Raw genomic sequence first — 144,179 nt, forward strand, 5'->3', positions numbered from 1 at the left:
CCACAATGGTTAATGAAGGCCATTTTCTAAACTTCAAAGAATATTAAATGTACACGAATCACTCAATAATTCGCGATGACAATGATCCTTAAAGTCGACAGCAGCCAAGAAACAAAGCTAAGATGGTGACAAAAACTACAGTTTTGGTTATTACTAAATATTTGTGGAGTTGAGACTTGTCCTCTAAACATTTGTTGATACATAGAACTATGACATCTTTCTCATACACGAATATTTGCTTAATGAATATTATGACTCAATGACATAAATAAGCTAATATACATATGTACAATTGACATGAATATTAATGCATTGTTGTAACTGAAGAACACACATTTATTCCATTGATCTAGGCGTTGAAATATAAACCTAAAGAGAACTAAAGATTCGTATCTATAATTACGAACATAAACTGTCAGAGTCAAGCCCATTCATATGTTTGCACTGCCTAATTCCTCTGCCAGTGGTTTTGAATGTTACCTTACACTTCTTGATTCGTAGCACATTTGAATGATCACAGTTTAACTCCATGAAGTTTCTTGTAATACAGCCGTTATATGAGAACTGTAATGCCCTGTAGTACTACATATGGATAACATAATAGAAAGAGGAAAGACAATCTTTTATGGAGAGCAAATCAAAATGATTTCTACATCTCCTCATTTATGGAGAGCAAATCAAAATGATTTCTACATCTCCTCATTACAAGCAATACTGCAGCAATACGCCTCAGTAACGTTCTACCAATTGTCACGTGGGGCTATATATGAGGTTGTCGTTGTTGCACTTGTTTGGTTTTAAAGTTATTTTACATATCATGCATAGTTACCAGTATACTTGATGGAGTAAAAAACAGGAAAAACATTGGTAAGAACCACCGACCCACGGGAAATTGCTGACAATTTTTTCACATAACCACATTGGCCGAAGCAGAGCCTCGAACTAAATATGACCGAGGTGAAGTAGTAGTGCCGGGTAAAGGCGATTGCTTTAGACCACTCAGCCACCCGGTGACCTCAAATATGAAGTATCTGATTATTTTGTTTCGTGTTTGATAGCAATAAAATTTACAAAACCCGGAAGATTGCATATGAATATGCACCCACAAGAACTTTAGCAATCACTTGAGAGTAATGTTTTCTAAGCTAGACAACACTGCTTAGACTTTATGTATTTCGTGCCTGTATTGGACTATTTACGCCTCCAGCCACCACCATAGTTATGAAGCTGTCTGAATTTGAAGCATCAGACACATACATCTCTCCTTCAAGAAATGATTTATCTTACCCAAAATAAAGGATGTTGCCAATATCATGCTGAAACCTGAGAAACATATTCAATTCCTCTCTCTACTCTATTTTCGCGGATCCTTCATGTTTTATCTTCTTTAGGAGGCTGTATGCAATCACCTGTAGATGAGAAGACAAGCATGTCCTTAAATTACTATTAACATATGTATTGAAAGTTCTGGGGACACAAACATTACTTGGCTACCACTTATCAATGTAATATTACATCAGAAAGACACGAGAGGAAGTGTTTACTAATGCTTGCTGTATCATTTTGCCTACCGAATTATGTCACAAGATGGTATACAAGTTGAAACATAGTTGTGAGCTACATGGTACATTAGAAAGTTCAATGCGTCTCCTATTTTAAGCCAGGTTCCCAACTTACACCACATTCTGGCAAACGTTTCGTTTAGAAATATGTTGTGATACAGTGAATATTAACTATCCACTTATCAAATATGAAGAAGACAGGACCCCCTGATATCACACTTTTACTATAGCGTACTAACAGACGACGGATAAGGCGTTCGATAAACAGTCGTGGTCTATGACAACTAGATCTAAAAGTGGAAACAATGTCATTTTAAAACAGATCCCGAAACTCTTTCACCAGATTTTATTTTAAGAATAGGTAAACAAAAGTAAATTATAAGCAGTTGGTTGCAGTTCTAGTAAATTTAAGAAGAACATTTAGTATGGACTATTGTTGGATTCTAGTCAATTTAAGACGAGCAATTTGAATGGATTAAGGCTAAATTCTAGTAAATTTAAGACGAACATTTTGTATGGATTATGGCTGGATGGATGCAAGGTACTTATTCATTTGAGATACATAACCCAACGGTCAGGTGGAGAGTATGAAGAATGTATCCATGCATTATTAGTATTATTATTACCAATAATATTAAAACAATGGTTAGGGTATCACTAAGCCCCAGAATCTATTTAAAATATGTAATGGATATTATTACCAAATCTATATGACATACCACCACTAATGATAACACATAAAGCCCGTACATACATACATACATACATACATACATACATACATACATACATTCATCCTTACTACCATAATACATACATATGTGGGAGATATCTTGAGTTGCAAGAAATGTGAAAAGAATGACTGGTCTGTTGACAAATTGTAAGTTGCCATAATGACAACGTTTAACTATCTGCAAACCCTATATACGTCCATGTGATAATAACACTTTAGTGTCTATAATGACAGACTATAGTTCTCGTGTGATCCTATCACTGTCACCAAAATAATGTCTATTCAGTGGCTATAATCACAGATTGCAATTGTCCTGCCATCCTGAACGCGTCAGTATTATAATAGTGTATCAGTGGCTGCAAGACATAATGTGAGAGTACCGATGACTCAATCCCGTCATAATAGAACGGTGGTTATAATGAATTTGTTTCATTGCCAATATCCATTTTCCTCTTTTCTGGTTTTTTCTTTCTTCTGTTTGTACTATGAACGTTAGTTGAAATTATTTCTTTCTGTCATTTGTTTTCAAAGATGAATGATTAAATAAAGACTTGATATCATGAATGCGGTCATCATATAAACCTTGACCCCTGCATGCTTAAGTCTCATCAGGCGCTCCTCCAAAGGCAACCACCTCGCTGGAATTATTTCTCCCCAATACAAGGCCACCATTTTCATTACTCAGATTGCTGATTGGCTGAACTATAATTACTGAATAAGTTAACGTGGAATTCACGAGAAGCCTATATGTTGGAAATTGTAGCCAGTTGCGCACTGAACGTTAAAATGGGTTTCTTTCCATTGCGGTCGTCCCAAAAATACTACTAGCCATTGGCAAGAGACACCACAAGTCTGTATTTTAGTGTAAGCACTTACAGGGGCATTTAACAAAGTGCGGAAATAACACTGCATATTATATATCAGTCAGTTTTTAGGTTTCTTCTTCTATAAGTCATTAATAGAACGTGGACGTTTACGACAGAGACGACACATGTTAGTCATGATAGCATACGCACAACCCACTCACCACATTGTTATATGTCATTTAAAAGAAAACAAAAACAAAAAGCATTGACAAGCACCCAAACAAGCGCTGATTGCTTATTAGACTGTTTGAAGACTTTGAACTGATATTTAACTACAAGAATTGAAATGGTCCCGTTTTTCAAAAAGGGTACATCTACTAATATTATACAAAGGCCATGAAACTTTCCTACATGATCATAATTATTACGCTTGGGAATTTGATTCTGTAACCTGACAGTTAATTTGTTTTGTTTTTTCTTCATTATTTTCTTTCATTAGTTAAATTGTTTGATTTGATTATTGGTGAGTATTCTGCTAGAAACATACAGTAATATAATATATAGATGAAACGTCTTTCTTTGATATTAAAAATGATTGTTAACTGAGAATTTATTTTACTTCCGATACTTAACATGTAGGTCTCTCAAGTACGCTAAAGTGTTATGTAAAATTAGTAAGTTATAAGGTTGGTTTCCCCTTGCAATTGGAATCGTCGCTGTGCACACCCTCCTTTCAAATGAATATTTATCATTCATACCCTTTGAAATAAGACAGGCAAACGCTACCTGTTATATGTATCCGCTCTCGCTGACCATCAAACATTATTTCATAAACACAATGATATCAACTATATCGAATCGTCTAAGAGCTTAAATAATGATTCCTTTATTACAGTCCTGCTGCAATATAAGCGGAAATGTATTCACTTTAGGCAAGCACTACATATCCACATGCATATCCAAAATACTTCTTTTAAAATGTGTAGGTTAGTGTCGAAGTAGAATATATTCTCAATGTTTATTACAACGGGTTTCTAAATTGAAAGCATCAAATTGGTAATTGAGGTACAAAATGACATTGTGCTGGTTGTAAGGAATGGTACTTTGAATAAGAATATTATTATGCAAGTACAATTTGAATTTGGGTCACAGTCAAGTATATATGTCGTAGTATATTAAATTATGCTTTTGAAGAATAAACGTCTCTCAATAGCTGTAAATAATTATCAGGAAATTGATTAATGTATTATTCACAAGAACATAACTCTGTGTATATTAGTATGCTTGAATCTTAAAACATTTATTGCTACTGTCGCCACACATTTTCTACTGGATGTAGCCGGAACGAATACAATCGGATATAATTTTATAATGGGCATTTACGAAACAATTTTTCTCAAATACGAGGCACGCAGCACATGTTTCATAATTTTCAATTTGTCCTAATGGATACATACGAAAGCGTGCTTTGCCAATTTTAACAATACAAGGATGATAAGTTTAGATAAACGTTCGCAGTATAATCTATTCAAGTTGAATTAGTGTTTGATATCCAACCTTTATCCGCATAGGAACTTACCATAATCAACATAAATGTGTGTGTTTCAGGAGTACGGTGTAACTATTTGGGCGTGTGTGTGACCAAACATAGCGAGTGAACACCAGAAAAACGGTATAACTAGTTGGACTTATATATAACCCCGCCAAGTCGTTGGATCTTTGCTATGTGAGTTCCCATATTAAGTAATAATAATAATGATGATGACTTTGTATAGCGCCTAATCTTAAGAAGCTCTAAGCGCTTTACAACTTTAGACAACACCTATAAGATAAGAAACATAATAATATTATTACAAAAACAAACAACATGAAATTAGAAAAACATTAAAAAAAAATAATAAACAAATAAAAAAATATCCTGAGAATATTTCAGGTAGGAAACATTATTAGGTCTTTAAATTTGTTCTTGCAGTCGAAATAAGCGCGTTTTGAGAGCCTTCAAGAATGTGTCACTGTGTCTTTGTGTCTAAGTTCAGTGGGCAATTCATTCCACGTTGCTGCGCTCTTGTATGCAAAAGAACGCTGTCCATATGAATTTGTTTTCAAACTTAGAATAATGAGTATACGATTGTCATAAGAGGATCCTAAATATCTTGCTGGTGTGTACACATGGGTGAGGTCAGATAGGTATGTTGGACTAGAGTCCGACAGTGAAACGTAGCACAGACAACAAATTTTGTGTTTGATTCTGGATCGAGTGGATACCCAGTGTAGGGTACAGAGCAGTGGGGAGGTGTGCTCTGATCGCGGTACTCTAAGTATGATCCGAGCAGCTGTGTTTTTGAAGATTCTGGAGTAGATATTGAGATGAACCAGACAGAATTGAGTTACAATAGTCAGTCTTCAAAGTACTAATAAACACAAGTGTTTTAGTGGCATCAACTGAAAGATATTTGCTAATTGAGCTGATGCGTCTACGCTCAAGATATGCCGCCTTGCATATGTTCATGACACGTTGGTGCAATGAGAGAGTACTGCCCAGAGTAACACCTAGGTTTCGTACTGATTGTTTGAATTTAATGTTGACGTTGTTGATATTTATTGTTTTATGTAAAGGATGTGAATGAGAAAGTCTTTGTGTTGGGATCAGAATGGCCTCAGTTTTATCATCATTCACCTGCAGCTTGTTACATGTCATCCATGATTTCACATCAGAAATGCACCTCTCTACACCTTGGATGGTAGCATCAACTTCAGTCGGGTGGCTAGATTTGTATATTTGCCTGTGATCGTCGTACAATTGATGAGACACTGGAGGATGATCTATGACACTTGAGAGCGACTGAGTGTACAGAATGAAGAGAACAGGTCCAAGAACAGACCCCTGGGGAACACCACAACATGTATCAACTGGATAGGAGTGTATTCCATTTGCATATGCAATTTGTGTCCTGTTGACCAAGTAGGACTTGAACCACAGTAAGGCAGTATCATGAATGTCAAATACATGCTGGAGACGGTGAAGTAATATATCATGGTATATTGTGTCAAATGCTGCAGACAAAGCAAGGAGGGTGAGGACTGTAACCTTTACGCTATACAATGCAGAGAGAATGTCATTAACTACTTTTAGAAGAGTAGTTTCAGTACTGTGGCAAGAACGATATGCAGATTGTACATTGCTAAAATCGACTTTTTGAATTTAGATGGGATACAGGCTGGGATAGAACAACCTTTTCTAAGATTTTTGAAATGAATGGGAGATTAGAAACTGGGCGGTAGTTTTTTAAATCGTTATGGTCTAGTGTTGGTTTCTTGAGCAGAGGCTTTACAATGGCAGTTTTGAAAGATGATGGGAATTCACCAGATGAGAGAGATAGGTATCAGTAACATCAGTTAGAGAAGGCAATACTGGATCTAAGCACTCAAGCAGCGGCGATCTTGGAATTGGATCAAATTCCCTGACTTTGGTGCACTCTTCATCACGATTGTACGTACAAAATCCACAGAGATAAATTCAAATGCTGCTAATAGTTGCCGCTCAAATTCTGTATCCCAACTGTATGGTGAGGACAAGTCAATTGAAATTGTGATGTCAAGCTTATCTCTAATGGTTTGTACTTTGTCACGGTAAAAAATTGCTAACATATCCGGAAGGTCGACTGGAGAGAAGGTAGTTGGAAGTGGTTTTGATTTGTTCCTTGACAGTAGCTTGTTAGTAATCTCGAAGAGCTCTTTGCAGCTGAAACTTTCCATGATCTTAGTAGTGTAGTGGGCTGATTTCGATGCATGGACTATATTTGTGACATTCTTCATAGCGACTTCATAGATTGGCTTATGTGTAGTGAGTCTGGTGGAAAGCCATTAAATACTTGATATTTTCACACTGTTCCACATCTATTTAAGTATACACTTAGTGAAGAACAGTTCCCACGTTTCCGTATTTCAATCCCAAATGTATAGATTTTAACATGTACGTTTTTTCGTCAGGGAATTTCTTACAGAGTGAAGCGGAACAGTAAAAGTCCCAAATGTACAGATTCCAATTTGTCTGTGTTTCATCAGGAGATTCCTTATATAATGAAGGGAATAGAAACAGTCCCAAATATATAGATCCCAAGGTGTCTGTGTTTCATCAGGGAATTTCTTACAGGGTGAAGGGGAATAGTAACAGTCCCAAATGTATAGATTCCAATGTTTCTGTGTTTCATCAGGGAATTTATTATAGAATGAAAGGGAATAAAGGCAGTACCGAATGTATAGATGTCAAGGTGTCGGTATCTCAGAAGGTAATTTTTTACACAGGGTTGGGAGTAGAAACAGTATCAAACGTCTTCGTGTCGAAGTGTCCATGTTCTAGGAGGCACTTGTAACAGATGAAACGGGAACAGTAACATTTCTAGGACAAGAGTCACTTTTTTAAAATGAATAACGGAAATTAATCGTTTTGTTACTAAGGGTAACTTTGTGCTCTAAAAAGACCCCTTGTCAATGAGGGACCCACTGTTTAATATACTGATGAGTAAGTGGTGAATGAGAATTGGGTTTTATGTTAAAGGAGACTATTTGTCTGTATTCCTGTTTCTATTTTTTCTCAGCTAATCAAACAACATAACGGATATAATAAGTTCTTTATTTCTAGAGATTAACTAAGAAATTTTATCAAGCTATATTTTTGGAGACGTTGATCAAATTATTTTCAAATAACGTCTGGTTCAGTCCTTTTCTGAACAAAAACTGTCCCTACCATAGTGCAATCGAAACTTTAATTGTTTTGGAAATAACACCCTAAAAGGGAAAACTTATATGTATATTTTACATTAAATACGCTAAAATATAGAATAAACATAACACTATATAAATTTACAAAGGCGTTTTAGTCATCTGTAGAGAGAATGAAGAGAGGTATATTGAAGGAGGATGGAAAGGAGTTATTATAAGAGACTCAAGTGAAAGATAAATCATCGAAGGGGGGGGGGCTTTACTCATTTTAGTTATATACAGCTTGATCGCTGGGTGCAATCGTGTTACATCATGGGATTGAAACATTTATTGCGGTAAAATCTTGACAAAAATATATTGAAAATTGTCATCAAGGGAAACTAGTGTGTCTCAATTAGTTTGAAACTAACTTAAGTTTCTCATTTAGTTTTAAAAATGAATAACGTGTCTCAATTTGTTTGGAATCTGAATACCGTGCCTCGTTTTTCTGGAAGTTGAATATTATATCTCATTTAGTTTGGAAAATGAAAGTGTACCATTTAATTTGGAGGCTAAAATAATTTTAACGATGATTAAGGTCAATGAAAATCGGTTATAGCAAAATGCGAAGACGAATCTGATCTTGCGTTTGACCTGAAAGAACCTGTATTACGGGATCCACGTATGCTCGATTAGCTGTAATATTTATAGGAACCACGACTTCCTAATGATCGAGGACTAGTGGAAGTGCAAATCCAGGATACGGGTCGTTACTTTCTTCCGTCCGAAACTTTTATCTTAGCCAAATGACAACTCAGGTCACATTAAAATGTTTTATATTTAGTAGGGGCTAAAGCTGACCTGGCCAACTGAGGCAAAATGACATAATTTTAAAGCCCAACATTTCTTAAATTTTCAGTCAAGAAAAGATAGCTAAAACTACGTGCGTGCACGTCCTATGTGCCATACAACTTACAAATCGATATGTTACAATTGTAATTTTCTGTGTCAATGTTGATAGCATAATTAGGAATATCGTCACCATCATCAACGAGAGCTTCACTAGACAAGCAGATTTCGTACGATTGTATATGCACGTGCTCAGTCAAAAGCTGAAATCCTTACCAAGGTGTATCGTTGCCTAAAGATGATTACCACTTATACTCTCACGCAATGGAATATTTTACTTTGAACGCACATGCCCTCATGGTGCACACTCTTCCTCAAGCTGTATTTTACATCATCAGAAATCATTAATGACAATTAGTTCATGTTATCTGTTAAAAAAGCAGCAAAAATAACAAACCAAAATAAAAAAGTATGCCTTTATATATTCCCACTCTCCCAATTGTATTTGTTTAATCCTTTTTATTTATTCGTTTAGTACCTTTATCGGAAGTTCAAGAGCATGTTTGATCAATAAGATATTTGAAAGCATGTCGGACCTATTCAAGTTTTTTTCCTTTCTTCATCGGGACGACATCGTTGTATAGACTCCACCATCGACTATGATTATTGTATGGTCTTATCTTGCGTCGTATTCTATAAGTTCCAACATTGACTCTAATTTATGCATGAGTTTATATTCCGTCACAACTTGTATAGGTTCAACCATCGACTAAAATGCTGGTAAGATTTTATACTGCTTCTTCGTTGACAGATTCCACTACAGACTTCAATTCTTTGATGGTTTTATATTTCGTCGTCATTTATAATTTCAACTATTGACTATAAACTTTGATAAATTTATTTTCCGCTGATAGTGTTTGCTTTCCTATAATGCACTTTCGTTTAATATTTTGAAACTTTTGTGGTATAATTTCACATGGTAAGTCTAATTCGACAACAATTCCATCAAAATTAACTGATCGAGCATTTTTATCCATTAGGAAGTAATATTCCATTCTTACGAGTTTTCATTGCTTTAGCATCTCCTATGAGACATGAGATTCTATGATTGGTATAAAAAAGTTGGCTCAATTTTAACACATTCTTATTCAGTCAGTGTAAAATCCAAACTGTTTCGATTCATATTTAAAACGCTCTTGTCAAATCTGTATAAAAAAAACCTACATTATTTTGACTCAACTTTAGAACATGGTTGTTTAATCTGTGCGCGATGAACTTTTGTGTTCATCTTACTTTCCTTGTGTTCTCTTTATTGACATTGAGTCTTGAATAATAGCATTATTTTAACTACGTTGTTTTTGGTCGAAGTTTAATTACATACTGATATTTCTTAGTATCGCATGGTTACGACTGTTTCTTTAGTCATCGCATGGTTACGACTGTTTCTTTAGTCATCGCATGATAACGACTGTTTCTTTAGTCATAGCATAGTTCCGAGTATATTTTCAACATGAACAAAATATTGATGTACTTTTGTTAGAAAAGAGGTCAACAACTGGATATTTCTTAAAACAACAAAGGTGCAGGAGTGCTTTTCTCTTACCAGCTCTAATTATTTTAATTTAATTTGAAATTCACTTTCTTTTCTTTTGTATTTGTAGTAGATCCTTCTTCTTTGTTTCCCTCAAATTGAATTTGCCCTATGTCCCTCTTTTTTTCCACTTTTATCATGTCTAACATAAACTAAACTGTCTTATCTCTATTTCTAACTTTTGTAGCTTTACTTCCATTTTCATACATTTATAACTACTCCTGGGTGCAATTTTAAAAAATTCTCTACTTTTGATGATATTGTAAAAAGACCTGTTGACGTCACTGAAGATTTCTAAAATGTAAAATAATACTTGGGATTTTCCGAAACTAGGGGAATTTAAATTTCGAAAGCAACGTTTTCTGAAATATTTTAGCAAAATTCGTATCCCAAAGACGAGCACCTAATTTTCTGTTACGAGTCTATGCTCTTAAAAAGTAAGTTAAAAGAAAGAAGAAAACACGATGTGGAAAATTTAACAAATATTTAATTTTTCTATAGCACAAAGTGAAAAAGAAATGAGAGAAATAAAACGCACGATTTACTATCTGAAACCAAAAAAAAAGTCCTATCAAAGAAAAGTTCTAAGTGAATCTCAGTTCAAATCCAGATAACATTCAAGATGGAAGGCAATGACGTCTGTAACAACCTCCGAAGTGTAGATTTGTCAACAGCCTCTTGTTGAATCACAGAAAATATTATTCCAGTTTTTAGTTCCGTATAAATTCCATTAAATGTCTTTGTCCAAGAAGTATATCTGAACATTATTGTATTTCGAGGGAAAATAATCACTTGCGTTCAATAATTTGAAGAAAATTATAATTCGACACAAACGGGTCACAGGATAACACCACTTAAAGTGCTAGGTTTTAGAGTACGACTGACAATCCTTTATCAAACTAACAGTTATAAGACTAACTAAGACGCATAACAGATTCCAGAATGAGTGCCAAATGTTCATCTTTCCGGAAAAAATGTAAGTTTGTTACCAATTTGCATATGCTTATTATCACGTAGTCCATGTATTATCTTGAACCAACTTAATGATTCTTACACTGAGAAAGAAAAAAAAATGTTGCTTACCAGAACTGTCACTGATTTTGGAACAATGTCAGCTTCTATATTCAATGTCAAATGTCTATTCTGGACAATATCAAATCCTATTAACAATTTTACATTACAATAGCAAGTACTGGACTTACAAAATATTAAAACAAACAAACAAACAAATAAATTAAATATGCAAAACACTTTCCCCAATAAAGGAAAATTAAAGATTTATATAATAAAACTTTCCTTTTACCATAGGTCAATTATACATGTGGTTTAAAAAATATAAACATAAGAAGAAATCATATGAATGATACAAAGTTTACGTGAAATAGTATATTTCTTTACACGTGAAAGTGCATCTGCTCTTACATAATATTTTCACTTTATATCCATGATTCCAATATTATATTCATGTAACAGTAACCTCCATCTAAATAATCCCTGATTTTTGTTTTTCATCTTGCCGATGACAGTACGGTGGTTGTGGTCACTAAACACCACAATCTTGAGAAGATGCTGAACTATGTAAACTTCAAAGTGTTGTAATACCAGTATCAAAGCCAAACATTCCGTCTAGATTGTGGAATAATTTCTCTAATGCTTATTTAATGTCTTGGAAAAATAGCACACTGGATGATCATCACCATTTTTATCTTCTTGAATCAATCCTGCTCCAACACCAACGTTACTTGCATCAACAGAAAGTTTAAATGATTGACTGAAACTTGAGCTGTAAGAACTAGTGGACTCTTACGTATGGCCTTTAACTTATAAAAAGCCTCCTGACTTCTTTCTTCAGGCAAATGAAGCTTGGATTTATTGCTTAATAAACTTATCGGGGGTTCAGCAATAATGGAAAAATTGGAACAAAACTTCCGATAGCATCCAGCCATACCCAACAATCGCATAAGTTGCTTTTTACTGACGGGCACAGGGAATTCAGAGATTGCCTTGAAATTAGCATCTATAAGTTTAACATGTCCCACATATGTCCTAGAAATTACACAACCACTGCAAAACTCAGTTTTGGATAAATTAATTGTCAAATTTGCATGAGCGAGTCTGTCAAGGAATTTCCGAATTGTCACTAAATGTTCTATCCAGGAGTCGTTGTAGATGATGACATCACCAATATAAGCATCACAATTATCTAGACCAGATATAATCGTGTTCTTTAAACGTTGAAATGTACCTGGCGAACCTTTCATACCAAATGGTATTACTTTATATTGATAAGTCCATCCAAACAAACAATCAAATTAAATATACATGACACTTATTAGCCATAAAAATGGGATTCTCAAGGCTGAGGAAACTGTAAAAGGTTCCCTCGATATTAATAAGAAAAAGTTCAGGTATTTCGGATCATACTCAAGTGCTAGTAATGGTTATATTGCAATATCTGAACCTACCAAATGTGTCTTTAATATAAGCTGAAAGAATATGTCTCCAGGTGTTCAGCACTAGCACAACATGGGCGTGGAATAGAGTGATATAAGCTGGTGACACCATGATATGTAGTCTTAACAAGAGGCACAATACGATTCTTCTGTCTTTTGGGGGACGGGGGCAGAACCAGCTGAAACACAGACGCGGTAACCAAAGATTACGTATTTACTTCTGTTAGTAATTTAGATGAATGTTGCGACACACAAGCGCTATAGCGGCTGCAAAGATTACATATTTGTTGTTGTTGCAGGGTTTAACGCCATCTATCAGCACACGATAGGCTAATCATTTCGGCTAGAATTAATGGTGGAAGAAGAACCCTGTAAAACCCCGGAATGAACCAACGACCCACAAGAAGCTACTAGCAAGCTTTCTCACATACCACATTAGCCTAATCCGAGACACGATCCCACGCAGACAGAGGTGAAATGGCAGTGATCCGTAACGAAGAGCACCGTAAGTTAAAATGCATAACTATTTAAAAACCATGACTGGCGACTGAAATGTGGGTTCTAATAAGGTCGTAATGTTTGCAAAGCAAGCTAGTAATGAGCACGCCAAAAAAAACATACTTTGAGACCAGGTTCAGTACCAGATTTTGTATACCAAAAACAGAGTGGGCCTTATACAGCCTCTCGAAGATAGGCTAGTCGAATATAGATAGAGACACATTGTTTCTCACCACGCACCTTAAGTTAGTTTATCCTTGCGCTAATGTATGTCTAATATCGAATGATGTGTGGATAGCGATAGGAGAAAATGGTTCTGCTATGAGTAGCGAGTGTAGAAAAAAACTTAAAAACGTATGTGGTCATTTTTATAACAGGTGACATTTGGATTAATATCTACAAGCATTGAACCCATTAGATGTAAAATGTGACACGTTCCATTTGCATTGAACACATAAGAGCAAGCTGACTTACTTGTGAAAATAAAGCTACTTTTATACCGTGTTCTTTTCACAACGTAAAGACATAAATGACCACTGATAGTGAGTGAACTCCATGCATGACTGGTGTAGATGTTAGAGCCATGCTGTATGATCCCCTTTGAATATGGACGATTTTGAATTTAATTATCTTAATTGGACACCTAAGATTTCTTTTGATTGAGTCTACGTAACCTACATTTATAAACTGTATTAAAATATGCTGGAAATGGTGTTGCAAAACCTTGACAGATATCAAATATATTTTTGATTAAACTAGATTCCAAAATCCACGTAATGAAGACATTATGCATTTGGACACGTGTAAACATGTCGACGAGTGTCATATTTTCCAAAAAATATTTAACAAATTCCATAGATACATAATTAAAATAACAGTAAGTCGTTCTTGCTTAACAACATTCTTTGATTCTGTTGAAACGTATGGCACACATCCTATCAACAAAGTAGTCCCTACAGGAATGACCAAGACGACCAAATGGGTCAGGCGATTAAGTTGGACAAACTTCTGAGGTAATGATATAATTATCGTCCTATTATGCATTTCATATTCCGCTGTACATCTGTATGATTGCCATCCAGACGAGGGCCCCGGATGGCCGAGTGGTCTAAAGCGCTCACCGTTCGGGATCACTGCCATCTCAACTCTGTCAGCGTGGGTTCGAGTCCAAGGCTCGGCTAGCGTGGGTACATGGGAAAGCCTGCCAGTAGCTTCTTGATGGTCGGTGGTTCTTCCCTTAGATTTCCAAGGTTCTTCCTCTACCAGTTATACTGGCTGCCATGTATGACCTATCTTGTGCTGAAAAATGGCGTAAAACCCAAGAACAACAACAACAACCATCCAGACAAAGCTCACTGTTAATTATCGTCCTATAATATATGGCATAATCCATTGTACAGCTGTATGATTACCATCCAGTAGCAATTTACTGGTAATTATAGTCGTATTATGTAAAACTTATTCCATTGTATATTTGTGTGATTACCATCCAGACACAGCTCACTGTTATTGTCCTATCATATGTCATATTCCATTTTATAGTTGTATGATTACCATCCACTGTTAACTATTGTCCAATCATATATGTTATATTACATTGTATATTTGTAAGATTACCATCCAATAGCAGTTCACTGTTAATTATCGTTCTCTCTCTCTCTCTCTCTCTCTCTCTATATATATATATATATATATATATATATAATTCCAGCCTGTCTAATGAGGTTTCGCTTATCGACTTGATAATACATGTCTTTGTAGATTAGTAAATGCTTCAATGTGTATAAGAGTTGTCTGTCCATCTATTGCTTATCGACTTGATAATTAACGTCTATGTAGATTAGTAAATGTTTCAATGTGTATAAGAGTTGTCTGTCCATTTATTGCTTATCGACTTGATAATTAACGTCTATGTAGATTAGTAAATGTTTCAATGTGTATAAGAGTTGTCTGTCCATTTATTGCTTATCGACTTGATAATTAATGTCTATGTAGATTAGTAACTGTTTCAATGTGTATAAGAGTTGTCTGTCCATTTATTGCTTATCGACTTGATAATTAATGTCTATGCATATTAACAAATGTTTCAATGTGTATAAGAGTTGTCTGTCCATCTACTGCTTATCGACTTGATAATTAATGTCTATGTAGATTAATCAATGTTTCAATGTGTATAAGAGTTGTCTGTCCATTTATTGCTTTGTTGCATCAAAGAGACCCACTGAGACCAAACTGATTTGCCCGTGTAGACGGGAGCTCTTTATGAATGTGCATGTATTTTTCTGAGAGGTGGTGTCAACTGTTGCTACTGATATAATGCATGTAATTTTTGTTGAGTGGTGTCAACTGTTGCTACTGACATAATGCATGTAATTTTTAAGGAGTGGTGTCAAGTGTTGCTACTGCTGTATTCCATGTAATTTTGAGGAGTGGTGTCAACTGTTGCTACCGCTGTAATGCATATATATTTTGAGTGGTGTCAACTGTTGCTACTGCTGTACAACATGCATGTTTGTTGTTGAGTGTCCATTGCTGCTAATGCTGTAATAAATGTATTTATCTGTGAGGGGTGGTGTCAACTGTTGCTACTGATATATAGCATGTAATTTTTGTTGAGTGGTGTCAACTGTTGCTACTGACATAATGCAGGTAATTTTTGAGGAGTGGTGTCAACTGTTGCTACTGCTGTATTGCATGTAATTTTGAGGAGTGGTGTCAACTGTTGCTACCGCTGTAATGCATATATATTTTGAGTGGTGTCAACTGTTGCTACTGCTGTACAACATGCATGTTTGTTGTTGGGTGTCCATTGTTGCTAATGATGTAATACATGGATTTATTTGTGAGGTGTGGTGTCCAGTGTTGCTATTGTTGTAGTACATGTATTTTGTTGTGGGCATCTATATTTGCTACTGCTGGCGGTTGTGTCTATTGTTGGTTGTACTAATATTGCTACTGCTTCTTCTGTTACCTCATTTGAAAGTAATGTAAAATTTTGTTATTTGTCTGTCGATATAAATTTTTGTGCTATTGAGAAACTTATTTTTTTAGGTACATTTCTGTAAATGGAATTATTTTCTTCATATAACTAGTTGTCTGCTAGATCCTTAAATCCTGTCTTGAAATAACCACAGAATACACCAACTATATTCTGTAACTATACATAGCTAGCTGTAGGTAACAATACTGTCAGTATTTCTAATAACTTTACAGGTGATGTTTATGCTGATCTTTTTACTGCTTGATGATGATGATGATGATGGTATCAATAATAATTATTGACCTGTAATGATCTGTATTTATTGACCATTGATCATTAGTACATAGATACGTTTCAGTGAATGTTTTCAGGAGATTTATATTCAGTTTGTGATCTACAAGATAGGAAAGAAAATCAGTTAACATGTACACTAAGGACAATTACCGTTTGCTTTTAAAAATAAGATGTATAAGGCCGAACCTAACAAACATTTGTTCTTAGAGCGGGACGACATTGAACCCCAAAACTAACTCAAGAGCAGATGACATTTATTGACATACTGTGCACTAATTTCCTCTCCGTGTAACGTCCTGAAACAGCCAGTAGTAGTACACGCATAAGGAATAAGTAATGTGCTCTAAATAGTATTCATTTGCGAAAGAATTATTGGAAAGTACATAAAGTCGAAAAAGAGATATAGAAGTAGACTCAATGACCAATATTGTATCCCAAGGAACATACAAGGTTTTTTTAAATTACACCGCCATTTTAACTTGTGCCACTTTGGATACACTGGGACATTAATGCTAAAAATGTCCATAGGATTTACACTGTGTCACACTTCCACTGGATAAGCATTGTGTGCCAAACTCTCCACGAGGAAAAGTTATCGTTCGGGAGCAATTGGCACATCGAGTACAAAGAAACTTTTAACATGGACATTGTCAGACGTTATATTTGCAATTTTAACATTCAAGATTACATTAGGGAATAAGAATGGACCATAAGGTCAAGATAATGACCAATAACATATGTAATAACCATCAAACATCCACCCTCCCTAGGGGACTTTGTACATTCGTCCACTTTGAAGTGATCCCTTATTTTGTTGTGGTGACTACCTGGCCTTGATTCTACATGTAGTACATTGTCTTTAGGATCTTGTTTTGTATTACTTTATAAACTGCAAACTTAAATTATGTTCTAGAGTTTAAGACATTATTAAAACATTTAATTGTTTAAGACATAATTGTATAGTACTATCTGTTATATACTCTTGAATAGCGTTCTAAAATTTAACACCTTATTCCACAGTATTTTCTGTACCATACACTTTTTACAGCACTGTCTATTTTGCACACTTAAATAATGTTCTAAAATTTAAGACCTTATTCTAAAGTCTGTACTCAAACCTTGTATATTTTCTATAATGTTTAACAGCTTATTCTACAGTCATGGATGGACTGTACACTTAAATATTTTTCTAAAGCTGAAAGGCCTTTCAAAATATTTTAGAAAGACTGTCATTTAAGTTATTTAAGCTTAGCAGGTACAACGTTTTTGCTCGAATCTTGAAGCATATACCGATACAGTGGCATTCACCATGTCTAAATAATTAGTCCTCGTATGGGAGACAATAAACTATAATGACTGTAATTGATATCAAGAAAAATGCCAGGAAAAATATGACATTGCATCAGTGGTTTATAATAAATGGATATCAAACTTGATCATAAACGGCATTTTCTAAAAGAAACAAGCTCAGATCTTCATATATTTTTAAGGACTTATTTAAAATGAACCATCATTTTAAACTACAATATCACCAAGAAATGTGACTGTTCTTCAACAGTTAGAAAACAGGAGTTATAAACTTCTTTCCATTCTGTGTGCCATACAGTATCATCAACATTATGTGTGTCATAATATCATCAATATTCTGTGGACCATACATTAGCATCGATATTATGTCTATCATCCAGTAGCATCGATAATATGACAAGGTTCCATATATTATCATCAATAATCTGAGTGCAATACAGTATCAAATATCTTGTTAGACAATGAGTGATGTGTTACCCTAGATAGGGTAATATATCAAACCTTAGCTGGTGAAGATGCCCAACTTGAGGCTGCGATTTAATATTATGCAACAATTGTAGTAATTGATATTTGTACAAAGTTTCAAATGTATTTCATCGTTAATTTAATCATCTGACGTGAAGAACATATGTAAAAACAGAAGTTTAAAGTAACCATAATGAGCATTACACATTTGTGCCCTTCTTCGTTCACATGTTTTTTGCCCTCTCCATATACAAATTCAAATCTAAATATTTACTTTGACCAATAAACTCTGATGCCAGTCACTTGTTTGATACTTTAAAACTTATAACCAGTTGCATAATACTGACTGTAAGGATCCAGTCTACAAACATGTTAACATTAACATTTACCTGATTTAAATAAACTGATATCAAATCTAGTTTTTTTTTCTCTTCCACATAGTAAAATCAATGGTAAAATACGTAGCCATTTTTGGATGGAATGAACCAAAGATGTGATCCAGTACAATCAGTATTGAACGTGTGGCGCAATCAAGTCACAGCGAAAGCCGTGCAAATTATAACAAAAGTCGTACTACCATATATTTTGACGATTCTACTTGACATGTTATACTCTGGACTCAAATTTAGTACATGGCCACCATTATAAAAGACAATAGAGATCCGTAAATTTCATCTGGAAGTTTCTCGTGTTAAGGTGTAGAACATTATATAATTAGGATTTAACAGACTTGGGCAAAGAAAATTAGTGATAAATCTTAAAAGAAAAAAACAATTTATATTAATTTAAAATGAGTAAATGTGCATACATAGTCAGTGTGAGTTTTACTATGTCTGGTTCACAGCATGTCACAAGCTTTTCGCACCTGTATTAGAGTCCAGCGTAATATGTCAAATATCAACTTAGCTTACGTTGACTCTTCAAAGCCTTTGTTACACAATTATGGTAATTATTTCCCAAAGTCGTGTAGTGAAGGAAATGCACTTTGTAAAATGTTATGGTTGGGAATTTTCTAAATTGTGACAATGTGTTTTGGGGGCATTGGGAAAGTGCCTTATATTTATATCAAAATTAAGCCCAATCAAAATCTATATACATTGACCTCCACTAGATATAAACTAGTTCTTCCATCCCCAAATACAAACTATCCAGTAAACTTAGAAAATAATGAGGAGTCCTCATGTGAAAACAATTTTACTTTTTTCAGGCACAACAATCTATAATGTTTAGCATTTGACGCCATAACTAATAGGGTTTCTTTTTTACCCAAGTGGAGGTCATCCACAAAGCGTGGACGGCAAACAGCTAAAGCTACGGTGGGGAAACCAAACTACAGATGGACAAACAAATAGCATCACAACAAATACCTACTCAATATTTTATCCTCTGGAGTTCTACACAACATACAACTGTTATGTCCGCATTCCGTATTGCACAACTAAACCGGAAATATTTAGGTGTTTCCCTGACTACTGTATACTAACACTTTTAGACGAAGTGAATCAAACTTGGATATATCCCAATTCATTTTTAATTAGATTTATACTGTAAGGCTAAACTATTACAGATGGGTACAAAGCAGCATGTGATAAATATAGGAAAATAGACTCATGCTTGCTTTATTCATAGGCAGGGGAGATAACTCATGCTATGTGGCTTATGATAATGTTTCAGAGTGACGGCTTTTGATTAACACCGCATAATATTATAAATCATTCAGAATTCCCCTGACATAGAGCAAACCTTGAAGGAAGTTTTGTTTATATAATTTGTTATTGATTCAAATGTATCACACATAATACCCCATTCTGTCAAACTGCAAGTTCGTTATATGAAAAATAGAAATAAAAATGTTGTGCTATGGGTAACTATTTTGATAATATAATTGGTGTCAGTATAATGCATGTACATGAAAATTATTTTATTTGCAGCTAATAATACGTTAAGCACTCATACTGAAATACACTCAGCCGTTTTCGCACTTTGCATGAAGAATTAGGCTAAATTATAAGTTGCCAGTCGAACAAACTTTTCACATTAATAATCTAAGGATGAAATTTTAACTTTTTATGGCCACCAATAAACATTGAGTGTTGTAGATCACATAACTTTCAATATAGTCCATGAGGTCAAGAGTTAAATTAATTGTTCCCGTTGAATCTTTCTCAGAGAAAGAATGTGAACCTTTATGAGGCAGTTCCTTTTATTCAATTGAATATGGATGTCGTGTAACTTAACCCGATCTGCTTCACATATAGGCACATATATGTCGCAGGCGACACATTAATTTAACTAATTTTTCAGTATATTTCTATGTTCAAGTGCAATTGTATGCTCAATGTTTTAAACATCAGTTATGTCTATGCTTTTTTCCATGGAATTGTATCTTCAGGTCAAGTACATGTTCGTTTTCATTTCATTTCTCATAATATTACTTTCGATTGCCATTTAACATCTCTTCGGAATTACTTTTATGTAATGATTTCTTTATTTAAATGGCAGGTGTAGTGGAAATTGATTTGTCTTGGATCCTTCTTCCAGGGAAGGTTTATGAATCTGTTTGGCTGCTACCCTTGTCTCATTGAGGTGCAGTTCGTAACTCTTTTCTGAAAGGCACTAATCCGTACACTGTATTATTTCAAATCCTTGTTTGCGTATTGTTCCTATAAGTGATTGTCTGTTGTCCATAAGTGGATATGGCTCATTTCCAAATTCTTCCTTCATGTGCATGCTTGTTTATATGTGCAAGTCTGTTTATGGCTCGTTTCAAAGGTGTCCATTTAACCCTTTACCTCATGTGCATTTAGACACCTCTACTCCATTCGCATGGAAGCGCATTTTGACGCCTCTACTTCAGTCGCATGGAAGCGACTTTTGACGTCTCCTGTAAACATTAGCCATTTTAAGCTAGTTTTCGTAGCGCCACCTTCGGGGAAACTTCCTATTAAATACTACATTAATATATGCGAATGACAATTACGTCAGATCACGTGGTAACTGTTTATGCTCTGGTCGATACTTGCTATTTAAGGTAACTGGTTCGTAATCTCCACTCTCTGAAATGGAGGTCGCGGATTTCATTCACTACTAACGAAGTTTTCACGATTATAATCACAATATGAAAGCTTCAACAGGCTCTGATATTGATGTAGGCAGAATTAGTTTTTTATAAATGACCAAATTCAGATGACTTAGTGATGTAGATACGGACAAAAAATTTGTAAATTTCGAATATGAGAAATGGCAGCTATGGTTGGTCACGCGGTCTCACTGACTTGACGGTGAACGAGTTCTCTCAAAATCTTATAGCACATCCAAAATTCTTCCGTGAAAAATAATGACAAGTATAACAATCGGACTTTACTCTTAAATTTTTTTCACACATAATAGATGTTTATCAAAAATGTAAAATTTTTAAAATTGCTGTTAAACGTAACATACACTACATTACTTAACAGTTAACAGGCAGGCTTAAGTGCATTTCTATCCATGGTTCATTTCAAAAGTGTTATTCTAAGTCAATTGACTGTTTATGGTCATTTCCAAAATGTTCCTTCAGCTGAAGTATGTGTTTATCTGTGCATCATTTTTAAGATAATGTTTTAATTCTAGCGCATACAGTCTTGATTTTGCCCCAAGTAATTCATGTTCAACTTCTTTGATCCTGATGAACCAAGTTTTTAGTGTATTTATGTAGAATCTTGCTAGGATAAATGGAACTCCAACAAAATATCATTTCCAACAATCAAGCTATTTATAATGTACTTTTATGTTTATGACTCAACAATCAAGCTATCTATACTGTTCTTTGTATGTTTATGACTCAGCAATCAAGCTATTTATACTGTTCTTTGTATGTTTATGACTCAACAATCAAGCTATCTATACTGTTCTTTGTGTTTTTATGACTGAACAGTCAAGCTATCTATACTGTTCTTTGTATGTTTATGACTCAACAATCAAGCTATTTATACTGTTCTTTGTATGTTTATGACTCAACAATCAAGCTATCTATACTGTTCTTTGTATGTTTATGACTCAACAATCAAGCTATTTATACTGTTCTTTGTATGTTTATGACTCAAAAATCAAGCTATCTATACTGTTCTTTGTATGTTTATGACTCAACAATCAAGCTATTTATACTGTTCTTTGTATGTTTATGACTCAACAATCAAGCTATCTATACTGTTCTTTGTATGTTTATGACTCAACAATCAAGCTATTTATACTGTTCTTTGTGTTTTTATGACTCAACAATCAAGCTATTTATACTGTTCTTTTTATGTTTATGACTCAACAATCAAGCTATTTATACTGTTCTTTGTATGTTTATGACTCAACAATCAAGCTATCTATACTGTTTTTTGCAAATTTATGACTCAACAATCAAGCTATCTATACTGTTCTTTGTATGTTTATGACTCAACAATCAGCTATCTATACTGTTCTTTGTATGTTTATTACTCAACATTCAAGCCATTTATACTGTTCTTTGTATGTTTATGACTTGGTATTTTCAGATTAGTCCTTCAAATGAAGCATCTGGGTTTGGCTTTACTTATCTGTGTCCTTTGATTCTAGTGCTTCTACTCTTGTTTTCAAATCCTGTAATTCATTGAACCAAGTCTTGAGTATATTGAGGTAGGAACCAGCAGGGATTGCTGAAACTTGAATGTGCTGAATCTCCAACAGTATTTCATTTTCAAAATTTGGGTCACTACATTGTTTGCAGAGTGCCATTAATGTTGAACTGACACTGTTGCAATAAGTCTGGTAATCAGTGATATTGATCTTGCATGAATTGGCATGTCCATAAATTTCATTTCTGTCTTCTCTCAAAGACTTTATCATATTCTTCTCTTGTGGACTCAGTGTAGGTACAATGTTATTAAAGAGTAAAGACAAGAGAGTAATATCGTACTCCTCAAGGTTTGTATTTCGTCCACCTGGTGGAAACATGATGTCTATCTGTGACTGGTGGAGTATGTTCCTCTTGTGAAGTTTGTCTAATTTTTTCCTGTTGTTGGCCAGATACTGATCCAGAGTGCAGGTAGGAGTAACTGTGTGGTGATGCAGAAGTTGTCTCAAAACCTTAGACCCAACATCTACCAATAGATATGCAATGCACATAAACCTGTCTGTGTCACTCACCGGACCAGAAGGCGCTGGATTAGCAGAAGCTAAAAAAGAAATATTTTTGTTGTAATACATACAATGTTCTTAGCAATTTTTTAGTAGTACTTTCTTTGCATTTCTTACTTTGCTTTCATATAATAACTTTGCATATCGAATAAAAAATGTATGTCATGGTATTATATGTTTTATTTCTGATCCACTAGACATTAAATGTGGTTTCAGTGTGCAAATAAGCTCTTTTTCTTTTTGAACATTATATGCGGTTCCAGTGTGTAAACAAGCTATATTTCTTCTTGAATTGCTACTTCCTTTGGCTAATACATCATTATTGTTGTGCTTGCCAACACTTTTTAACGTATGGTAATATCTTATTTATGATGGAAATAAAAGTATTAATTCATTTTTATAGGATATATCACTCGTGACAAATGGCAGTATAAAACATGGCTGAGTGTTTCATACATATATCATACAATGAGTAAACCAAGACATGAACACAAATATGCAGTTATGTTTACATGATATAACAGTGGTATTATTCTGAGATAAGCTGGACTGATAATTCAAATCATCGTTATTGCAGTATTAATATATTGCGAAAATAATAAAAAGCAAAAATATATCAGTATCACTTGCTTAAAATATATCAGTATTACTTGCTTAAAATAGATAAATATTACTTGCTTAAAATATATCAGCATCACTTGCTTAAAATATATAAGTATTACTTGCTTTAAATATATCAGCATTACCTGCTTAACATATATCAGAATTGCTTGCTTAAAACATATCAACATTACTTGCTTAAAATATATCAATATCACTTGCTTAACATATATCAGTATTACTTGCTTAAAATAATGTCTCTTTTCTTTGCAGGAGAATTATCAATAAATATTTTTTGTCATACCATTTTAATGTAGTGGTAAAAAACAACACTGATGATGAATCCAGATTAAAAATTAATTCAGGTTTGTAATGGTAGGGTAACCAAATGTTTCATATAGAGAAAACATGGTCACTTGATAAAGACTGTACAAATACAAACTGTAAAGTTTGCTGTTGGAAAAATAAGGTGAGATTTATATAGTTAAGAAATTATGATCTTTTTCTTTCATTCATCGGTTATTGATTGGTAATCAGTTTGGCATCATAGACCTCATATTTGTTTTCCTCCCAAAGCATTGCAAGAACACAGGATATATTTAGGCCACTAGAGCGTAATAAAAAGTAATGCAGATATAACCCAAATTAAATGCAGTGATACTGACCCCCATGAATCAGGTGTTGTCACATCAATATCATTATGATATATATATATATATATATATATATATATATATATATATATATATATATATATATATATACGAAAGCCAATAATTGGTAAAGAATTTGTATGCAGTGGATAGTCTGACAATACCGGTCGGAACACTAAATGGTTTTGAAGAAAGCTTGTAACTGTATTAAACTAGGTTTTCAAACTCTGCGTAAAATCTGGCTGATATACAATGATAATTTCTGTAATGGAGTTACTGAGTAGACATGAACATGAATGGGTCCAACAACTATGGGCTTTGACTATACAATAATGATGATACAGATAAAATCGAGTACAGCCAAAATTCCATCAAAATCATAATCATGTTAGATATTAAGTTGAATTCCAACCAGAAATACAATACTTACTGTGCAGAAACGAACGTGTACGGCTCTTACAATCAGGAACCATAACTTAACTAAATAATATAGAACACAAACAAATGACTACATCTATGTTGATCACCCTACACAATGAACCTGAAATCAATAATACCTATAGCAATGGGTACATTGCAAACTGCTCCATCCTCCACTACAGTTTGCTTAGAAGTTACTTGAACAGGGGAACTTGTGTTGTAAACCAATATCAGGTGAATGTGTAATATGGGGACATAACTCTTCTAAATGATGATGTGAGATTTTAACAAATTCAATTCATTCAAACAAACATTGTGTTTCTGTCTCAAAATTAGCCCCTTGTTAGGTGACTGGACTAGCTTCTAGTAGATGTCCATCTAAGTGAATGTGATCATTGATCCCTTTTGGGTCATCTTTTAAGAGGGGTCCTTTCATTTGCTGGACATGACAGGAGGTAATAGAGTAAGTAGGTAGCCTGTAAAGATTGACACGCCTAGATTTCAAGACAGGAATATTCATGATGTCATAGGGGAAGGAAGGAATAATAATATCCAATAAGGGGAGTCCGAACCTCATGTTGGTATTAAATAGGAAAATAGGGGCATTTATAAAACAAGAAGGGTGGTGCTGATCCAATCCCATTTCTAACAGAGCAAGTACATTAATTATCTCCACATGGTTTGGGTAGTAGCATAGGTCTATTTCATGTCCCCAAAACTGGTGACCAGTGCTTAAATGCTAGTGACCATGAGGTCTTCCCTATACAAGGGTATGGTAAAGAATTATAATTGGTCAAATTGAAGCACACTAAAACATTTGTCAAATTTGGTCACTGGTTGAAAGTCAGAATTCCTAAAAAAAAACATTTACTAAAATAAATGCAGTTTCTTATTAGTCACTGTGCATACAACAAAATTGTGGACATTTGTATCCAATAGAGTATACCAACTGCAAAGTATATTATTATCATGTTTACAATCTTTACTTAAATGCAAGCGGACTTAATAAAAAAGACAGTACATTTTTTAGAACAGAAAGAATACAATAAAATCACACCTATAAGTAATATTCAAGGTCATTATCAGAGTTTTGGTGTCTATACATCTCTTAGACTTGCACAAGACTATGGTCTAACGAGATTACATTCATATGTACAAATCCAAAGGAGGTTCATGCGAGTAGCCATTTTTGTCAAATTTAGCTAAATTCTGTAATAAAAGCATTAAAACATGTACAGCCTCCCTGCATCATTATCATTCTTCCCTCAAGGTCTAGACAACAATTTGGAGTGGGTTTCATTGCGTGTGCTCCTTTTGGATGGAACCTTGGATTCTCACACTGTATACACATGTGCATTATATTTAGATTTGACGTTAATTGTTTGCACTCAGCTCATTAGTTTAATTTCAAAATGCTGCATAAAAAGGGGGTTGACATGCATGTTGTCTTTGTCTCTCTATCTTGCATGTACATCTGATTCGTACTGAACATCATTTTTGAGTTTAACATCACCCACTGGCATTTCCAATAACACTTACGCAGCTCTACTAATATGATATACTTCAAACCTTTAAAAATCATTGTCACCATCGCCATCCTTGGCCAGAATGATCTTAAGACGGGGTGTTGGTTGTTTGGGTTTTTCCTGGTAACCTGTATTTTAAACATGCATTTGTAAATCATCCATGATGAATGCATGGAGCTTTTTCTAGGGCCCATTGTGCCAATCAAATTTAGTCAAGCTAAAGTATCCATGTGTAACAGTTGCCTGCCTGAGAAAAGACAGTACTAAGAGCTCTCTACTGGTGGCACATCTTATGTTGTGACAAGCACTTTATGTATTTATTTAACAGTAAACTGAAAGTTGTATCACGTATTGATTACATTTTTATGTGGGTATCATTGCACGTATTTGCATGCGTTCTTTCACGTCACTACTCTCCAGTTTGTGAATTCATACAAATTCATTTAATTACGCAGCCTGGTGGGATCTCTGCAACATGCACTATGGATAGAATGTTGGCATACGTCTATACTGCTTTCATGTACAGTGGCTAAATGTCTTTATCCATAGCAATAAATGAATATATAAAATGAACATAAAGTTAAAAAATTATTGCCAAGGTTTCCTTTTCTTTTTTCCTAATTTACCTTTGAAATCCAGTATGTGACCAAGTCGAGGCAATGGTCATTTGATAAATACACATCTTAAATAAGATGTATACTCTATAACACAAACTATATCCATGAAAATACACCATGATAATGGAAAATAACAATGTTTTCAAACATATACAAGAAATTAAAGGTCTTTAGAAAGGATAACTGGCGAGGAAATCCTGGGAAAATACTTTTCTTTAAAAACAAGGTACAAGGCAGGAGCAGAACCTTCAGTGCAATTCCCTTTAAGATATGACCATCCATTCAGGAATAGCAATATCACGATTTTCAAGGTGGCCGATGCGACAGCCATATTGGCTGTGTGTTTGAACCATGTTCTTTTTGGACCAAATAAAAAAGTATTGTCATGCAACTGTCTTGTCATCAGAAGTAGTGATAAAAATATTTTCAAGATTTCACCTATGGTAGTTAAATTAGCATTTAATTTAGAACCAACTGAAAAGTCATTCAGTCAATGCTCCATGATGGTATGATCATCCGTTCTAGAAGAGTATTGGTAAAAAGACTTTCAAGATGGCTGCTGCATTTGCCATAATGGATGCCTTAGCAGCACTATTTTCCATGTATGACCTACTAGACCTGGGATGAATATATGCAACAAGTTTCATGGCAATTGTGCTAACAGCATTACATATGTTGGATGATAGATAACTGATGAGAGGCAGCTATCCATCCCATAAGCTATGACCAGAATAGTTACAGAAAACACAATCACTTGCAATAACTGTATGATGAAATTTTTATCTTAATTATAACATTGCACATATTTCACACCATAGTTGAACCTTGTTTATTTATGACCAACGAAAACGTCATCACTCAAGTCTCCATGCTGGAATGATCACCCATTCAGGATGGATATTGGAGAAAAAAACTTTCAAGATGGCTGCTGCAGTTGCCATACTGGATGCCTGAGCAGCACTTTTTTCCCCATATATTACATACTAGACCTTGGGATGCAAAACGTTTCATGGCAACTGGGCCAACAGGGTTGCATGTGTTGGATAACAGACAACTGATGAGAGACAGCTGTCCATCCCGTAAGCTATGACCAGAATAGTTGTAGAAAACACTGTTACTTGCAATTACTGTATGAGTGTGTGTGTGTGATTTGGATTTTTAACATAGCTTTAACATTTTTTCAGTCATATCACTACGTTGTCTCAAGTGTGACAGTTTATAGTAATGTCTAGCACTGGGGTATCATGCCACAGCCATATAACATTATGTCCCACCCATTCACATTATCCTGACACCAGGCCGACCAGTCCTAACACTAACCTCTCAATAACTGTACGATGAAATTCTTATCCTCTACAGAGATTTATCTCAGACACATGTACATGTGCACAGTGGGAAAAGTCTGGGAGTATAGAAGGAATTGACACAGATCAGTAATATAAATCTGAAATCCCTATTAATACACTTCTGTTTGATATGACAAAATAATTGAAGTGCTTTTGTGTTCTTTCTGTTCTGGAGAAAACTGATTAAACTGATATTTAGAGTGTTCTTATTATGCATTAATCATTTCTACTATTTCAGTAGAATGACCCTAACATTTGACCTTTTGACTCCAAAGCCAATTTATCTTTGCCTTAAAACAAGTGCTAGCTTTTCTCAAATGGTGGCAAATGTTATTAGAAATGCATAAACCGAAAGAACATGAATAATAAAAGTACAACGGCCATAGATATGTAAGATTATAACTGCAGAATATTAGTCTGCAAATTTTATTATTTTATTTCAATTTTAAAAAATCGCTCAGAAATAGTCATCAGTGGTGATAGACTTCTGCCTCAATAAGGCTAATGTTGTTAGCGTAAAACGTGATTCTTTATCATCATGCAAAAGTGTTTCTGATTGTGAAAATTAACTGGTTGCTTGAAAATATTGTCAAACTGATTGAGGAACTGCAATTGCATTCTGTTCATTTTTCATTTTTCATTCACCATTCTGGATTCTACACTTTGCAATTTTGGTCTACTTTTCCGCAAAATGCACTCGTCATTTCATATGTTCATTCTGCATTCAATTAGACTCAGTCTTCATTGTGTATAATAACTCATTTCTGAGTTTTTTGTACCTTACCTTATTGTCTTTTAATTCTAATCAGTTCTTCAAAACAAGAGGCCACTCAGTGGTTTTGATGACCAAGACACCTCACACTGGTGTGGTTGACCAAGACCATTCACCTTGGTGATATTTACCTCCAAGCCAGTACCTTACAAGGGATGTTGACCATAACCACTCACCTTAGAGATATTTACCTCAAAGCCAGTGCCTTAAAAGGGTTTTTGACCACGAAATCTGCATTATGTTCCCCAACATTCAGAAATGTTTCTAATTTAGCAATGGTAAGCCTACTGGATGGTTGGCAAGACCTTTTGAGGAGACTGCTGCCAACCTTGGTTAAAATTGTTTGAGAAGATTTTGTGATGTTGAAATAAGGAATCATTGTTGAAAGACACCTGCCTGATGACAGATGATGCCCAGTACATGCCAGTCACATAACCATACTACAACAGAAAATACACTTACATCCAGGTGGTCTAACATAACCATACTATGATACCAAATACATTTACAGATTTTAGTGCTATCACAACCATAATATGACATCATATAAAACAACAGCCTGTGGAGCTAACATAACCATAATATAATATAATATCACATAAGCTTCTGACTGGGAATGATGTTGTTGTTGTTGCTGTTGTGGGGTTTAATGTCATTTTTCAGTACATGATAGGCTATACTTGGTGGCCAGTATTAACAACTGACTGCTGACTATGGTGCATCATAAGACATATATAGTTACAATAGTGATCTGACCATTGAGTAGGACTGGCAATACAACTTGGTGCATTATAAGACTTATATATAGTTACAATAGTGATATGACAGTTGAGTAGGACTAGCAATACAATGAACTAGAGCATGGGATGAATTTGGTACATCATAAGACTTGTATATAGTTACAATAGTGATCTGACCGTTGAGTAGGACTAGCAATACAATGAACTAGAGCATGGGATTAATTTGGTACATCATAAGACTTATAATAGTGATGACCGTTGAGTAGGACTAGCTGTCATGGAATTTGTTATTTGGGTTAAATACATGTACTCAGGTTTCATTTATGTGTACAGCGTTACCTAAGGGTGGTGCATCATAAGACATATATAGTTGCAATAGTGATCTGACCATTGATGAGGACTAGCAAAACAATGACTGACTACTGATCATGAACTCATGATTGTCACACCACCTGACCTTATGACAATGATGACTTTAGAGAAATTACAAAAGCAAAACAAACAAACTTTAGATAAAATTACTGCAAAAAGAGAGAAAGAAGATTCTGAAAGGTAATCTCATAAATTATTATTGAATGTTTAAATTATACAATGAGAAGAATATATACTTACATCCATCAGTAATCTCATAAATTATTGAATGGTTAAAGTATACAATGAGAATATATACTTACATCCATCCGCAGTCTCATAAATTACTGAATAGTTAAAGTATACAATGAGAAGAATATATACTTACATCCATTAGTAATCTCATAAATTATTGAATTGTTAAAGTATACAATGTAAAGAATATATACTTACATCCATCAGTAATCTCATAAATTATTTAATGGTTAAAGTACACAATGAGACAAATGTATACTTACATCCATCAGCAGGCTCCTGGAAAGTAAAAAAAAAAATTTAAAGTTTATTATTTATTACTGCTTACGTGTCACTATGTGTAAACTTGGGGTCCTCACTTAAGTAGGAACAGGAATTACCATCCCCGATGATATGAGATAAATGTTCCGATGTTGTGTAAGGAGTCTGCCATTTTTTCTAAGACTGATGATCCAGGCTAAATGTAGAGATTATGGTGGAAGGAATCTGCCATAGTTTTCAGAAAGATTGCTGATATGGGATAAAAAGAACACATTAAGCAACACATGTTATAGTATGTGAGGACTACATTGGCATGGGAAAAACAGTGGTGATCCTTCTTGAATTTTACCAAACATGACCCTAAAGTGAAGTGCATGGATCCATTGATGAGTTTATATGGCATGTATTATAACCTATCATCTACATTAAGAAGCAACAATAGTCCCTTGAATGATCTGATGCTCTACTGGGCGAACATAAACTCCGAAATTCAAGTGTTGAAACCATCTGTAATACTTTAATTAGCTACTGTGGTACACATACTGCATATAAGCATTGCACTGTTCATTAGAACAAAGTAGACATCATAAGAACACTTCTGGTGAAAACCGTATGTCATTATGATCATCAATTATGGGAAACTGACAACAAGACATTTATGAAAGTCACCATGGCAGCCATATTGGATATTGTATTACTGGCACCAGTTAAATTTAGGACTTTTTAAAAACCCTATGCTATCATGACTTTGGGAAAATGACAAGACATTTATGAAAGTCATCATGGCAGCCATATTGGATGTATGACTGGTGCCATTTTAATTTGAACTTTGTGAAAACCCCATGCTATCATGAATCAGGGAAACTGACAACAAGATATTTATGACAGTCATCATGGCAGCCATACTGGATGTATGACTGACACCATATTCATTTAGGATATTTACTATATATACTAATGTATATTTGCTATATATACGTAGGATATTTACTAGGTATCGTAAAAAATCTCGAAGCAAAATCCCGATGTTGAAATAATCATCCATGTTGGTGAGGATTAAACACCAGTATTTTCAAGACATGAATCTCCTTTCAGGAGAATTAACAAGATTTACAAGATGCCAAGTGTAGTGGTCAGAGGGAACATCATATTTTCACCATTTTCATTACTGACCAACTGGACATCATACCAGTATAACTTCCTGCTCAAACAGAAGTGTGATAAGATTTTAAAGATGAGTGCCATGGCAACTGTATTGGATGTCAGACTGGCATCATGTTTATTTATGACTGGCTGAACACTATGATGTCTTTAATGAAAACTCTAAGCGGATATGTTGAAACATGGAGAATGAATAACAATAACATGATTTTAATAATGACCACTGTGGCAGCCATATTGGACATCAGATTGGTATAATTTTCACTAAGGACCAATCAAATATCATAAGATGTCTTTTAGTTAAAACCCCATCTTTATGTGACAATCCATTCAGAAGGAGTAGATAAAACAAGGTTATGAAGATGGCTGCCATGGCATAAATATTCTACATCAAATTGGCACTATTTTGTTCAGGACCAACTAAGCCTCACACAAAGTCTTTGAGTCAAATGCCCATTTTAAAGTTTGACCATCAATTAATGAGGAGAGGAAATAATGAGATTTTAAAGATGGTCGCCATATCCTACATAAGATCAGCACCATTTACATCTAGAACCAATTAAAGATGGTCGCCATATCCTACATAAGATCAGCACCATTTACATCTAGAACCAATTAAAGATGGTCGCTAAATCCTACATAAGATCAGCACCATTTACATCTGGAAACAATTAAAAAAATTATAAAAAAGTATTTTAGCAACATTTCCTTGTTAACAAGACCATACTCTAAGAAAAGTAGCAACAACAAGATTTTCAAGATGGCCACTTCTACGGCCATATTGGATATCTAAGCAGAACCATCTTCATTAAGGTTCATCTTGACCTAGGGATGACTATGTGTGCACAGTTTCATGGCAGACCTTCTAATAACTTAGGAGGGGTTGCGATAACACGCTTGTGCTAATAAATTGACAGAAAAATAAATACATATGATTGATGGATGATGTACAACAGATCACCCAATAAGCTCATATTGTCTATGACTAGTTCAGCTAAATATCAGTATATATCACACCAAGAGTTTAGCAAAATGTCCATGATGTCATGTTTCTGCATAACTGACCGGACATATTTCCAGTAATTATTAATGTAACATTCATACGTGTATCTCTACGTGTTGTTTTAAATGTATACATTATCAGTCAGTGTGCTTATAGTGAATATCGACTTTAGTGTTACAATAAGAAATGTGTTGTCTACAAGCATTAAAAACAATTCAGATTTAATAACGGATTTCATACAACTAACATTGTTACAATATCAGAGATTTCCTCTAATAAATGATCAGGGTACAAAATCAGATTAAATTTAAAAGACATCATGTTCTGTCTGAAATCAGCAAGCTAAAATCCAAAGAACTCATCTGCTCTTACTCACCTCTTCCTGAAACCAGAACTTTAGTACATCATGGGAAATAATCACATGGCTCGTGTCATGGAAATGGCAGGGAACGTCTACATTACCCTGCAGAGTGGCAACAGGGATCTGATAGTCTACACTGTATCTGTCAGACTGAGGACACTGTATAGACAACTCAAATTGCAGACTCTGTCCTAGACATCCAATGATACTGCGCAGATTCATGGCTAGGAATTCCCGAACCTTGATGCATAGTTTGTAAGATGGGGTGTTCTCATTGGTCCCTAATATTGTGACTTGTGCAAATATGCCATGTTCCCTGAATAACAAGGTCAATCTATGATGAAGGTCAACGTCAAAGAGACAACAGCCACAGAAGATTAGATTTTCCATGTTCTGCTTGGCAATGGGCCACTGCGCCACACATGCAGCTAGAAGTCTGTGGAAGACAGGCGTGGGTAAAAACTTCCCCGTAAATACAAAGCAAATGACTGATGTATTTTTCTGCAGAGAATTTGGTCCAAGGGTGATGAGATCTTTTGGTGCTGCCTGGCGCAGCATGCATGGAGCAAGGAAATAATCCTCCACCTAAAAGACAAAACATCTAAACTTGATTAAACTCTTACTTAAACATAGAGGTCTCAACAAAAATTATCTTAAAAGTAATTATAAGTTGTGTATATTTGTATACACAAGTTAAATTTAACCTTGCAATACAGAACTTTGAAGGCATCTATTAGATGCATGCACACGTTAAAACAGCCTTAAAATTGAGGACTTTGATGGTATGCATTATTTGTATGCATGAAGTCTGTGATATATATATGCATGAAGGTGTCCATTATTTGTACGAATGAAGGTGTGTATCATTTGTACGAATGAAGGTGTGTATCATTTGTACAAATGAAGGTGTGTATCACTTGTATGAATGAAGGTGTGTATTATATGTATGCATGAATGTGCATTATTTGTATGCATGAAGGTGTGTATTATTTGCATGAATAAAGGTGTGTATTATTTGCATGAATGAAGGTGTGTATTATCTGCATGAATGAAGGTGTGTATTATATATACGCATGAAGGTGCGTCATTTGTATGCATGAAGGTGTGTGTATTATTTGCATGAATGAAGGTGTGTATTATTTGTACAAATGAAGGTGTGTGTCATTTGTACGAATGAAGGTGTCTTATATGTATGCCTGAAAGTGTGTTATTTGTATGCTTGAAGGTGTGTCATATATGTATACATGAAGGAGTGTACTATTTGTATGCATGAAGGTTTATATTATTTTGATGTATTAAGTCTGTGTTAATTGTATTACTTGTGAGCACGAAGGTGTGTGTTATATGCATGAATAAAAGTGAGTATCATTTGTATGCCTGAAAGTGTGTGTTACTGTGTATGCATGAAGGTGCATATTGGTGGTATTTCTTAAAGTGCAGTGTTTCCCGTTACACTCATTTGTGCATCATGGACGCACGCTGGAGAAAATTGATGCACACATTTTGATGCCGTGTGTTTTTTTGATGCAAAGGATTGGCATAATGCAATCAGGATTTATTTAATACCCAATGCATTGGACAAGGGATGGCATCATGTATACTTCAAGCATAGGCATTGACTGGTTACCTGATTTGTTTGCTCCCTGCATTGCGCTCCTCTATTCATATAGCAGAGTGCAACACAGGGAACAAACAAAACAAAGACCCAGGCTAGCATAGGCAATGTTATGATGGAGTAGTTCCTCTAATCTCGTGAGCACTCATGCGATTTCCATCGAACTCAGCTAGATGTCATCTAGATGTTTAAACTCAATGTATTTTGCACTAACAACTGATCTCCAGATTAAAACGTTGTGCACTAGGAATTATTAGCTAAGAAAGTGAAAGAAGCAGAACACAAAAGAGTAACTGTGGAACTGTGGCTCTAACTTTAATGAAAAATGGAGAAAATAATTCCCTTTACTGGAACACGGCACATCCTTTAGGATTACCGGTGTGACTTCTGGTTGCGTAATTGCAAGGCTGCAAAGGTGAATAATCCTTTCATGACAAAGTTTAAAAATTTTAAAAATCTGCCCTCGTTTGCCACACGATATCTGGAGAACACATATATATCAAGACATTCTTTCACAACAAAGAAATCAGTAAACTTTCGAAGACAAATGCATTATTTGGATTAAAAAGTATGGGATCATTGCAGAATTTGTTGGCTTTTAACCTGGCTGCAAAAAAAAGATCTTAAAGTTCAAGTGTAACTTATTAGAAAGAAGATTAATCATTAGCATTTTTGATAAATGTGTTCTAGGATGAAGAACAATGAAACCGATGATATATTACACACTTTATGACAGGCAGTAAATTAACTGCTATCTGGTTATAAAAGATTTATTGGGCTTTTTGTATTGCCTTGTATGTAATGCGTTGGTCTATAATATTGCTTCAAAAGGATTATATGAAGATTGTTAAAAGTACGAATTTAAAAGAAGAATGAACTAATAAAATTATTCTTTGAATGGACCATGCATTTGTTTGTTAATTGTGCATGCTGATTTGTTTGTATAGAGAGAGAGAGAGAGAGAGAGAGAGCATGCTGTGCAGGTCACAGTATCCTATTTCAAGCTGAAAAAGTCTGAGTCATATGAACATTTATCAGTATATTTTTGACCCCCACATTTTTCATTTGTCCCCCAGTTCTGACACCAAGGTTGTTGTTTTTTTACCCTCCATTTTACACCCCAGTGGGATACATTGAATTGTGAATTATGTTTATACATGGTGTGTGTTATGTGTATGCATGAAGGTGTGTATTATTTGTATGCATGAAGGTGTGTATTAGTTGGATGCATGAAATCTGTTATTTGCATTCATGAAGGTGTGTATTATATGCATGAATGTTTCTATTATTTGTATGAATGAAGTTGTGTGCTATTTGTATGCATGAAGGTGTGTATTATTTGTATGCATGAAGAGGTGTATTACATTTATACATGAATGTGGTAATTGCATGAATAAAAGTGTGTTAACTGCATGAATAAAGGTGTGTTAATTGCATGATTAAAGGTGTGTGTTATTTGAATAAAGGTGTGTGTTAATTGCATGAATAAAGGTGTCCATTATATGTAAGCAAGTTTTGTGTGTAGTATTTGTATCATTTCTACGAATGAAGGTGTGTATCATTTGTATGAACGAACATATTATATGTATGCAAGAAGGTATGCTATTTGTATGTTTGAAGGTGTGTATTATTTGTATGTTTGGAGGTGTGTATTATTTTTATAAATGAAGGTGTTTGTTATTTGTATGCATGAAGGTTTGTTTTATTTGTATGCATGAAGGTTTTTTTTGTATGAATGAACATTTGTTATTTGTATGCATGCAGGTGTGTATTATTTGTATGAAGGTGTGTATCATTTTGTATGCATGAAGGTTTGTTTTATATGTATGCATGAAGATGGGTATTATTTGTATGTATGAAGTCTGTGTTATTTGTATGCATGAAGGTGTGTATTATTTGTATGCATGAAGATGGGTATTATTTGTATGTATGAAGTCTGTGTTATTTGTATTTATGAAGGTGTGTTATTTGTATGCATGAAGGTGTGTATTATTTGTATGCATGAATGTGTGTATTATGTGCATGCATGAAGGTGTGTATTATGTGCGTGCATGAAGGTGTGTATCATCTGTGTACATGAAGGTATGTATTATTTGCATGTAAGTTGATGTGTATCAATTGTGTACTATATGGTGTGTATTATGTATGTGAACGAGTTAAATCTTAGCTTTGCAGGTAAACAGGATATACAGGGTAGAGCCTTTCCAATAACTTTTAAAAATTCCTATAGAATCCTTTCCAAGGCTCCATCTATGATTTTATTAAGTCCCAACAGATTCCTTTCCAAGAACAAGTGCCTCCTTTATAACTTTAATTAGCCACTGATGAAAAAGAGTTCACAAAATATACTTGTTTATATTAACTGACCTTGACTTCTTCTGCATCTGGACTGTACAACCTTGGCCTGGCCAAAATGTTCAACTTTTCCATGAGTTGTAAAATAATCTCCTTGTAGTGATGGAAGTCTGGGTGTTTCTCTTTTGTCCAGATGGCATCTAGAAATAGATACTGTATCTCATAAAGATATTCAAGCCAATAAAACAACACGTTGTGTTTATTTGTATATGGTGTATTTATGCTTACATGTATATTTGTGGATGGTGTAATCTGTTTATGTGTGTATTGTTATGATGGAAGTCTGGGTGTTTATTTTGTTGTCCAGACTGCTTAGTGGTATATAGCGCATTATGTTTATATGCTGTCCATGGCAATGATGCTTGAGGTATGCTACAACTGACATGCTGTCCAAAGCAACCACAGCACAGGGATACCGTAAGAGTCTGACACCCCCTGAAAACCTAGGGTCCTACTGACTCTGTGACTGACATTTCATTGATAATTCATTTAAAGGTTTGGTCACAATATTTGATATTTCATTGAAAATTTTGGCAAGCTCACAAACAAATATCACCTTTATTTTGGCAAGATTTTACTAAACGTTTAACCAAAACGTTCATTAAAATTTTGTTGAATCGCCAGTGTAAGTGATGTATAGTAGCCTACTTGATAAATGTAACCATCATATCTCATGACTATACCATTCTGTGATGTGTAGAATCCTCCAAGATTAATACAACCATCAAATCTCATGACTACACCTGTCTGTTATTTCTAGTGTCCACCAAGATAAATACAATCATCAAATCTCATGACTACACCTGTCTGTGATTTTTAGCATCCTCCATGATAAATACAACCATCAAATTTCATGACTACAACTGTCTGTGATTTGTAGCATCCTCCATGATAAATACAACCATCAAATCTCATGACTACACCTGTCTGTGATTTGTAGCATCCTCCATGATAAATACAACCATCAAATTTCATGACTACAACTGTCTGTGATTTGTAGCATCCTCCATGATAAATACAACCATCAAATCTCATGACTACACCTGTCTGTGATTTGTAGCATCCTCCATGATAAATACAACCATCAAATTTCATGACTACAACTGTCTGTGATTTGTAGCATCCTCCATGATAAATACAACCATCAAATCTCATGACTACACCTGTCTGTGATGTGTAGTATCCTCCATGTGAAATACAATCATCAAATTTCATGACTACACCTGTTGTTGTTGTTGTAGGGTTTAACGCCATTTTTCAGCACAAGATAGGCTATACATGGCGGCCAGTATAATTGGTGGAGGAAGAACCCTGGAAAACCCCGGGAAGAACCACCGACCCACAAGAAGCTACTGGCAGGCTTTCTCAAGTACCAATGTTAGCCAAGGCTGAGACTCGAACTCACACAGACAGAGGTGAGATGGCAGTGATCCGTAACGGCGAGCGCTTTAGACCACTCGGCCACTCGGGGCCCCCGACTACACCTGTCTGTGATTTGTAGCATCCCCCATGATAAATACAACCATCAAATTTCATGACTACACCTGTCTGTGATTTGTAGCATTCTCCATGTGAAATACAATCATCAAATCTCATGACTACACCTGCATGTGATATATAGCATCCTCCATGATAAATACAAAAAATCAAATCTCATGCCTACACCTGTCTGTGATGTGTAGTATCCCCCATGATAAATACAAGCATCAAATCTCATGACTACACCTGTCTGTGATGTGTAGTATCCTCTATGATAAATACACCATCACATCTCATTACTACATCTGTCTGTAATGCGTAGCAACCTCCTTGATAAATGCAACCATCAAATCTCATGCCTACAAATGTCTCCGATGTGTAGCATCCTCCATTATAAATACAACCATCAAATCTCATAACTACACCTGTCTGTGATCTGAAGCATACTTCATGAAAAATACACCATCAAATCTCATTACTACATCTGTCTGTAATGCGTAGTAGCCTCCTTGATAAATGCAACCATCAAATCTCATGACTACACCTGTATGTGATATGTAGTATCCTCCATGATAAATACAACAATCAAATCTCATGACTACAACTGTATGTGATGTGTAGCATCCTCCATGATAATTGCAAACCTAAAACCTAGCGACTAAACCTGTCTGTAATGTGTAGTGTCCTCCATGATAAATACAAACATCAAATCTAGCGACTACAACTGTCTGTGATTTGTAGCATCCTCAATGATAAATACAACCATCAAATCACATGAATACACCTGTCTATGTGATGTGTAGTATCCTCCATGATAAATACAACCATCAAATCAAGCGACTACACCTGTCTGTAATGTTTAGAATCCTCCGTGATAAATAAAACAATCAAATCTCATGACTACACCTGTCTGTATCTGTATTATCCTACATGACAAATGCAACCATCAAATCTCATAACTACACCTGTCTGTGATCTGTAGTATCCTCCATGACAAATACCTGTCTGTGTGATGTGTAGTATCCTCCATGATAAATACAACCATCAAATCTCATGACTACACCTGTCTGTGATGTGCAGTATCCTCCATGATAAATACAACCATCAAATCTCATGACTACACTTGTCTGTGTGATGTGTAGTATCCTCCATGATAAATACAAACATCAAATCTAGCGACAACACCTGTCTGTGATCTGTAGCATACTACATGATAAATACAACCATCAAGTCCAGTGACTACACCTGTCTGTGTGATGTGTAGTATCCTCCATGATAAATACAAACATCAAATCTAGCGACAACACCTGTCTGTGATCTGTAGCATACTACATGATAAATACAACCATCAAGTCCAGTGACTATACCTGTCTGTGTGATGTGTAGTATCCTCCATGATAAATACAACCATCAAATCTAGCGAGTACACCTGTCATGTTTAGAATCCTCCGTGATAAATACAAATATCTAATCTTATGACAACACCTATCTTTGATGTGCAGCATCCTCAGTGATAAATACAACCATCAAATCTCATGACTACACCTGTCTGTTATCTGTAGCAGACTCCATGATAAAAACAACCATCAAATCTAGTGACAACATCTGTCTGTGATGTTTAGAATAATCCGTGATAAATACACCATCAAATCTCATGACTACACTTGTCTGTATCTGTATTATCCTCCATGACAAATGCAGCCATCAAATCTCATGACTACAACTGTCTGTGATCTGTAGTATCCTCCATAACAAATGCAACCATCAAATCTCATGACTACACCTGTATGTGATCTGTAGCATCCTCCATGACAAATGCAACCATCAAATATCATGACTACATCTGTCTGTGGTCTGTAGTATCCTCCATGAAACATGGTTGATATTATAGGGAAATAACTCTAGGGTAAAACACTGATGCACAATAACATTACAATATACATAAATTCACTTGATGTTAATAATAATGTCCATGTTTCAATACAGATCATAAAAGATGCATTATGTTGCTGGTTTTAACGTGACTTTTAGCACAGTATTGGAATACTAAACCTGTGACCCTTGTAGTTCAAGTCTGAATATGTACTTACTGAGTTACCATGGATGCAGGCTGAACAGATAGGACTAATGTGATATGTACTACCATATACGGAGTGTAAACATAAAGCAAAATAGATGACTGAAAGGAGGTGTAATATTGACTGGAACTAAAAGATAACAATCACATCATTCACTTGTGTGACATAATTCCATAAGGCACTACAATCTTGTCTTTCCACAGACCCAATTGCATTTCAATAGGGTATAAATAGTCTGGAAAACTGCACTCTATGTGTAATATAGGGCACTATAAAAATAGTCTGGAAAACTGCACTCTATGTGTTATATAGGGTATTATAAACAGAAATAGTCTTGAAAACTGCACTCTATGTGTAATATAGGGCACTATAAAAATAGTCTGGAAAACTCCACTCTATGTGTTATATAGGGTATTATAAACAGAAATAGTCTGGAAAACTGCACTATATGTACAATATAGGGCACTATACAAATAGTCTGGAAAACTGCATTCTATGTAATATAGGGCACTATAAAAATAGTCTGGAAAACTGCACTCTGTGTAATATAGGGCATTATAAACAGAAATAGTCTGGAAAACTGCACTCTGTAATATAGGGCACTATAAAAATAGTCTGAAAAACTGCACTCAATGATATAGGGCATTATAAACAGAAATAGTCTGGAAAACTGCACTCTGTGTAATATAGGGCACTACAAAAAGTCTGGAAAACTGCACTCAATGTGTAATATTGTGCATTATAAACAGAAATAATCTGGAAAACTGCACTCTATGTGTAATATAGGGCACTATAAAAATGGTATGGAAAACTCCACTCTATGTGTTATATAGGGTATTATAAACAGAAATAGTCTGGAAAACTGCACTCCATGTGTAATATAAGGAATTATAAACAGAAATAGTCTAGAAAACTGCACTCAATGTGTAATATAGGGCACTACAAAAATAGTCTGGAAATGTGTAATATTGGGCATTATAAACAGAAATAGTCTGGAAAACTCAACTGAATGTGTAATATTGGGCATTATAAACAGATATAATCTTGAAAACAACTCTATGTGTAATACAGGGCACTGTAAAATAGTCTGGAAAACTGCATTGAATGTGTAATATTGGGCATTATAAACAAAAATAGTCTGGAAAACTGTATTGAATGTGTAATATAGGGCATTATAAACAGAAATAGTCTGGAAAATTCCGCTCCTTGTATGGGATAGCAATATTTGGACTGTTGTTGTTGTTTTAGGGTTTAATGCCATTTTTCAGCACATGATAGGCTATCCATGGCAGCCAGTATTAATGGTGGAAGAAGAACCCGGGAAAACCCTGGAAAGAACCACAGGCTCTCAAGATGCTACTGGCAAGCTTTCTCACATACACATATTGGCCAAATCCGAGACTCTAACCCAAGTAGACAGAGGTGAGATGGCAGTGATCCTTAATGGAGAGCACTTTAGACCACTTGGTCACCCTATTTGGACTGTAATTTCCATTGTCAAAATTCTCAGATTACGTCTAATGTAGTGTGATATCACTTATACACATGAATGTAGTGACATCAGCCTCAAACTGTCAATGACTAAATACAAATACTGCGAACAATTTACCAACGCTTAATGTAGGAATGTATTACATTACAAGGAGACCAGGTTTTTGTAAATAAGTTAGAAACATACACACCTATCAATTGAGAGGTAAGTTTTCCATTCTCCTTGAATTCAAACCACATGCTCCGGACTGCAGGGTAGTTGTTAAGAACAAACATCTCAGCGGTGATGAGGGACTTCAGGGCATCAATCAACCATTTTGGATCAAGCACAATCCAATCCCTCAAACTTTCCACACTGAAAATTACAATATAAATGTTTATTATTAGACAGAACTGTATATAACTGTTCTCTTGCTCTATGAAGCAGGTTAAATAATTCCATCAGATTTAAGAGAAACAATTGTGAATGAGGGAGTTAATTGAACTACTTATTTTCTAGCTGTATGTAATATGGGCACTCTACATATATTAAGAATGTATAAGAGAGTGGCTGGTGTAAGGTAAAGTTATTTACATTCGTAACATGCACGATGGAGAGCATGTTGGTGTACCTACATGTTTTTTCATGCTTATTGGCCGCAGTTTCTTTGGATATTGTACTTGTGGAAATTGTGCATAATCTAAGCCCACAGCTAACTAAAATGACTGCTCCCTTAGCAGCTTTTAAAATTGGGAAACAATGTTGCTGAACAAGGTAATACAAGCGTTTGAAAGTGCATATAATGAATTAACAAATATATCAAATATAAGAATTTCAAAGACGATTATCAGCTTGTTTATTTTTATTTTTTACAATTTACCTCTGAAGACCAGAAGTGAAGATGAATGAGCAAAGCTAGCAGTGTTTTTGAAGATGCACATCTCAAGTAAGGGCAAGCTGTATAATCTGTGACCCATATGACACACATCAATCATATCACAAAGAAAGGGAATTTGGTTTGGATTTTTTAAGCGTAGCTTAACCAATTATTCAGTCATATTCCTATGATGTCTGCAGTGTGGCAGTTTATAGTGATGTCTAGCAATGGGGCATTATGCCGCAGGCATATAGCATGTTTCTCACAGTAACATTATCCTGACACCAGGCTGACCTGTCCTAGCACTGATCTCTTAACGCTGAATGACAAACAAGGCAGCCAGACCTGTCAGCCCTAACAAGATCATCTCAGTAAGACAGCTAATATTTCTCTGTAAGTTTGACCAGTTTTCCATAAGGTGTAACAAAATATCATGTACTACGATTGTTAAGTTGGTAAACGTGTATCTAAAAAGTTCATTATTCCAAACCACAGGGACTTGTATCAGTGCTTACAATTTACCTGTCGTACATGTACTAATATAACAGATAAAAGTGTATGACTGATAGATAAACTGTAAGCACTGATACAAGCCCCGCTGTTTCAAACTGATTCATCAACGGTAAACATTATGTTCATCTAAATAGTGTCAAATACACATACACCTTCAATTCTAAAGCCTTTGCAGTTCAATGGCTTGTTGCTATCTCTCAACAAGAAGCAAATCTTGAATTGTTTTCTTCATTTCACGTGATGGCAATCATATCTCCCGCCATGTGACATACTCAAATCGACATGTGATGTCCAAAACACATAATTGTGTTCCTTCTTGATTTTATTCAGAACAATCTAAATGTTCCTTTTATTCTACATTACTGATTCTTAAAGCTTTATTAAGAGGCTTATTTTTTCCTATCGCTATTAACATGTATTGGAACATGGATATCATTTTTTTTAAATTAAATATGATAAATACTAGCATATAAGACCTGCATACTGAACAGGTATAAACACTAAAAAGTGCATGACCCGTGTATTAGCTGACCTATAACCCCGAGACATCTCAAGATGCATGAGATAAGTTCTAAATCCATTTATTTTGGCAAACTTATATTTAAAAAAAACAAAACAACATGTATACTTATCTCAAGGTTGCCGTGCACACTTATTTAAAAGAAATGGTATAAACTTGTTTGGAAAGTAACTTATTTAATTTTGTTTTCGTAATGTTTCTGCCTAATTTAGATTTGTGTATAATTTAATCGAACAACGAAAAGAATTTAGCAATTGCGAGTTGCTTAACACTACACTGACTCGATTATTGTTTGTTTATGCATTATTGCATTGGACATTTTATATCAGTGCACCGGTAAATACGTTTTTACTTTGCTTTGAAAATGTAAATACCTAACTCATTAAAATGTAATCCCAGTAGGCCAACATGATTACGTGATGTGATGTGATTTTGATTTTTAACGTAGCTTTAACAATTTTTCAGTCATATCGCTACGATGTCTGCAGTGTGGCAGTTTATAGTTGTGTCTAGCATTGGGGTATCATGAAAGCTTACCATAATATGAAAATAGGGCACATCCTGAAGGAAAATAGGGCACGTCACAGGGAGAAATGTTGAGTCTTTTTGAGAATTTCACGCATATTAGACCAGGAAGATCCATCAATATTTAATGAAAACAAGGCTTTAAAAAAAGATATAAAACAAATGCACGTAAAAGCAAATATTGAATTACCAGATTACAGTATTGAACATAAATTATCAAATACTAGCAGCTGTGTTAATTTCTAGGAATGAAACACTAAGAAAACGTGAGGGGGTCATTATCCTACGTAGTTCATTTTTTGCTGGTGATTTAAATTTGTGGTTCGGGGCAACAACCAAAACCACGAAAATTGGCCCCCCATGAAAACTGATGATACTACAGTATGCAGATTTTACTGCAACAATTATATTTCCATAGTTTTTCCTTTTATTATTTAAATCAGTATTTTAAGGATCGTTGTCGTTAGACTTACAGCAAAATCAGAAGGGTTGATAGATCTGGGCAACTATTAGTACTATTTTTATAAGTCTTTGATATGACTTGGCCAGTGTTCAAACCTGTGACCTCTGGAATATGAGGCAGATACTCCATGAACCTCATCTGTTCCATTCCTTTCAAACTTAACAAGTTATTGGTGACATCTCAGGAATAACTGTGGCAAGTTTCATGTTCCTGTCTTTAGCATAACCTAAGTTGCTATGAAATTCTGAGAGAGTGGCAAGGGTGAGGTGAAATTGTTTACATTTCCATCCTTGTATTAAAATTTTTTTAGCTTGAATTTGTCTAATGAACATCGTCTTTATCAGTAAATGAAATCAAGAAACAAATTTGACCAGGCTAGACAATACCTGCTTCTGAAAGCAATGAATGAATTACCAAAAATATAAATATAAAAGATGTTAACAGCTCTTTGTATTTTACAATTTATCTCTGAAGTCCAGGAAGGGAAAATGACCAAGCAGAGCTAGCAGTATTTAGAAAGTTACACATCTATAGTAAGGCCAAGATGTATACTCTGGACAATATGTATTACACACACCAATCACACAACAAAATAAAGGCAACTAAAAGTTCTTTGTACAATACCAAATTTATACAAGTTCTTTTTAAATATCAGTATAAACAGTGATAAAAACTGAGGAAATTCTTTTTCTTTATAAATATAACCCTATGCAAAGTTCAAAACTGTAGAGCACCACCAATAGTTGGTTTCTATCCAGTAATTATTAAGGGAGTTAATTGGTCGCATCAATATCAAGCTACCTGCAATATTTGGTTTGAAATCCAATAATAATTAAGGGAGTTAATTGGACACATCAGTATCAAGCCAGCTGCAATATTTGTTTGAAATCCAATAATAATTAAGAAAGCTAATTGAATTGATCAGTATCAAGCTATCTGTAATTAACTGAACACATCAATGCCATACTGCAAATAAAAAATGGTTAAACTCTAATAATAATTTATCAAGTTAATTGGGCTTTTTAGTATAAACTGTCTATAATATTTGATCACAATCCAATAATAATCAAGGGAGATAATTGGGTTCATATGAATCAAGCAGTCTGTAATATTTTGTCAAAATCCAATAATAATCAAGGGAATTTATGAGATTTCTCAGTGTGAAGCTGTCTGTCTGATGACCAGTGGTAATCATTCTGCTAAATGATGCTGCATAACAACAGTGACATGTGGACACGGTTATTCTGTGTCAATGAAATTGGGATGACTTCATCTGTATCCAGTACCATACAAAATTCAGCTGAAATCATCCAAGATCTCATCATTATCCAGTAGCATACCTAACTGAGCCGATATCTGACACTAATCAGGAGAGTTATTATGCAATGAAATCATACAAAGCATGTACATTATCATTAGCATAACAAATTCAGTGGAAATCATCCAATGCCTCATCATTGTCCATTAGCATAACAAATTCAGTGGAAATCATCCAATACCTCATCATTATCCATTAGCATAACAAATTCAGTGGAAATCATCCAATGCCTCATCATTATCCATTAGCATAACAAATTCAGTGGAAGTCATCCAATGCCTCATCATTATCCATTAAAATACCAAATGTTGTGGAACTCGGACACTAATTATGGAGGTTATTCATTGTATAGAAAATAAAGTGGGTGAGTTTGAAAATTAGAGGCTGTAACTTTACTTTAATACTGACAATCGAATTCCATAAGAATCTCATCACTACCACCATGTTAACAAAGCTTGGTTTCAAGTAATCAAGGGAATTTATTACAACTATATGGATTCAAAGTAACAGTGTGTGTGCGTGTGATTTGGATGTTAACATTTTAACAATATTTCAGTCATATCGCTAAGATGTCTGCAGTGTGACAGTTTAAAGTGATGTCTAGCACTGGGGCATCATGACAAAGACATGTAGCATGATGTCCCACAAAGTATCATTATCCTGAAACCAGGCTGACCAGTCCTAACACTAACTTCTAAATGCTGAGCACCAAGCAAGGCAGCTGTTAGTACCATTTTTAGAAGTCTTTGGTATGACTCAGCCAGGATTGAACCCATGACCTACGGCATCTCTTTTCTTAAAGTAACAGAAAAGAGTGATAGCCAGACAAGCAAAATGCAACAAATAATTTATCTGCATAGAATATACTGTGAAACCTTACGAAGAAACTACTGTAATGTGAATTAAATCCCAAATAGTTCTAAAATTTCTATCACAAATCTAAAAGGATGGATTATTCCCAATTAATTCCAGTGCTGTAATGAATGAATTCCGATCTTGAATGTGCTGAAGTACCAATAGCCTGGAATAGTGATGATGTGCTGACAGTCTTGAACACAGCGATGTGATCCAAAATGTCTCTAAATAAATTCACAATAACCCCAAACGAGTTATTTAGTTTGATTGTATTACTGAGCACTTTGTAATTTCAATGAATAATTTAAATAAATAGATCCTGCCATATATTAACTGCAATACAATGAGGGACTGATTCCACTTGAGATGTTATGATAGCAATAAATAATTTTTATGCAAACAACTTTCATTTAAAAATCTAAGACACAAAAAGAGGTCAAGGAAACTCGGAAATGATGTGTTAAGAGCATCATGAAATTTCCACTTTGCAGCCAAACTTATTTCCAATTGCCAAAACTTATGGATTAACACTCGTACAATCAGTTGATAATATTTCGAAAGCAAGCAAATCTAGCATCAATGCAATAATAAATGCTGGGTTCGAATTAAAAATGATAACTATAATTTAGAGGACAAATTTATAAACACTACACTCAGCAATACTTGTACATTATATAAATTCATCAGCTATTTTTTAACTAAAGTAGAGAATGTTGCCTGTCTTTCTTCCTTACACAATACTGGTAAAATAATTACTTACCCAAAGGGACTGTCTTTTTACCTAAAGTAGAGAATGTTGCCAGTCTTTCTTCCATACACAAGAATGGTACAATAATTATTTAGCCAAAGGGACTTTCTTTTTACCTAAAGTAGAGAATGTTGCCAGTCTCATGCTGAAACCTAAGAAACAGCTCAAGTTGTTCTGTGGTCTTGATCGGAACAGCTCCTCCCTGATTCAGTTCCTCAACTAGACTGTGTGGAATGACCTAACAAGAAAGAATTAATAAAAATAGCTTTGCCATGGCTAAAGTTTGTCATTAGAGAAATTCCCCATGTGATTTTATTATCTTTTGCAAGACAGGATGACTTTGTTTTTCATGATGACTTAGTATCGTTAGTTTTAATTACATTCAACACATTTTTTTTGTCTCTTTCTCACTCTGTCTCTCTCTCTCTCTCTCTCTCTGACAATGTCACAAATAACATAAGTGATGTGATGTGATTTTGATTTTTAATGTAGCTTTAACAATTTTTCAGTCATATCGCAAAGATGTCTGCAGTGTGGCAGTTTATAGTGATGTCTAGCACTGGGGCATCATGCCGCAGACATGTAGCATGATGTCCCACCCAGTCACATTATCCTGACACCAGGCCGACCAGTCCTAACACTAACCTCTTAATGCTGAACGCCAAGCGAGGCACAAATAACATAAGAACTGTAATGATGATAACACACAAAATTATAACAAGAGGCCCAACATGGTCTTAGACTACTCACGTGGCTGAATCTGCTCAACAGCCAATTACATGATGTTAAAAAAATATGACTAAAATTTAAAGAATTAAATTTTAAGAAATCATTTAGTGAAAACCTTATCGTCATAGAACCATCCAAGTGGAGTAGCAATAACAAGGTTTTCTAGATGGCTGCTAAAGCAGTCATATTGATCATCACGTCAGCACTCCTTATATTTAGAACCAACTAAACATAATATATTACTTAGTGAAAACCTCATGTTGATAGAACTCTCCATGTAGGATATCCTGCTTGCTTATCATGGACACAAACAGTAGACGTCACATACTTAAATTTGGTAGAAAGATTACAGTATTTGGTAGAATATGATTTTGCATTTATTGTACCTTGATGCCAGAGGCTTTAAGCTTCATGAGTGCTTCTTCCAAGGGAAGCCAATTAGCAGGTAATTCCTCTCCCCAATATGGCTGCCCTGAGGCCAGTTGGAAAATCTGTTTTTTCAAGGTCTCTAACTGTGGGTCAAGCTGGGTATTGTCAATAGCAAGAAAACTCACAAGGTGTTGTAAGCTGGGCTTATCCTTCAAAATGCGGCAAATCTGCTGAAAATACTTGCTGACAACTTCTTGACGCTTGTCCTAAAAGAGAAAGAATGTATAATATGGAAAACAACACCTGCTGATATAGTAAATGACATGTCAAGGTTGCAAGATACATGAAATGAATTGGATCTGAGGCTGGGATATGAATATACAGCAAGTCCTTTGAAGAGAATACTCCTCCAACTTAAAGTCAAAAACTAACAAAATATGGATTACAATCAATACAATACCCCTCTGTGTGTAGAAAACATGATACTTGGCATATGGATTACAATACAGCTCTGTGTGTAGAAAACATGCTACTTGGCATAATGGATTACAAGACCCCTCTGTGTGTACACAGCATGCTACTTATGTATGGATTACAATACCCCTCTGTGTGCAAAGAGCAAGCTACTTGGCATATGGATTACAATACCCCTCTGTGTGTAGAAAACATGCTACTTGGCATAACGGATTACAAGACCCCTCTGTGTGTAGAAAGCATGCTACTTGGCATAATGGATTACAATACCCCTCTGGGTGCAGAAAACATGCTACTTGTGTAAGGATTACAATACCCCTCTGTGTGTAGAAAACATGATACTTGGCATAATGGATTACAGTACCCCTCTGTGTGTAATAAGCATGCTACTTGTGTATGGATTACAATACCACTCTGTGTGTAAAAAGCATGCTACTTGTGTATGGATTACAATACCCCTCTGTGTGTAGAAAGCATGCTACTTGTGTATGGATTACAATACCCATCTGTGTAGAAAGAATGCTAATTGGCATGATCAGATGCTGTAACATCAATATTCAAGGGAGTTGGCACCAATCACTGTATTATAGGAGATCACTAAGTAACAGCCACATAGTTGAGCAGGTAGATTGGCTTTCTAAGCTAAAACGTTTTAGTTTAGGGGTGAAGGATGATCTGTGAAGTAGTTGTTGTTCTCCTAAAGTATTTAAAGAAACATTCTCAAAACAGGTCTGAAGGAAGGTTTAATTATTCAAGTTACCTTGATTGTTGAAAATAACTTTTATAATTTTTGCTAACCAAAAGTCCAGTTCTAAATCTCTCTATAATCTCATTACAAAAAAGTCTGAATGTCTTTGTCATTTTGTATCCCTTTTCCAAGTGAAGAATAATGAATTTTGACAGCACAATTTGATATTGTAGATTCAATCAAGCTTATTTCAATATTTAATCCTTGTACGGTTTGGCTCAGTAGTTTCTGAGAAAATCTGACAGACAGATGGATAGTTACACAGTGGATACAAACATGGAGAACCACAAAAGTAATATGCCATCCATCCTCCCATGGGATCGAACAAACATGATTACATAATTGCTAGCAACTGTATTTCCACACTGTCTTGTATATCCATTTTAAGTGCTGTTGTTGCTGTTATCTTGGATTCAATGCCATATCCCGAAGCAAGAAAGGTAATGCAAGGCAGCCAGTATAACTGGTGGATGAGAAACAGCCCAACCCATTGTTAAGCTACCAGCAGCTTTCTCACATATTGATCCCAAGATTAGAGCTTACTTCCATGGGTCCCGAGTGGCCGAGTGATGTAATGCACTCTCCATTATGGATCACTGCCAACTCACCTCCCATCTGCGTGGGTTCGAGTCTCGGATTCAGCTAATATGGGTATCGGAGAAAACTTGCCACTAGCTTCGAATGGGACAGTGGTTCTTTCCTGGGTTTTCCTGGGTTCTTCCTCCACCATTAATACTTGCCGCCATGTATAGCCTATTGTGTGCTGAAATATGGCGTTAAGCCTACAACAACAAAGCTTACTTACAAGGTTACAGAAAAGGAGAAAAATGTGACACAGTCATTTATTTGGCAATTTGTGGATGTGAGTGGTGTATGTTTTTGTGCCTTTTACAGGCATCATGTCAAGCAATTCTAACAATGTATCCGAACACTAAGTATGCTACTGCATACTGACCTCTACAGGCAACACATCAAGCCATGGTGACAATGTATACAAAAACTAAGTATGCTATTGCATACTGACCTCTACAGACAACACATCAAGCCATGGTGACAATGTATACAAATACTAAGTATGCTTTTGCATACTGACCTCTACAGACAACACCAACACATCAAGCCATGGTGACAATGTATACAAAAACTAAGTATGCTATTGCATACTGACCTCTACAGCCAACACCAACACATCAAGCTATGGTGATAATGTATACAAAAACTAAGTATGCTATTGTATACTGACCTCTACAGCCAACACCAACACATCAAGCCATGGTGATAATGTATACAAAAACTAAGTATGCTATTGCATACTGACCTCTACAGCCAACACCAACACATCAAGCCATGGTGACAATGTATACAAAAACTAAGTATGCTATTGCATACTGACCTCTACAGCCAACACCAACACATCAAACCATGGTGAAAATGTATACAAAAACTAAGTATGCTATTGCATACTGACCTCTACAGCCAACACATACACATCAAGCCATGGTGACAATGTATATAAAAATTAAGTATGCTATTGCATACTGACCTCTACAGACAACACATCAAGCCATGGTGACAATGTATACAAAAACTAAGTATGCTATTGCATACTGACCTCTACAGACAACACATCAAGCCATGGTGACAATGTATACAAAAACTAAGTATGCTATTGCATACTGACCTCTACAGCCAACACCAACACATCAAGCCATGGTGATAATGTATACAAAAACTAAGTATGCTATTGTATACTGACCTCTACAGCCAACACCAACACATCAAGCCATGGTGATAATGTATACAAAAACTAAGTATGCTATTGCATACTGACCTCTACAGCCAACACCAACACATCAAGCCATGGTGATAATGTATACAAAAACTAAGTATGCTATTGCATACTGACCTCTACAGCCAACACATCAAGCCATGGTGACAATGTATCCAAACACTAAGTATGCTATTGCATACTGACCTCTACAGCCAACACCAACACATCAAACCATGGTGATAATGTATACAAAAACTAAGTATGCTATTGCATACTGACCTCTACAGCCAACACCAACACATCAAGCCATGGTGATAATGTATACAAAAACTAAGTATGCTATTGCATACTGACCTCTACAGCCAACACATCAAGCCATGGTGACAATGTGTCCAAACACTAAGTATGCTATTGCATACTGACCTCTACAGCCAACACCAGCACATCAAACCATGGTGATAATGTATACAAAAACTAAGTATGCTATTGCATACTGACCTCTACAGCCAACACCAACACATCAAACCATGGTGATAATGTATACAAAAACTAAGTATGCTATTGCATACTGACCTCTACAGCCAACACCAACACATCAAACCATGGTGATAATGTACACAAAAACTAAGTGTGCTACTGCATACTGAGCTCTACAGCCAACACCAACACATCAAGCCATGGTGATAATGTATACAAAAACTAAGTATGCTTTTGCATACTGACCTCTACAGCCAACACCAACACATCAAGCCATGGTGATAATGTATACAAAAACTAAGTATGCTATTGCATACTGACCTCTACAGCCAACACACCAAGCCATGGTGACAATGTATACAAAAACTAAGTATGCCATTGCATACTGACCTCTACAGCCAACACATCAAGCCATGGTGACAATGTATACAAAAACTAAGTATGCCATTGCATACTGACTACTGACCTCTACAGACAACACATCAAGCCATGGTGACAATGTATACAAAAACAGAGTATGCTACTGCATACTGACCTCTACAGCCAACACATTAAGCCATGGTGACAATACCAGTCTTTGTGTAGAAAGTATGTTACTTGTGTATGGATTACAATACCCCTCTGTGTGTAGAAAACATGCTACTTGTGTATGGATTACAATACCCCTCTGTGTGTAGAAAGCATGCTACTTGTGTATGGATTACAATACCCCTCTGTGTGTAGAAAACATGCTACTTGTGTATGGATTACAATACCCCTCTGTGTAGAAAGCATGCTACTTGTGTATGGATTACAATACCCTTCTGTGTGTAAAAAGCAAGCTACTTGGCACAATGGATTACAATACCCCTCTGTGTGTAGAAAACATGCTACTTGGCACAATGGATTACAAGACCCCTCTGTGTGTAAAAAGCATGCTACTTGTGTATGGATTACAATACCTCTCTGTGTGTAATAAGCATGCTACTTGTGTATGGATTACAATACCCCTCTGTGTGTAGAAAACATGCTACTTAGCACAATGGATTACAAGACCCCTCTGTGTGTAAAAAGCATGCTACTTGGCATAATGGATTTAAATACCACTCTGTGTGCAGAAAACATGCTACTTGTGTATGGATTACAATACCCCTCTGGGTGTAGAAAGCATGCTACTTGTGTATGGATAACAATACCCATCTGTGTAGAAAGCATGCTACTTGGCATGATCAGAAGCAGTAACATCAATATTCAAGGGAGTTGACACCAATCCCTGTATTATAGGAGTTCACTACGTCAAGCCACATAGTTGAGCAGGTAAATTGGCTTTCTAAGCTTAAACGTTTTAGTCTAGGGGTGAAGGATGATCTGTGAAGTAGTTGTTGTTCTACTAAAGTATTTAAAGAAACATTCTCAAAACAGGTCTGAAGGAAGGTTTAATTAACAAGTTATATTGATTGTTGTAAATACCTTTTATAATTTTTGCTAACCAAATGTCCAATTCTAAATCTATCTATAATCACATTATAAAAAGTCTGAATGTCTTTGTCATTTTGTATCCCTTTTCCAAGTGAAGAATAATGAATTTTGAGAGTGCAATTTGATCTTGTAGACTCAGTCAAGCTTATTTCAATATTTAATCCTTGTACGGTTTGGCTCCATAGTTTCTGAGAAAATCTGACAGGCAGATGGATAGTCACACAGTGGATACTAACATTGAGAACCACAAAAGTAATATGCCATCAACCCTCCCATGGGATCAAACAAACATGATTACATAATTGCTAGCAATTGTATTTCCAATCTGTCTTGTATATCCACTTTAAGTGCTGTTGTTGCTGTTATCTTGGATTCAATGCCATATCCCAAGGCAAGAAAGGTCATGCGAGACAGCCAGTATAACTGGTGGATGAGAAACAGCCCAACCCATTGTTAAGTTATTGGCAGCTTTCTCACATACTGAACCCAAGACAAGAGCTTACTTCCAGGGGCCCCGAGTGTCAGAGTGGTGTAAAGCACTCTCCGTTAAGGATCACTGCCAACTCACCTCCATCTGCGTGGGTTCGAGTCTCAGATTCAGCTAATATGGGTATCTGAGAAAATTTGCAAGTAGCTTCCCGTGGGACAGTGGTTCTTTCCTGGGTTTTCCTGGGTTCTTCCTCCACCATTAATACTGGCCACCATGTATAGCCTATTGTGTGCTGAAATATGGCTTTAAACTACAACAACAAAGCTTACTTCCAAGGTTACAGAAAAGGAGAAAAATGTGACACAGTCATTTATTTGACAATTTGTGGATGTGAGTGGTGCATTTATTTGTGTCTTTTACAGGCATCATGTCAAGTAATTCTAACAATGTATCCGAACACTAAGTATGCTACTGCATACTGACCTCTACAGGCAACACATCAAGCCATGGTGACAGTGTATACAAAAGCTAAGTATGCTATTGCATACTGACCTCTACAGACAACACATCAAGCCATGGTGATAATGTATACAAAAACTAAGTATGCTTTTGCATACTGACCTCTACAGCCAACACCAACACATCAAGCCATGGTGATAATGTATACAAAAACTAAGTATGCTATTGTATACTGACCTCTACAGCCAACACCAACACATCAAGCCATGGTGACAATGTATACAAAAACTAAGTATGCTATTGCATACTGACCTCTACAGACAACACATCAAGCCATGATGATAAGGTATACAAAAACTAAGTAGGCTTTTGCATACTGACCTCTACAGCCAACACCAACACATCAAGCCATGGTGATAATGTATACAAAAACTAAGTATGCTATTGTATACTGACCTCTACAGCCAACACCAACACATCAAGCCATGGTGATAATGTATACAAAAACTAAGTATGCTTTTGCATACTGACCTCTACAGACAACACATCAAGCCATGGTGACAATGTATACAAAAACTAAGTATGCTATTGCATACTGACCTCTACAGCCAACACCAACACATCAAGCCATGGTGATAATGTATCCAAACACTATGTATGCTATTGCATACTGACCTCTACAGACAACACATCAAGCCATGGTGATAATGTATAAAAAAACTAAGTATGCTATTGCATACTGACCTCTACAGCCAACACCAACACATCAAGCCATGGTGATAATGTATACAAAAACTAAGTATGCTTTTGCATACTGACCTCTACAGACAACACATCAAGCCATGGTGACAATGTATACAAAAACTAAGTATGCTATTGCATACTGACCTCTACAGCCAACACCAACACATCAAGCCATGGTGATAATGTATCCAAACACTATGTATGCTATTGCATACTGACCTCTACAGACAACACATCAAGCCATGGTGATAATGTATAAAAAAACTAAGTATGCTATTACATACTGACCTCTACAGCCAACACATCAAGCCATGGTGACAATGTATACAAAAACTAAGATTGCTTTTGCATACTGACCTCTACAGGCAACACATTAAGCCATGGTGACAAAGTATGTAACCTAAGGATTAAGTTTCATGTTAAATAACTGAATATACCTGTTGTATTTTATCCACATGTGTACCAACAAGAATTACAGGTGGAGTCACTGGGATGCCGACATTTAAGGATGACACTGGGGTACTAGCTCCATGGGATGTCAGTCGAGTGTCAGGAGCTGGGGGTGTCACTGTCTTATCAGATTTAGAATCTGCACCAGTTACAGAGGACTGTGCACAGCAATGTACTGAATTGAGCCAAACCTCAACCAGGTCTGAAAGTGAACAAAGACAAATTTAATTATATTTTACATTCCTCTACTCTGCAAGTATGACACCAAGTCACACAATAACATTAGAAAGGATCAGGGATCTTTCTTTCTTTAGTAACATTTCAGTTAATAGTGGATTCACATCAAAGGCTTTGTTGTCTGAATGCATTATATTAAACTTAATCTGATTTAACTACGTCTTTAATATTTAATGATAGACTCTACTTGTCAATTATGAAAGCTTGAATTGTATAAAATGAAGTGGATAACTAATTTGAAACCAAATCTTTCTCAGGTTATGATGCTTTGATGATCTCTGGTCTTGAAACAATTTGCAATTTTTCATTACTGGTACATATAATAATCATTCAATATATATATAATACTGAATAATGTAAGCTGCAATCTTACTACCAGTTAACTGGAATGGATTAACATTTTCTTGAACTTGACACAGACTGTTTTTTATGTTTCCTAGAAATGGATTAACATCATCATATGAAATGGAAATTACCTTGGACTTTACACAGTTTTACTCCTTCTACATCAAAGAAGCATTCATCATCTTTCACAAAATCTGTGATGTGCTGACTAAGATCTGTGACCAAGAGGTATATAGCACGACATGTGAGAAAGGTCTGGTGTGTAGTGTAGAATACATATTGGCCTGCAAAGTCCCACATGGCCAATGCTGCATATTCTGCTAATCTCTTCTCCAGCTTGTCTGCCTTCTCAACAACCAACTGAAGGAATTCCATTGTTGCATCAACTTTATTGGTTACATGTCTTTCACCCTCCTCAATGTTAGCACCACTTGAATCCTTAGCTGGGGGACTCTGATCCACCTTGATTGAAGATGATTCTCCCGGTTGATGCTTGGTATTATCAGCTTCTTGCTCCAAGTATGACTCTGAAATGCTGGATGATATATCATCATCATCACTGTCACTATATTGGAATGGACCACACAAATCTTCAATTGTCTCCCTTTGATAGATAACCTCTGTTTGACCTCTCTGCTCATTACTGACTTCAGGCCTTTCAATTTGATGGGTCAGGAGCTTCACGAGACGTTGAACTCGAAACAACTGTTCTGAATCTTTCAGAAAAACAGAAAGATAATTGTTCTAAATCCAAATACAGAGATGAATAGCGAGCCTAAACTAGTACTTGCTTACATTGTCTCTACATATCATATGATACTGTGCCAAGAAAACATTAACTACAAATATTTGATCAAAGTACTTCATGATACTGTGCCAAGAAAACATTAACTACAAATATTTGAACAAAGTACTTCCCGATACTGTGCCACGAAAACATTAACTACAAATATTTGATCAAAGTACTTCATGATACTGCACAACATAGCCTCTTATTCACTAAGGTTGTTTAAAAGTTTTGATACATCTTTACTTTACATAATTTTACTAAGATTTTATTTTAAAATTAGTTATTTTCAAATGCTGAAAAATTACTTATTACTTTATAGATATTTTGAAATGTTAATTTATATAAGGTATGCAAACGAGAGTATGGTATGATAATAACTTTAGTAGGTTTGAGACGCAGTTAAAATCTTCAATAAATGTATTTACAGTATGTACTTTTACTGATTGTGTTTTTAAACGCTAATTACATATTGATGTTTCAAGTCGGTAGGACTAGTTCGAATGGTGTCAGGATAATATGGCCAAGTGGAAGATGATGCTACATGTCCACAGCATGATGCCCCCGTACTAGACATAGCTATAAACAGTCATACTGCAGACATGGTAGCTAAATGACTGACATGTTTTTAAAGCTACGTAAAAAATCCAAAACATGCACACTGTTGGTATGTTTCCATTGCCAACTGATAACTTGCAGAGGAAAGGGTTAATTGTCAATCAGCTTTAAAAGAGTTTCCACAAAGGTACCAGATACAGGGTATGACATACATTTACTGGACTTGTGTTGCACAGCATATACCAGATACAGGGTATGCCATAAGTTTACTGGACTTGTGTTGTGCAGCATATACCAGATACAGTGTATGCCATAAGTTTACTGGACTTGTGTTGCACAGCATATACCAGATAACAGGTATGACATAAGCTTTCTGGACTTGTGTTGCACAGCATATTGCCAGATACAGGGTATGCCATAAGTTTTCTGGACTTGTGTTGCACAGCATATACCAGATACAGGGTATGCTATACGTTTACTGGACTTGTGTTGCACAGCATATACCAGATGCAGGGTATGCCATAAGTTTACTGAATTTGTGTTGTACAGCATATACCAGATACAGGGTATGCCATATATTTACTGGACTTGTGTTGCACAGCATATTGCCAGATACAGGGTATGACAAAATTTGCTGGACTTGTGTTGCACAGCATATACCAGATACAGGGTATGACATAAGCTTTCTAGACTTGTGTAACTGTTGTCTTTCCCACCATGTGGCATACTCAAATCAACACATGATTTTCCACTAAATGTAACTTTTGTCCTTCCCACCATGTGGCATACTCATATCAACACATAATGTCCACTAAATGTAAAATGGTCCTTCCCACCAAGTGGCAAATACCAAATCAACACATAATGTCCACTAAATGTAACTTTTGTCCTCCCTACTATTTCCCCCATGAATCTGAACAGATACAGGATATGCCATAGGTTTATTGGGCTTATCTAGGTTACCTAGGATACATAATATACAGACCTGCCAATCCTATGAAAACCTTCTCAGCAAGGCATTATTTGTTTTCTCCAAATGTTTAATCTTAAATGCCTCCAATAGAGTTTCAAACACGGCAGTTCCAAACCCAACAGGGTCAAATGGATTCGTGAGATCTCTCAACTTGACACAATCCTTAAAACAAAATTGTGTCAATGGTAATCATCATCCCCACTTTATGGAGTACTCAAATCAACACATGATGTACACTAAATGTTACTGTTGTCCTTCCTACCATGTGGTATACTCAAATCAATACATGATGTACACCAAATATAACTGTTGTCCTTCCCACCATGTGGCATACTCAAATCAACACATGATGTCCACTAAATGTAAATTTTGTCCTTCCCACCCTGTGGCATACTCATATCAACACATAATGTCCACTAAATGTAAAATGGTCCTTCCCACCAAGTGGCAAATACCAAATCAACACATAATGTCCACTAAATGTAACTTTTGTCCTCCCTACTATTTCCCCCATGAATCTGAATATTATCTTGCTTTTTTCTGTATTGCTAAATCGTTTGAGATATTTATTGTCTCTTTTGATCCTGACTGCTCTTTTCATGGACGCCGTTTAAAACAGACAATCGCTTCATCGTTCAGCTGTTCTGCATCACAACATATGTGCAGTTTAAGGCGTCTGAGGTACTATGTTACAGTCAGTCTGGTTTGCTGACCAATTTCACTGATCTAATACAAAACCAAGATCCAACTAAACATGACCATCACTTTTGCTTTTATTCCACAAGTTTTCTTCCATAAGACTTCAGGTCAAATCTTAAGCATTACCAGGTAAGAGTCTTCTGTTGAGAACCCAATGTTGACATAACTTTCAATTAAGTTAGAATAGCATAATGATTTTATAAATGCCTGACACAATGGCCATATTGACACGGCTTGACACGGTGGCCATACTGACATGGTAGCCATATTGACACGGCCTGACCCAGTGGCCATACTGACACTGCCTGACCCGGTGGCCATATTGACATGGCCTGACCCGGTGGCCATACTGACACAGTAGCCATATTGATACAGCCTGACCAGGTGGCCATATTGACACGGCCTGACCTGGTGGCCATACTGACATGGTAGCCATATTGATACAGCCTGACCTGGTGGCCATATTGACATGGCCTGACCCGGTGGCCATATTCACATGGCCTGACCTGGTGGCTATACTGACATGGTAGCCATATTGAATATCAGAGCAGCACAGTTTTTACTGAAGTATAACAGAGACACCATAGTACATCTTTAGACAAAAGCCCCATGCTGATATGACTTTCGCTCAGCAATAGAAGCAATAATGAAATTTTATTTATTAAATAAGGCTGCAGTGGTGTCCACATTGAATATCAGACAGCATGAGGAGAACACTTGTTTTCTGTTGAAATATTACACAATTTATAACCCTCTTCATCATCCCGATGTAGCTACATTATCTAGATTACAAGTTATACCCCTGTTTATCATCCCAATGTAGTTACAGTATATAGATTATAGGTTATACCGCTATTTATCATCCCAATGTAGCTACAGTATCTAGATTATAGGTTATACCGCTATTTATCATCCCAATGTAGCTACAGTATCTAGATTATAGGTTATACCGCTATTTATCATCCCAATGTAGCTACGGTATCTAGATTACAATTTGTATCCCTGTTTATCATCCCAATGTAGCTACAGTATCTAGATTACAAATTATACCCCTATTTATCATCCCAATGTAGCTACAGTATCTAGATTACAACTTATACTCGTTTATCATCCCAATGTAGTTACATTATCTAGATTACAATTTATACCCCTGTGTATCATCCAATGTAGCTACATTATCTAGATTACAACTTATACCCCTATTTATCATCCCAATGTAGCTACAGTATCTATATTACAATTTATACCCCTGTTTATCATCCCAATATAGTTACAGTATCTATATTACAATTTTTATTCCTGTTTATCATTCCAATGTAGTATCTAGATTACAATTTATACCCCTGTTAACATACACATAGCAAATTAATTTGCTATTAGAAATTTTTGGTTGTGGTAGTGGACACAATGATTTTCTTTTTTACAATGGAAATTTTATTTTCTTATATCTCAAGATTATTTTTCTCAAAGTAATTGGTAAATAATGCCTCTACTTCGCTATAAATCAGCGCAAGATATTATTCTAGCTATTGATATAAATAATTGTTTTATTAAAAAGGTGTCAGGCCCCTCTCCAAGAACAATAAATTGTTGGTCAATAATATAATTGCACACTAAGGTTGTAAGTATTGCTGTATATACAGAAATACCAACATAGAAAATTGGTGTGGTACCCCACACTATACATTCACTGCAACATTTGGGATGAATCAAAGTTCAAAGCTAACGCAGGACACGAAATGACCTCAGTCAAAACCCAAGGTTTATTTGCACATTATAAGAGATTTGTATAGCATTTCTCATGTCCTTTTGGACAGGTAGATTAACACATGTCCAGTCTTTTTTTTGTAAACATTGATATTGGTACATTAGGAAGAATTATGCATTAGTACTCATGTACCTCTGGACAAACCGAATCATAAAACGCATCTGTTTTTTCTTTATAAAGATTTGGAATTTGTACACTACAGGAAGATTTAAGCATAAAAACCATGCACTTTCTAATGCAAGATTCAAACAACTCCTGTTTTTTTAGAACTTGGTGATTTCTACATCACAAGAGGAATTATGCATCAGTACACTTTGGACAGAATAAACATACAACTCCCGTAATTTCTTTGTCAAACATGGCAATTTTTACACTATAGAAATTATTTATCATCATTAATCGTGCACTTCTGGATAGGCAGTATCAGAAAACTTCTGTCTTATCTTGTAAAACAAGGCGAAGGCGATTTGTAAAAGGGGATTTATGAATCACTACACATGGGCCTTGACAAGCAGAGTTATAAAATTCCCATCGGTTCTTTATAAAATTTATGAATTTGAACAATATATGAGGAATTGTGTATCATTACACATGCACATTGGACATGCATAATTATAAAACTCCTGTCTTTCTGTGCAAAGCTAATGTTTTGTACACTGGGGCATTATTACTGATACACTTATGCACAGGCAGAATCATTAAACTCCGGTATTTTGTTTATAAATCTCAGGGATAATGATGGCCTACCTTCATGCTGTGCTATCCATTCCCCAGTGTCCAGAGCGATTTTGCAACAGTGTTTATATACATCGATTCCCTCTGTACTTGTTCTTTTGGACAAATCAACCTGCTGTCCAAGGAGGCGCTTTGTTAGTGTTGTCTTTCCGACCCCATACTGACCAACCACCATCACTCGGATGTTATAAACCTTCTCCTTTCCATCTTGCAGAGCTTCTTTGTATAGCTGACGAGATTTATCATCCATGCGAAGGATCTCCACAGGAATGAGAGAGCCTGAAATCAAATTATTTCAAAAACTTATGTAAGACAAGTTTTGCAAAAAATATCTAACAAAGATACAAACATATGTTTATAAGAAAAGTATCACATGTGTGCCGATTTATATTTTGCCAAACATTTAAAAATTAAAACACCTGAAAACAAAAGGTTCAAATTCATTAAATAATTCTTTTTATAATCTTGTAATGATGTTATCTATATTTAATTTGTGTTGTGTGTTGACTTTTCTCCTTGATTATATGTTATGTATATCTCTATTGTGTGAGTGACCTTGGTCAGTAATTGAATTCATAGCCTTCCTAACTAATAGTATGTCATTTTGTAAACAACAGTTACATAGTTAATACATCTCTATGGTCTTAAATTATATATTAAGATCATTAATACTAGATGTAAACATGTTTACATTCATCGTTGTTCTGGACATTAGTTTTTCACTTGAGTTTGTTGTCAACTTTGAGAATGTTCTAGAAATGAACTGTTGACCCTCATCCTTGTCCTAGTATTGTTATAGGTTTTTATATAAGATTATTATAGAAGCAAAGATAAGTAATCATTCCTATTTTAAGATCAATATTAAGAGGATGAGTAAGTTTTAGTTAACATTTGAGAAAAGTTAGTTTATTAAATTATTCACTAGAATTACAAAAGTGCTCAATAGTTTTGGAGTAAATCACTTTTTGGGGAAAACTGAATCGTTATAATGATATTTAGGATAGTATTAGTGTGATACATCAAAATTGTCAGATCATAAGCACATTCATGGTTATTGATACATACACGCATTTAGAACTGGAGTTCATTTGGAATGCAACTGGAGTCAATTCTAAACTCAATGCATTTGAATCTGGGAAAGAACTTTTAGGACTTCTTGGGATTTAATTTACATTACTGCAAGTTCTTTTGAAATGTTCTTTTTGTGTTCTAGGAACAAGTAATTACAAAAATCTTAGAATTTCTTAAAATGGGGAGCTATAACCAAATGCGCATACTCCAAATTTATTAGAGTATATACTGTCACTTTGCAACAGATTTTGCTTTTTTCATTGGTAGTTCATCTAACCTGGCATTAGACATCACTTATGAATTTTTGCCTGCAGATGGTGATAAACTAAAAATTCTACACTCTTTTCCTTCTGCTGTTTAATTGTAATATGCACACCAACACTGATTATACATAGGTCAGCCTGTTGTTGTAGGGTTTAACACCATTTTTCAGAACAGGATAGGCTACACATGGTGGCCAGTATTAACTGTGGAGGAAGAACCTGGTAAAATCCCAGAAAGAACCACCAACCCACGTGAAGCTACTAGCTTTCTCACATACCCACACTGGCCAAATTGGAGACTCAAGCCCACATAGACTGAGGTGAGATGACAGTGATCCATAATGGTGAGTGCTTTAGACCACTCGGGGCCCCTGGTTTTCCTGCTATAAATAATTATCACAATTTCAAGCATTATTTTATATTAAACTACATCTACATAATTTATAATTAACAGTGGTTTTGCAATTCAGTAGCATGCTACAAGTGGATTCGCAAATTAACAGGGTAAAATTATTGCAATTCAAGAAGTAACCCTACTTTTTAGTTTTTGTTTAGATTCTTACTTTTTCAGTTTATCTTAACAGCAAAATAAAAAAATGATACTGCACAGTGTACTTTTAAATGTGCGACTTTGAACTAAGTTTGCAAGAGTTCTAATGCATCACTGCTTTCCAAGTGCACAATGTCAAAACACTTTTGCACCATTGTTTGAGATTTGCACACTTACACGCTGTTATAGCATTTCTGCAACATTTGTTTGAGCAGTGTGGATTGTCAAATGATGAGGAGGATGAAGGGCTTTCAACTTTCAATTAATAACTTGGCGACTTCAGAAGAAAAAATGAAAATAATGCCAAAATTCATGTTAAAACCAAGAAGAAAGATGATTCTTGATTAGCAAATCTGCATGTATCTAATGTGTGTGGTATCCAAGCAACATAGGATATTATTCTGTATGTGTGCTGTGAGGCAGGAGTGAGGCTGTTGTGATACTGGAGTTAGACTGATGTGATGAAGGAGTTAGACTGTTGTGATAAAGGAGTTAGACTGTTGTGATGCAGGAGTCAGACTGCTGTGATGAAGGAGTTAGACAATTATAAGGCAATAGTCAGGCAAGACTGTTGTGATGCGGGAGCCAAACGTGATGCAAGAATCAGACTGTTGTAATGATTTGGCCGGTGCTGTAATGAGTCTGACTTGTGATGAAGGAGTCAGGTTGTTGTGATTGAATGAGATTGCTGTGAAATGACAGTAAAGCTGCTGTTATGCAGGAGTCAGACTTATGTGATGAAGGAATCAGGCTGTTTTGATCCAGAAGTCAGACTGGTGTGATGCAAGGGTCAGACTGATGTGATGAAGGAATCAAACTCTTGTGATAAAGGAATCAGACCAGTGTGATCCAGAAGTCAGACTGTTGTTATACTGGGGTCAGACTGCAAATGGTTGTGATGCAGGGTTCAGACTGCTGTATTGAGGAATCATACTCCTGTGATGCTGGAGTCAGATTATTATGATAAAAGAATCAGACTGCACACTGCTCTGATGCAGATATCATACTTATGCAGGAATGAGATTGGTGTGATGAAGGAGTCACATTGCTGTGATAAATAAAGTCAGATGGCAGATTGCCATGATACAGGAGTCAGTCTGAGGTGATGTAGACTGCTGTAATGAGTGACTATGCTGTAATGATTCAGACTGTTGTGATGTATGAGTCAGGTTGTTGTGATGGAGTGAGATTGCTGTGAGGTGAGAGTCAAGCTGATGTTATGCAGGAGTCAGAATTATGTGATGAAGGAATCAGACTTATGTGATGCAGGAGACAGACTGTTGTAATGATTGAATTAGACTGACGTGATGCAGTAGTCAGACTGTTGGAATGATTGAATTAGACTGCTGTGATGCAGGAGTCAGACTGTTGTAATGATTTAATTAGACTGCTGTGATGCAGGAGTCAGACTGTTGTAAAGACTGAATTAGACTGCTGTGATGCAGGAGTCAGACTGCTGTAATGATTGAATTAGACTGCTGTGATGCAGGAGTCAGACTGTTGTAATGATTGAATTAGACTGCTGTGATGCAGGAGTCAGACTGTTGTAATGATTGAATTAGACTGTTGTGATGCAGGAGTCAGACTGCTGTGATGCAGGAGTCAGACTGTTGTAATGATCGAATTAGACTGCTGTGATGCAGGAGTCAGACTGTTGTAATGACTGAGACTGCTGTGATGCAGGAGTCAGACTGTTGTAATGATTGAATTAGACTGATGTGATGCAGGAGTCAGACTGTTGTAATGATTGAATTAGACTAATGTGATGCAGGAATCAGACTGTTATAATGATTGAATCAGACTGATGTGATGCAGGAGTTATACTGTTGTAATGATTGAATTAGACTGCTGTGATGCAGGAGTCAGACTGATGTGATGGAGGAGTCAGACTATTGTAATAATTGAATTAGACTGCTGAGACTACTGTGATGCAGGAGTCAGACTGTTGTAATGATTGAATTAGACTGCTGTGATGCAGGAGTCAGACTGTTGTAATGATTGAATTAGACTGCTGTGATGCAGGAGTCAGACTACTGTGATGCAGGAGTTAGACTGTTGTAATGATTGAATTAGACTGCTGTGATGCAGGAGTGAGGCTGTTGTAATGATTGAATTAGACTGCTGTGTTGCAGGATTGAGACTGCTGTGATGCAGGAGTCATACTGTTATAATGATCGAATTAGACTGCTGTGATGCAGGAGTCAGATTGTTGTAATAATTGAATTAGACTGATGTAATGCAGGAATCAGACTCTTGTAATGATTTAATTAGGCTGCTGTGATGCAGGTGTCAGACTGTTGTAATGACTGAGACTGCTGTGATGCAGGAGTCAGACTGTTGTAATGATTGAATTAGACTGCTGTGATGCAGGAGTCAGACTGTTGTAATAATTGAATTAGACTGATGTAATGCAGGAATCAGACTCTTGTAATGATTTAATTAGACTGCTGTGATGCAGGAGTCAGACTGTTGTAATGATTGAATTAGACTGCTGTGATGCTGTAGTCAGACTGTTGTAACGATTGAATTAGACTGCAGTGATGCAGGAGTCATACTGTTGTAATAATTTAATTAGACTTCTGTGATGCAGGAATCTGATGCTCTGACGCAAAACGCAAAATGTTCTCCTTGACAATATGGTTTCCCTCACAAATCTAAACTTGACCACATAATTGTCCTTTAAACTCCATATCCTTATAATGATACTATCTATATGCAATACATTTATGTCATACTGGAACAGGGTGCCTCATCTAAAAAAAAGAATTGGAATCAATTTTTTAAAATAAAAAACAAGGAAAAGTATAACTATTCAGATCCAAGCTACAGATCCAATACGGGAAAAAATGGAACACTTGGTAGATATGCCCAACACATGGCCATACATTTTTTCCAGTGATCCTGTCAGACCTGCTTTTCGGATGACCTCTATTGCAACACATCTTGAGGCAGACAAATTCTCTGTGGTTGATTCTTGCCTTGTGCCAGTAAATACATACTTGAATAAGCTCTTAGCATCTAGAACATATAGTAATCCGATAATACTGATGCAAAGATTTAGCTATGCAGAACAAATTGTTGATCCACAAGGATCAGGCCTAAGCCTAGCAGTCAGCATATTGCCAACTAAATTTGCAGATTTCCAGAGATATTTTACAACACTAGCCACTCACTATGGCTCAACTTCCTCTTGTATTGGTGCTATTTCTTAAAAATCATTTGAGATGTTTTAAGGATTAAAAAGCACATTATCTTCAATTACAGGAACAAATAAGAAATTCAAAGGTCCAGTGGACTATTGTTGCTTACATATTACCAGTCTGCAGCTAAACAGAATCAGTCCAGGACCTCAGACCAGTATAAGGTTCAGGTCCTGTGGGAGATGAAATCCTCCTGCCCAGACATAGATTCCCTTTAAGATTTTGGACATTTAAGTCAACAATTTACCTCTATTTTAGGGAATAACTACAGATGATTTTCTGAAGATTTAATATTTTCTTCCTTACATTTTCTATCAATAATCATCAACCCTATGCTCTTCACTGGTGCACACTCCAATCAAAATCAAATTTCCCTCATCCATTCAAATCTTAAAACAACCACATACTTTGAAATATGAACAACCCAAATGTGTAAATTCCTAAATGATTGATGCTTAAGTATTTTATGAATGGTTACATTGCCACTTTAATTTTTTCTACTGTTCTATAAGGCAGCCACAGCTGTGGGGTAGTTAATATGTCATACACACAACCAACGAATGTAGTAGCTGTGCCGTAAAGCACCAGATAAAATGAAATATAATAGTCTATATCTACTGGTCTTATGTAAGAAACAGAATTCTATACATCAGTATATATTGCCTAATGTACCTGCTATAGGAATACCTCACAATACTCAATTTATTACTACACTTGTTACAATGCATGCAGTTACCGTTACCTTGGTTGTCAACAACAGAATCCACTGGGACCTGTACAACTGGAGGCACCTCTCTCTCTACGCTTGACTGCCACTGATCTACCTAGATAACAAAAGAGAGATCAATTAGCTGACATGCACTTACAAAGAACCATAAATAACATTGCTACATTATGGTGTAAAGTCATGCCTTGGCCAATCTCTCCATTTGTACTATGCCCTAATCCAATGGGCAATAACATTGGCCAAGCTGGTAGATGACACTTTAGCTTGAGACAGAAACCAGGAGCCAAGGCATACAATAGGAGACAGCAGGCCAACCCTACTGCTGCCTGCTGAACTCTTGTCTTGTATTGTCTCTAAGGAAACTATGCAAGTTCCCATCGTATTGCCGAGTGCAGATGGAACAGAAAATCTAGACAAGATTATGCCCAGAGAAACTCCTCTGCCTATAGTGAACTGTCTCATCTGCACTGTCAAAAAAGCTTGAGACAGCTCTGGGTGAAAACAGCTGTCAACTTTGACCTAGCCTCCTCTTCCATCACCTAATCTGACTGGTGGAAAGGAGTCAGAAACCCTAATGGAACGGACCACTGCCACTGGTTCCTCTGAGAACTCAACTGAGTCCACTATGATGGTGTTGAAATCATTGTCCTTTATCCTCACTAAAGGCAAGAGGGGTTCCATTGTCCCTGTCTAAATGGGGTTGTTCTCAACTTGAAGATGCTCATTGGGGTCATGGGACTAACCTAATGAGTGAGCCTCCTAGGCTAGTAGTATAACTGATCCCTTAATTGATCATCTATGCAGCAAGTTGTTCCACCTTCCTTCTTTCTGACTCCAGCCAGAGCTGACAAAGCAGGTATGTAGCCTAGTGCCACATCTACTTAACCTTGAAACTAAGTGTTACCTCTAGGGGCTTAAAAATTGTGTAAAACAGAAGAAAAAAACAAGCATTCAAGTTTTCCAAATGTAAAAATTTCAATAAAACACAAAATCAAATAAAGGCCAAGAATAATAATAACGTACAGCATGTGAATCCTTGGATTGTAATTCTAATTCTACTTGAATTATCAATTTCTCACTAATCTGAAATCTGTTCCAGTGTATTCCAATACTAGAATGCTTATGTGTTGCCATGACAGCACAACAAAATTTAACACAATTATTGTTTTTCCTTCAATGAAATCTTGTAATAAAGAATATTATTTAATACTGGACAGTTTCACTTAAGTGAAATGTAATTCACTAAATATTCAACTCCTTCAGTATAATCACATAATCCCACAGTACTGATTGTTTAAACAATGGCTGGGATTGATCACAATTAGCAGTTTAGAAAAGTCTTTGTTGTGACCAGTGTCCTCTCATCCATGAAATCTGAAGGTTTTAGAAATCAAAGATAGATATCCTCTGATCAAAGAGAAAGAAGCTGGCCAGTTGTGGAATGTGAGCCGATAGGGTTGCAACATTTCAGTGACACCTGGTCGTGAAACCTCATCACTTTTCCTTAAATGCATTTTGAGTGTATGGTCGTCTATATTACAAGATCATCTCCATAACTGCATTGTCAACTTCTTTCTATTCACTGCATGTAGGAAAATAGCCATTCATGAAAGCATTCTTGTTATGGATATGGATGGGAGATCAGTGAATTCATCTGTTTGGGCAACATTAAGATCACTAAGACTTGTTTGTGTATATCTATCACCAGTTATCCATGATTTGTCACCTAAAGTAACTCTCAGTTGAGTGCTAGAGTTGATGGCCCATGCAATCAGGTCTGGGAACAGCTAGAGCATTGATGGCCCATGCAGTCAGGTCTGGAAACAGCTAGAGCATTGATGGCCCATGCAATCAGGTCTGGTAACAGCAAGAAACAGGTGGGCAGTTTAGTTTTCCACCTTGTTGCAAATAAATCCACCATCAGTCATCCCTAGACCACACTGTGAAGCAGTTGGCCTCATTTAAATACATCTGCCTTCCACAGACTGTATAATTAGTTTTAAATCTTAAAGGTTAACTATCTCAACATTAAAGTCTGTAAGAAGCTGAGTTATTTTTTCACACAGTTATAGTCCCTTATCCCTACCAACTCTGAACATTAATCCAAGCAGTCACATTCTGTTTCATAGCCATTACTCCAAGCAGTCACATTCTGTTCCATAGCCATTGATCCAAGCAGTCACATTCTGTTCCATAGCCATTAATCCAAGCAGTCACATTCTGTTCCATAGCCATTAATCCAAGCAGTCACGTTCTGTTTCATAGCCATTGATCCAAGCAGTCACATTCTGTTTCATAGCCATTAATCCAAGCAGTCACATTCTGTTTCATAGCCATTGATCCAAGCAGTCACATTCTGTTTCATAGCCATTAATACAAGCAGTCACATTCTGTTCCATAGCCATTAATCCAAGCAGTCACATTCTGTTCCATAGCCATTAATCCAAGCAGTCACATTCTGTTTCATAGAAATTGATCCAAGCAGTCACTTTCTGTTCCATAGCCATTGATCCAAGCAGTCACATTCTGTTCCATAGCCATTAATCCAAGCAGTCACATTCTGTTTCATAGCCATTGATCCAAGCAGTCACATTCTGTTTCATAGCCATTAATACAAGCAGTCACATTCTGTTCCATAGCCATTAATCCAAGCAGTCACATTCTGTTTCATAGAAATTGATCCAAGCAGTCACTTTCTGTTCCATAGCCATTGATCCAAGCAGTCATATTCTGTTCCATAGCCATTAATCCAAGCAGTCACATTATGTTTCATAGCCATTAATCCAAGCAGTCACATTCTGTTTCATAGAAATTGATCCAAGCAGTCACTTTCTGTTTCATAGCCATTAATCCAAGCAGTCACATTATGTTTCATAGCCATTAATCCAAGCAGTCACTTTCTGTTTCATAGCCATTAGTACAAGCAGTCACATTCTGTTTCATAGCCATTAATCCAAGCAGTCACATTCTGTTCCATAGCCATTAATACAAGCAGTCACATTCTGTTCCATAGCCATTAATCCAAGCAGTCAAATTCTGTTCCATATCCATTAATCCAAGCAGTCACATTATGTTTCATAACCATTAATCCAAGCAGTCACTTTCTGTTTCATAGCCATTAATCCAGGCAGTCACTTTCTGTTTCATAGCCATTAATACAAGCAGTGAGTCACATTCTGTTTTATAGCCATTAATACCATGTTGTCACATTCTGTTTCTTAGCCATTAATACAAGCAGTCACATTCTGTTTCATAGCCATTAATACAAGCAGTCACATTCTGTTCCGTAGCCATTAACCCAAGCAGTCACATTCTGTTCCATAGCCATTAATACAAGCAGTCACATTCTGTTTCATAGAAATTGATCCAAGCAGTCACTTTCTGTTTCATAGCCATTAATCCAAGCAGTCAAATTCTCTTCCATATCCATTAAGCCAAGCAGTCACATTCTGTTTCATAGCCATTAATACAAGCAGTCACTTTATGTTTCATAGCCATGAATCCAAGCAGTCGCATTCTGTTCCATAGCCATTAATCCAAGCAGTCACTTTCTGTTTTATAGCCATTAATACAAGCAGTTACATTCTGTTTTATAGCCATTAATACCATTTTGTCACATTCTGTTTCATAGCCATTAATAGAAGCAGTCACATTATGTTCCATAGCCATTGATCCAAGCAGTCACATTCTGTTTCATGGCCATTAATACCATGTTGTTATATGTTTTATGAATTGAAGCATTACAAAGAGCAATACAACAACATGACCAAATAAAAGGAATTAAGATACCTAACATGAATACAGAATGTAAAACTTTTCAACACGCGGATGATTGCTCTAATATTATAACTACCAAATCATCATTTTTTCATCATATCAACCAATATACTAATTTTAGAAAAGCCTCTGGCTCACAAATTAATGCAAATAAAACAGAAATCCTACTAATTGACAATTGGAAAAATAATTCATATGGATTAACCAATGAGCAAGGACTATATATTTACTGGTTTAGAAAATCACTTACTAATAAAATTGATATCCAAAAAAAATAAAACTCTAAAAATATCAGTTACCCCCCCACAAATGTACATGCAAAATAACCTTGACAATTAAAAAATTTCAATCAAAAAAAGATTTATGGCAAACTGCTGATAAAAAGATGATAGAAAAACAAATAATAGACACAACTAAATACAAACCCATCCATGCTGAAACCAAAGTGATGTGTGTGATGTGATTTTGATTTTTAACGTAGCTTTAACAATTGTTCAGTCATATCGCTACGATGTCTGCAATGTGGTAGTTTATAGTGATGTCTAGCACTGGGGCATCATGCCGCAGACATGTAGCATGATGTCCCACCCAGTCACATTATCCTGACACCAGGCCGACCAGTCCTAACACTAACCTCTTAATGCTGAACGCCAAGTGAGGCAGCTGTTAGTACCATTTTTTAAGTCTCTGATATGACTCGGCCGGGGATCGAACCCACGACCTCCCGCATCCGAGGCGAACGCTCTAACCACTAGGCCACCAAAGTAACAAATGTAGATTGGCCAAGTATATGGAAACATTGCAAGGGGATTAAAGAGCCCAACAAACAAGCAAACATGTATCTTTATTTACACAATGTGTGGTGGACAGATGAAGAAGCCTACAATAGAAACATGATACCCCACTTATGCAAATGCTTTCTTTGCAAAACTGCAATTGACAGTAAAAAGCACATAATACTAGATTGTATTACCTCACCAACCAAAGACAAAAATTAATAAATAAAATTATTAGAAAACAAGGTAATTTCAATCCACTTAAGCTACCCTACACCAACCAAATTAATGACAATCAATTATACAATTATACATCAAAACAATAAACTTTATATTTATGGCAATAAATGAGAGAAGGAATAAAAAAGGTTACCTAAACCCTATTAAAAAACACATCAAAACAGTCTGGATAGCCTAAAGGCTAGTTCAAAAACACCAGACTTACACCATACACTAGGAAATTTAATTACAGAAAAACACATTAGAACAGTCTGGATAGCCTAAATGCTACTTTAAAAACACAAGACCTGCAATCCCTTTCTAGCTGCAAGCTAGAATACAGTTGTAGAACTAGGTGGCAATCATTAGATGACATCACTTGTAACACATACTTCTTTCTTCAAGAAAAAGAGGATAAATACACCTGCAGATTTTTGGAATCCGCCGCTGTAGCCTCTCTTTAATACATGAATTACACATGTATTACAGAAATTTAAATCAACAACCTTAAAAGAAAAAATCTGACAATTCTTTAAAAAAAAAAAAATTACAGCGGGGTGTGATTATGGGAATGTCAAAAGTGACACCTTAACTGGTCCCACACTGACCTCTCCATTAATAACCAAAAAGAAAACAACAAATACGGCTGAACTCTAGAATTTATTTCAAAATTTTTAACTGTAAAATATGAAGTCTTGCATACTTCAAATGACTTAAATTTTATAATTCATATGAAAAAAGAAAAATCACGACACGCCCGCACTGGAGATGTCAACCGTGACACCTAAACAGGACTCTAGCTGCGGGCACCCTGTGATTTAATCCTAGATACACAGACATCAGTAACTCATTATAAACCAAATTGTACAAAATTAGAATATAGTGGCAGAGTAAAATAGTAGGGATGTCATAACCTGACACCTTAAAAGGACCCACATTGACACCTCCACTAACAACTCAAAAGAATAGCAAACATGACCTGATTATATAAATCACATAATATTTTAACCTTACACTTTTAAGAAAAAAATATCTTTGGCTATTAAGAATACAAAACAAAAACTGTTAATGTTGAGAAAATATGATGGAGATTTCAAGCAGAGAGTTTCAAATAAAGATTCTGTTCTTGGACTTTCCACCATAATATAAACATTCAAAATTTCAACTCAAAATATTAAAGTCACTGAATATGTCTTTGAATTGAAGACAATAGTCTGTTGTAAAACCACCTGCACCGCTGTGCATTCAGATGCACACCATCTAGGTTCATGTAAACACCATGGAATCCATCCGTCCTACAGAATAATGGGTCATCCCTCATGGATGGAACCAAGGCAATAATGCTCCAAATAAAACAAACTGGACACCACGATCCAGAAACTGTCTACTCAATTGCAATAACTGATTACCACTATGTTGGGCTCAAGGGCCCCTATGTCATTTTCACCAGTTTGATAAAAACATTATCTGGCAATGGATCCAAAGCTGTTGTCCATGAAATAAAGTTCACCACTCTTGCCCCCTAGCGTCCATCCATGGTAACCCCCTTTTCTAGGCTAAGGCATAATTTATTATATAAACGCACAACTTACACTCATCAAACAGAAAAACTGCTTTTAGACATTTATTCTTCTTGGGAAGTTTTAGATAGGATGTAAACAACTCTTAGATTTGACCTAGCTATGCTGTCCAAAAAATAATGCATGCATACATTACACAAACTAAAGAAAGAAAAACACATGCTCGAACAAAATGACTCTAGAAAAGTCACTTTTAAATTATTATAGGGAGAGGGAAGGAAACTATTACAGGACCGTAATTAGCCTTTGGAGTAATAGTACAACCCTAAATCCGAAGCAACAATGGTAGAAATCAGGCCCACTGTCAGCATGGACAAAGGGAAGAAAGTGTTTGCTTCTTCTTGGGATAAATAAAAAACTCTAAGAATCTGATGGATAAAAAAGAAATCGACCCTGCACAATTTTATATCACATTACTTTTTTAAACAATAACACCTACAGACCTCTAAGGGAGACGGGAAACCCACTCCAAAACACACTTTTAGAGATTAACAGGGTGTCACTTCAAAGTTCTAACCAGTACCGGTATGCTCGGATGGAGCTTAGAAGTGTCAACAGAGCAAGGATAAAACTCAATCCAAATGTTGTCACATGAAATAAAAAGAGGGCTTTGCCTTTACAAGTCAAAGGATTAAAGTCAAACATTCTCAGGAAGCTGTGGAACTCTACTTAGCACTAATCAAGTTCATGTTTTGAATTTGTGACTCAATCAAAAGTGAACTGGAAAATAGAGTTCTGCCTTTACAAACCATTAGCTTATCAAGCCAGGTGCTCTGACAAAAAACTTGGGAAATATCACTTGGTAATTCAATCTAACATATGGAAAACGAAAAATACAAAACTTGTATCAAACAGTGTTCATAAAGCAAATCACAAATATTCAGATGAATACAGCTTGCTAGCATCTGAATGAAAATAGAAGCAATATTTGGTTTATGATTTTTGTTCAGGAAAAACAATAACCCAACATAAATGTTTCATTTTCTTCCATCATGAGAATATGCATTGCTATGATATATCCAGGAATCCTGTTTGATATCTTAATGCTTAAAATTGTTACTATGACAACATTACAAATATTGAGTGGGTGGAAATCTGTACATGGTCCATGATAAAGAGTACTTACAGCTCCCTGTTCTTTGACAGCTGACGTCTTCTCAGTAACAGGCTGTTTTCTTTCATCACTCACCAGAACTTCAGGAACTCTGTGCTTTCCTACACAAAAACAGAACAAACTGTCAGCTTCATTGATAGGGACAATTTAAATGGAGATATTAAAATATGAATAAACAAGTCTGCAGTCAAATTAATTTGTGAAAGCCTGAGAATAAGAAATTTCTTGTTACAGACATCCTTTAACTGGATGAATCTCAAAGAAGCTTTTTGTATATGCACATATGAATATTTCAATTATGTTCTGAACAGGATATCAAATCAAAATTTCCTCATACACATAATAATTGTGAAGTACCACGAGGCTCTATCCTTGGACCTTTGTTATTCATTATATTTATCAATGATTTACCTCTTAAGATTGGAATTTCAATTTCTTCCACTGACCTCTATGCAAATGATACTACACTGTCTGGGATGGGTAAAACCAAAATGATACTTCAAAATAACTAACAAAATGCTCTCAACAGACTTCAAGTATGGTGCAAGGAAAACAGTATGATAATAAATACAGAAAAAAAACGAAAGCTTTACTAGTTACAACACAACAAAAATGAGCAAGGCTAGAGAGGGACAAACTCCAGGTTCTATTTGACAATGTGAGCCTTAATATGACCTCTCAAGATAGAATTCTTGGTGTATTCATAGATAACAATCTTACTTGGTCTATTCACATGTTTCAAAAAAGGTTAATTCTTATCTTTGGCTACTGTGGAAAATAAAAAAACATACATTCCTCTTCAGTATATGGCCATCTTTTATAAAAGTTATATTCAGCCATATCTGGACTACTGTAATGTAATTTGTGGTAATACCTCTAATTCAAACATAACAACACTCTTATGACTCCAAAAAGAGGGCTTGCCATTTAATTCTAGATCAACTTATAGACAATTTTCAGGATGCAGTGAATAATATAAAGGGAACTTTAACAATACATGAAAAAATATTTCTTGGAAAGGCCAAATTGATGTATAAAGTATCTAGAAAAGCAATTCCTGTCTATCTAAGCAATATCTTTCACAAAAGTGATGCTGGGGGTAATCCAAATTTAAGGTCCGTAAGAAGTGAAAATTATATTATACCATACCCAAAGAAGGAATTATTTAAAACAAGTTTTCAATATACTGGTCCACCGGTATGGAACAACATTTCCAGTGACATAAGGCAGGCTCCTATCATTTCTTCTTTTCCTAATCAACGTCTTAAATGGATGAAATCTTTAGAAAACTGAACAATTCTGGTACAAAAAATACTGCCTTCTTTTCTGTAATTTTACATCATTTTCATAGTTGAATTTTTCAATGCAGGATAGTATTATGTTTACACAGATCTCTGTGTATGTGTTCCAAGCCGGATAATTTGAATTTTAAAATTGATTAATTATTTAGTGTCAAGCCAGATTCTTCACATCATGTATATGCTGTGTATACTGTACATAATTATTAATGTGTTTGTATGGGAAAATATAAATTTGTTTTGTCAGATGGATATAATGCACTTCCAAGGTCATGCAATATTTACATCTGAAAACCTTGTTCATATTTTCCCATAAAAATGCAGTAACCTATAAATATTGTATAGAATTTCCAGAATAATTTTGTTAATTGTAAAGTCAGTCATGTGATTGGAGCATTCTAATAATTATGTCCATCTACAACAAATCGCTTTATGTGGCTTAATCAATTTTGGGAGGTTCTTTAAAACAAATTCTACATTTCTTTTATATCAATCAAAATTTCAAAGTGATTTTCAGTTTTCTCTGTCATTTATATGTTTATTTTGATTAAGTCATTGGGCAACATGCAGGTATATAATTATCCCCTCCATACCAAGGACACTAAGATCAGGAACATGTAAATATACCAGTGTATATATATATATATATATATATATATATATATATATATATATATATATATATATAATAATAATAATGAGGACTTTGTATAGCGCCTAATCTTTAGAAGCTCTAAGCACTTTATAACTTTAGACAACACCTATAAGATAAGAAACATAATAATATTATTACAAAAACAAACAACATGAAATTAAAAAAATATTAAAAAAATAAAAAACATGCTGAGAATATTTCAGGTAGGAAACATTATTAGGTCTTTAAGTTTGCTCTTGCTATCGAAATAAGTGAGTTTTGAGAGCTCTCTTGAATGTGATCACTGTGTCTTTGTGTCTAAGTTCAGTGGGCAATTCATTCCACATTGCTGGGCCCTGGTATGCAAAAGAATGCTGTCCATATGACTTTGTTTTCATGCTTGGAATAATGAGTATACGATTGTCAGAAGAGAAGCGTAAATATCTTACTGGGTGTACACATGAGTGACGTCAGATAGGTATGTTGGACTAGAGTCCGACAGTGAAATGTAGCACAGAGAACAAATTTTGCATTGATATAATATATACATATGCACATGACACTAGAATCAAGCGATATGATATGCATATGAATAACTCTTGAATGCACATGATATTAGGATTGGGCAACGGGGTAGGCACATAAACACCCCCCTCTCTACATCTACCATGATGACTGGACAACAGAATAAAAATATGCTCTGCCAGCACAGGACACTAGGACTGAGCAACAGGTAGGCATATAAACACTCTCTCACCTACATGCATGACACTAGGATGATATATATATATATATATATATATATATATATATATATATATATATATATATATATATATATATGCTCTGTCTGCACATGACACAAACACTGAGCAACAAGTTACTCATATAAACACCCCCTCTCCTATAAGTTAATCTGACTGGGCATGATGCTGGACATGAAAGCTATACACATGCTACTGATGGACGTCACAATAATGCTGATACTCAATTACAGATCCAAATACAGTATAATTGTAATTAATTACTTAATTATACCAATTACATTGTATTTGAACCCAAGTCTGCTACATGTATGTCACATGCATATATACCTGGAGCAAAAGTGCAACATAGAGTCTGGGCTAATGGATATTTATTGGATATCAGTGTATGTGCATTTTACTGTGTGGGAACATGTTAAACATGATGAACATAAGATGCAGTGACTGACAATAGAAAAAGATAACTGTAATTTTTGTATTCTCAATTTCATTCGCTGCATATCTATGTAATCTGTTCCACATTTACCCCACTCCTGGAACCACACTGGTGGCCGAGTGGTCTAATGCTCTCACCTTTATAGATGACTCTCACATGTGCATGAATTGGTCTCAGCTTGGCCAATTTAGGTGTGTGAAAAAGATTGTTGGCAACATACCAGGTTATTCCTCCACCAAATATACTGGCCAGCAAGTATATACTATCATTACTGAAAAATAGTGTTAAAACCCACAAGCCAAACTAATCATGTCTTCCTCTAACCTGAACCCCCAGGTCCTGTATTAGGTTTCCTGGCTAATGGCTTATATGGAACAGATACCACTCACCATGCAGTTATGTTACAAAGCAGGTTAGCATGAAACAGAGGGTGATTAAAAGCCAAAGGGTGCATACGAAAGCAAATAGCAAGCATGTTGTAAATTGCATATAATTAGCATGGTGTTTATTTTTGATGCAGAAGTGGTTAAAAAAATGAATCTGATGCAAACAAAACCCAATTTATAGTATAAATTGTGAGATCTGCTAACTACGTGTACAAACAATGATATATTTAACATAAAACACATGCTTATCTTTTAATAAAGCAAAATGAATACATGTTTTAAATATCAACACGTGTATCACATTGGCAGACAAAAATCAAGTCACACTCTTTAGGAAAGCATATACAGAAAGATTGTGCAGCATTTCTTTCCAAAAAGTTTGTCCCAACCATGCACTGTAAAATAATTTCCAATGGTTGAGTGATAGATAACATATAATTCTCTGCAAAAAGTAAATTGTGGAGTTTACTACAAGAGCAAATGTGCTTCAGTTGCTTACACCAGTCTAGATTTGTATCAACAAAATAACTTGCTAAAAGGTCAGGTTAGCCAAACCAAAATGGCAAGCTTATTTTTAAGATAGCGGCAAGCATGCAATACAACTTTACCGCAAACTCAGACTTGAAACTGCAGCAAGCTTACAGAAGCTTAATTTGTTCATTTTAAGCTTGCACAATCTTACTAATTACAACCTTGCATAATCTTACTAATTACAAGCTTTCACAATTTTAATAATTACAAGCTTGCACAATCTTACTAATTACAAGCTTGCCTAATCTTACTAATTACAACCTTATGCAAGCTTGCAAACAAAGCTGGCCTATCTAGAAGCATCAGAAGAACTGATATGGCATCAGTTGAATTGTTCTATACATGGTCACATACATCCATTTTCTAACTCTTGATGTCCAAAAAGTATTAGTAATATCCCATATTAAAATGAAAATGTTAATATATGGTGTACATTAATTAGCATGAGATCTTTCTATCACAATGAAAGAAAGAATACAGTCACCAAATCATTTAATACTATTTAATCAGAGAAAAATAATGTGAATGGGATGTGTGGGGAAACTCTCTACATTTTTGTTCTGTATGGCTTTTTAAAAGTCTTTACTAATTCACTTCCATATAGAAATCCATTTGGGGGGAAGGATAGTGTCAAACGGTTAGGTTCTCTCTCTCTCTCTCTTCTGTCAAAATCATCTCTCTCTCATCTGTCAAAATCATCTCTCTCGCTCTCATCTGTCAAAATCATACACTATTAGCTGAAGAACAAGAATGTTAGCCATTTGAATTACACTGAATCACCTCTTCTAAACAAAATCCTCTCAGTATAAAATTATGCATCCTCCTCTACTTCTGGTATGATTCAGGTATCATCCATGGAAAATGATTACAGCCACATTGTACTATGTAACCAGGAAAAATATTGACTATTTACCTCCTTGGCAAAAGATATTTCGTTTTTAGTTCAACAGTCAAAAATCACTTAACATGTCAAAGAAACATCTGTGTTATTCAAGATCATCATTTAAGGAGATCATACGTTTTAGCTTTGCCATCCATTTTGAAATGGTTAAGACAAATGTCAAATTAATGTCTGGTACGTTCGAGGTTTAAACACACAAAATGCATTGAAACTTGATACTATACGGCATTTTGAAATATAATAACTGCCATCTTCTTTGGGAATGAAAGAAATTAGATGTACAATGGTTCAATCTGATATGTGAGAGAAATAAAAAGATGACAAGAATAATGTAAATATGATTAACAAGCATGTGTAATTTTATAATCTCGTAACCCTATTGTCGATAAGTGACAGCACTGCACTGATTACGGTACTGCAGTTTGGCAAGCACAGCAGTAAATAATAAAGATCTTTATAGTTGTCATCTCAACGATTGTTAAAGATACATTATAAAGTCATTATTGGATGCATTTAAATTGTAAAAGTGAAACTACACTTCCGCCACACCGCCGCGTAGCATAATTAGCATGAGATCGTAAATGCAAAATACAACACTCTTTAAGTTTACTCACCAACATGATAACTCCATGATTTCAAATTATTTTTGGTTCTAGAATCGGTTGCTGCATATATATTGGTTCTGCTTACAATGAATTTCCCAAATTAATGAGCTACATTTAAGACGGTTCAATCTTGAAAATTCTACCTAATTTAAACACAAGACTACCATGGTCATTTTGTGTTTCTTGTGCCTCAAATATTTTGTGTACATATCTACAAATTCGTAAACCAGTCTCCTGACTAAAAGAAGGGAAGTAACTGCCATTAGGCCTCGGTACTGAATCAAGTCTCTGTCATGGAAAACTCGCATTAAATCTTGCATGCCTTTATTACCCGAATTCTTTCTACAAAAAAATCAAAATTCACAAAGATCAATTCTTTATTGAATGCTGGCAGAATGGGATGGATCTATACACAACTGTATGTATTTTAATTTTTATGTAGTATCTAAATAACTGACAAAATTATTTTTTTCTTTTGGCAGCAGACTGTCATTGAAAAAGATATAGACCCATTCTTTCAAAAACTTAAGTAATCATTACAAAACTACAGAAAAACTAGTTGATTGTGCATACACTGTCGGTATAAGGCATTTACACGCACATGAAAATTTTGTATGGGATGAGCTATTCACAAATTCTATATGGATTATTCACAAATTCCATATGGAATTTTAATTTTATTCCTTATGGACAACCTACATATCTCACGAACTAATTTGCATATTCCATGAGATTTTCCATACGGAGTACGTAAGGAATCCATAACATTTCCATATAGATACACTGAAATCCATAAGAGTGCTTCAGCAACAGAATAAAAATGTCCAAATGGATATTTCTGTAAAAGTACGTGTGGATTCCGTATCCATGTGGAAAATTTCATATGGGTTCCCACATCTGTTGCACTTCTGTGGTGGATACAGCCTTTCCACAATTATTTTGTTAAAAATCGAAAAAAAAGATGGCTGCCTATATTTTCTGTAGCTCTGTCTTTTCAATCTCCATTATTCTTATCCCGTTTAGAACTGGGCCTAATGGGTGGGTGCCCATTCTGGCTTTGGTCACCTTTATGTTAAATTTTCTATCAAATTTCTCCACTATAGCTTCAGAGGTATTTATAGAGGTTTATCTGATAAATGTAGCTCGTTGGTCTGTTTTTATTTTATTTGTCTTAATGCTGGTGACAGTTTCTTGATGTTTACTGTCTCTCTTCCAATGATTTATTCTCTGAATGGCTGGTTCCCTTTAGGTTTTAGTATCTAGCCTTGAAAGCAATTCCTCTTGAGGGATTGAGTTAGGCTTACAAAATCTTTATTCATTATTTGTAGCGATGTCATCATTGAGGTCATTCCCAGTCTTCTTTCCATTTATTGTGTGTCTTCCTTGTGGACACATTCAAGAAAGGATCTTTCCTCTGTCTCTATTTTCCTTGTCTTGAAATATTTTTCTAACTCTGATTTTTTGTGTGCAGCAGCCACTTTGATTTTCTTCTTTCAGCTTGTGAGCTCGTTCACCATTCTTCTTTGGATTATTTTGGTTATATATTATTTGTAGTATTATGTATTTTTTCTTCAAATATTCGTCAGATTATTGCACAGACATTCCAAAAATGTAGTTGTTTTGCCTATGTAACAAGAATGAGTTTCAGAAGTGTCAGACTTTTAGGCTGTTTTTATATCTGTATTCATGTGTTCTTGTTTATAATAAGAATAACATGCCTTGCCTCTGTAACACAAATTATATTAAAAAATTATTTGCATAAATACTGACATTAATAGAAATAAATAAGTAGTTATACAATAAATAATTGTTATAATATAATTTCATTATACATAACTATTTATAACCAATTTATTAAAAGTATTATGATAATGATTTTATCACTTTTTCATCCTTTATTTTTATTATATAAGTTTGAATAATATTTAATTCTTTTTAAATAATAGTACCAAGGGACATAACTCAAATTTCACTCTAGCTTTTTTTTGAGGGTTGTTAGTGTTTGAGGGTTTAACGCCATTGTTCAGCACAAGATAGGCAATACATGGTGGCCAGTATCAATGGTAGTGGAAAAACCCAAGAAAGCCCCAGAAACAACCACTGACTCACAAGAAGCTACTGACAAGCTTTCTCACATACCCACACTGGCTGAATGCGAGACTTGAACCATTGCAGACAGTGGTTTGTAATGACAAGTGCTTTAGATCACTTGGCCACTCATGGCCCCAGGTGGTTTGTAAAAACACATTTTGTATTTAAAAACTGGATACTGACGCAGCAATTAAACAATTAAAAACTTTGAAATTTACATGATTATCTTTATTATTTTAACAATTAAAAATGTAAATAAATACATTATACATAATAATATAAAGTAATCAAACTATTTATCTTTATTTCTTCATAAAGTTCTATCACTCAAAAGCAAATCTTGATTCCCTAAATTTCCATATATGATTAACACAGCCAATATCCTAATATGAAAACAGAGATCAGCATACATGTGCTGTAGTAATGTTATCAATTGGCATTTTGATAAATCCTCCAAGGAGTTTTCACAAGAACCACATTGACAAAAATAGCTCAGCAATATTATACCCAACCCCCACCCCACTTATATCCAATCTAACAGTAATATTCACAAAACTTTCACTGAAATTCAAGTGGACATCACAACATAGTATGGACAACGCTCCCACTTAAATTCAAATGGACAGTACAACATATATGGGCATTCTTATACGTGTAGTTTTGACATAACAAATATTGATGAATGGATGATAGGCAGAGTACAATACACAAAGGACGCATGGTCAGAATATAAGCTTGACTGGCCTTTAGCAAGGTGATCTTTGGTTAAAAAAAGCTTTTAAAACAAAACTGCTATCTCATGCAACCCTTACCTTGACTGTTCTGTTTGGCAAGTTTCTTTTGGGAGCGACCAAGACCCAAAGAATGCATCAACCTACGTATCAACCCTTCTGAAAAAATTAAACACAATTAGGTTGGACTGTTTCTTAAACACAACTAGATTGGACTGTCTCTTAAATACAAAACTTAACTAGACTTAGTATATGCAGTTGATTGCTGCCAGAGATAGATACCGAAACAATTTCTGGCCATGACAAAATATATAAACAATTTTCAAATATCCTTAACCGATTAAAAGAAAATAAGAATAACTCACATAACAAGTTAATTTTCGACATCTATATGCAAACACACATTTTGTATGGGAAACAGAAATAGATAAGTCTCTCAAAGACGGGACAGACTGTGCCACGGAGACATGCAGCTACGTACAGGTGTTTTAGTCAGCTGTAAAATTCCCCATTTTCTTGAGTGAACATCTATATTATTTTACCTAATTTGATGCAAATCCTTAACATCTGTATTATTTTACCTAATTTGATGCAGATCCTTAACATCTGTATTATTTTACCTAATTTGATGCAAATCCTTAACGTCTCTATTATTTTACCTAATTTGATGCAAATCCTTAATATCTGTATTATTTTACCTAATTTGATGAAATCCTTAATATCTATGTTATTTTACCTAATTTGATGCAAATCCTTAAGATCTATATTATTTTACCTAATTTGATGCAAATCCTTAACATCTGTGTTATTTTACCTAATTTGATGCAAATCCTTAATATCTATGTTATTTTACCTAATTTGATGCAAATCCTTAACATCTGTATTATTTTACCTAATTTGATGCAAATCCTTAATATCTGTGTTATTTTACCTAATTTGATGCAAATCCTTAACATCTGTTTTATTTTACCTAATTTGATGCAAATCCTTAATATCTATGTTATTTTACCTAATTTGATGCAAATCCTTAACATCTGTATTATTTTACCTAATTTGATGCAAATCCCTAATATCTGTGTGAATGTTCATGTATGTTATCTAGATGTACATTAAATTCCATCCCTGTGAAATATAATGTATTTATCTTTCTCAGACAGCTGATGTAATTTTCTATTTTACTACTGACACATTTTCACTCCTAAAATAAAAATATCTAGTTCATCTTGATATAGGTAATGATTTTCCTAATACATTGGAGTGTGTAAGGTACATTTACCTGACTACCTGACAATCTTGATATAGGTAATGATTTCCCTAATACACTGAAGTATGTAAGTCCATTTACCTGACAATCCTCATATAGGTAATGATTTTCCTGATACACTGGAGTGTGTAAAGTACATTTACCTGACAATCTTGATACAAAAATAGCAGTGTGAAAGACCATGAAACCTAAAAGATTGGCTTAAAGGTAGGAAAGGTCTTGACTGGAGATGTAGCACAAGATGAATATTCTGAACATATTAAAAATCTAAAGGGACAAATTTTATGAGCTCTATTTAGTTGTAAGTGTTGTACGTCATCTAAAGGGACAAATTTTATGAGCTCTATTTAGTTGTAACTGTTGTACGTCATCTAAAGGGACAAATTTTATGAGCTCTATTTAGTTGTAACTGTTGTACGTCATCTAAAGGGACAAATTTTATGAGCTCTATTTAGTTGTAACTGTTGTACGTCATCTAAAGGGACAAATTTTATGAGCTCTATTTAGTTGTAACTGTTGTACGTCATCTAAAGGGACACATTTTATGAGCTCTTTTTAGTTGTAGCTGTTGTACGCCATCTAAAGGGACACAGTTTATTAGCTATATTTAGTTGCAACTGTTGTACGTCATCTAAAGGGACAAATTTTATGAGTTCTATTTAGTTGTAACTGTTGTATGCTATATTCATTTACAGGTTAAAGTTGTCATGTGTTCTACTGAATATCTCTTACAATGTTAAATTCTGTAAAATGGTTCAGTCTGTTGTAAATGAACTTTTAAGTTTGTTATAATTTCTCTAAGAGAGCAGATTGTGTATTACAATACCATAGGGACTATGCAGTTGTTACATCTATTCTTTAAGCAGCGGAATAATTCATTTAGTATCTTCATTTCAAACAAATAATTCATTTATTAGATAAAATCATGAGCAATATCTAAACAAGTTTATTATTTATTCGTGTAAATCAAAATGAATTTATTTTTTATAAATATTTCCAGATTGAACCAATATAAAGTTTTAGTATTTCATCACTGCTGTAATAATTAGGAAAGACAGAAAAATCATATTAAATCATTAATACAGTTTATACAATTTACTACATGTACATTGTACTTAGAAAACATTTTATAAAACTAAACTTCACCATCTGTCTAAGAGTTCACTCGAAACTGATGAAATTGTCCTTTAATTTTGCTAACTTCGCCAATAGCTGCAAAAACCTGACACTTCTTTAGGTTTCCCACCTTACAGTATATAATGTGATATTGTCAAAATCACTTGTGAGAAATTTATTTGTTTTATTATTCACGTATTTTTCCCTGCAGAAAATAATTTAAAAAATGTATCCATTAACATGCGTCACTGAAAAGGCACTAATGGAAGTGATACAAAACCACTTACTTATCTTTAATTTCCGACGTGTGCGATAATTCGTAGAATTACACAAACCAGCCGCTCTGTCTATTTATATTGCTAGACACAATCGTGTAATTTCCGAATTGTTGCTTTATTCCAATTTGGAGCCTTATAAATGCAATAAAAGCAACACGTAATAATTAAAAAAAAAAAAAAAAAAAATTCATAAAACCTTATACAGAACAAGTGAATACATCCAACGGCCATCTTTGTAATCTATATTTGACCAGACTGAATGGCACGCGCTTGGAATGAAAGCGACACCTGGTGGACAAACTCGGTATAAAATTTCGTCGTCCTTTTCAGTCGTTGATAAATTATGTCTATAAAATGTATATTATTATTATTTACATATAAATAAATATATTATAAATAAATAGTATAAATAAATGTAAATCACTTAACAATATTAAAATGAACTTAATATAAATGTTATAACAACAAAAAACTGTTTTATTTATATGTAACTTCATATCAACATGACTAAATTGTCATGTTGACATTTTGTTTTCTAAATTTAAAATGAAATCTTTGAGAATTTTCAATAAATGAAGTTTGTAATTGTATTTATGACGTCATTAAAAGTTTTTAATGTCAATAAAATATAAGAAATATGAATTACCTTGATACACGGGACGGAATACAGTAATGTCACTACTCACACTGCATGTGGCATACAGACGTCCATTGTCCCAGAATATGGCTTGGAGACCCCATGGAATTCCGTGTGTGAAAATGGCGACAAGTTGACATGAAGCTGTAAGTTGATGAATACAGGAATCATCACGGACTCCATAGTTACATACGAAAATATTCCCGTCTTCATTTATAACGATTGATGTCGGCCATCGTAGACGTTTATGTTTGTATGTATATTTACATTGACTGGGATTCAAAATGTCGAATCCATATACACCAGTATTATCAGGGAATTTATCACCAGCATCACACGAGACATAAATCATGTTGTCTTTTGTTGTCACTCTACTCCGTCTGTACCCTTCACAAATCCGGTGAATTGTGTCAACATGTCCGTCTTTAAGTGACACAACACACCAGTACATCGTGTCCTGTTTTACACCAGTGACAACAAGACTGTCATTCAATCTGACAACACCATGATATTCATCCATTACTCCCTCTAGACGTAAAGTCCTGGTCGTTTTAATATCACGTGACATGTCTGTAGAATGAATGGCCATCATTTTTATCTGACCGTCTTGATGAAGGACACAAATTGTCATGGCGTCTATCAGACACATGTCACATGGCCATGACTCCAGTCTGTCTGACGATGCCAGGAATTTTCCATCATGGAGTCGATGTATCTTGACTTTATCCGTATTCCTGTCTAGGACGACTATCTTGTCTTGGCAGACGACAATAGAGATGTACAAGGGGGACTTGTCGGCTGTGGAAATAAAGTGATACATGAATACACATCTACACACAAATATTAAACATGTATAATTATATTAAAATATGAAATAACTTGTATATTTGCAGTGTGTAGGTACTAATACATTAATAATAATTTAATTAATTATATTTATGACTTTAAAAATTAATTCCTGTTAAATTTATTATACTTATTCTATTGTTCTAAATTTAGCTCTCACAAAAATGCGATGGTCATGGTGGTTGTCGTCGTATATATTACTAAATTTGCATATTTATATTTATTCATTGAAAGCAATAGAGTGAAGATCTTCATCACAATACCACGTAATAACTGATCACAAAACAGGGACACACACCAAAAATGAGGGGGGGGGGGTACATTTTTAAAATAAAAAAAAGGGATTTTAGTCAAAACTAGAAATAAAACGGATAGACCAGTTTTGCAAACAGAATAACGGCTGTCGATTTTAACGAGTACAACAATAACAAAGCATGATAGCACACTATATTAAACACAGCCAACTAAACTTACATTTGTTAATAAAACCAAAACAAAATTAGAAACACTTCGTTAGTTTACAACTATAATAGTAACACTTAAAAATTTCAATTCTGTTTCAAATTCCATTAAAAGCCGAAAAAATAGAGAAAATATAAAGAATTTAACCTGATGAATGCCAATTTTTTCATTCTTTGAAAAGTTGTTTAACCATATTATTGGAGTTGGCCATGCAAACGGGGAATCGCGGAGAAGGGCAGGTGAACGAAACTCACTAGATAATAATAATAATAACATAATAATAACATAATAATAATAATAATAATAATAATAAATCATTCATCTAACATTTCCCTGTCATACTCAACATTTAGTCGTTACCCTATATGTATGTACTACCCTGAGTATTTCAATGAAAGTCCCTGTTAATAAACGTCTTCATTCATTTACTTGTCTGCTGCATTTTCTTACATTGGTATGCCTGCCTTGAATTATGACGTCTGCACTGAAAAGAACGCTGACGGAAACATGCAACATGGAGAAACGTACTTATTTACAAATCCGCGAAGCCCGATGTACTAAAGTTTACATGACACAGGGGTCAAAACAGCGGTAGAGTTTTAGTATCGATGTTTGACAGAGTGCGTGTCTTCAACTGTCACACAAACTCCGATTGCAAAATAACTCTCTGGGAAAAATAAAAAAAGTCAGACAAACATAACGGAAAACAGATTATACACAAGTTTATGTTTTGAAGATTGCATTTATTGGTAAATTAGGCTACTTTTAATATAAAACAAAATATACATCGTCAGCTTTTAACCAAGTGGTTATCATGGTTGTTAATGGTGTTAAGTGCAAACTCCTGGCAAACATTTGCAGCTATCGAAGTAACAATTTTGTAAGATGTTTAAACATGGGCAGTGTAAATGTGTCTGGGGTTATCACTTTTTTGTATAGTAGTTCTGATGTTAATTTATCATCTTTTTCAAGAGAAATATTTACCAGGCCTGAAGTTCCGAACTCCATATATATAATTATCGATGTGTCGAGTTTTATTTCCCTAAAGGGTCTTGCACCATTTCATCATGTTCAAGAATAGTAGAGAATTAATCATGTCAAATGTCGTGCATGTAATTTCCGTTATGATTTTTCACGAAGACAACTGTTTGCGAAGAAAGTGGCTATTTTCAGGAGGAAAGTAAAGGCATTTTTAATTTTAAACGCGTGTATCAAGGCCGTATAATTCTCATGGATAAATTATTATGACGAGTTCCGTATATTCACGAAAATAAATCACTGGTCTTCCATGAGAAATACACTTTCATATCTGATGACGTGTGTTTTACTAACACAATTTATATACTTTTTCTTCGAGTTTCCCTTATCTCTTTACGTAACTTCACAGCAAATTTCTGACAAGCTAAAAGCAGTGTCGGTAATTTTGAGGTGGGGGGGGGGGGGGCATTTTTTAGATGCCCCCTGACATTACAAAATACCGTTTCCCAGTGGAATGTTCTGCAGCAATGTTACATTGTATATATTTTTACATATAGTTTTACACAACCTCTTTTAGAAAAACCGTAAACATTCATATATGTAATTAACACACATACACATGCACACACACACACACACACACACACACACATATATATATATATATATATATATATATATATATATATATATATATATATGCCATTTATAAATTCCACTTGGATATTACACAATATTTTATTTGAACATAATTATCCAATTGAGAAGATAGCATTCTCACTTCGATAAAGTCCAAATCTTTACAATAATTCAAAAAAATTACAAACATTGTGATTAACAAACTTTATACTGGCATTGTTCATTCTAAATTAAACTTTATAACTGAGCAAACTATTGTTACAGCAAATCATAATTTATTTTATTATACATACATAGTTTGGCAATATATTGCATAATACATATTACAAAACTTAGACTTAAACAAATTAAATTGCAAATTAAAATAAAAATGTCCAAGTTTAGGCAAAAGGCTCTCCCAGACACTTGGAACAGCGAAGGAAATGTACAGCGAAGCCAACACATTTTGTCATTGTTGTCGTCATTTGAAATGAATGTGTAATGTCCAATTCCATAACTCAGAAACTATAGGTAATGATAAAAACTGATTCGATTGAGTCTACGACGTCCTATTACCGCGTCATGCCTAATACCGCGTCATGCTTACCACCGCGTCCCATAACTCAGAAACTACAGGTAATGATGAATACGATTGATACTACGACGTATTAATACAGCGTCATGCCTATCACTGCGGTGTTTAAGCGTATACTACAACCGCTGTCATAATGCATCACATATTGTTACTGAATCATATCTTTAAAATCATCTACCGCTCTGGTGGTGTACTGGTTAGAGTGTCCGCCTCGGATGCGTGAAGTCGTAGGTTCGAACCCTGTCCGAGTCATACCCAAGACTTTTTTTTTTATAAAAATTATTCTAACAGCTGCTTTGCTAGGTGCCAAGCATTATGAGATTAGTGTTAGGACTGGGGCCTGCTGTCAGGATAATTTGACTGGGAGGGACATCATGCTGCATGTCTGCGACATGATGCCCCAGTGCTAGACCTCACTATAAACTGACTATTAGCTGCCTCATTGCAGACATCGTAGCGATATGATTGAAAAATTGTTTTAAGCTGCGTTAAATGTCCAAATCATAAACAAATACACTTTAGAATCATACATACATACATACATACATACATTTTATGATTATTTCTCTTTATATGTTAACGATAGTACAAGCAAAAATTTTACTCGTTTAACAATTCCAGTATAATATTCATCCCTTATACATTTTAGACTTGTCTTTTAAAATAAAGTTCAAATGACCCTTCTATTTCAAAATTATTTTAGCCGGGTATGAAATCGCATTCTGTTACGTTTTTCTCTTAATTCGTCATAGGTCACATCGCCGTAATAGAAGAAGCAAAACATAATTATAAAAAAATAAAAAAACTAGTTTTTGACACAACAGATTTCCAGCTTAAGAAGTTAAGTACATATTGGATGAGACTTGTTCGCCTGCCTTCCATATTGCTGACAAGTCTTCAAATATTACTAAATAATATTGAACTTAAAGTTCGTTCCGACTTCTGTGTGTCTGTTATTTCGTTTCTTTGCCAGTCTCGAGTAAAGAGCTACTCCATATACCAGCCAATCTTAATCCCCCGATTCCATCAATACATTAAATGGTAAAACCGATCAACAGAAGTGGAAGCTACGGTTTCAGGTAGATCAACCCGTGAGAAATAAACACATGCAAACGTTATTTGTTTCACAGCTTACGAAACACTATTATACGGCTTTACATAACAGTCAATCCGGGAATACGTTGCACACAGTTATACCCACTCTACCGTATCCCCTCGACAAAGGGTAATTGACACGGATTATTTTCTTATGCATACGAAATCTTTCTTATCAATATGTTTGCAAAACTACGGTGCCCTTTAAGTGATATCCATTATAAAGAAGTACTAAATCGAAAAACGACATATCTTGTTTAATGGAATTATTAGTATGTATGAAATCAAACAATATCGTTCTATCAAAACATAATGTGTCGATAAATAGAATAATATGGGTTGTCAATAATTGTGCACAACCGTCAATAGGGTTTCATCCTTTTGAGAAAGATCATTATATTGCCTGAGATATTCAATACTTATAATTGCTAATCGCACCGACGTTGACATATGACTTTGAGTCTATTACTTGTAGGCAAAAAAAAAAATTAAATAATTTTTTTAAAAAATTTTATTTTTTTATTTATTTTGCAGCCAGGAATATTAACTGAGTAATCTTTTATAACACAAATATGGCCCAAAAAATTATCATTTCTTTCCAAACAAATGGCCAAGTGAGTTTACTTCTTTGAAGATAACGAAGGCTATAAGAAATAGTTTAAATAACTAAAGGAGGTCTAACTCGAATCAGGAGAAATACAAGGAGAATAAAGAAATGTGAATCGAGCACAGCCTACCTATACATTTAAGGAACATATTACGAGAAACGACACAGATTAACACTTGAATAAAACATAGAATTTTTTTCTTAAACTAATATAGCACACTGTTCCGATCGCTAAAATTCTAAATTGAAAATAAATTAACGGATAAATAATATAAAATATATTATAATGTATTCTATACCCAAAGAATTGAAATAAGATAACTGGGGGAAAATTCTGACTTATACTTGCTGTCTCAAACATACAGAAAATATAGCATACACACAATATAGCATTAACACAAATAGCAAACACTGAGACTTAGGGGACCTGTAACAATACATTTGTTATAATAAAATTCTTTTTAAATTAAACATACAATATATCTAAGGGGGAAACATACAAACATAAAATACGTTCTATATTTTTTTGGAATGGGGGCATCTGTCTGGTGCCACCCACCAACCCCCCAGAAAAGGATCTTGCCTGACTCACCAAAATAGAGAGAGTAGGTAGGGGGCACCTTTCGCATATTTTGATATTTAAAAATAATTTTGTTTTACAACCTAATTATAGGTTTAAGAAAAAAAAAACAACAGCAACAAAAGCAAGCATTAAATAAATTACAGTATGTGTGTGCCTCATAAACAAGAAAATTACCTTATAATTTCTACAGATTATTGCGAATTTGTATCACTGATATTATGAACACTGTGGATAAATCCCACGGAAAGTGTACACATACCGTTACAACTATCCAAGTTATAGTAGGCTACATGGTTAAGGTTCAGTTTCAAATAAGTTTTCTCTCTCACTCCAGATTCCTACGTACTCTGTCCTTTATGAATGAGGTGGGTGGCTGGAAATTCTTAATATTTGTATCGTTATTTTCGTACGTCACTGGTGATTAATCAGTGATCAATGGAAATTCGTGACTGATCGATAGAGTTGATGACAGGGGTAGAAACAATGTTTATAAATGCCATAGGCGGATTAAAATTTAATAAACAATACCTTACACACGCACGTGTGTATGTGTGATATGGTCCAACCACAGGAGTCTGACCTTCTGGTTGACGATAAAACGTGACTTCTGTGGTCCAAGCGACATCGAACTGGCTGGAGGTCAAGGTGTTAAATGCGTTTATGAGCCTCAAATGTCCAAATAATACCATGTACAATGGTGGACACAACCCATGATTGACGGTTTGGTGGGTGGGAGATTATTCAACCTCTAACTCTACACATGTCAAAATAAAAGCGTATTCTTGTACTGGATAATGACCCTGGTTGACGGTGGGGTGGGCAGGGCAATTACCGACCCATTGTCAAACTAATATCGTTTTTATAATATTCACATATAAATCTAAATATTTTGATCATCGAACCATATTAGACCTAGAAATATGAGGCGCCATTTTACTCTTTTTCCTTATTTTATGCTATTATATATATCTTGTGATATCATTTCATTTTATTATATCAAATAACTAAATTTGTAGTTAATATTTGACGAGCATAAAATCTTAATTAATTAGTGTACATGAAATTCACAAATTTAAGTTTAGTCGCGAGTTTTTTCTTCACACTTGAATTCTCTTTTCAATATTGGGAAATAACGCCTATATCCAACATATTTAACTCAGTTCGAACGGAATTTAAATCATTCATTAGACAAATTTAAGATATGCATCTAATTTATAAAACAATACATTGAAAGAAATAATAATATATTGAATTTGAAGTTATGCTATCATACACGAGAGTATGTATATCATACACCGAATGCATTATACAGCATACAATAACACTGGTCAACAGTGAAATCATTACTGACTTGAAAAGGCCCTAATCTGTAGTATTTTGGTGTGGCGAACACGAATATAACCGTGAAAAATTTGTATTGGGTCTCGTTTTGAAGATATTCATATACCTCATTTTCTATGTTTCACTGTGTAAATTTCTCCAGTAGGACTGCAGCAACATCCGGAATAATGATGTAACATTGCATAATACCATCATGCTCACATCATCCACAGTTGATTGCATCATTTTCTGATGCAATGCAATACTAATGCCATGCGGCTGCTGAAGTAAGTTGACGTCAGCAGTGTACTATACATGTGTAGGCCTATTATACTAATGCCAGGCGGCTGCTGAAGCTGACGTAAGCAGTGTACTATATAAAGCCCAATCAGATAGGTTCAGCATTTAAAATATTTTAGACGTTGTGCGAGACAGTTCAAGCTACTGTTACATAAAACTTATTATTTTATCCATTTACGTACAATAAAGAACAGTAATGCCTCGAAAGTGTGTTAATACCGCGGACAATTTTTGCTATATTTGTGGGGAAGTGACATTTGCCAACCAGAAGAAAAGTATCAATTCTCAAGTGAAGAAGGCATATCATCTTTACTTCGGATGCAAGGTTGGTGACCAAGACAAGCCTTGGGCTCCGCATATATGCTGTGCTACATGTACAACACAGCTTTCACAGTGGTTGAATTGCAAAAGGTCATCAATGCCGTTTGCAGTCCCAATGGTGTGGAGAGAGCCAAGCAACCACCTAAATGACTGTTACTTCTGCTTGGTTCCTCCTCTTTCCGGCGGAATAACGAAGCGAAAGAAGTCGAGAATAGTCTACCCAAACATTCCGTCTGCATTGAGACCAGTTCCACATGGTGAGGGACTTCCTATTCCAGAACCTCCAGCAGAATATTCTCTTGATTCATCTGATGAAGACAAAGGTGAGTCGACCTGTTCTTCTCCTGGTCCATCAGCATGCAGTGATCCAGATTTTCACTGTGGTGCATCATCAACCCCACACAGAATAACACAGGAAGAACTAAATGACCTGATTCGTGATTTGGACTTATCAAAGAACAAGGCAGAATTGCTAGGATCAAGACTCCAACAATGGAATCTTCTAGAAGAAGATGTCACAATTACTGCATATCGAAAGCGCCACCAGCAATTGGAGCCTTTCTTCAGAAAGGAAAGTAATCTGATATTCTGTTCCGATATTGAGGGCCTCATGAATGCTTTAAAAATCACTCATGACCCACAAGAATGGAGACTATTTGTGGACTCTTCGAAACTGAGTCTCAAGGCTGTGCTTTTGCACAATGGAAACATTCTTCCATCTATTCCAGTAGCGTATGCTATCCACATGAAAGAGACATACGATAACTTAAGGCAGCTACTGAATTCCATTGAGTATAACAAGTACAGCTGGCACCTCTGTGGTGATTTGAAGGTAGTTGCCCTTTTAATGGGACTGCAGCAAGGATATACAAAATACATGTGTTTCTTATGCGAGTGGGATAGCCGAGCAAGGGAAATGCACTACATGAGGAAGGAATGGACTCACAGGCAGAATGTAGCCATTGGAGAGAAGAATATCCAACACCCAGCTCTGGTTGAGGCTCAGAAAATCTTGCTACCACCCCTTCACATCAAACTAGGTTTGATGAAGAACTTCGTGAAAGCCATTGACCGGACTTTGCCAGCATTCCGATACCTGCATGAAAAATTCCCTCGACTCAGCGAAGCAAAGATTAAAGAGGGAGTTTTTGTGGGTCCTCAGATTCGAGAGCTTTTCAAAGATGACCGGTTCAACAACTTGCTGGAAGGTGACGCGAAACAAGCATGGAATGCTTTTCGCCTAGTTTCTACAAACTTCCTCGGAAATGTTAGGGCAGAAAACTATAAGGAACTAGTAGAAGACATGTTGATGAAGTATAAGAAACTTGGCTGCAATATGTCTCTAAAGATTCACTTCCTTCATTCCCATTTGGATTTCTTTCCTAGCAACTGTGGTATTGTTAGTGATGAACACGGCGAACGTTTTCATCAAGATATCGCAACAATGGAACAAAGATACCAGGGAAAATGGTCCACTACAATGCTGGCTGACTACTGCTGGACACTCCTCAGAGATGCTCCCGAACAGCTGTACAAGAGACAGGCGAAGAAATCTAAGATGTAGTCAATGACTTGATTTTTTATAGGTAGGCTATTACAGTTGACCTTTTACTATTGGAATGCATTTCGTTATGTAAACATTAATTTCTTGCAGATTACAAAAAAACTAGAGCCAATTTTGCAATTTGACTGTCATATTCGTGTTCAGCACATAAAAATTGATAAGAATTGACTAATTTTATTTCAGTAACATGACTTTTGTAAAAATTTGTTGTCCAGTGTAATAAAACGGCACCTCATATGATTACACGGTCAATGCAGTCTTATGCTGCCATCTTCCGGACATATGCTTGTGATAAATAAAAATGTTAATAACAATACAATTTTGAGATTTATGCCAACAAATTAGACTATAGACTAAATTATACTGGATTTGGAGGACAGGATTTCTTTTACGCACGATCTTGCAAAACATGTTCTTGGAGACCTTAGCTAGAACATTATTCCTCAACGTAATTCTACTCAAATATGAACAAAATGAGACTCTTTGATTTAGATGTTTGTTAGTTTTATTCTTGTGACGTCTAATTTCGAATTTTTTAATAACGCGCATGCATAAAATCTGTATGTTTTCTTGAATCTACTTTGTGCCAGAGACAAACAACACATCTGTTTGGGGATGCTTTATCAATAAAATTGTCGTCATCGTTACAAGTCTTCTTTGTGTTCATAATATCTATATTCCGTAAGAACAACTTCTAGATTGAGATCATAACAAGAAAGGTAGTCTGAACATCGTCCGTGGGAGAAAAAAAAATACATAAATATTTGACTATTTTCTTACAAAAATCTAATACCTCTCCAAAGGGCAGATATTTTGGCGCAATACATAAAGGTAAATCATTCTTTAAGCTCGGTAAAAACGAAACATAGCATTGCGGTGGTAAGATTACCTGCCAACAGTGACAAGAGCATGTTCATACCTGTCACCATGCAGTCACAATCGCTATCAGTCGGTTCATATTGCATATGAATAAACATTATTTAGGAACACACTACACTGAACAAAGAGAGTAGGTTCAGTTATTGATCTCTTTTATATGTGTATGTATAACCACCAGACTATGTCATCATACAGAAAGCCAGTATAATAGGTGTCATGGTGAAAGCTTACACGCATGACCAATGAACAGACTTGCATTGCAGCCAGTTGGAATATCAAATTACCAAAACATGAGCTTATGGTTTTACATTATAGTTTTAAGGTTGCTTCAATATTTAGGCTTAGCCAACTCTGATGTGTTTCCCATTGGCTGTTGTATTGCTAGTACACACGGTCATTCCTGTATTTCCTTTATAATATATGTATTAAAAACATCTGTATGCAGGGTATGACAATATTTACTGACAGATTCCATTAAGTATGCCGACAATATATAATGACAGAGTATGAAACTAAGTTCGAAATTCAAAGCATTCACTTAAATATTCGAATAAATATGCCAGACTTATGTAACAAAGACTACGAAAATATGAAATTATTAACTGTCATATTCCATTAGGTATGTCAGACCTTAGGAAACAAATGAGTATAAAATAGAAACTAACATTTTCCACCATGTAATGAACATAGTACAAGTATCCGTATGCAGATTGTGAAAATATTCATTGACAAACTCCATTGGATTTTTATAAGTAACTTATGGATCACTTACTGTTTTTTTCTAGTGTCAGAGTCCCAACCTTGGCAAGACTGTAACCAACTTTTTTCTCTCCTCCTGTAGCCATTTTATCTTTTTTTATATGATTGTGCTTCTGGGTTATTCACTCCAAGTGAAATGAGTTTTCAATCTAACACAATGCTGACAGGATGACTGGGCTGCAAAAATAGACAGGACTATTCTAGCCGTGTCGATGTAATATAAATAATTAATATTTAGTTTATGAATTATTGTACAGAGATCAACTTGCTTGTAAAATGAAATATCTATACAAATGAAATCGTGTAAACATTTTGGTATGTAAAGAGCTTATCAAAGCTGCAATTACATACTCTTTTTTTACACGCAAAATGTAATCATATTTATGTTCCCTATTCATCTTAGTGTTTTATGATATTAGTGAAATTGTGCCATCTTAGACGTGTTGTGTAATCTTAGTGGTTTTGTGTGATCTTAGAGGTGTACTGTGATCTTAGTGATTATGTGTGGTCTTAGAGGTGCACTGTGATCTTAGTGGTTTTGTGTGATCTTATAGGTGTTTTGTGCTTTTAGTGGTTTTGTGTGATCTTAGAGGTGTACTGTGATCTTAGTGATTTTGTTTGATTTTAGAGGAGTTGTGTGATCGTAGAAGCGTTGCGTGATCTTAGAGGTGTTGTGTGATTTGTGGTCTTGTGCCATCTTAGAGGTGTTGTGTGATCTTAGTAGTTTTGTGTGATTTTATAGGTGTTGTGTGATCTTAGAGGTGTTTTGTGATCTTGGTGATTTTCTGCCATCCTAGATGTGTTGTGTGATCTTATTGGTGCTGCCTGATCTTAGAGGTGGTATGTGATCTTAGCGGTTTTGTGTGATTTTAGAGGTTTTGTTTGATCCTAAAGAAAATGTGCCATCTCACAGTTGTTGTGTAATTTTAGAGGTGTTGTGTGATCTTAAAAGTGCTGTGTGATCTTCATGGTTTTGTGTGATCTTCATGGTTTTGTGTGATCTTAGAGGTTGTGTGTGATTTTAGTGGTTTTGTGTGATTTTTGAGGTGTTGTGTGATCTTGTGCATTCTTACAGTTGTTGTGTGATCTTCATGGTTTTGTGTGGTCTTGGAGGTGTTGTGTGATTTTATTGGATTTGTGCGATCTTAGTGATGTTGTGTGATCTTAGTGATCTTGTGCCATCTTAGAGGTGTTGTGTGATTTTAATGGTTGTATGTGATCTTAGAGGTGTTGTGTGATCTTAGTGGATTTGTGTGATCTTAGATGTGTTGTTTAATCTTAGTGATCTTGTGCCATATTAAAGTTGTGACATATTAGTGGTTTTATGTAATCTTAGAGGTGTTGTGTGATCTTAGTTGATGTATGTGATTATAAAGGTGTTGTGTGATCATAGTGGTTATATGTGATCATAGTGGTTTTATGTGATCTTAGTGATCTTTTGCCATCTTAAAGGTGTTGTTTGATCTTAGAAGTGTTGTGTGATCTTCTTGGTTTTGTGTTACCTTAGAGGTGTTGTGTGATTTTATTGGTTTTTATGTGATTTTTGAGGTGTTGTGTGATCTTAGTGATTTTCTGCCATCTTAGAGGTATTGTGTGATCTTAATGTTTTTATGTGATCTTAAAGGTGTTGTGTGATCCTAGTGGTTTTGTGTGATTTTAAGGTAGTTGTTTGATCGTAGCAGTTTTATTTGATCTTAGAGGTCTTCTGCCATCGTAGAGGTGTTGTGTGATCTTAACAGTTTTGTGTGATCTTAGTAGATTTATGTGGTTTTAGAGGTGTTGTGTGCTTTTAGTGGTTTTGTGTGATCTTAGAGGTGTACTGTGATCTTAGTGATTTTGTTTGATTTTAGAGGAGTTGTGTGATCGTAGAAGCGTTGCGTGATCTTAGAGGTGTTGTGTGATTTGTGGTCTTGTGCCATCTTAGAGGTGTTGTGTGATCTTAGTAGTTTTGTGTGATCTTATAGGTGTTGTGTGATCTTAGAGGTGTTTTGTGATCTTGGTGATTTTCTGCCATCCTAGATGTGTTGTGTGATCTTATTGGTGCTGCGTGATCTTAGAGGTGGTATGTGATCTTAGCGGTTTTGTGTGATTTTAGAGGTTTTGTGTGATCCTAAAGAAAATGTGCCATCTCACAGTTGTTGTGTAATTTTAGAGGTGTTGTGTGATCTTAAAAGTGCTGTGTGATCTTCATGGTTTTGTGTGATCTTCATGGTTTTGTGTGATCTTAGAGGTTGTGTGTGATTTTAGTGGTTTTGTGTGATTTTTGAGGTGTTGTGTGATCTTGTGCATTCTTACAGTTGTTGTGTGATCTTCATGGTTTTGTGTGGTCTTGGAGGTGTTGTGTGATTTTATTGGATTTGTGCGATCTTAGTGATGTTGTGTGATCTTAGTGATCTTGTGCCATCTTAGAGGTGTTGCGTGATTTTAATGGTTGTATGTGATCTTAGAGGTGTTGTGTGATCTTAGTGATCTTGTGCCATCTTAGAGGTGTTGCGTGATTTTAATAGTTTTATGTGATCTTAGAGGTGTTGTGTGATTTTATTGGTTGTATGTGATCTTAGAGTTGTTGTGTGATCTTAGTGGATTTGTGTGATCTTAGATGTGTTGCTTGATCTTAGTGATCTTTTGCCATATTAAAGTTGCGTTATCTTAGTCTTTTTTGTGTGATCTTAGAGGTGTTGTGTGATCATAGTTAATTTATGTGATCATAGAGGTGTTGTGTTATCTTAGTGGTTTAGGTGATCTTAGTTATCTTGTGCCATCGTAGAGGTGTTGCGTGTTCTTAGTAGTGTTTTGTGATCTTAGTGGTTTTGTCTGATCTTAGAGGTGTTGTGTGATCTTAGTGGATTTGTGTGATCTTAGAGGTGTTATTTGATCTTAGTGATCTTGTGCCATATTAAAGTTGTGACATATTAGTGGTTTTATGTAATCTTAGAGGTGTTGTGTGATCATAGTGGTTTTATGTGATCTTAGTGATCTTTTGCCATCTTAAAGGTGTTGTTTGATCTTAGAGGTGTTGTGTGATCTTCTTGGTTTTGTGTTACCTTAGAGGTGTTGTGTGATTTTATTGGTTTTTATGTGATTGTTGAGGTGTTGTGTGATCTTAGTGATTTTCTGCCATCTTAGAGGTATTGTGTGATCTTAATGTTTTTATGTGATCTTAGAGGTGTTGTGTGATCCTAGTGGTTTTGTGTGATTTTAAGGTAGTTGTTTGATCGTAGCAGTTTTATTTGATCTTAGAGGTCTTCTGCCATCGTAGAGGTGTTGTGTGATCTTAACAGTTTTGTGTGATCTTAGTAGATTTATGTGGTTTTAGAGGTGGTGTGTGATCTTAGAGGTGTTGTGTGATCTTAGTTGTTTTATGTTATCTTAGAGGTGGTGTGTGATCTTAGAAGTCTTGTGCCATCGGAGAAGTACTGTGTGACCTTAGTAGTTTTGTGTTATCTTAGTAGTCTTATGTGGTCGTAGAGGTGGTGTGTGATCTTAGAGGTGTTGTATGATCTTTGTGGTTTTGTGCTGCCCTAGATGTGTTATGTGATCTTAGTTGTTTTATTTGAACTTAGAGGTGTACTGTGATCTTACTGGTTTTATGTGATCGTAGAGGTGGCGTGTGATCTTATAGGTGTAGAGTGATCTTAGTGGTTTTGTGTGATCTTAGAGGTGTAGAGTGATCTTAGAGGTCTTGTGTATCTAAATGATATTGTACATATTAGATTAGCTAATATTTACAATGACTGGACGAAGCATTGTGCCTTTGTTTTTGGGGAGTTATTGGTTAGTGTTAATAATGTAGGTGTGGAGTTATTGGTGAGTACAGATACTGTAGATGGGGAGTTAGAGGTGGGAAAATACTATAGATTTAGAGTTAGTGGGTGTAAATGATGTGGATGGCGAGATCAGTTTAAGGGGTAAATACTGAATTATATCAGTTAATTAGCGGTAGGTAGATGAGGAGTTAGTGAGATATGTAAATACAATGATTATGGAGTTAATGGTGGGTATAGATAATGTAGATGCGTAGTTAGAGGTGGGAAAATACTATAGATTTAGAGTTAGTGGGTGTAAATGATGTGGATGGGGAGATCAGTTTTAGAAGTAAATACTAAATTATATGAGTTAATTAGCGGTGGGTGTAAATGATGTAGATGAGGAGTTAGTGACATGTGTAAATACAATGAATATGGAGCTAATGGTGGTGGTGGTGTGTGTGTGTGTTATTTGGATTTTTAACATAGCTTCAACAAATTTTCAGTCCTATCGCTACGATGTCTGCAGTGTGGCACTTTATAGTGGTGTGTGTAAATAGTGTAGATACAAAGTTAGTGGAGTGTGTAAATAGTTATAGGGGGAGTTAGTGGTGTGTGTAAATAGTGTAGATGTTGAGTTAGTGGTGTGTGTAAAAAGTGAAGATGGAATGTTAGTGGAGTGTGTAAATAGTTAGAGGGGAGTTATTGTGGGTGTAAATAGTGTAGCTGGTGAGTAAGTGGTGTGTGTGTAAATTGTGTAGATGGGAAGTTAGTGATGAGCGTAAATACTATAGATGGGGAGTTATTGGTGTGTGTAAATAGTGTAGATGTAGAGTGATTTGGGTGTGTAAATAATGTAGATGGAGAGTTAGTGGAATGTGTAAATAGTGTAGAGGGGAAATTAGTGATCTGTGTAAATTGTGTTGATGGAGAGTTAGTGTTGTGTGTAAATAGTGCTGATGGAGATTAATTGTGTGTGGCAATAGTGTAGAAGGGGTTAGTGATGTGTGTCAATAGTGTAGATGGGAAGTTAGTTGTGTGTGTAAATAGTGTAGATAGAGAGTTATGGGTGTGTGCAAGTGGTGTAGGCGGAGAGTTCGTGGAGTGTGTAAATAGTGTAGATGGGGAGTTCGTGTGGTGTGTAAATAGTGTAGATTGAGAGTTAGTGGAGGATGCAAATAGTGTATATGGGGAGTTAGTGGTTATTGAAATAGTGTAGATGGTTAATTAGTCGTGTGAGAGAATAATGTAGATGGAGAGTTAGTGGAGCTTGCATATTGTGTAGAGGAGGAGTGAGTGATGTGTGTAAATAGTGTAGATGGGGAGTTAGTGGAGTTTGTAAATAGTGTAGAGGGGAGTTAGTGAAGTTTGTAAATAGTGTAGAGGGGAGTTAGTGGTGTGTGTAAATAGTGTTGATGGGGAGTTATTGATGTAAGTAGTATAGCTGGGGAGTTAATGGTATGTGCAAATAGTGTAGAGGTGGTTAATGCTGTGTGTAAGTAAAGTACATGGAGAGTTAGTGGATTGTGTAAATAGTGTAGATGGAGAGTTAGTGAAGTTTGTAAATAGCGTAGAGGGGAGTTAGTGGTGTGTGTAAATAATGTAGATAGAGTGTGTAAATAGTGTAGATGGAGAGTCTGTGGAGTTTCTAAATAGCGTAGAGGAGAAGTTATTGGTGTTTGTAAATATTGTATATGGAGTGTTAGTGGCCTTTGTAAATAGTGTATAGGGGTTGTTAGTGGTGTATAAATAGTGTAGATGGAGAGCGAGTGGAGTGTGTATGTAGTGGAGAAGTAGAGTTAGTGGAGTGTGCAAATAGTGTAGATAGGGAGTTAGTGGTTTGTGTAAAAAATGTATATGGAGAGTTAGTGGAGTGTGTAACTAATTTGGGGGGAGTTAGTGTTGTGTGTAAATAGTGTAGATGGAGAGTTAGTGGTGTGTGTAAATAGTGTAGATGGAGAGTTAGTGGTGTGTGTAAATAATGTAGATGGAGAGTCAGTGGAGTGTGTAAATAGTGTAGAGCAGGAGTTATTGATGTATGTAAATATTGTATATGGAGTGTTAGTGGCGTTTGTAAATAGTGTAGAGGGGTTGTTAGTGGTGTGTAAATAGTGTAGATGGAGAGCGAGTGGAGTGTAAATAGTGGAGATGTGAAGTTAGTGGTGTGTGTACATAGTGTAGATGGAGAGTTAGTGGAGTGTGTAAATAGTGTAGATAGGCAGTTAGTGGTTTGTGTAAATAATATATATGGAAAGTTAGTGGAGTGTGTAAATAATTTGGGGGTAGTTAGTGTTGTATGTAAATAGTGTAGAGGGAGAGTTAGTGATGTATGTAAATAAGTAGATGGGGTGTTGGTGGTGAGTATAATAATAGAGGAGGTTAGCAATCAGTGTCAATACCAGTAATGATTTCTTTTAAAGAATCTTCATTTGCTCTTATTGACCTCATAAGTCACAGGAAATGACGTGCACATGGTATTTTTACCTTATGATCGCACTTGCTAAAAATAAACAACTTTTTGTGCATTAAATAACCTACGTGTGAGTTAAATGGGATTTAGTATGTGAACATCTGACTCACTGAGACTGTTCAGCTCTCTGTATTATCAATAACATCTGTTTGAAAACAAAAACTCTGTGAATTTAATTGATAATGTATCATTAACTGAACAACTCTTGGAGAGACTAGTGTCGTTGACATTGATTTGAATAAATGTAGGACTCTGCACATTCAGTACAACGTTATTCCATTTTCATGCATTGACTCAATAAAAAATGTTTCATAAAAATAAATAGTAGACTAATACTTACAGAATATCTATAAATCCTTAAAATGCAACTTTCCGAAGTTCACCATTCGGTGTTCTATGTAATGAATGTACTTGTCTCCAAGCAAATTCTTGTTATCATACACAAAACCAACCAATCATTACATGACAACAAGCCATGTTATTAAGTGTTGACCGTATCTGGCAAGCTATTGGCGTGTACAGACAAATACTACAATGGATATTCAACTGACTTAGTTACAACATGCTTATCTCTTCCTTCAGGTTTACTTGAGTGAACAACATGGCTGATAGAGAGAATAACTCTGAAAAATAAATAAATTCAAATAATAATGGAAATGTGTAGTGCTGGCATGCAAGTATCAGTGTGTAATAGTAGTTACCTAAGTCTAGGTTTCCGTCAAGTTAGTTATACAGGTAGGTAGCTCAGGGGAGTGTGTTTTGGGTTGTGGGATTTTAATGTAGATTTATCGATTATAGTCATATCGCTACTATGTCAGCAGTGTGGCAGTTTATAGTGACGTCTAGCACTGGGGCATTACGCCGCAGACATGTAGCAGGTGCTAGTGAGAGGCAGCTGCTAAGTACCACTTTTATAAACCAATTGTATGATTCTGCTGGGTTCAAACCCACGACCACTAGCATCGAGGTACTGTAGCCATCTAGCTAGCTCACAATCATCTGTTTACTACTAACCACCACCACTACTACTACTATTACCGTATTCCTGCTTATGGTGGTGCCCTACAGTTTCGTATTTTGCGGGTGGGGTGGGGTGGGGGTGTAGAATTGTAAAGAAAAAGAATTTCCCCGGCTTTCCTCACTAGGTCTACTGGCTATTTAAAAAAGACATTGTGTATCTTAGGTATAAACCTTTACTTCCCTTTGTTTCGGTGTATGATTTATTGGTGTAATATGAGGTTACGGAGTATACAGCTTGGCCTTACTCCAGATGCGTACCTTTCAAAAAAGGTGCTAGCTCCACTTGGTTATTTTCACTTTCTGAACTTCAGAGGTAAACTGTATGAAGAAGAGCCGATAACTTTAAAAAAAAATAATATTACTACTAATATTACTACTAATACTACTTTTACTAATACTACTACTACTATCTTAGTGCTACTACAACTATCGTAATGCTACCATTACGTCAGAACTATTACTACTACTACTGCTACTACTGCTACCGTAATGCTACCATTACGTCAGAACTATTACTACTACTACTGCTACCGTAATGCTACCATTACGTGAGAACTATTACTACTATTATTATTAATTTATTGATAATGAGATGCTGTTGCAGCTGTTACTAGTACGTGTGACATATATAAATTAACAACTGGTACATGCATACCGTTACCAGTACGAGTTACGTATAGAAATTACCGACTGGTTCATGCATAATGTTACCACTACGAATTACATATATAAATTACCGACTGGTATATGCATAGTGTTACCAGTACGAGTTAAAATATAGACATTACCAACTAGTACATGCATACTGTTATCATTACGAGTTACATATAGAAATTGCCGACTGGTACATGCATACTAGATATATACTTATTCTATTTTAATACTAATAAAGAGAAGGTGTGGAGAATTATGACGACACGACGAACAATAACATATAGAAGTTACCAACACATACATACATACATACATACATACATACATTTATTAGTATTATCCTCTCGTGCCTTAATGATCCAGCGTTACCCCAAAACAATGGTTCCAATTACTTGTCGACCGCTAAAGCCTCACATCCATATAAAAGGAAATATGGCCTTCCCCTACTCGGATGATGGAGCGAATAAGGCAAAAATCACATATGACGGCGTTAGGCTGTAATTGTAAGGAATTTTTAAATATCCACTCTTTGTTATATCATCCTAATTTTGATGGCGGTATCTTTATATAAAGCATTTATTCGGATTCTTAATCTCAGGTCAGCTGGCTTATCTTTATATAAATCATTAATCTGGATTAGTAATCGACGGTTAGCTAGGTTATCTTTTATATAAAGCATTCATTCCGATTCGAAATGGAAGGTTAGTTAAGGTGTTACCGACTAGGTAAAGCCGGGTGGATTACATCTCCTTGAGAAGGGAATTTAGGGGTCTCGTCGCTTGTGAATCGATTTGTTCGATGCAAAATCGAAAATTCCCAGGCCTTAAATATTCTACAGTCAGAACTTAGCTAAGGCTTGGAATTTGGATGTCTTTTGGAATATGTGAACAATATTGGACAACTTGGAAAAAATGTGAAAATCCTAAATCATCATAAGAGGATAAACGTATTAAACAGGATAACTGTTTACACCAAAATGGATATGAAATTGATACCAGGGAAAATACTTTATTCACAATTTATCCACAATTTGCTGCTTAACCGGAATTTGGTAACTCGTGCCGCCTTCCATACGGGCGTGTTAGTCTCGACCTGTCCTGCGCATGCCCATTGAGTTTTAACAGCGATGAAAGCGATTTAGGACGGGTTCATTCAGTGATCGATATGACGAAGTCCAGTATGTTGTATCAGAAGCTGTGACATCTATTAAATATCATCTCTAGTGATCACACGTTATCTCCGCAATCGGCTCCCATCTAGAAAATGTCTCCTTATCATGTCAAACTTGTGTCTTTCCAAATCATCAGGAGGCTACACGTACATGTATACGCATCTGAAATCAGCTGATCTTTGCTTCCGGCAGCCATTATTAGGGTAATTTTAACTGTTTTTCTTCCCATCAGAAAATTGTATATCGTTTAAAAAAACAAAAACCAGTTTAGCCTTCCCCATTCCCGTATGACGCGCAAGTGAAGTTAGATTTACTTGATTCCGTAATTATTATCAACGTATTCATTCTGAATCAATTAGGTCATTCTCATGATTACGGTATCGGTTGACTCAGGTTTTGCTGACCGTATTATACCGGGTTTGGCGACGGATTCATGCTATTTCCAAATCGCTTGTATACAGTGGTGTATGGTGATCTTGCTAGTCATTGACTGTAGTAATTGACAAAGAGACTTGTTCTGATTTTGAAGGATGCAATTACCGTAAAGACTAGAAAACTGCCTGTTTCATTACTCTCTAAGTTGTGTGCAGGGTCCTTGCAAAACCTTAACTAAAATTAAGAAGATGCATTTATCTTTTATTTTTTTAAAATTTATTTATATCTTTTACTGAACAGTGTGTAATATTTTCTTATCATAATATGGCAGCTAAAAGGAAATCATTGCAAACTATTTTTGTCTCCAATATTCTCATGATTTGTGCGTAATATTCGTGTTAAAAAATAATGACTTGTAATAATGTATTCATTTCAAAAGGTAAATACTAGCTTAAAGTACATCATTAAGTGTGGCACAGGTTGATGCAGCAGGTAATTAATTCTAAAAGAGAAGAATTATTATCAAATCACCCAATTATATTTAATTTGGATATTGATGGAGTGCAGCCAGCGCTGTGACTCCTCAAATTTAACAAGTTGCATAGAAGTTAATATGTGGTAAATGTCATTGATGGCACTAATTCATGTTGTGGGTCTATGGTCTTAAACTAAGTAATGGAAAAAATCCATCATGTTATGAGTTAATGGTCCTAAACTAAGTAACAGGAAACAGTAAAATCAATAAAGTATTATTAGATTTAGCAAATGATTTATTTCCATACAATACAAAGTGAAAATTTAAAAGGCAACTTACAATATTGTGATTTAAATCTCAAATAGTCCTAGAATATTATGTCACAGTACCAAAATTTAGATTATTCTGAATGAATTTCATTGGTGTTCCAAATAAATTCCAGTCTTGTATGTGTTATATGCCATTAGCCTGGAATAGTGTTGATTTGCTAACAGTCTTGATGTATCACAGTGATAAAATCTAAAATGTTCATGAATGAAATCACAATGATTCCATAGTGTAATTTAGCAACTGATATTAAGATATGGAATGAGTAATTCTGAAGTAAACAACTTTTTATTAAAAGCTAAGACACAACAACAGAACCAGGATATTGTCCAATTTTTCTTCAAATTCATAACTAACTTGCTTCTAGAATATTCTTGATTTCTAAAACAAGTAGACTTTAACCTCAGTAAAAATGTTCATCTGAAAGTAATAATTATTTTAATATGTAAATTTAAATCATAAACACGTTAAAAATAATTACTTTACTGATGTTGTTAATTGGCATAGGGCTGTATAATTATTTTGCTCATGTCAGGAATTAGTTGATTTCTAAAACAAATAGACATTAACCTTAGTAAATATGTTCATCTCAAGTAATAATAATTTTAATATATCAGTTAAAATCATAAACAAGTTAAAGAATAATTTCTTTGCTGATGTAGTTAATTAGGCATAGGTTTGTATAATTATTTTGCTAATGTTAGGAATTAATTAGACCTAGGACTGTATCATTATTTTGCTGATGTTCAAAATTACTTATGCATAGAGCATTATGATTATTTTGCTGATGTTAGGAATTAGAAATAAGGCTTTATAATTATTTTGGTGATATTTGAAAATGCTTAGGCCAAGGACTGTTTGATTGTTTAGCTGATATTAGAAATTAGTTAGGCGAAGGTCTGTATAATTATTTTGCTGATTTTAGGAATTAGTTAGGTATAGGACTGTATGATTATTGTACTGATGTCAGGAATTAGTCAGACATTGGGTACAAGGCACATGACCCATAGTTGCCATTCATGTACCAGTAATAATGATGATGTGATCCCATTCATTAACCTGTAATAACTATGTTGTGGTTCTCATTCATTAACCAATAACAATGATGATGCATTTACATAATGTGTTATGGTTGTCATAGAAATATCATGGTATAATTTGTAGTGAAAGAAAAGACCCATATAGAATTTCATAACTTTATATGGATTTTATTTTGGGCTTGCGAGTATGCAGTACCATTATAATAAATTCTAAGATGAGTGGACAGCATTGATTATCACCTCTGAGAAATGTGACCTGGAATCTGTTCATATGGCATTGATGGATAATTCAGATATGATGAGTCAATATAGGTCTTTTCTCAGTGTGGTATGATATGTCAAACTATTTTGATATGTTCCAGTGTTAATTATAGGAACTATTTTCCAGGCTGAGGGTTGATAATACTTAAGGCGTAATTTAACGTCTGTGTGTGCTTATTGCTTGATTTAATGTCTTTTTGTGCTTATGGCATGGTTCCATTCCATGTCAGTGTTCATATCGCATGATTTCCATGTATGTGTGTGCTTATGACATAGTTCTATGCCATGTCTGTGTGTTTGTATGGCATGGTTTCCATATATATGTGTGATTATGACATGGTTCCATTCCATGTCTGGTTCCACGTTTGTGTGAAACCACTCCAGTGGGCTAAGTGTTAAAAGTGTCTGCCTTGGATGAAGATCATGGGTTGAAACCCTGGCTGAGTCATAGCAAAGAATTATAAAAATGGGACTGGCAGCTGCCTTGCTTAGCACTCAGAATTAAGAAGTTAAAGTTAGGACTGGACAGCCTGGTGTATGGATAACTTGGTGACTGGGTGGAACATGATGCTACATGTCTACTGCATGAAGCTCTGGTGCTAGACATCACTATAAACTGTCACACTGCAAAATCATAGCTAAAAATCCAAATCACACACACACTCTATGTCTGAGTGTGCTTATGGCATGTTTCATTGTCTTTGAGCTGATGGCATGTTCTATATCTGTTTGTGCTTCTGGCATGGTTTATGGCCTGTGTGTGCTGATGTCATAGTTTCCATGTCTTTGTATCCACATAGCATGGTTCAATGTTGTTGTGTGCTTGTGGCATGGTTTCCATGTATGTATGTGTTTATGGAATGGCTCATTGCCTGTGTGTGCTTATGGCATGTTCAATGCCTGTGTGTGTTTATGACATGGCTAAATGCCTGTGTATGCTTTTGTCATGGTTCCTTTCCATGTATGTGTGTTCTTGTGGCATGGTTTCCTTGTATGTATGTGTTTATTGCATGGCTTAATGCCTGTGTGTGCTTGTGGCATGGTTCAATATGTGTGTGTGCTTATGGCATGGCTCAATGCCTGTCTGTGCTTATGGCATGGCTCAATGCCTGTGTGTGTTTATGGTATAGCTCAGTGCCTGTGTGTACTTATGGCATCGTTCAATGCCTGTGTGTGCTTATGGCATGGCTCAATGCCTGTGTGTGCTTATGGCATAGCTCAATGTCTGACTGTGCTTATGGCATGGTTCCATGTATTTGTGTGCTTGTATCATTGCTCAGTATTTCTGCTTATGGCATGGTTTGATGTGTGTGCTTATGGCATGGCTCAATGCCTGTGTGTGCTTATGGCATGGCTCAATGTCTGACTGTGCTTATGGCATGGTTCCATGTATTTGTGTGCTTGTATCATTGCTCAGTATTTCTGCTTATGGCATGGTTTGATGTGTGTGATTATGGCATGGCTCAATGACTGTGTGTGCTTAAGGCATGGCACATTGCCTGTGTGTGCTTATAACATGGCTTAATGTCTGTGTGTTCTTATGGCAGGGTTCTGTGTCTGTGGGTGCTTATGGCATGCCTCAATGCCTAATTCAATGGGTGTGCTTATGGCATGGTTCAATGTCTGTGTGCCTATGACATCATTCCGTGGGTGTTCTTATGGCATAGCTCAATGTCTGTGTGTGCTTATGGCATGGCTCAATGTCTGTGTGTGCTTATGACATCACTCAATATTTGTGCTTATGGCATGGCTCAATGTCTGTGTGTGTGCTTATGATATTGTTCAGTGCCTGTGCTTATGCATGGCTCAGTATATGTGTGTGCTTATGTCATGTTCAGTATAGGTGTGTGCTCATGTCATGGGTCAATGCCTGTGTGTGCTTATGGCATGGCTTAATGTTGTTTGTGTGTTTATGGCATGGCTAAATGTCTGGATGTTTTTATATGATGGCTGAATGTCTCTTTGTGTATGGCATGTCTTGATGGCTGTGTGTGCGTGGCATGTCTTGATGGCTGTGTGTGCTTATGACATGGCTCAGTGTCTGTGTGTGCTTATGACATGACTTAATGTTTCTTGTGTGTTTATGGCATGGCTCAATGTCTGAATGTTTTTATATCATGGCTGAATGTCTGTGTGTGTATGGCATTTCTTGATCTCTGTGTGAGCTTATGACATGGCTTAATGTTCCTTGTGTGTTTATGGCATGGCTCAATGTCTGAATGGGTTTATATCATGACTCAGTGTCTCTGTGTGTATGGCATGTCTTGATGGCTGTGTGTGCTTATCACATAGCTCAGTGTTTGTGTGTGCTTATGGTACGGTTCAATGTCTGTGGGTTTATGGCATGGTTTCTATTTATCTGTGTGCAGACGGCTTAGTTTCCAAGTCTTTGTGTGTTTATGGCATGGTTCAGTATCTTTCTGTGCTTTTAGCAGCTTAAAGTATGTTCAATGTCTGTTTGAGCTCTTGGCATGGTTAGTTGTATGTGTGTGCTTAAAGCATGTTCAATGTCTATGTGTGCTTGTGGCATGGTTAATTGTATGTGTGCTTAAAGCATGTTCAGTGTCTATTTGTGCTTGTGGCATATTTAATTGTATGTGTGTGCTTAAACAATGTTCAATGTCTATGTGTGCTAGTGGCATTGTTAATTATATGTGTGTGCTTAAAACATGTGCAGTGTCTGTTTATAGTTGTGTCATGGTTAATTGTATGTGTGTGCTTAAAGCATGTGCAATGTCTGTTTGTGCTTGTAGCATGGTTAGTTGTATGTGAGTGCTTAAAGCATGTACAATGTCTGTTTGTGCTTGTGGCATGGTTAATTGTATGTGTGTGCTTAAAGCATGTGCAATGTCTGTTTGTGCTTGTGTCATGGTTAATTGTATGTGTGTACTTAAAGCATGTGCAGTGTCTGTTTGTAGTTGTGGCATGGTTAATTGTATGTGTGTACTTAAAGCATGTGCAATGTCTGTTTGTGCTTGTGGCACGGTTAATTGTATGTGTGTTTAAAGCATGTTCAATGTCTATTTGTGCTTGTGGCATGGCTAATTGTATGTGTGTGCTTCAAGCATGTGCAATGTCTGTTTGTAGTTGTGGCATGGTTAATTGTATGTGTTTGCTTAAAGCATGTGCAATGTCTGTTTGTGATTGTGGCATGGTTAAATGTATGTGTGTGCTTAAAGCATGTGCAATGTCTGTTTGTGCTTGTGTCATGGTTAATTGTATGTGTGTGCTTAAAGCATGTGCAATGTCTGTTTGTAGTTGTGGCATTTTTAATTGTATGTGTTTGCTTAAAGCATGTGCAATGTCTGTTTGTGATTGTGGCATGGTTAAATGTATGTGTGTGCTTAAAGCATGTGCAATGTCTGTTTGTGCTTGTGTCATGGTTAATTGTATGTGTGTTTAAAGCATGTTCAGTGCCTATTTGTGCTTGTGGCATGGCTAATTGTATGTGTGTGCTTCAAGCACGTGCAATGTCTGTTTGTGCTTATGTCATGGTTAATTGTATGTGTGTGCTTAAAGCATGTGCATTGTCTGTTTGTGCTTGTGGCATGGTTAATTTTATGTGTGTGCTTAAAGCATGTGCAATGTCTGTTTGGTGGCCTCAAGTTGCAGCGTGGTCTAAAGCACTCTCCATTATGGATGAATGCCATCTCACCTCTGTCTGTGTGGGTTCGAGTCTCAAATTCGGCCCTTGTGGGTATGTGAGAAAGCTTGCCTGTAGCTTCTCGAGGGTCAGTGGTTCTTCGCAAGTTCTTCCGCCACCATTAATACTGGCTGCCATGTATAGCCTATTTTTTGCTGAAAAATGGCATTGAACCCTACAACAACAACAATGTCTGTGGTTGTGGCATGGTAAATTGTATCTTTGTGCTTAAAGCATGTCCATTGTCTATTTGTGCTTCTGGCATGGTTAATTGTATCCATGCTTAAAGCATGTTCAATGTCTGTTTGTGATTGTGGCATGGTTAATTGTATGTGTGTGCTTAAAGCATGTGGAATGTCTGTTTCTAGTTGTGGCATGGTTAATTGTATTTGTGTGCTTAAAGCATGTTCAGTGTCTGTTTGTGCTTGTGACATGGTTAATTTTATGTGTGTGCTTAAAGGAAAACACTAAAGTACATCATTAAGTGTGGCACAGGTTGATGTTGAAGGTAATTAATTATAAAGGAGAAGAATTATTATCAAATCACTCACTTACATTTAACTTGGATGTTGATGTAGTGCAGCTAGCCTTCTTGTGACTCCTGAAATTTAACCAGCTCTTTTATAAGTTATATATGGTAAATGTCACTGATGGCACTAATTCTAGTTATTAGTCTATGTTCTTAAACTAAGTAATGGAAAAAAATCCATCATGTTATGAGTGAATGGTCCAAAACTAAGTAACAGAAAACAGTAAAATCAATCAAGTTTTGTCACATTTAACAAATGATTTATTTCCATGTAATACAAAGTGAACATTTATAAAGCAACTTACAATATTGTGAATTAAATCTCAAGTAGTCCTAAAAAAATATATCACAAGTACAACAATTTAGATTATTCAGAATGAATTTCATTGGTGTTCTAAATAAATTCCAGTCTTGTATGTGTTATGTGCCATTATCCTGGAATAGTGCTGATTTGCTGACAGTCTTGATATATCACAGTGATAAAATCTGATGTTAGGAATTAGTTGATTTCTAAAACAAATAGACTTTAACCTCAGTAAATATGTTCATCTCAAAGTAATAATAATTTTAATATATAAGTTAAAATCATAAACAAGTTAAAGAATAATTAATTTGCTGATGTTGTTAATTAGGCATAGGTTTGTATAATTATTTTGCTAATGTTAGGAATTAATTAGACCTAGGACTGTATCATTATTTTGCTGATGTTCAAAATTACCTATGCATAGAGCATTATGATTATTTTGCTGATGTTAGGAATTAGAAATAAGGCTTTATAATTATTTTGGTGATATTTGAAAATGCTTAGGCCAAGGACTGTTTGATTGTTTAGCTGATATTAGAAATTAGTTAGGCGAAGGTCTGTATAATTATTTTGCTGATTTTAGGAATTAGTTAGGTATAGGACTGTATGATTATTGTACTGATGTCAGGAATTAGTCAGACATTGGGTACAAGGCACATGACCCATAGTTGCCATTCATGTACCAGTAATAATGATGATGTGATCCCATTCATTAACCTGTAATAACTATGTTGTGGTTCTCATTCATTAACCAATAACAATGATGATGCATTTACATAATGTGTTATGGTTGTCATAGAAATATCATGGTATAATTTGCAGTGAAAGAAAAGACCCATATAGAATTTCATAACTTTATATGGATTTTATTTTGGGCTTGAGAGTATTCAGTACGATTATAATGAATTCTAAGATGAGTGGACAGCATTGATTATCACCTCTGAGAAATGTGACCTGGAGACTTTTCATACAACATTGATGGATAATTCAGATTTGATGAGTCAACAGAGGTCTTTTCTCAGTGTGGTATGATATGTCAAAATATTTTGACTTATTCCAGTGTTAATGGTGCCCCGATTGGCCGAGTGGTCTAAAGCGCTCACCGTTCTGGATCACTGCCATCTCACCTCTGTCTGCGTGGGTTCGAGTCCAAGGCTCGGCTAGCATGGGTACATGGGAAAGCCTGCCAGTAGCTTCTCGTGGGTCAGTGGTTCTTCCCTGGGTTTTCCAGGGTTCTTCCTCCATCAGTTATACTGGCCGGCATGTATAGCCTATCTTGTGCTGAAAAATGGCATCAAACCCTAGAACAACAACAGAACAACAACCAGTGTTAATTATAGGAACTATTTTCCAGACTGAAGGTTGATAATACTTATGGCATAGTTTCATGTCTGTGTGTGCTTACTGCTTGATTTAATGTCTTTTTGTGCTTATGGCATGGTTCCTTGTGTGTGTGTGCTTATGACATGGTTCCATTTCATGTCTGTGTTAGTATGGCATGGTTTCTGTGTATGTGTGTGTCTGTATGACATTGTTCCATTTCATGTCTGTGTTCTTAATGGCATGGTTCATTGTATATGTGTGCTTATGACATGGTTCCATTCCATGTCTGTATGTTCTTATGGCATGGTTTCCATATATATGTGTGATTATGACATGGTTCCAGTCCATGTCTGTGTGTTCTTATGGCATGGTTTCCATATATATGTGTGATTATGACATGGTTCCATTCCATGTCTGTGTGTTCGTATGACATGGTTTCCTTGTATATGTGTGGGACCACTCCAGTGGACTAAGTGGTAAAAGTGCCTGCCTTGGATGCAGATCACAGGTTGAAACCCTGGCTGAGTCATAGAAAAGACTTATAAAAATGGAACTGGCAGCTGCCTTGCTTAGCATTCATCATTAAGAGGTTAAAGTTAGGGCTGGATGGCCTGGTGTCAGGATAACTGGATTGTTGTGTGGAACATGATGCTACATGTCTGCTGCATGATGCTCTGCTGCTAGACATCATTACAAACTGCCACACTGCAGACATCATAGATAAAAATCCAAATCACACACACTCCATGTCTAAGTGTGCTTATGGCATGGTTCTTTGTCTTTGAGCTGATGGCATGTTCAATATCTGTTTGTGTTTCTGGCATGGTTCATTGCCTCTGTGTGCTTATGTCATGGCTCAATGCCTATGTATGCTGATGTCATAATTTTGATGTATGTGTGTCCACAAAGCATGGTTCAATGTTTTTCTGTGCTTGTGCATGGTTTCCATGTATGTATGTGTTTATGGAATGGCTTAATGCCTGTGTGTGCTTATGGCATGTTCAATATCTGTGTATGCTTATGGCATGGCTGAATGACTGTGTGTGCTTATGGCATGGCTGAATGACTGTGTGTGCTTATGGCATGGCTCACTGCCTGTGTGTGCTTATGTCATAGCTCAATGCCTATGTGTGCTTATGTCATAGTTCAATGCCTGTGTGTGCTTATGGCATGGCTCAATGCCTGTGTGTGCTTTAGACAATGGCACAATGCCTGTGTGTGCTTATGACATGGCTCCTTTCCATATCTATATGTTCTTGTGGCATGGTTTCCTTGTATGTATGTGTTTATTGCATGGCTTAATGCCTGTGTGTGCTTGTGGCATGGTTCAGTATATGTGTGTGCTTATGGTATAACTCAGTGCCTGTGTGTACTTATGGCATGGCTCAATGCCTGTGTGTGCTTATGGCATAGTTCAGTGCCTGTGTATGCTTATGTTATAGCTCAATGCCTGTGTGTGCTTATGGCATGGCTGAATGACTGTGTGTGCTTATGACATGGCTCACTGCCTGTGTGTGCTTATGTCATAGCTCAATGCCTATGTGTGCTTATGTCATAGCTCAATGCCTGTGTGTGCTTATGGCATGGCTCAATGCCTGTGTGTGCTTTAGACAATGGCTCAATGCCTGTGTGTGCTTATGGCATGGCTCAATGCCTGTGTGTGCTTTAGACAATGGCACAATGCCTATGTGTGCTTATGACATGGCTCCTTTCCATGTCTATCTGTTCTTGTGGCATGGTTTCCTTGTATGTATGTGTTTATTGGATGGCTTAATGCCTGTGTGTGCTTGTGGCATGGTTCAGTATGTGTGTGTGCTTATGGTATAACTCAGTGCCTGTGTGTACTTATGGCATGGCTCAATGCCCGTGTGTGCTTATGGCATGGCTCAGTGCCTGTGTATGCTTATGGCATCTTTCCATATATGTGTGTGCTTATGGCATGGCTCAATGCCTGTGTGTGCTTTAGACAATGGCACAATGCCTGTGTGTGCTTATGACATGGCTTAATGTCTGTGTGTTCTTATGGCATGGTTCTATGTCTGTGTGCTTATGGCATCCCTCAATGCGTGATTGAGTGTATGGCATGTCTCAATGTCTGTGTGTGCTTATGACATGTCTCAATGTCTGTGTTTGTGTATGGCATGGCTAAATGTCTATGTCTGCTTATGACATCATTCAATATGTGTGCTTATGAGGTGGCTCATTGCCTGTGTGTGCTTATGACATCATTCAATGTGTGTGCTTATGGCATGGCTCAATGTCTGTGTGTGCTTATGGCATGGCTCATTGCCTGTGTGTGTTTATGGCATGGCTCAATGTCTGTGTGTGCTTATGGCCTGGCCCAATGTCTTCATGTGCTTATGACATCACTCACTGTGTGTGCTTATATCAATGCTCATTGCCTGTGTGTGTTTATGACATGGCTCAGTGTTTGTGTGTGCTTATGGCATGGCTTAATGTCTGTGTGTGCTTATGGCATGGCTTAATGTCTGTGTGTTCTTATGGCATGGTTCCATATCTGTGTGTACTTATGGCATGGCTCAATGTCTGTGTGCTTATGACATCATTCAATGAGTGTGCTTATGGCATGGCTCAGTGTCTGAATGTGTTTATATCATGGCTAAATGTCTGTGTGTGTATGGCATGTCATGATGTCTGTGCATGCTTATGACATGGCTCAGTGTCTGTGTGTGCTTATGGCATGGTTTCCATTTCTCTGTGTGCTGATGGCTTGGTTTGCAAGTCTTTGTGTGCTTATGGCATGGTTTCTTTGACTTTGTGTGTTTATGGCATGGTTCAGTGTCTTTCTGTGCTTCTGGCTGCTTAAAGCATGTTCAGTGTCTGTTTGTGCTTGTGGCATGGTTAATTGTGTGTGCTTAAAGCATGTGCAATGTCTGTTTTGGGGCCCTGAGTAGCAGAGTGGTATAAAGCACTACCCATTATGGATCAATGCCATCTCACCTCTGTGTGCGTGGGTTCGAGTCTCGGGTTGTTTTTTTTTTCGTCCAGGGATCTCCTGGGTTCTTCCTCCACCATTAATATTGGCTGCCATGTATAGCCTACTGTGTGCTGAAAAATGGTGTTAAACCCTACAACAACAACAGTGTATGTGGTTGTGGCATGGCTAATTGTATGTGTGTGCTTAAAGCATGTTCATTGTCTGTTTGTGGTTGTGGCATGGTTAAATGTATGTGTGTGCTTAAAGCATGTTCATTGTCTGTTTGTGGTTGTGGCATGGTTAATTGTATGTGTGTGCTTAAAGCATGTTCAATGTCTGTTTGTGGTTGTGGCATGTTTAATTGTTTGTGTTTGCTTAAAGCATGTACAATGTCTGTTTGGGGTCCCCAAGTGGCAGAGTGGTCTAAAGCACTCTCCGTTATGGATCAGTACCATCTCATCTCTGTCTGTGTAGGTTCAAGTCTCGGATTCAGTCAATGTGGGTATGAGAGAAAGCTTGCCAGTAGCTTCTCGAGGGTTGTTGGTTCTTTCCAGGGATTTTCAGGGTTCTTCCTCCACCTACAGCAACAACAGCAACAATGTCTGTGGTTGTGGCATGGTTAATTGTATGTGTGTGTTTAAAGCATATTCAATCTCTGTTTGTGGTTGTGGCATGGTTAATTGTATGTGTGTGCTTAAAGCATTTTCGATGTCTGTTTGTGGTTGTGGCATGGTTAATTGTATGTTTGTGCTTAAAGCATATGCAATCTCTGTTTGTGGTTGTGGCATGGTTAATTGTATGTTTGTGCTTAAAGCATATTCAATCTCTGTTTGTGGTTGTGGCATGGTTAATTGTATGTGTGTGCTTAAAGCATGTTCAGTCTCTGTGGTTGTGGCATGGTTAATTGTATGTGTGTGCTTAAAGCATATTCAATCTCTGTTTGTGGTTGTGGCATGGCTAATTGTATGTGTGTGCTTAAAGCATATTCAATCTCTGTTTGTGGTTGTCATGGTTAATTGTATGTGTGTGCTTAATACATGTTCATTGTCTGTTTGTGGTTGTGGCATGGTTAATTGTATGTGTGTGCATAAAGCATGTTCAATGCATGTTTGTGGTTGTGTCATTTTTAATTGTATGTGTGTGCATAAAGCATGTTCAATGTCTGCTTGTGGTTGTGGCATGGTTAATTGTATGTGTGTGCATTAAGCGTGTTCAGTGTATGTTTCTGGTTGTGTCATGGTTAATTGTATGGGTGTGCTTAAAGCATGTTCAGTGTATGTGGTTGTGGCATGGTTAATTTATGTGTACTTAAAAGCATGTTCAATGTATGTTTGTGGTTGTGTCATGGTTAATTGTATGTGTGTGCTTAAAGCATATTCAATCTCTGTTTGTGGTTGTGTCATGGTTAATTGTATATGTGTATTTAAAGCATATTCAATGCCTGTGTTGTGTCATGGTTAATTGTATGTGTGTGCTTAAAGCATGTGCAGTGTATGTTTGTGGTTGTGTCATGGTTAATTGTATGTGTGTGCTTAAAGCATGTTCAATGTCTGTTTGTGGTTGTGTCATGGTTAATTGTATGCGTGTGCTTAAAGCATATTCAATCTGTGTTTGTGGTTGTGTCATGGGTAATTGTATGTGTGTGCTTAAAGCATGTTAAGTGTCTGTTTGTCATTGTGGTATGGTTAATTGAATGTGTGTCCTTAAAGCATATTCAATCTCTGTTTGTGGTTGTGTCATGGTTAATTGTATGTGTGTGCTTAATGCATGTTCAATGTCTGTTTGTGGTTGTGGCATGGTTCTGTGTATTTACTGATGGCTTTGTTCAATGTCTGTATATGCTTATGGTCAAGTTCCATATCTGTATGTACCTATGGCATGTGTTCTATGTCTGTATATGCTTATGGTCAAGTTCCATATCTGTATGTACCTATGGCATGTTTTCTATGTCTGTATATGCTTATGGTCAAGTTCCATATCTGTATGTACCTATGGCTTGTGTTCTATATCTGTATATGCTTATGGTCAAGTTCCATATCTGTATGTACCTATGACATGTGTTCTATGTCTGTATATGCTTATGGTCAAGTTCCATATCTGTATGTACCTATGGCATGTGTTCTATGTCTGTATATGCTTACAGTCAAGTTCAATATCTGTATGTACCTATGGCATGTGTTCTATGTCTGTATATGCTTACAGTCAAGTTCAATATCTGTATGTACCTATGGCTTGTGTTCTATGTCTGTATATGCTTATGGTCAAGTTCCATATCTGTATGTACCTATGGCATGTTTTCTTGTCTATTATATTTATCATTTGATGAGCACTTTAGATCTTAACGGACAAGGAAATTAAAACAGCTGTCATTTGATTGTTGGTTCCTAATGAACATTTGGATCAAAAGCATGCATGATTTGATACCTCTCAGATAATTATTACACAGCAGTGTTAATTTGATACCGCTCAGATAATTATTACACAGCAGTGTTAATTTGATACCGCTCAGATAATTATTACACAGCAGTGTTAATTTGATACCTCTCAGATAATTATTACACAGCAGTGTTAATTTGATACCTCTCAGATAATTATTACACAGCAGTGTTAATTTGATACCGCTCAGATAATTATTACACAGCAGTGTTAATTTGATACCGCTCAGATAATTATTACACAGCAATGTTAATATGATACCTCTCAGATAATTATTACACAGCAGTGTTAATTTGATACCTCTCAGATAATTATTACACAGCAGTGTTAATTTGATACCGCTCAGATAATTATTACACAGCAGTGTTAATTTGATACCGCTCAGATAATTATTACACAGCAGTGTTAATTTGATACCGCTCAGATAATTATTACACAGCAGTGTTAATCGATTGTATTAAAAATCATTGCATGATGTTTGGAACACTTGTATATTATCATTTGCCGTACATAGAACAATATTACCAAGATTTTGGGATTATTAGCTGTTTTTCAGTCTTGTTTTCATATGTGTACTATTCTAATTTGTTCTATTCTACTATTTGTACTGTTGTACTGTTTCTGCTGTTTATTGTTTTATCATTGTAGTATTGTTCTTTTTTACTTTTCTTCTCATCTGATATTTGTACTATTTGTATTATTCTGCTATAGGTACTGGCTGTGTTATACCATAGACTTACAAGAATGGTACTAACAGCTTCCTCACTTGGCACTCAGCATTAAGAGGTGTGAAGTATGACTTTGATATTTGCCGTATCATAGGTTGCATTATTATGATCATTCTGGCCATCAGCTCCTGAACTGTCCTGTTTATGCAGGGAGGAGTCAGTAAGTAAATTCTTCATGAGGTCTCATACATGCTAATTTGTCTATGCAGGATGAAGTTGATTAAGTACTGTCTCACCTAACAAGAGGGTACAGCCAAGGGTTAAATGAGATCACGTCACAAGAGTGTACAACCAATGGCTAAGTGAGATGACATCACACATCACAAGAGTGTACTACCAATGGCTAAGTAAGATGAGATCACAAGAGTGTACAAGCAATGATTAAATGAGATGACATCACAAGAGTGTACAACCAATGATTAAGTGAGATGACATCACAAGAGTGTACAACCAATGATTAGGTGAGATGACATCACAGGAGTGTACTACCAATGGCTAAATGAGACGACATCACAAGAGTGTACAACCAATGATTAAGTGAGACGACATCACAAGACTGTACTACCAATGGCTAAATGAGACAACATCACAAGAGTGTACAACCGATGATTAAGTGAGACGACATCACAAGAGTGTACTACCAATGGCTAAATGAGACGACATCACAAGAGTGTACTACCAATGATTAAGTGAGACAACATCTCAAGACTGTACTACCAATGGCTAAATGAGACGACATCACAAGAGTGTACAACCAATGGTTAAGTGAGATGACATCACAAGAGTGTACAACCAATGATTAGGTGAGATGACATCACAGGAGTGTACTACCAATGGCTAAATGAGACGACATCACAAGAGTGTACAACCAATGATTAAGTGAGACAACATCACAAGAGTGTACTACCAATGGCTAAATGAGACGACATCACAAGAGTGTACTACCAATGATTAAGTGAGACAACATCGCAAGACTGTACTACCAATGGCTAAATGAGACGACATCACAGGAGTGTACAACCAATTATTAAGTGAGACAACATCACAAGAGTGTACTACCAACGATTAAGTGAGACGACATCACAAGAGTGTACAACCAATTATTAAGTGAGGTGACATCACAAGAGTGTATTAACAGTGGCTAAGTAAGATGAGATCACAAGAGTGTACAACCAATGGCTAAGTGAGATGACATCACAAGAGTGTACAACCAATGATTAAGTGAGATGACATCACAAGAGTGTACTACCAATGGCTATGTTTTTTTTTTTTTAAAGTTGGAGTTGCATTAAACATTACAAAAAGAGACATTATCTTGCTATAGCTATTTTACCAACCATTTACATGCATACCATTTACATGCATACCATTTACATATATACCATTTACATTCATACCTTTTACATGCGGACCTTTTACATGCAGGCCATTTTTATGCAGGCCATATACATGCAGAACATTTACATGGATACCATTTACATGAAGACCATTTACATGCATGCAATTAACATGCATACCATTTACATGCATGCATACCATTTACATGCATACTGATTACATGTAGACCATTAACATGCATACTGATTACATGTAGACCATTTACATGCAGACCATTTCCATCCATACCGATTACATGTATACCATTTACATGCACACCATTTACATGCATAACTTTTGTATGTATATCATTTACATGGAGACCATTTAGATTCAGAGCATGTACATGCAGACCATTTACATGCATGCCGATTACATGCAAACCATTTACATGCATACCATTTACAAGTATACCATTTACATGCAAACCGATTACATGCATACCATTTAAATGCATACCATTTACATGCATGCAGTTAACATGCATGCTATTCACATGCAGACCATTTACATGCAGACCATTTACATGAAGACTATTTACATGCATACTAATTACATGTATATGATTTACATGCATACATTTTATATGTATACCATTTACTTGCAGACCACTACATGTATAACATTTATATGTATACCATTTATGTGCATACCAATTACATTATGGCCATCTTTATGCAGGCCATTTACATGCGGAATATTTACATGTATACCATTTACATGCAGGCATATTACATGCATACCATATACATGCAGACCTTTTACATGCAGACCATTTACATATAGACGAATTACACGATGGCCATTTTAATGCATGCGATTTACATGCGGAACATTTACATGCATACCATTTGCATGTAGGTCAATGACATGCACACCATTTACATGTATACCATTTACATACATACCATCTCCATACATACCATTTACATGCAGGCCATTTACATGCGGAACATTTACATGCATACAAATTAATTGCAGACCATTTACATGCCAAACATTTACATGGATACCATTTACATGTGTATTATTTACATGCAGGCCAATTACATGCAGACCATTTACATGCATGCCAATTACATGCATGCATGCCATTTACATACATACCGATTACATGTATACAATTTACATGCAGACCATTTACATGCATGCATACCATTTACATGCATACCGATTACATGTAGACCATTTACATGCAGACCATTTCCATACATACCGATTACATGTATACCATTTACATGCACACCATTTACATGCGTACCATTTACACGGAGACCATTTAGATGCAGACCATTTACATGCAGACCATATACATGCAGTCCTATGCAAACCATTAGCATGCATACCATTTACATACAGACCATTAGGATGCCATTTACATGCATAACTTTTACATGCATGCCGTTTACATGTACACCATTTACAGGAATACCATTTACAAGCATGCCATGTACTTGGAGACCATTTGCATGCATACCATTTACATGCATACCATTAACATGAATGCATACAATTTACATATACCATTCATATGGTCACCATTTATATCCATACCAATTACATGCTTACCAATTACATTTACCATTTACATGCAGACCACTTAAATGCATACAATTTACATTTACCATTTACATGCATACCATTTACATGTATATCATTTACATGCATACCATATACATGAGGACCTTTTACATACAGGCCATTTATATGCATACCATTCACATGCATACCATTTGCATGCATACCATTTACATGCAGACCATTAGCATGCATACCGTTTACATGCATGCCATTTACATGCATACCATTCACATGCAGACCATTAGCATGCATACCATTCACATGCAGACCATTAGCATGCATACCATTTACATGCAGACCATTAGCTTGCATACCATTTACATGCGTACCATTCACATGCATGCCATTTACATGCATGCCATTTACATACAGACCATTATGATGCCGTTTACATGCATAACTTTTACATGCATACCATTTACATGTACACCATTTACATCCAGTCCTTTTACATGGAAACCATTAGCATGCATACGATTAGCATGCATGCCATTTGCAGGAATACCATTTACAAGCATGCCATGTACTTGGAGATCATTTTCATGCATACCATTTACATGCATGCCATTAACATGAATGCATACAATTTACATATACCATTCACATGGCTACCATTTACATGCATACCATTTACATGCATGCCATTTACATGCATACCATTAACGTGCATACCATTAACACGAATGCATACAATTTACATATACCATTCACATGGCTACCATTTCCATGCATACCATTTCCATGCATACCATTTACATGCATGCCATTTACATGCATACCATTAACGTGCATACCATTAACATGAATGCATACAATTTACATCTATCATTCATATTACATGCTTACCATTTACATGCCGAACATTTCCATGTATACCATTTACATGTATACCATTTCCATGTATACCATTTACATGTATACCATTTACATGTATACCAATTACATGCATACCATTAACATGAATGCATACAATTCACATATACCATTCACATGGCTACCATTTACATGCATACCAATTACATGCTTACCATTTACATGCCGAACATTTCCATGTATACCATTTACATGTATACCATTTACATGTATACCAATTACATGCATACCATTTACGTGCATGCCATTTATATGCATACCAATTGCATGCTTAACATTTACATGCAGACTATTTACATGCAGACCAGTTACATGCATACCAATTACATGTAGACCAGTTGCATGCATACCAATTACATGCATACCATTTACATGTATACCATATACATGTGTATTATTTACATGCAGGCCAATTACATGCAGACCATTTACATGCATACCATTTACATTCATGCATACCATTTACAGGCATACCGATTACATGTAGACCATTTACATGCATGCATACCATATACATGCATACCGATTACATGTATACCATTTACATGCACACCATTTACATGCATGCATACCATTTACATGCATACCGATTACATGTAGACCATTTACATGCATGCATACCATTTACATGCATACCGATTACATGTATACCATTTACATGCATAACATGTACATGCAGACCAGTTACATGCATACCAATTACATGTAGACCAGTTGCATGCATACCAATTACATGCATGCCATTTACATGCATACCATTTACATGTATACCATATACATGTGTATTATTTACATGCAAGCCAATTACATGCAGACCATTTACATGCATACCAATTACATGCATACCATTTACATGCATGCATACCATTTACATGCATACCGATTACATGTAGACCATTTACATGCATGCATACCATTTACATGCATACCGATTACATGTATACCATTTACATGCACACCATTTACATGCATGCATACCATTTACATGCATACCGATTGCATGTAGACCATTTACATGCAGACCATTTACATGCATACCAATTACATGTATACCATTTACCTGCATACCATTTACATGCATAACTTTTACATGCATACCATTTACATGCAGACCATTAGCATGCATACCATTTATATATAGACCATTGGTGTGGATACCATTCACATGCAGACTATTAGCATGCATACCATTTACATGTACCACCATTTTCATGCAGTCCATTTACATGTAGACCAATTACATGCAGACCATTAGGATGCATGCCATTAACATGCGGACCATTAGCATGCCGTTTACATGCATACCTTTTATATGCACAGCATTTACATGCAGTCCTTTAACATGCAGACCATCATCATGCATACCATTAGCATGCATACCATTTACATGCATACCAATTACAGGAATACCAATTACAGGAATGCATACAATTTACATATACCATTTACATGCCTAACATTTCCATGTATACCAATTGCATGCTTAACATTTATATGCATACAATTTACATGCATGCCATTTACATGTAGAGCATTTACATGCAGAACATGCGTACAATTTACATGCAGACCATTTACATGCATACCATTAATATGAAAACAAATTTACATGCATACCATTTACATGCATACCATTTACTTGCAGACCATTTACATGCATGCCAATTACATGTAGACCATTTACATGCAGATCAATTTCATGTGTGCTATTTATATGCAGACCATTTAAATGCATACCATTTGCATACATGCATGCCAATTACATGTAGACCATTTACATGCAGAACATTTACATGTATATCATATACATGCAGACCATTTACATGCATACCAAGTACATGCATGTCATTTACATGCATACCATTTACATGAATTCCTTTTACATTGATGTTATTTACATGTAGACCATTTACATGCATACATACCAATTACATGCATACCATTTAAATGCATACCATTTACATTCATACAAATTACATCTAGACCAATTACATGCATGCCAATTACATGTAGACTGTTTACATGCATAATATTTACATTCGTGCTAATTGCATGCATACCAATTACATGCATATCGATTACATGCATATGATTTACATGCATATGATTTACTTGCAGACCATTTAAATGCATACCATTTGCATGCATGCATACCAATTACATGGATACTATTTACATGCATACCATTTACTTGCAGACCAATTACATGCTTGCCATTTACATGCATACCAATTACATGCTTACCATTTACATGCATACAATTTATATGCAGACCATTTACATGCAATCCATTAACATGCAGATCATTTAAATGCATTCCTTTTACATGCATACCAATTACATCCATGCCATTTACATGGAGACCATTTACATGCATACCATTTACATGCATGCCAATTAGATCCGTACCATTTACATGTATACCATTTACATGCACACCATTTACATGCATACCATTTACATGCATACCATTTACATGAATGCCATGTACTAGTAAACCGTTTGCATGCATACCGTTTACATGCATACCATTTACATACATACCAGTTTCCTGTATACCATATACACCCATACCATTTACATGCATACCATTTACATGCAGACCATTAACATATATATAATATACCTACATGCAATTTACATGCAGACCATTTACATGTATACCATTTACATGCATACCATTTACATGCAGACCATTTACATGCATTTCATTTACATGCATACCATTTACATGCAGACCATTTACATCCATACCTTTACATGCAGACCATTTACATCCATACAATTTACATGCATACCATTTACATGTATACCATTTGCATGCATGCCATTTACATGTATACCATTTAGATGTATAACATTTACATGTGTACTATGTACATGAATGCCATTTACATGCATACCATTTACATGCATACCAATTACAGGAATACCAATTACAGGAATACCATTTACATGAATGCATACAATTTACATATACCATTTACATGCCTAACATTTCCATGTATACCAATTGCATGCATAACATTTATATGCATACCATTTACATGCATGCCATTTACATGTAGAGCATTTACATGCAGAACATGCGTACCATTTACATGCAGACCATTTACATGCATACCATTAATATGAAGACAAATTTACATGCATACCATTTACATGCATACCATTTACTTGCAGACCATTTACATGCATGCCAATTACATGTAGACCATTTACATGCAGACCATTTACATGTGTACTATTTATATGCAGACCATTTAAATGCATACCATTTTCATACATGCATGCCAATTACATGTAGACCATTTACATGCAGAACATTTACATGTATATCATATACATGCAGACCATTTACATGCATACCAAGTACATGCATGTCATTTACATGCATACCATTTACATGAATTCCTTTTACATTGATGTTATTTACATGTAGACCATTTACATGCATACATACCAATTACATGCATACCATTTAAATGCATACCATTTACATTCATACAAATTACATCTAGACCAATTACATGCATGCCAATTACATGTAGACTGTTTACATGCATAATATTTACATTCGTGCTAATTGCATGCATACCAATTACAAGCATATCAATTACATGCATATGATTTACATGCATATGATTTACTTGCAGACCATTTAAATGCATACCATTTGCATGCATGCATACCAATTACATGGATACTATTTACATGCATACCATTTACTTGCAGACCAATTACATGCTTGCCATTTACATGCATACCAATTACATGCTTACCATTTACATGCATACAATTTATATGCAGACCATTTACATGCAATCCATTAACATGCAGATCATTTAAATGCATTCCTTTTACATGCATACCAATTACATCCATGCCATTTACATGGAGACCATTTACATGCACACCATTTACATGCATGCCATTTACATGCATACCATTTACATGAATGCCATGTACTAGTAAACCATTTGCATGCATACCGTTTACATGCATACCATTTACATACATACCAGTTTCCTGTATACCATATACACCCATACCATTTACATGCAGACCATTAACATATATATCATATACCTACATGCCATTTACATGCAGACCATTTACATGTATACCATTTACATGCATACCATTTACATGCAGACCATTTACATGCATTTCATTTACATGCATACCATTTACATGCAGACCATTTACATCCATACATTTACATGCAGACCATTTACATCATACATTTACATGCAGACCATTTACATCCATACCATTTACATGCATACCATTTACATGTATACCATTTGCATGCATGCCATTTACATGTATACCATTTAGATATATAACATTTACATGTGTACTATTTACATGTATGCCATTTACATTTGTACCATTTCCGTGCATGCCATTTACATGCATACCATTTACATGCATAACAATTACATGCATACCAATTACATGCATAACATTTACATGCATACCATTTTCATTTATACCATTTACATGCAGACCATTCACATGCCTACCATTTACATGTTCATCTCTCATAGTGTTATTTATATTGTATTTGTATTATATGTTTGTTGTTTTGTTCCTTTTATGGTATGGATAATTTTATTATGGACTTGACCTTATCGAAAAGCAACTTCATTTTCTACCTGACCTGAATCATTGTATTGTAAGCAGTGTGTTTATCTCAATCTGAATCCATGACATTGGAAATTCAAAATGAAAGTTTCCATTAGATATTTGGTTAGTTGTTAAATGCTAATTGTGACCTGAGGTCCAACAGATGACTGTGTGACAATGTATAATAAAACTTTATGACATTTACATTAATCATAATGTCATTTACAGAAGAATTCTTTGCTCTGTCTTCACCTTGCTGAGTACATAAAAAGGAGGATTCTTTGCTCTGTCTTCACCTTGCTGAGTACATAAAAAGGAGGATTCTTTGCTCTGTCTTCACCTTGCTGAGTACATAAAAAAGAGGATTCTTTGTTCTGTCTTCATATTGCTGTCTACATAAAAAGAAGGATTCTTTGCTCTGTCTTCATCTTGCTGTGTACATAAAAAGAAGGATTATTTGCTCTGTCTTCACCTTGCTGAGTACATAAGAAGGAGGATTCTTTGCTCTGTCTTCACCTTGCTGTGTACATAAAAAGGAGGATTCTTTGCTCTGCAGTCATCTTGCAGAGTACATAAGAAGGAGGATTCTTTGCTCTGTCTTCACCTTGCTGTGTACATAAAAAGAAGGATTCTTTGCTCTGCAGTCATCTTGCAGAGTACTGTTGTGCAAGGGTACTCCATTTGAAATTGTCACATCAATGTGGTCCAAGTCATGTTTTACTGTTTTGTAAGCAGAATATATTTGGACATCCATTAGTGTCACAAATACTGGGGCTGAGTACTGTTTTAACGCTTGGTAAGGAAATAAGTGTCATGAGTCAGGAATACTGTTCTGCTGTTAGTCACAGACACTATTTTGAAGTGCCATGACTCAGGAGGCAGAATATTGTTTTACTATTAGACATCAACACTCCTTTTCAAATTGTCATTATTATGCGATCAGAAGTACTGTTTAAGTGCTTGTAATGGAAATTCATTTTGGGTATCATGACTATGGGGTCATGAATATTATTGTACTGTTGGCATGGACACTTGTTTAGGGTGTCATGAATACTACTGTACGGTTGACATGGATACTTATTTTGGGTGTCATGAATACTACTGTACTGTTGACATGGATACTTATTTTGGGTGTCACGAATACCAGTGTACTGTTGTCATGGACACTTATTTTGGGTGTCATGAATACTAGTGTACTGTTGTCATGGACACTTATTTTGGGTGTCATGAATACTACTGTACTGTTGGCATGGAAGCTTATTTTGGGTGTCATAAATACTACTGTACTTTTGGCATGCACACTTATTTTGGGAGTGTCATGACTGGGGGGGTCATGAACATTATTGTACTGCTGGCATGGACACTTATTTTGGGATTGTCATGACTGGGGGTCAGGAATACTGTTTTGTTGTTTGGCAAGGACAGTCCATATAGAAGTGCAGTTATTCTGATTACAGGATTACTGTTTTACTGTTAACCCAGGCATTGGAAGTATCATGACCAGAAGGTTATAGTATTGCTTTACCCTAACACAAGGACACTCCATTTGGAAGTGACATTACTATAGGGTTAGGAGTAATGTTTTGCTGTTAGCCATAGATACTAAATTTGGAAGTGTCGTGACTATGAGGTAATTAGTTCTGTTTTACTGATTGCCATAGTCACACTGTCTGGAAGTGTCATGACTACAATATCAGAAATACTGATTTTTCTGTTAGACATGGAATCTCGATTTGGAAATGTCATAACTTTGGAGTTATAATATTATGTTACTGTTAGGCTATTCAGCTTGTCCCAAATGTCAGGTAACTACACTAAAAGTATCACAGATCTATTTGAGCCAATCCTCTTGTCCCAAATGTCAGGTAACTACACTAAAAGTATCATAGATTTATTTGAGCCAATCAGCTTGTACCAAATGCCAGTTAACTACACTTGAAGTATCACAGATCTATTTGAGCTAATCAGATTGTCCCAAATGCCAGGTAACTACACTTGAATTATCACAGATCTATTTGAGCCAATCCTCTTGTCCCAAATGCCAGTTCACTACATTTGAAGAATCACAGATTTATTTGAGCCAATCAGCTTCTATTGTATCAAATTGCAGTCATTAATAATTGAATCTCTGGCAAATTTTATTTTGTCTTCCTGAGTAGCTGTACCTAGTATATCTTCCTGAGTAATTGTACCTAGTATTTCTTCCTGAGTAACTGTACCTAGTGTTTCTTCCTGAGTAACTTTACCAAGTATCAGCAACTGTACCAAGTATCAGCAATGGTACATAGTATCATGTGTCTTTTTGTATATGATATTCAGTTGTATAGAAGAAACAAACTTTGTTTTTTCAGGCTTGTCAGTCAGCTGTGGTGTAATAGTCTATCCCAGTCAGCTATGGTATATTAGTCTTTCCCAGTCAGCTATGGTGTAGCAGTCTTTCCTAGTCAGTTATGGTGTAGTAGTCTATCTTAGTCAACTATAGTGTAGTAGTCTTTCCCAGTCAGCTATGGTGTAGCAGTCTTTCTCAGTCAGCTATGGTGTAGTAGTCTTTCTCAGTCAGCTATGGTATATGAGTCTTTCCCAGTCAGCTATGGTGTAGCAGTCTTTCCTAGTCAGTTATGGTGTAGTAGTCTATCTTAGTCAACTATAGTGTAATAGTCTTTCCCAGTCAGCTATGGTGTAGTACTCTTTCTCAGTCAGCTATGGTGTAGTAGCCTTTCCCAGTCAGATGTGGTGTAGTAGTTTTTACCAGTCAGCTGTGGTGTAATAGTCTTTCTCAGTCAGCTATGGTTCAGTAGTCTTTCCCAGTCAGATGTGGTGTATTAGTCTTTCCCAGTCAGATGTGGTGTATTAGTCTTTCCCAGTCAGCTATGGTGAAGTAGTCTTTCCCAGTCAGCTATGATGTAGTAGTCTTTCTCAGCTATGGTATTTTAGTCTTTCCCAGTCAGCTGTGGTGTAGTAGTCTTTCCCAGTCAGCTATGGTGTAGTAGTCTTTCCCAGTCAGATGTGGTGTAGTAGTCTTTCCCAGTCAGATGTGGTGTAGTAGTCTTTCCCAGTCAGCTGTGGTGTAGTACTCTTTCTCTGAATGGTAGGACATAGCCTTGAAGCCATCGAATGTGGTGAGATGGAGGATGGCTTGTCTGTTTGAGAGACCAGAAGTTCAGAAAACACAACATAAGGTGTGTTGACATTTTTTATATTTTGATCCCAAAAGATAAATAACAATAAACACATGTATTTGAACTTAAGCCCTACTATATATATATATATATATATATAATATGATTGCAGTCTTCCAAACACTTTATAACATATTTGGCAGTTATACATGATGTGGCTGAAGTTGATCTATCCAGAGACTGGCTGCTGTGATAAGCTTGGTATTAGACAGTAAGGCTGCATGAGATTGACCCAGAGACTGATTATTGTGATAAGTGTTTTATGAGACAGTATGATTGCAAGAGATCCATCTATAGACAGGTTGTTGTGATAAGTTTGATATGAGACAGTGTTGCTGTAGGCGATCCATCCAGAGACTGGTTATTGTGATAAGTTTGGTATGAGACATTTGTTCTGTTTTCTCACTTTAGCTAAAACAATATGACAAATATTTGTCTGGTACCCTAGCCTCCTGTGCTGTTCTGCACTCAAGGCCAGGCATGATCTTTGAATGGCCGATATCTTGGGAGAAATTTACAGTTTGCAGAATAAATCCAAACAATGCATTCGCAATAAAGAAATAGGATTACATTATTTTGTAAGCTGTGTCACCACCACCTTTTTCATTGCATTAGTCAAAACTGTGTCAATTAAAAAGGTTCTCATTCTTTGTCTAAAGTGTTACTATGCAGTATTGTCATTTTAAACCATTTTATGTGAGCAAGTTGGTACAGTGAGAGCGTGGAACTGTTTGGTCATGCTTTGTGTCAGAGATGCTTTATTTGAATAAATGTTTTTCAGTTGTGTTTTACTGCTTGTTTTGTTTTACATTAAATTTCAACAAATGAATTTTCAACAAATGTTCTGTATTGACAAATGAATCCATGTTTATGGATTAATGGCCTTTTCTTTGTCATGTGACGGAATGCATTACACTAAAAGTGGTCACTCTGACTTACTTCTGTGACACCACCCTTGTAGTGAGGTTTATTACATTATACTACTTTAGACCACTGTGACTTGCTTCTGTGACATTACAGTTGTTGTGAGGTTCATTCGATTATACTACTCTAGGTCACTGTGACTTGCTTCTGTGACATTACACATGTTGTGAGGTTCATTCCATTATACTACCCCAGACCACTTTCAATTCCTTACGTGACATTGCCCCTGTTCTATGTTCATTCCATTATACCACCCCAGACCACTTTCAATTGCTTACGTGACATTGCCCCTGTTCTATGTTCATTACATCATACTACACCACACCACTGTGACTTGCTTCTGTGACACTGCCCATGTGAGATTCATTGCATTCATGTGCTGGCTTGAATTCTTTTGTTTGCAGATGAGTGTTCATGTTTGATTTCATCATTTGTATTGTGTTGCAGCAACAACACTGAACATTATTTGAAACTACATTAATATTATGTGTATACAAATATTGTACTCAATACCTATGAATCAGCAATTGGAAGTAAACAGTGATGCAGGGTATTAACTAGTGTACACTGTGCTCACCTGGACAATGCAACAATTATTTCCTTATGTCCAGCCCAATTAGTATGCTACTTCCCATGTATCAGGGTGATGTATAGGTGCCAATTGAATGTCTTATTGTGGCTCAGTGTGCTACCAAAGTACTAATTGAATGTCATGTCTTGCATTGAGGACATACCTTAGTGATGATTGAAAGTCTTATCTTGGACCATGGTACTGTCAAAGTGTTAATTGAATGTCCTATCTTGGATCAGGGTACTATCTAAGTGCTAATTGAATGTCTTGTCTTGGATCAGGGTAACCTCTAAATGCTCACTGAATGTCTTATCTTGGATCAGGGTACAATCTAAGTGCTAATTGAATGTCTTATCTTGGATTAGGGTAACCTCTAAGTGCTAACTGAATGCCTTATCTTGGATCATGGTACTACTCACATGCGAATTGAATGTTTTATCTTGGATCATGGTAATATCTAATTGCTAATTGAATTTCTGATCTTTTATCAGGGTACTATTCAGGTGATAATTGTAGATTTAACTGTGGATCAGGTTTCTATCTAAGTGCCATTTGTATGTTTTAATTTGAATCAGGATATTTTGTGCTTATTGTTTGGTCAGGGTACTATCCAAGTGCTCATTGAATGTCATATGTTTGATCAGGGTGCAGTCTAAGTGATAATTCAAAGTGATATATTGGATCATGGAACTATCTAAGTGCTAATTGAATGTCTTATCTTGGATCAGGGTACTATCTAAGTGCTATTTGTATGTCTTGAATTGAATCTGGCTATTTCATGCTTATTGATTGACCACTATCCAAGTGCTCATTGAATGTTTTATCTTCGATCAGGGTGCAATGTAGGTGATAATTCAAAGTGATATCTTGGATCAAGGAAATACTAATTGCTAAATGAATGTTTTATCTTGGATCAGGGAACTAAGTGCTAATTGAATATCATGTCTTGGATCAGAGGCATACCTTAGTGATAATTGAACGTGTTATCTTGGATCAGGGTATTCTCTAAGTGCTAATTGAATGTCTTCTCTTTCATCATGGTACTAAATGCTAATTGAATAAATTATCTTGGCTCTTGGTACCAAATAAGTACCATCTGAATGTCTTATCTTGGATCAGTGTAATATATATGTGCTATTTGAAAGTCCTATCTTGGATCAGGGTACTATCTAAGATCTAATTGAATGGCAGGTCTTGGATCAAAGAGATATCTTAGTGATAATTGAAAGTTTTATCTTGAATTTTGGGACTAAGTGCTAATTGAATGTCCTGTCTTGGATTAGGTTACTGAGTGCTAATTGAATGTCTTATCTTGGATCAGGATACTATCTAAGTAATAATTTATTTTCATATCATGGATTAAGGTACTATCGAAGTACTAATTGAATGTCTCATCTTGGATCTGGGTATTATCTAAGTGTTAACTGAATGACTTATCTTCGATCATGGTACTATCTAAGAGCTAATTGAATGTTATTTCTTGCCTCGTGGATCTACCTTATTGGTAATTCAATCTCATATGGTGGATCATGTTACTTACTAGTGCTAATTGAGTGTCTTATCTTGTATCAGGGTACTTTTTAAGAGGTAATTGGATGTCATGTCTTGGATCAGTCACATAGTTTAGTCATAAATGAAAGTTTTATCTTGGATTAGGGTACTAAGTATTAATTGAATGTCCTATCTTGGATCAGGGTATTATCTAGGCGTGAATTGAATATCTTATATTGGATCAGTTTACTATCTAATTGTTAATTGAATTTCATATACTGGATCAGTGATATACCTTAATTATAATTCAAAGTCTTTTCTTGGATCATATTACTAGCTAAGTGCTCAATGAATGTCCTATCCTGGATAAGGTACTACTAAGTGCAAACTGAATGTCTTTTCTTGGATCAGAGTACTATCTAACTGCTAATTGAATATCCTATATTGGATCAGGGTACTATCTAACTGCTAATTGAATGTCCTATCTCGGATCAGGGTACCAAGTGCTAATTTAATGTGATATATTGGATCAGGGTACTATCTAAGTGCTAATTGAATGTCTTTTCCTTGGTCTTGATAATATTTTTGTGCTAGCGGAATGTCCTATCTTGGATTATGGTACTATCTAAGTGATTACTTAATGTCTTATCTTGGCTTGGGGTACTACGTGTTAATGGAATGTTCTATCTTGGATCAGGTTAATATCTATGTGCTAACTGAATGTCTTATCATGAGCCAGGGTACTATTTAAATGCTATATGAATGTTCTAACCTTGATCAGGGTACTATCTTAGTGCTATTTGAATGTCTCATCTTGGATCAGGATACTATTCAAGTGCTAATTGAATGTCTTCTCTTGGATCAGTGTACTGTCTAAATGAGTATTGCATGTCTTGGATCAAGGTACTACTCAAGTGCGAATTGAATATCTTATATTGGATCAGGATAATATCTGAGTGGGAATTGAATTTCTGATCTTGGATCAGGGTACTACTCAAGTGCTAATTGTTTTTCTTATCGTGGATCATGTTACTAAGTACCATTTTTATGTCTTAACTTGGATCAGGGTATTTTGTGCTGATTGATAGATCAGGGTTCTATCCAAGTACTGATTGAATGTCATATATTGGATCAGGGTACAATCTTAGTGCTAATTCGATGTCATAACTTTGGTCAAGGTAATACAGAATGTTAAGTGAATGTCTTTTCTTGGATCAGGGTACAGTTTAAGTGATAATTGAATTTCTTATTTTGGATCAGGGTATTCTCTAAGTCCTAATTAAACGTCATATCTTTGATCAGGGTACAGTCTAAGTGATAATTCAATGTCTTATCTTGAATCAGGGTACTATCCAAGTGCTAATTATATTTCTTATCTTGGACCAGGGTCTTATCTAAGTGATACTTTTATGTCTTATCATGGATCAGGGTTCAATGTAAGTGCTAATTAAATGTCATATCTTGGATCAGGGTTCTACCAAAGTGCTAGTTGAATGTCTTATCTTGGATCAGGGTACTATCTAAGTGGTAATCAAATGTCATATCTTGGATCAGGGTTCTATCTAAGTGCTAGTGGCAATTCAATGTATTATCTTGGATTAGAATACTATCTAAGTGGTAATTCAATGTCTGATGTTGGATTCGGGTACTATCTATGAGCTAATTGAATGTCTGATGTTGTATCAGTGTACTATCTATGTGAAGGATTTTGTTGTTATGGTTGTTTGGGGTGCTTCCGATGTTTAATTAAACTATGTTAGAAGTCCCACCCTGGCTTAAGTTTGGATTGAAGTTAAATTAGTGAAAGATGCAAATCTCCTAGGCCCGAGTCAGAACTGCCGACGGTTAGATGGTTAAATATACAAAAAGTTTAAAATTCAATGAAGAACAATTTGATAACAGTTAAATAGGTAATGATTCAATTTTCCAATTCCACACCTTCATCTCGACCCTTTAATAACCTATTTCATCAGTTGATCAGCAATGTGAGATCGAATTATATGTCATTGTATTCTAATCATAAGTGACATTCTTCTATCCTATTTCTCCCAATTCCTTCTCCTCTTCTTCGACTTCTATATACTCCTCCTCCTCCACTGTTCTCCTCCAGACCCCGTTTCCTCCTCCTCCACCTTCTATCCAACTTGTCTCGACCGACTAGATTTCTGTCGCCTTCTACTGTTCGGCTAGTCTCACTTCCGTCTCCCCTCTTGAAGACTCGGGACTCAACAGAACCGGAAGTTCTCTGTCCCCTATAAAGCTTCCTTTTCGAAGCTTTGTTCTCCTTAGAATCTGCTTATAAGTTTTACCGCCAAATTATGAGTGATTTTCTCAGAGTAACCCTATTTGCTCAACAATCTTCCCATGAGAATCCATCTGCTTACGAGTTGTGAAAGTTATAATTCGGATCTAAATTGTAATCACACCCTCTATCTCAGTTCTGGTTGGATGTCTCTGTGACCCGATCCAACCAAACTTAGCAGACAACGTCCATCTCGCTTTCTGTCCATATGGGGACGGATAAAACACACCCCATTCACCCCGCGGCTTATTTTTGATCTCTGAACAAAACTTTAACATGTAGGTGTGATACGGCAAACCTTTGTCCAGTTGACACGGTCTATAGCCTGTGCCGATTAAGGATTACGGGTCTCTGGCCGGTCATATAACCTTTCGTAAGAGATTAACACTAGCCCGCGGCAGTCTGGCCGTGAAGAAATGGCCGTGGTAATATTTTGAAGACAGTAGATTTATAGCTCATGCATGACTTTATAGCTGTGCTTAGCAAACGTGTCAACCTAAGTGCAGGCTAAATGTCTCATCTTGGATTAGCGTACACTCGAAGTGCTAATTGACTGTTTTATCTTTGACCAGGATACTATCTAAGTGCTAATGTATGTCTTGTCTTGGATCACATCACTATTTAAGTGCTAATTTTAATATCTTGGGTAAGATTACTATCTAAGTACTAATTGCATGTCTCACCTTTGATCAGGGTGCTGTCTAAGTGCTAATGTATGTCTTGTCTTGGATCAGCGTCTTAAATGCTAATTGAATGCCTTATAACGGATCAGTGTACTATCTAAGCGCTAATTGTATGTCTTGCCTTGGATCAAGGTACTATCTATGTGCTAATTGTATGTCTTGCCTTGGATCTGGGTACTATCTCAGTGCTAATTGAATGTCTTATCTTGTATCAGCATGCTATAAAAGTACTTACCGAATGTCCGGTCTTGGATCAGGGTACTGTCGAAGTGCTCATTGAATGTCCTATCTTGAAACAGAGACCTACATCAGTGATAGTAATTGAATTTCGTATCGTGGATCAGCGAACTATCTAAGTGCCAACTGAATGTGTTATCTTGGATCAGGGTACTATCTCAGTGCAAATTGTTTGTCTTCTCTTGGATCAGGTACTATCTAAATGCTACTTGAATGTGTTATCTTGGTACTAACTGAATGTGTTATCTTGGATCAGGGTGCAATCTAAGTGCTAACTGAATGTGTTATCTTGGATCAGGGTACTTTCTCAGCTCAAGATGTGTCTTCTACTGGATCAGGTCCTATCCAAATGCTAATTGAATGTCTTTTCTTGGACCAAGGTATTCTCAGAGTGCCAATGTATGTCTTATTTTGGATCAGGGTACCATATAAGTGGTCATTGAATGTCTTATCTTGGATCAGTGTACTGTCTAAGTGCTAACTGAATGTCTTATCTTGGATCAGGGTACTCACTGCTAATTGATGTCTTATATTGGATCAGTGTACTGTCTAATTGCTAATTGAATGTATTATTTTGGATCATGACATTAAGTGCTTATTAAATGTCTTATCTTGGATCAGGGTACTATCTAACTGTTAATTCTATGTCTTTTGGATCACGGCACTATCTCAGTGCTAATTTAATATATAATCATGTATCAGGGTACTATCTAAGTGCACACTAAATATCAGTTCTAGGACCATGATACTAGTGCTCGTTGAATTTCTTATCTATGACCAGGGTATTGTCAAAGTGCCTATTGTATGTGTTATCTTGGATCAGGGTGCTATCTGATTGCTAATGGAATGTCTTGGATCAGGGCACTATGTGCTCATTGAATGTCTTGTCTTGGATCATTGTAGTATCTAAGTGTTAATTGTATGTCTTATCATGGATCATGGCACTAAGTGCTCATTTATATATTATGATGGATCAGGGTACAATCTAAGTGCACACTAAATGTCATATTTTGGATCTGGGTACTAAGTGCTCACTGTATATCTTATTTTTGAACCAGGGTATTATCAAAGTGCCAATTGTATGTCTTATCTTGGATCAGGGTACATTCTATTGCTAATTGAATGTCTCGTATTATGTACCATCTAAGAGGTCATTGAATGTCTTATCTTGGATCAGGGTACTAAGTGCACACTGAATGGTAATAAGTGCTCATTTAATGTCTGATCTTGTACCAGGGCATTATCAAAATGCCAGTGGTATGTGTTATCTTTGATCAGGGTACAATCCAAGTGTTATTTGAATGTCTTGTCTTGCATCATTATATTATCAAAGTGGTAACCGAATGTATCGTCTTGTTTAAGTGTACCATGTAAGTGCCCATTGACTGTCTGATCTTGGATCATGGTATTGAGTGCTAATGGAATGCTTTATCTTGGATCAGGGTTATAAGTGCTAATTTAATGTTTTATCTTGGATCAGGGTACCATCTAAGTTCTGATAGAATATCTTAATCTGGATCAGGGTAATATCTAAGTACTAACAAAGTGCTAATTGCAGGCTTTATCTTGGAATGCCTTATTTTAGATCACGATACATTCTAAGTGCTAATTTTATGTATTATTTTGGATCAGGGTACCACTCAAGTGCTAATTTTATGTCTTGTCTTATATCATTTGTATGGCATGGTTAATTTTGGGATGACATGACCATGGGGTTTTAATTAGTGGTCTGTGTATGCTGTTTTGGAACGAACGTTATCGTGCATAAATATCAAACTTGACCTTTGACATCTATGCCCATAATATACAGAATGTTTGCCACCCTCTGTATAAAACATCCACACATATTTCGATCAAGAAACGTATTCAAGCACATAAGCTATTTTGCATAACCAATTCTTCTTAATCATAACAACCTTCACATTTGACACTTCTGACACTTCTGCACCAAATGCAGCAGGTCTCTTACATGCATTTTTTTACGTGCCTCATTACTAAAACTGATATGCGAAAACCGTGTTTAGTTTTCGGTGAATGTGATTTTGAACTTTGACCTGTTGACTAGAAAGTCAAAATGCAAGTAATTTAAAATTTGGTGAATATGCGTGATCAAGTACTGGATTTTTGTACAGAAACCATGTTTTGCTATCACATTCACTTTGTCCCTTCACTCTTTGACCCTCAGATCGATATCTTTCTTTCTTAGCCAAGTGCAAGGCATGCATTACGTTTACATTTGTCTAGGAATGGGAAACAACTAAATGTATTGTGCGGAATTCATTTGTCTTCTTTCAGTGAAAACTAACATAACCTTTGACCAGTTGAATGCACGTTCATAAGTTAACGCTCCAAGTTATCTGTTGAAAGTGATGTTGAACTAGTTTTATTGTCCAGAAATCAGTTATATCTTTCAGTCAAAGATGTCATATTATTTTACTTTTCGAATCAAAAATCGGTTCTTTCGTACCACAAGTTCAAGCCGTCCAGTAAGTTTCGTACAGACACGGAAACGTTAATGGACAGATGGACAGACGGACAACCCAAGACATAGTAGTATACATACCGCCAAAAGGCAATTTCATAAAAAATCACCGTGTACTTAAAAATGGCGTTAAACCCTACAATAACAACAACAACCGCGATTCTTCCAAAGAGCAAGGAGGGGTGGGGGTGATAAGGCTCATCATGTATATCATATACTGATTTGAAATATTTCCAGAATTTGACATAATTTACCATTCCTCTATGGTCTATTGTCTTTCTTTTATCCAAACAGTATTTGAAACGAAATAAAATTTTATAAATGGTATATTCTGTTTTCTTTTCTCTTCTTACATTGGACATGACAATTATATAATTTCAAAAATTATTTGAAAGACTCCCATACGGAGAGTAGTTGGCATCTATGCTAAAACTACGCTTGACTGACAAACGGCATAATTTCCACTACGATTTAAATGACGTCATCCCCTACAAAGAACACACTTTGGACACATACAAGGCTTTATTTCCACTACGATTTAAATGACGTCATCCCCAATAAGAATACACTTTGGACACATACAATGATTTATTTCCACAGATAGAACTCGGAGAACTTCGACAGCACATCTTTGATCTCTAAACATTATTGACATTGTATTCCATATATAAAAACATTTTATGTGACATGTGTTTAAGGAAGACTGAGCACTAAGAATTATATATATATATATATATATATATATATATATATATATATATATATATATATATATATATACATAATAGACATTTATATTTGTGTATACTGCTATTGTTCAGGCCAGTGTAGACACGCTTCTGTTGAGTGACAATTATCTCTCTTTCAACTTTGACCTTTAAATGTCAGATGCTGGAATAAAAACTGACCTAAACGTTTTATCTTTTGTATGTGTTGGACTTTTACCAGCACGGCTATCACAATATTGACATTAACGAAACGTCTGGTACATTATTGGCGTCAACCACACGTTTAGTACATTACTGGCATGAACCACACGTCTAGCACATTATTGGCATTAAAGACACGTCTAGTACATTATTGGCATAAACCACACGCCTAGCACATTATTGGCATGAACCACACGTCTAGCACATTTTTGGCATAAACCACATGTCTGGCACTTTATTGGCATGAACCACACGTCTAGCACATTATTGGCGTCAACCACACGTCTAATACATTATTGGCATGAACCACACGTCTAGCACATTAGTGGCATGAACCACACGTCTAGCACATTATTGGCATAAACCACATGTCTAGCACATTATTGGCAATAACGACACGTTATTGGCGTCAACCACACGTCTATTACCTTATTGACATTAACCACACATCGAGCACATTATTTGCGTCAACCACATGTCTAGCACATTTTTGGCCATAACGACTCTTATAGTACAGTAGTGGCTTTAACCACACGTCTAACACATTACAGGCTTTAAAGACAAGCCTAACACAATAATGGCTTTAACGACAAGTCTAACACAATAATTGTAACCTAACCCTTGCTCATTATTGGTTATGTAATGGCAAAAAAATGAGACCTAAGTACCCTTCCCAGTGACAGAGAAGCATTAGAACCGGGTTGACCTGGACAGATTTTGAACCTGTCACTTCTGTATTACGAGTCCGTTTCTCTACCTGGTAAGGTATTTCGGCTTCTTGGCATAGAATAACTCCTGTCTCAAAGTTGACTAGCTTAAAGAGAGAGAGAGAGAGAGAGAGAGAGAGAGAGAGAGAGAGAGAGAGATATCCTTCACTTAAACCAAAACAGATAGTGCATCCTTCCTCTACAATTTAAGTTCACATGGAGAATCATTATATTGTTCTTTTAATGCTTGGCTCATGGCAACATACATGATTGGTCTTTACAAGCTGTGATTTGTCTCTGGCTGTTTCCAAGTAAGACATTGTTTTTAATTGATCACTACATTGAATGTACAGTGTCGCATCCATATAGTGAATACCCGTTTAGAACGGACATTTCTGAGGACCCCAAATGAAAAT

The 144,179-nt window shown here is 35.7% G+C and overlaps 1 protein-coding gene across 1 annotated transcript; it reads right to left on the bottom strand.

Annotated features, from left to right (window-relative positions):
• Positions 1 to 16,704: 16,704 nt before the first annotated feature.
• On the bottom strand, positions 16,705 to 104,956 carry LOC149772534 (uncharacterized). The gene is made up of 16 exons (XM_089947652.1): positions 104,912 to 104,956; positions 98,369 to 98,532; positions 87,438 to 88,226; positions 84,215 to 84,292; positions 75,769 to 75,857; positions 68,306 to 68,387; positions 62,492 to 62,758; positions 57,091 to 57,675; positions 56,365 to 56,579; positions 49,384 to 49,632; positions 48,385 to 48,506; positions 42,661 to 42,824; positions 37,434 to 37,561; positions 33,467 to 34,036; positions 30,929 to 30,944; positions 16,705 to 23,423 (listed from the first exon to the last, which is right to left on the bottom strand). Exons 2-16 carry the CDS (start codon positions 98,439 to 98,441, stop codon positions 22,798 to 22,800), a joined length of 4,053 nt encoding a protein of 1,350 aa, XP_089803778.1. The 5' UTR covers positions 98,442 to 98,532; positions 104,912 to 104,956; the 3' UTR covers positions 16,705 to 22,797.
• Between the last annotated feature and the right edge of the window lie 39,223 nt (positions 104,957 to 144,179).

Source organism: Sinohyriopsis cumingii, unplaced genomic scaffold (assembly GCF_028554795.1).
Source record: "Sinohyriopsis cumingii isolate HCF-2022 unplaced genomic scaffold, ASM2855479v2 utg001397l, whole genome shotgun sequence".
NCBI lineage: Eukaryota > Metazoa > Mollusca > Bivalvia > Unionida > Unionidae > Sinohyriopsis > Sinohyriopsis cumingii.

What these genes read in the sequence shown, in the direction of transcription:
- LOC149772534 (XM_089947652.1), bottom strand. Translation starts at nt 98,441, where the DNA reads ATGGCTACAGGAGGAGAGAAAAAAGTTGGTTACAGTCTTGCCAAGGTT. An exon ending in TTAAAGCCTCTGGCATCAAG is followed by an intron (nt 48,507 to 49,383) that starts GTACAATAAATG and finishes CTTTCTTGTTAG; the next exon opens with GTCATTCCACACAGTCTAGT. An exon ending in GGCAACATTCTCTACTTTAG is followed by an intron (nt 42,825 to 48,384) that starts GTAAAAAGAAAG and finishes TGTAATTTTCAG; the next exon opens with TGTGGAAAGTTTGAGGGATT.